Raw genomic sequence first — 144,179 nt, 5'->3', positions numbered from 1 at the left:
ATATTGAGTGCAGTGGAATATGCACAAGCCCCAGTATGGAGAACCCCAAGATAGGGGGAGCAGGCCCTCGAGGAGTGAGTACCTGATCCCTGAGAGCTGAGAGGCTTGAAGGTGATATATTCACACAGCGGTTCCACGTAGGAGATGGCACCAGGGCTGGAACGGAGGCAGGCCCTCAAGGAGCGAGTACTTGGTTCCAGGGAACAGTTATGAGGTGAAGATGGTAGTACTCATTGGTGTTGAAGATAGCGAATCCTTCCAGGCAGAAGAGAGAAGGTAGGAGCAGGCAGTGAGTCAGGGAACATGGGCCCTCGAGGAGCGAGTACCAGTTTCCTGATAGCAACCTGAAAAGCAAGTGAGGCCCCCCAGAAGCAGGTACCCCGTTAGCATTAAGAGTCCAATAGAATTGGAGGCAGAGTAGCTGAGTAGGGAGAGTGAATTCCATCCATAAAGAATTCCCTTACTAACTCAAAGGCTAGCAAACAAAGTAGGCTTTAAATATCCGGGCAGCGTGATGTCATCACAGGGGGACGCCCCAGAGGTTTGCACCAAGTAGGAAATAAGAGTGAGGGCCGCGCGGCACGCTTGCCCTAAGGTACAGGCGGAGCATGGCGGGATGCAGTGCCCAAGCCGGTCCGGGGATGCCAGATAGGATGGCAGGCAGACGCTGCGGCAGCCAGGCATCCAACAACAGCAAGAGGAGTTGCAAGAAAAGAAAGGTAGGCAGAGTAAAGCCGTCGGGAAGGGATGGTTGCAACACACCTATATCAACCCTCATTGAGCCTTTGGGTGCCGGGGCCAGCAGGACTTAGGTGGGCCTTGAGGTTGGTTAGCAAGAGAGGTTGGTTCAGCCCAGACACAGCAGACAATAGGAGGCGTAGTCCTACCCTGAACTGGGTACGGTACTGGAACTCGAGCACCAATGGAACGGAGATTAGCTGGGGGCACATCCAGGGAGTAGGCTAGGAGAGGCGTCAATGACAGGCTTGGAACAGGGCTGTGGGCAAAGCAGAGGTCGTGGCAAGCAATGCTTAGCTCTGATCATGGAGAAGTCAATAGCGTTAGTCAAGCAAGGCAATGAATTAATCACGGAGAAGTCAATAGTGTAGTCAGGCATAGTGAAGGTCTAGGTCTGGAGATAGGCAATAGCGTAGTCAGGCGTAGCGGAGGTCTGGGTTGGGATATAGGCAGTAGCGTAGTCAGTCGTAGCAGAGATCTTGGTTTGGAGATAGGCAATAGCATAGTCAGGCGTAGCGGAGGTCTGGGTCTGGAGATAGGCTGAAGTGTAGTCAAGCAAAGCAAAGTTGATATCCATAGAGTCAGTCCAAAACATAGAGGGCAGGAACGAAGAAGACAGGAACCAGGAACAACGAAGGGCAGGAACAAAGAGTAAAGAGGATTCTCTAGCAGCAATGAGTACTCGAGTAGCGAGGAGACCTGTTGCAAAGGCAATGCTATGGAGCGAGGCCTGAGCTTAAATGCACTGAAGAGTTTGTGTCATCAGCCAGGGTTTTGGCCAGGTTCCCGCCGCGGGCCTTTCATAAGGATCACAATATGCACGTGTATGCCTAGGGAGGGGCGCCGCGCAGGTAGTGGCTTCTCTCCATGGACCACGCAGAGAGGCCTGACGAGCAATGTCATCTTGACCTGCAACACTGGGGACCATGGCAGAGCCAGAGGCACCGGGGGTGGCCCGAGGTCGGAGCCGGTGGCCCATAGCTGCTAATAAGGAGGAACCAGGAGCTGGAGTCTGTGTAAGAAGGTGAGGGGGCCGCACCGCAGATCTGCCGCAGACAGCACACATAACAGTAAATAAATACTTGCCATAACTAAGTTGGTTCAATCTTATTGCATTCCTTTTTTTTGTGTTTCAATTTGTTTACTGAGTTTTAAAAGAGAATGGACAAGGTATAATATAGTAACAGGGTAACCAATGATTAACATCCCAAACGAGAAGCACAGACTATACATTTGTTGTCTAAAATTACAGTCAGGCAACAGATTATATTTGGCAATTAGACCCGGCTAAGAAAGAGATGAAAAAGAAAAGGAGGAGAAAAAAGAAGAAAAAAGAAAAAAAGAGAGTGAGGAGCTGAAGAGAGGGGAAGCAAGCAGTAAGAACATAAGAACATAAGAAATTGCCATACTGGGTCAGATCAAGGGTCCATCAAGTCCAGCATCCTGTTTCCAACAGAGGCCAAACCAGGCCACAAGAACCTGGCAATTACCCAAACACTAAGACGATCCCATGCTACTGATACAATTAATAGCAGTGCTATTCCCTAAGTAAACTTGATTAATAGCAGTTAATGAACTTCTCCAAGAACTTCTCCAAATCTTTTTTGAACACAGCTACGCTAACTGCACTAACCACATCCTCTGGCAACAAATTCCAGAGCTTTATTGTGCATGGTAGCAATATATATATCTTTAACCAGTGGAAAAATAAGTATGTTATGAAGAGATAAATCTATCTAGAGGCTTCCACACCAGAGACTATTTAACTAATCGATTACATTTGATCGCCATAGTACGTTTGTATTTATAATACATACAAACCAAATTCCACCACAAATGCTGAGAGAGCAGGTCGCTGTGCTTCCAGTTGGACATAATGTTATGTAGAGCAATTAGAATTAAGAAATCGAGAAGTTTCCTATATGGGAGAGAAAGTTGTAGATAGGCAGAGGCCCCCTGAAAGATTATCAAAGCATATGTTAGAGGGATAGGAAGATTTAATATGGAAGATATGGTAGTCCAAATCTTTTGCCAAAAGGATTACATATAGAAGCAAGAGTAGATCATATGTTCCAAAGTTGTTTTTGGGGCAGAGCAGGACCAACAGGCATGTGAAGAAAGCAGACCTGCATGGTGTAATTTCCACGGGGTCCAAACTGCCCTATGCCTGATAAAAAAAGGAGGTCTGTGTCAAGCTGGAAGACAGCAATTTGCCAGTGGAGATTAACCATAAGTGATTCCAGACAGCATCTGAAGGAGACTCATTAGTATCAAACGACCATGCCGAGTAAAAGAGCTTGTTATGCATTGACTTTTAATCATTTTATAAATACTAGAATCTAAGTGGCCTTTAGAACCATATTCTAAATAGATCTGGAGGAGGCAACTGGTCTAAATGTAGTTGGGAGAGTACTACAGGTTGCAAAATACTCCGTAATTGTAGCCAGGCATAAAACTGAGTGGAGGGCAGATCAAATCTTTTTTGCAAAAGAGAAAAAGAGATTAGATTAGAATGCTCAATCACAGATGTGAGGAGCCATACACCCTTTTTTTTGCCAAATGGACCAATTTAGCGGGTGAGTCCCAGCTTTAAGAAGGTAATTGTGCCAAATGGGGGCCATCTTAGAGTTTCGCCAGGTAATAACCATAGGCGAATGTCTGAGATCAAATTCAACAAAGGCCCTATGTAGAGACTAGGGATGTGAATCGTTTTAGGACGATTAAAATTATCGTCCGATAATTTTAATATCGTCTTAAACCGTTAGGGAACACAATACAATACAGATTCTAACGATTTATCGTTATAAATTGTTAGAATCGTGAGCCGGCACACTAAAACCCCCTAAAACCCACCCCCGACCCTTTAAATTAAATCCCCCACCCTCCCGAACCCCCCCCCAAATAACTTAAATAACCTGCGGGTCCAGCGGCGGTCCGGAACGGCAGCGGTCCGGAACGGGCTCCTGCTCTGAATCTTGTCGTCTTCAGCAGGCGCCATTTTCCAAAATGGCGCCGAAAAATGGCGGCGGCCATAGACGAAAAAGATTGGACGGCAGGAGGTCCTTCCGGACCCCCGCTGGACTTTTGGCAAGTCTCGTGGGGGTCAGGAGGCCCCCCACAAGCTGGCCAAAAGTTCCTGGAGGTCCAGCGGGGGTCAGGGAGCGATTTCCCGCCGCGAATCGTTTTCGTACGGAAAATGGCGCCGGCAGGAGATCGACTGCAGGAGGTCGTTCAGCGAGGGTTCCGGCGCCTCGCTGAACGACCTCCTGCAGTCGATCTCCTGCCGGCGCCATTTTCCGTACGAAAACGATTCGCGGCGGGAAATCGCTCCCTGACCCCCGCTGGACCTCCAGGAACTTTTGGCCAGCTTGTGGGGGGCCTCCTGACCCCCACGAGACTTGCCAAAAGTCCAGTGGGGGTCCGGAAGGACCTCCTGCCGTCCAATCTTTTTCGTCTATGGCCGCCGCCATTTTTCGGCGCCATTTTGGAAAATGGCGCCGGCTGAAGACGACAAGATTCAGAGCAGGAGCCCGTTCCGGACCGCTGCCGTTCCGGACCGCCGCTGGACCCGCAGGTTATTTAAGTTATTTGGGGGGGGGTTCGGGAGGGTGGGGGATTTAATTTAAAGGGTCGGGGGTGGGTTTTAGGGGGTTTTAATGTGCCGGTTTTTCGATTTTTCGATTTTTCGATTTTTAACGATTTTTAACGATTTTTCACGATATTTTACCCCCCCAAACGGCAACAATACGATTCCCTCCCCCTCCCAGCCGAAATCGATCGTTAAGACGATCGAGGACACGATTCACATCCCTAGTAGAGACTGTAAAATAGGAGTGGATGCACAATGAGGGAATAAGGTCATACCAGGGAAGCAATTAAGTGGGTATGGACGAAGAAGAAACCCAAGGTTGATCATTGACCAAAAAGGTGTCCAAAAATAATAATAGCCTTGCTGTAAAATAAAAGCCTGATGGTATGCGTAAAAATCTGGGAAATTTATACCTCCTTTGATTTTTGCCGCTTTTAACTTGGCAAGGGCAATCCTCGGAACTTTATTTTGCCAAAGGAATTTTAACAGTAATCTTTCATATTGACATAAAAGTCCTTGGAAAAGAATATAGGTTTCATAGAAAGAATATAGGTAATTTTTGGTGCTAGAACCATCTTAATTGATTCCAGTCTACCCCACCAGGTGAGATGGAGAGGAGACCATTTAAAAATGATGTCGCGTAATAGTTGTAAGACGTGGGATTCACAGTGAGCAATAGTGGAGATTGGGTCCACATAAAACCTAATGCCCAAGTATTTAAGGCCCTGAGCAACTTTTTGTATGGAAAGGTGCGATAAGTCTGTCACAGCACCCATATGATTTAAAGGAAGTAGCTCAGTTTTATGCCAGTTGATTTTGTAACCTGAGATAGAAGAGTAATTAGATATTAAAGCCAATAGATGTGACAATGATTTATCTGGATTAAGGAGAAAAAGAAGAACATCGTCAGCATAAGCAGAAAGCTTAAAAGTGTCAGCTCCAAGAGTTAAGCCCTCAATGAGGGGGTGTTGACGTTTGGCAGTGATTAGGGTAATAAAGCCAGGTTAAATAAAAGGGGAGAGAGAGAGGACACCCCTGGTGGGTGCTTCTAAATAACGGAAAGGAGGATGATGCTCTATTGTTAATATACAGATACAAAGTCGGGGAGCGATATAAAAACTGAATCCATGACACAAAGTTGGGGCCTATACCATATAGCTGTAGGGTGGCAAAAAGAAAAGGCCATTCGACGTGATCGAAAGCCTTTTCAGCGTCTAAGGAGATTGCAACCTTGGGATATAGAATAGTTTGAGCAGCTTCATGTATATGGAAAAAAGGTGAGTATTATTGGAAATTAGGCAGTTTTTGATAAAACCGGACTGATCCGGGTGTATAAAAAAAGTCATAACATGGGAAAGTCTAGTGGCCAGGATTTTGGTAAAAATCTTGTAATCAGTGTTAAAAGGGAGATCGGTCGATAATTGCCTACATTTGTGTCATCTCGACCTGGCGTTGGAAAAACTACCATACATGCCTCAGAGAAAACAGATGTAGCATGAGCAGGAACATTAGTAAAATAATCATATAGATGAGGCAAAAGGTACTTCTTGAAAGCTTGGAATAAGTCAGTTGTGAAACCATCCGGTCCCAGTGCTGTGCCTTTAGAAAGGGCGTTAACAGCAGAGTCAATTTCCGCAAGTGTGATTGGCTTATCCAAGAGTGTGGACAGATCTGAGGACAAGGAAGGGTGCATTAGAGTTGAAAAAAACTGTTGAATAGTTGAAGATGTCAACGTAGTATCTGATTGGTTTAAAGTTGCATAAAAATTATTTTCCGCATAATAGTGAGCCTTAGATTGAAACATATTAAGTTTAACACTGGAGCTCAGAGTCTGTACTGAAGTTTGGCTTTGATCAAAGCGGCTAAGGAGGATGATGTAGGAGATCTGATGTGTGCTCATTCAAGAGTAGCCACTTCAGCCTGAAGAGCAGCTAATGAAGCCTTTTGGATTTTCTTCTGATATATAGAATAACTGATAATATCACCATGAATCGTGGCTTTAAAGGCTGCCCAAAGAGATGAAGATGATATCTTCAGAAATTTTGGGATGAAGCATCTTTATAAACTCTGGATCAGCCAATAAAGTAGGATTAAAATGCCACTGGCGATCGGTTGAGACAGATGATTGCAGATCGCATTGTAATAATATCGCAGCATGATCTGAAACTAATATGGGACTGATGGAAGTGGTGGTGATTCTGTAAACCTATTGATTAGATACCAAAAAATAGTCAATACATGAGTAAGATGAGTGAGGGAAAGAATAGAAAGTATATTCTCTTTCCATGGGGTTGAGTAAGCGCCATGGGTCCGATAATCCAAAGGTTTTCATAAGATGATGAAGTGCTTTGCAAGATTTAGAAAGAGAGGGTCGACTGGTGGATTTCTTGTCAATATAAGGATCAAGTGGTTGGTTGAAGTCTCCGCCTATAATGATTGGGGAGGAGTCCACAGTTAAGAGGTGTGCAAAAAGAGTCTGAAAAAAATGATGGTTCATCTGTGGTTGGAGCATAGATGTTAAGTATGGTGAATGCTTCCTGGTGAACCACAACTTGGATGAGATTCCATTGGCCATCTGTATCCTCAGCTTGGTGAGTTACCGTGGCTGCTAGCCTTTTATGAAGTAGAATGGCGGTGCCCCTTTTTTTGTGGATTGATGGACTGAAGTATATTTGGCCAACACATTGTTGCTTAAGCTTTAAAGATTCAAAAGCTGATAAGTGCATCTCTTGGAGTAAAGCCACATCTGCATGTAAAGATTGTAAACAAGATAAAATCTTTTTCCTTTTAATCTGGTGCGTGAAGACATTGACGTTCAGCGAAACAAGATTGGATGACGATATACTTGACGCCATGAGCAGAGCAAAAAGATCATTGATATACACTGGTTAACAGGAAATAGTCCGTAGAAAAATTATGTCCTGGTGTGACCGGGGTATGGGAAGATAAGACTGCTTGAGAAGAGAGACAGAACAGGGTAGAAAAAAATACAGAAAAGAAAAAAATAACAGAGAGGTCTTGGGAAGTAGAAAGACAGGAAACAAGAAAAAGAAAAAAACACAGAATGATATTGAAATCGCACCATGTCAAAAGCATTGTGAAATATTGAAAAAGATTAGGCAAATAAAGAACCTCTAGGCAGACCATAGGCAGCCCGAGATCGCCACTCCACTCCTCAGCTGAATCACTTACGTACATGTAGAAGGGGAAAAAGAAAAAAAAAATCTTAATGCGGCATATCATCCTACAACATGTTGTAAAGAGAGAATTTCTTCATTCTCTGGGAAGAGCCGCCTTGATAATTTCATGGGGACCATATCGGTGGCATATTGAAAAGTAATAAAACTGATTAGGTAGTCGCGGCAGGGAAAACTATACCCATATTAGTGTGCTTGGCTGAGTGCACTGTATTGCTTCAGCCTGCTTATGTTTATTTTGGTTCAGTTTGTTTGATGAACAAAATAAACACTACAGCATGAATTTTCAAAACATATACATACACAAAATAAGCATATATGCATCTTGTATTCACATACATGTTATTTTATAAACATCAGCAGTACACATATATTTTCAGTCTTGCAGGCATATTTACACATGCAATTAAGGGGTACTCTAGAGGCATTTGGTGAAAGGATGGAAATGGAGGGGGGGGGGACAATAGGTATGCACTCAAGTTGCTTTTTTAAAAGAGAAAAGTGCAAATATATTTGGCAACTTATTCATGTAATTTTTCACCTGTTAATTATCTTGCACAATTGATATCACACTAGTCCAGGGGTGGGCAAGTCCGGTCCTCGAGGGCTGCAAACCAGTCGGGTTTTCAGGATACCCCTAATGAATATGCATGAAATAGATTTGCATACAACTGAGGCAGTGTGTATGCAGGTCTCTCTCATGCATATTCATTAAGGATATCCTGAAAACCCGACTGGTTTGCGGCCCTCGAGGACCGGAATTGCCCACCCCTGCACTAGTCTATGATTTAATATTGGTAGGGTAGGAGGGCTGAGTGAACTGGGGGTTGTTCAGAGTGAAGAGCTAGGGTGGGTCTCAATAAGATGGAAGAGGATTGGGTGAACTGGTAGATGTTCTGACATCCTGGTGATTTCACTAGTTGTGCATGTTTTAAAATATACCAACATCCATGCATAAAAGGTTTTACACAAGCAAGTCCTAATTTATTTTGCATGTAGGTAGGAAATAAAATAGGTAGGAAAAGTAAGTGCTTTCAATTCATTGCAGATATTTGTGCATAAGGAAACATATGTACATGTTAAGGGGTATATGCACAGTTTATAAAATATAACATAGTAATGACAGCAGAAAAAGACCAAATGGTCCATCCAGTCTGCCCAGCAAGTTCCTTATGGTAGAAACTGCCACTCCATGCAGGTTACCCCCGAAGCTTTCCAGGGTGGAATCACTCACATATTTAATATGCAAACTATGCATATACCTCACCAAACCTGTGCAAACCCTTTTGCATTTTCTGTTTATATCATGGTAAATAAGACCTCTATATTTTTGGAGTGGAGGTCTCAGTGAACTGATGATTCCAAGTGTGTGCACAAGTAACTATCTTGATTCTTGAATAATCCAGGCTTCAAAATATCTACCACTGTGCATAAACTGAGGATTTATACAACCTCATGTTGTAATTATTGTGTTGCATAAATTCTATGTATATATTTTATAAAAGAGACATAAAAGCTGTGCAAAGTCCTCGTTTATGTGCATTAAATGTGCATATATACTGTTTGCAGAAAAGCGCATAAATTGATAGGCAGAGATACATGTATTTTATAAACAGTGTGACTCTTTCCACATTGTTTATAAAATGTAGGCATAATTTTAACTATGCCCACTTCTGCAAGTATGCAGTCACTTACATGCATATACTAAAAATTAGTTTGGCTCCCTTTGTAGAATCTTTAGTGAGTAAAAGTAAATCAGACCAACTAGAAATAAATACCACAAATACCTAACAAGATACTATCAATTAAGTTCCCACTGAAATTTGCTTAATTTTTGTTCTGATTGCAGTTGACTAAAATTTGATATGAATCGCTTACCTACACTCCTTTTTCTTGTACAAAGCAGTATTTTCTCCATCCAGTGAACCAATCTGTTTTCCAACGTTCTATTTAAAAAATCTGCCATTTTTTTTTTGTTAGGGTTCGTTTTGCACTTATTTGTGTGAGGCCATTAATTGATTCCCATTATGCACAATTTATGTACTTTTCCTAACCACCTAAAAGGACATTTTTCACATTCTGCTATCTAAATACCAATCAAATTCTTTAAAGTAGGAGTTTGTTCCACTGATCTATGCAATATGCTCTACACTTTCATTGTAAAAGAACAATTCTAGAAATATTCCAAAAGTAATTAAGAATTAAAATAAAGCCAACTTGAAAAAGTTTGAGTTCTGCCAAGAAAATGGGCAAAAGCTGCATCATCCTACTATGCAAAGTTGGGAGACACTTATTCTAAACCAATCATGGCTAGTATTGCAGCAAAAGGGGCTTTCACCATGTATTAAGTCAAAGGGTATGAAGACTTATGCCAAAATATTGTTTATTTTTATTCTTATCTACTTTTGGAATATTTCTATTATTATTTTTTCATGAATAATGTAGAGTATGATGTATAGATCAGTGAAACTCCTATTTTCTATTTTATGCATGTTTATTTGTATTTGTTAAACAACAGAATGAGAAACATGTACAAGAGAATGAAAATGTTTACAAGCACTATGTATAGTATACCAAGTCTGAGTGAAATTTATTTCGCACTTATTTGGCCAAAGTGCCAGTTAATTCCTATTATGTAAATTTCTCCCTTCCCTTAAGTGGGCAATCTATATATATATATATATGTAGAGAGAATGAAAAACTATACCTGGCACAAATAATATACAACCGGGAAAAATCTAATATATAGTATCAAAACCAAAAACAATCTACCTCCCACAGTCAATATATACAAAATATTTTATCAACTTGTTCCTCAAAAATTGAGATGTAGCTTATGGCTCTTTCCCCCTGAGGAAGCCCATGGTAGGGTGAAATTAAGGCCTTTGAAGGGGCCTATTTAATATTCTGCAACAACTGGAAGGGAATCAAGGATTCGTTTAATATCCTGTAACTGCTGATGTAAAACTGTCCGGATTTTCCAGAACATTCATAAATATTTGATGGAAATATTTTCAGATTTCTTGCAAAGCTTACATATTATCACTATAAATTGGGTTCTGAGGATTACAACATATTAACCTATGAATTAATGGAGACTGTTATAATGCATCAGTGAGTGATAAACGGAACAAGCTCTCCTGGTGTAATGGAACTGATGATAAATTGTAAATGAATAATAATGCTTCAAAGTATGAGAACGCATTGGCTAGTTGATTATATCTTATGAACATTTGAATATAGTTTGCTGCTTGCCACTTGATGTGTTTACTATATCGTTATAATAGTGATATATAAGAATAATTTTGAATAGTATTTTATAATCTGGTGTGAGTGAGTGAGTGAATGATATGATAACCTTTTTTTTTGGACAATTTGCTTTGACAAATTTGGTATGTTTAAATTCCATGAAGTAAAGTCTGCTTTATGAATATTTATTGATGTGAAATAAAAATGTACTTGGAATTTTGAGGAACAGTTGCAAAAATATTTTGTATATATTGACTGTGGGAGGTAGATTGCTTTTGATTTTAATAAATATATAGAGTATCAAAATCAAAAACATAGGGTCAAGAGGAGTGTGTGGCAGACTGTGCCAATGTGTGACTCAATCTAATAGGGGGAAGGTATCAGAGTGGTTGTTCATGAGGAGTAAAGAGAGAAGCTATGTTGGAGTCCCAGCCGATAAACAAAAAACCCACCCCGACCCTTTAAAGCTAACCCCATAGCTAACCCCTTAGTTTCCCCCACCCTCCCGACCCCCCAAAAAACTTTTTACAGGAACCTGGTGGTCCAGTGGGGGTCAAGGGAGCGATCTCCCGCTCCGGGCCATCCTCCTGCTCCCGGGCCATCGGCTGCCACTAATCAAAATGGCGCCGATGGCCCTTTGCCCTTACCATGTGACAGGGTATCCATGCCATTGGCCGGATCTTGTCACATGGTAGGAGCACTGGATGGCCGGTGCCATCTTGTGCTCCTACCATGTGACAGGGGCTGATCAATGGCACCAGTAGCCCCTGTGACATAGTAAGGGCAAAGGCTATCGGCGCCATTTTGAATACTGGCATCCGACGGTCCGAGTGCAGGAGGTCGCTCACGGACCCCCGCTGGACTGTTGGCAAGTCTTGTGGGGGTCAGGAGGGTCCCCCAAGACTTGCCAAAAGCCCCTGGTGGTCCAGCAGGGGTCCGGGAGCGACCTCCTGCACTCGAACCGTCAGCTGCCAGTATTCAAAATGGTGCCGATAGCCTTTGCCCTTACTATGTCACAGGGGCTACTGGTGCCATTGGTCAGCCCCTGTCACATGGTAGGAGCACAAGATGGTGCCAGCCATCCAGTGCTCCTATCATGTGACAGGATCCGGCCAATGGCACGGATACCCTGTAACATGGTAAGGGCAAAGGGCCATCGGCGCCATTTTGATTAGTGGCAGCCGACGGCCCGAGAGCGGGAGATCACTCCCCGTGCCCCCACTGGACCACCAGGTAATTTTAAAACGGTTTTGGGGGGGGGGGGGGTTTGGGAGGGTGGGGGAAGCAAAGGGGTCATTTTTAAAGGGTCGGTGGGTTGTTTTTTTTTATCGGGCCATCGGCGCCATTTTTATTAGTGGCAGCCAAAATGGCGCCGATGGCCCGAGAGCAAGAGATCAATCCCGGGGCTTCCACTGGACCACTAGGTACTCGTAAAAAGTTTTGGGGGGGTTCGGGAGGGTGGGGGAAGGTAAGGATTTAGTTTTAAAGGGTCGGGGTGGGTTTAGGGGTTGTTTTGGTGTGCCGGTTTTCCTGCCCTCCCCCCAAATAACTCCCATTAGTGGACATTAACCCATTAACGATTTTTCATGATAAATCAGGGGAATTTCTATTGTATCGCACTCTAACGATTTTTGATGATTTAAAAAATATTGGACGATTTTTTTAAATCGTCAAAAAATTATTCACATCCCTAGAAATGAATGAACAAATTGAAACAATGTTTTTTCTTTTGCACATCCCTAATAAGGTTACTACATTACTTTTACCTGTCTGGTCAGTCATGTACCTCTGAATACATTAGCAGGCATACTTGTCACAACAGTGATATTGCGCATCAACAAACCAGCTTATTCCAATTGAACTGCTGAGGTAGCCACCAATTGCTCCACTCCTATAGCTGTGAAAAAGGCCAGCACAAAATCCACTTAGAATAAAGTTGCTGCCTGGAATCATCAACCTACCAGGGCAACCACATCTGCACACCTTAACAGGATTTTATTTAGATTTTTTTTCTTATATTCTACTTTTTGCAGCACTTCAAAGCAGATTACATTTAGGTACTGGAGGTATTTCCCTATCCCTAGAGGGCTTACGATCTAAGGGGAACATTTATCAAAGTGCTATATGGTGTTTTCACATCATTAAGCATCGTTAACGCATGCGAAAACACATGAAAAAGCACCATAACACATAGTGTGATGCAAATCAGAAAAAGGGGAGGAGTTTGGGGCCTGGCTTCACAATTTTGCAAAGCCATATCGCATGGCTTTTAACTACATCTTTTTCATTAAGCCATGCGATATGGCTTTATTGCACTTTGCAATGTTTTTGCAAATAGCATTTTTAGTATTTTAAGCTGCTGGAGAGATAGCCTAGTTATCAGGGCCATCAGGGGAGAGAGAGAGATTAGCCATAATGCCCTCATAATAGGTAGGTATTTATACCTCTATATGAGGCCCATCTAGTTACTTGAGGTGAGGATTAGGTAGGAGTGTGGTTAGGGGCCACTTTGACTTTCAGAGTGAGACATGCGAACAGAACAGTGCTCTCTTGTGAAGATTTGATGACCATTGGAGTGAGGAACCAGATTAGATTTGTGCAATGTTCTCTCAATCTAGCTTGATGGACTCTCTACCTGGATAACATCAAGCTAGGGTGAGAGAACATTGCACAAATATCATCTTTGGGTGAGTTTCCTCACTCCAAAGGCCATCAAATCTTCGTAAGAGAGCACTGTTTTGTTCGTATGTCTCACTCTGAAAGTCAAAGTGGCCCCTATCCCCTACACTCCTACCTAAACCTCACCTCAAGTAACTAGGTGGGCCTCATATAGAGGTATAAATACCTACCTAGTATGAGGCCATTATGGCTAGGAGCTTGCTCTTTCTCTCTCCCCACCCCCATGGTTATAGAAAGGAAATACAACAATTCTGGCACTTATCGCAAAGTGCAAAAAAGTTATTGCAGTTTGTGCTAATACCTATGCAAAGCACTAAGATAGCACACTTTTTGATAAACAGCCTATTACCATAAAACACACCCCTTTTCCTATCACATGCAATATTTAGTGCATTTTGATAAATCCAGGCTTAAGGGGGTCATTTTCATAGTGTATTGCACAAGGGACCTTTTGCATGTGATAGCTAGCTTGGGGCACAGTTGATCCCAGAAAAGGGTAGCATCTGCAACCTTAGAAAATCCAGGCCTAAGTTTGTACCTGAGACAACAGAGAGTAAAGTGACTTGCCTAAGGTCATACAGAGTAACATTGGGACTTGAACCCTAGTCTCCTCATTCATAACCTGCTGCTGTAACCACCAGGCTACTACTCCACTACACCAGTACCACCTATCTGACACCAAGCCTTCAGATTGAAGGTTTCCTGAACTGAGTACAGGGTAGGTATGTAATATGCATAAATATTTGCACTTCTGCAGGTGTGTCTGAGAGTAAAGTAAAAGTTTAAATGAAGTGCACTATCTTTGGTGGCACACTGGAAATATTTTTTCCAGATTATTATAAATGTTTTCTTTACTAACATATCAAATGTCTGCTTTCACAACAGTTGTTTGCGCCCCCCCCCCCGCCAATAGTCATCCTTTACAGATCAAAAAAAAGTTGAGTGAAGCTTATAATCTTATATACATATCTCATATGCCTTCCTCCATCTTAGGTAACTTTTCCTTGTAAACCTGAATTTGATTCTTGTTTGATTCTATGGGGAGTATTGAACTTGCAACTCTACAATAAAGGCTGAATTTTAATTCCCATGCACGCATAAAAAATGGGGATTGCATGTAGCTGGACCTTGTGCATGTCGTGCGCATCAGGCTTGGCCACGCACGTAACCCCTGTTACGTGCCGAAGTGCCTGGCCCAGATAAAGGGGTGGGGAGGGGTGGTATGGGGGCGGGGCTGGAGGCAGCCGGTAGCAGCCATTTGTCGCTTTGCCGGGGAAGGGATTGCCAGCGCGCGTAAGTTGCTACTGCTCCAGCAGAGCAGTAAGCAACAACATAAAAAAACTAAAAGGTAGGAGAAAGGGTTTAGGGGTGGGGAGGAGAGGAGAGGAGAGGAGAGGAGAGGGGAAGGGGAAGGGAGGTTAGGTAAGGGTTAGGGAACTGGGGAAGGCTGGGATGCGTTGTCGCACAAAAATTGCGGAAGTCTGCCCGCCTTGCGTGCACTGATTATAAAATCCTGTGAACATGTGCATGCAGCCACCCAATTTTATAACATGTGCACGCCACCACGTCCATGTCTGCATGCCAGGAAGTGCGCGCACATGGATGTGCCGCTCATGTATTTAAATCTACTCCTAAGGTAGTAGCTAAATTCCAGGAAATGTTTTTTTAATTGAAACCTTTTGGCTATTTTAACTTCCCTCCTAGCAATCAAGGGCCAGCAACAGGTTGGTTGTGTAAGAGAGAGAGAGCTTTACCTCTAAGCAGGGCCCAAATTATGAAATTTATTACCATCGGAATTAAGGCTTGAGGGTAATTTGCGGGCGTTCAAAAACAAATTGAAAACTTGGCTTTTCCAACAAGCATTCATGTGAGCAATTCCAAAACCTCAATCTAGAGATGGCCTGATATATAAATATGGAATTATAGTTTTAAACTAATGCTTTTATTTTATTTCATTGTTGATTTGTTATATGATTTTTATGATTTACTTTAATGATTTTTTATTGCAGTTTTGGTTTATTTTATGTCAATGTTGCGCGCCCCGTCCGCGTCCGGCCTGTGCACGGGCCTGCTCACCTCTCTGGCTCCTCTGCAGGTCCTGGGTCGGCCTCCCCAGTGGCAGTCGCGAGCTCCTCCAGGCCTTGGCGTCCTGCAGCAGCTGTCGTCGGGCCTTCCACTGTGCACCAGGTCTCACGCCGGAGTTCGGCATCTTCCGTGGCATTGGCCATGCCCCCTACGTGCGTGCGTGCGGACCGCCCACCCTCTTGTAGGGCCAGGGGCGGGTCCTAGCTCTGTGGCGCATCGTGATTGGAGGAACTACTTAAGGAAGTTGCTGCCTGTACTTCCTTGCCTTGGCAATCGGGTCTGCATTGTATTGTGTGCTGGATTGTCACTGTGTTCTAAGCCTTGTTCCAGTCTTGTTCCAGGATCCTACTATTCCAACCTTGTTCCTGCATCCTACTGTTCCAGCATCCCTCTGTTCCTGTGTCTGTCATCCATCTCCCAGGTAGTACCCTTGGACTGTCTCTCTGGTACTGACCTCGGCCTGTTCCTTGACCTCTGTCTGCTGCCTGCCTTTTGACCTCTGCCTGCCTTGTGACCTCGTATGACCTCCGGAACCTGACCTCTGCCTTGTTGACTACTCCTCAGACTGACTCCTGGATTCTGACCTCTGCCTGATTGACCATGCCTCCTGATTCTGGCTCTGTCCCTTGCCTTGTCATTGCCTACTCTGTTCTGGTATTCCTTGCTCCATTACACCTACAGCCTCGGGTCTGACCATGCTCCTCTGTTGTCTGTGGGCACACCTATCTACTACCTCTCCAGGAGACCCTGCGAGGCCCACCTAAGTCCAAGCAGCCTGGGTCCCTATGGGCTGCTCCCAGGGGGACCTCGGGCTTCCAGTGGTGAAGCTCATCCTTGCCTCTGTCTCCTCCAGTGCTCCGCTCCCTGGTGGCAGGTGCTTCCTGGTCCTTACCAGGAGGCCATTCTCCACTGCTCCAGGACAAGGGTCCACCCCCGAGCGCAACAATTAATATATATTTTACCACTATTGATGTATTTTATCAATTTTAGTGTATTAATATTATGTTGTAAACCGGTATGATGTTACCACAAATATAGGCACACAAAAATAAATAAATAAATAAATCCCCTAATGAATATGCATGAAATAGATTTGCATACAATGAGCCAATGTGTATGGCAATTTATTTCATGCATATGCATAAGGGATATTCTGACAACGTGACCTGTTACCAGCCCTCGAGGGCTGGGAGTGAATATACTAGTATATGGACTACTTTTACACCCAGTAGGTTTGATTTATGACTCATGTTGATTTTTGTCAATTTGTAATCTGAAAGGAAAATTTTCTAGTCCTAAAATTTCTGGTGAACTTCAACCATTGAATAATGTATTCTGGTTTGTTTCTAATAGAAAGACAGGCAAGTATAAGAAGAAACAATCTTAGCATATTTCCTTGATTATTTTCTGGAAACTGAATTGTTTTAGTCATACCACATTTGTCAAAATAAGAACAGAAGCAGAATTAGTATAGCTGTCTTCTCTGTACTTTAACAGCCCATCTGTGGAAATGATGATCCCATTTACAGCTAGTTATTGCTACTCTTGTTTTAACTTGAAAGCTGCTTTGTACTAGTGGTATTGCAAACACAGAAAAAAAGACAACAGCAGCAAAATAAACCCCTTAGAAGTTCCTTTCAAAAAATATGTATGTACACTTTTTTCTTAATTCATAAATTTAAAATAGAATAAAATCACCTTAATAAGGTAAACATTTGAAACATGTAGCCTACAGCTTTGAAATGGAATTATCAGTATTTTGTCACAAAATAACCATGATAAATGTAGGATGGATGTTTTTAGTACTGTCACATTATGGTTCGTGTTATCACAAACATTTTCAGCTATCTATTATCCTTTACAGCGCCACTGACATGAATGGGAATATGCTAAGAGAGTATCAGGAGGCATTCACACATGGAAATGTTGAACGTGTTGGAGTTATCAGTGGATTACATAGGCAGTCACTTAACAGAGCACTCTAACATAGCAACACTAAAGGAAGCTGGCATAATACTGCAGACAGACCGCACAGATTGCTCAGAAGAAAAATTACAGGGCCCTTTCATAATCCCAGCACAAGCCTCAGACTGAGAGAAATATATATTATGCCTTCTCCAAGACTAGCTTCTGGGTTTTGGAAGGTTATGGAGGGATGAAAAGTCACTTCTTTACTTTGTGGTGACATTGGAAGGTCAAAAAATTGTATTCAGTCAATAGAAAAGGATTTCTTAATGTCGCATCTCCTACCGTAGTCTCCAACCTACAGTTAAGGGTCATGAAAAAAGGAAGTCCAGCCAAAGCAGCTCTTGTGTTGATTGATTGAGCTCCTCTTTCATTCGCATTGAATGACCTCAACTCTGCTCCTTAGCCTCACATTATTCTTCCTCTTGCAATGAAAATCCTAGAGATACAAGTTAGAAGGAAGGGGATGGAGTGAAACAAAAGAAAATATAGCAGACTAGCATAGATATAACTTACTTGTGCCTGCATAGAGAAAAGAGTAAGAACAACAGTCTTCTGAAGTGCTGAGTGGAGAAAAAGACAGAGAGAAAAAATCAGGAGGGGAGAGACTGAGAAACAGAAAAAGCAGACAATGAGAAATAACTAAGGAAAGCCAGATAAAAATATAAAGAAAAATATAAAAAGATGAAAGAAGACATGTAAAATAAAACGATCAGAAGAAATGGGGACTGAAAAAAATACATGGAAAGAAAAAGGAAGAAAACAACAGAGGAAGGAAACAGAACTAGAGAAGGACAGGAAAACTATTAGGAAACAGCAAAACGATGCACTCAGCATAAGGCCAGTGCAAGGGGATTAGGCGCCCTATGCACCTTCTGCCTTGCGCATGTCCCCCCCCCCCCAGTTGTACCCCTCCCGGTCACATCACCAACCAGTCGCGCCGCCATCCATCCCCGGTCTCGGCCCTGACTCCCTCGTTCTCGGTTTTCTGATCCACGAGCAAGCTGGAAGCTGCTCATGGGCTGCCGATCACGGTCCCATATGGCTCTCGCCCCCTAATGGTCGGCGCCCTAGACCCAGGCTTAGTGCTTCTGCTGGCCCTGACTCACATCCTCTCCTTCCCTTAGTTTGTACTTCCTGCTTGGAAATTAAGTGATATTAGGATTGTGACCATGGGTTCTCCATGCACATTGCACCCACCTTTTCTGGAAGCCTGTTGCAGCTGATCCATCACTCTCTGTCCATTGGTTTGTATTCTCTTTTGCTCTTCAGAGTTCCTTATGACTGAGCAAACCCTCATGGCTCCTTCCCTCATTACTTCTACCTGTTATTCCCATTTGCCTTATTTATTTATTTAATTCAGTGCATTTGATATCCCATAGTTCATTCCCACCTGAAAGCAGGGTTACGGTGCCTTCATATTTATTCATTTAAAATTCTTCTAGTCCACAATAATCCAATGACATACTATAAGGCAGATTACAATAACAACATAAACATGTGAAATAAAACATGCCATCCACAACAAATAAAATAACAGCAATATTGCATTAAAAATATCCTCCATAAAATCATCACAAATATGGAACAGTGAGAACACAGAAGGGAATGTAATTAAAAACTTCCATGAATAAAAATGTTTTCAATTTCTTTCAAAATGACAATAAGTCAGACTCTTGTCTGAGGCACGAAGGACGACTCTTCCAAATTTGTGGGCCAACAAATGAAAAGCCTTGACTTCTTGTTAGGTGTAGCCTATAGCTTTTAAAAGAAGGAATCATGAGTTACTAGTTATCAAGTAAGCACTGGGCCCAAGGTGGACCATAGAATGACAAGAATTTTTCTAAATATTCTGGACCATCTTTATGCAGAGCAGGATAAGCAGGTTGAATTTTGATATAATGGTTACCGAAAGTCAAAGCAGATTTTTCAACATGGGCATTACATCCTCCTTTCTACAATCACATGTTCCCACATCTTCCTTTTTAGGAAAACCAAAGTAAAAAGAATTACAGTAGCTAAGTGAAGTTAAAACTAATGCTTGCACTACAAATTGAAAATCTTCTTGATTCAGGACATATCTCAAGGGTCTAAACAGAATTTATAAAATGCAATATTTAAAACTGCATTAATCTGTGGTTTCGGTCTAAAATAATTCTCAAATCATGGACCTGAGTCAAAAAAACAACATGATTGAACTTTTATTTGCAATTGTAGAGTATTATCAGGAATGGGCAAGTGGCTCACCCAAATAACCATGGTAAATGGTGACCTTGGGGTGATAGTGTCTAATGATATGAAGTCTGCGAAACAATGCGACAAGGCGATAGCAAAAGCCAGAAGAATGCTGGGCTGCATAGAGAGAGGAATATTGAGTAAGAAAAGGGAAGTGATTATCCCCTTGTACAGATCCTTGGTGAGGCCACACCTGGAGTACTGTGTTCAGTTCTGGAGACCGTATCTCCAAAGAGACAGAGACAAGATGGAGGCGGTCCAGAGAAGGGCGACCAGGAAGGTGGAGGGTCTTCATAGGATGACATACGAGGAGAGATTGAAGAATCTAAATATGTACTCCCTGGAGGAAAGGAGGAGCAGGGGTGATATGATTCAGACTTTCAGATACTTGAAAAACTTTAATGATCCAAAGACAACGACAAACCTTTTCCGTCGGAAAAAAATCAGCAGAACCAGAGGTCACGAGCTGAGGCTCCAGGGAGGAAGACTGAGAACCAATGTCAGGAAGTATTTCTTCACGGAAAGGGTGGTGGATGCCTGGAATGCCCTTCCGGAGGAAGTGGTGAAGTCTAAAACTGTGAACGACTTCAGAGGGGCGTGGGATAAACACTGTGGATCCATCAAGTCTAGAGGGCGTGAATAAAGTGGAGGCATTCAAACACTGCACGGAGCGGCATTAGCCACAGCGGCATTCAAACACTGCACGGAGCGGCAGTAGCCACAGAGGCATTCACGGAGCGGGATGCCAGTGGCCAGTAGTTGGTGTTCCACCTTCACGGAGCTGAAGGATGGAGGGCTGCTATTTCCAAAAAAAAATAAAAATAAAACAAAACAAAAAAATAAAAACAGGGGTGGGTAAGAGTATGGGGCAAGGGGGTGGCCTGCTTGTTACAGTGGTTGCTACCCCTAATTGAGCTGGATGTCACTTGGATGCAGATACAGAGCTGCTCTCTAAATTGGGTGGAGGGGAATTAGGGTTGGAGGGTACTGGAAGCCAATAGTAACAGGTGGGAGAGAGAAAAAGGGAAAAAAAATGGATAAAGTGCGTAGCTTGCTGGGCAGACTTGATGGGCCGTTTGGTCTTCTTCTGCCGTCATTTCTATGTTTCTATATGTTTCTATGTAAATGCAAGGACAGACATTATAGACATTATAGTAAATATTCTAAAGGACATTTTAGAGGCTTCTGTGATTAAGAGGGAAATGAAGAGCAGATGCAAGAGACACTGAAACCTTGTGCAGTAAAGAATACATGCATACTTATAACACTTTGTTATTCATGAATGAAAGGGAATGTTGCCCTCCAGTCCCAGCATATCACATTCATGAAGGAATTGACTAGGGTGAGTCAAGAGGCATGCCAGAGGCAAAGGCACAGTTGAGATGTAGCACAGGAAAGAATTGCCACCTCAGAGTGTAGTGCAAGCAGCAGGAGCACAAGCAGCACCTGCCACCACTTCCTCCCACACCTTAATATGTAAAGCCATGTTGCCCGCAAAGACACAGACCATAGCTAAAGCAAATGGCGAGAGATAATCTTGGCCCAGTCCAGCAAAGGTGACTGCACAGATATTTCTGTGAAACACTAACTCACAGAATACATCACGAACATGAATATTAGAGCATAAGAAAATAAGATATGTCATACTGGGTTAAACCAAAGGTTCATCAAGCCCAGTATTTTGTTTCCAACAGTGGCCAATCCAAGTCACAAGTACCTGGCAAATACCCAAACATTAAATAGATCCCATGCAACTAATACCAGCAACAAGCAGTGGCTATCTTCTATTGATTAATAACAGTTTATGGACTTCTCCAGGAAATTATCCAAACTTTTTTTAAACCCAGCTATACTACCTTCCCTAACCACATCCTCTGGCAATGAATTCCAGAACTTAATGTTGCATTGAGTGAAAAATAATTTGCTCTGATTTGTTTTAAATGTGCTACTTGCTAACTTCATGGTGTGCCCCCTAATCTTTGTATTATCCAAAAGAGTAAATAACTGATATACATTTACCTGTTCAAGTCCTTTCATGATTTTGTAAACCTCAATCATATTCCCCCGCAGCTGTCTCTTCTTCATGCTAAACAGCCCTAACCTCTTCAGCCTTTTCTCATAGGGGAACTGTTCTATGCCCTTTATCATTTTGGTCACCCTTCTTTTTCTGTACTTTCTCCAATACAACTATATCTTTTTTGAGATGCGGTGACCAGAATTGAATATAGTATTCAAAGTGCAGTAAAACCATGGAGCGATACAGAGGCATTATGATGTCCTCTAATCACTTGAATTTCCCTTCCTAATAATTCCTAACATTCTGTTTCCTTTGTTGACTGACACAGCACACTGAGTCAACAATTTAAATGTAATATCAACTATGACTACCAGATCTTTTTCCTGGGTAGTAACTCCTAATACGGAACCTAACATTGTGTAAATACAGCATGGGTTATTTTTCCCTATATGTTTCAATTTGCACTTGTCCAGTTATATTTTATCCCCATATGGACTCCCAATCATCTAGTATCATAAGGTCTTCCTGCATTTTAAAACAATCTTCTTGTGGTTTAATTACTGTTGCGCTGGAGGTGGACCCTTGGGCCGAGGAGGGGTTGACGCTACCCATAGGAGGGATCCTATGGGTCCCCACCGTCGGCAAGCGGAGTGGGCTGAAGGCCGGAGGCCAACTGGTGCTTCACCAATACCAGCCCTCGTTCCCCGCAGGTTGAGCCTTTGAGTACTGGGGCAGGCTGGACTTAGGTGGGCCTCTGTATGTCATTGTTGATGGGAAATCAGAGAGGTCAGCCCAGAGGCAGTAACAGTGGAATAGAAAAGTCTGTACTGGACAAGGTGGAGTCCCAGAGACCTGGGCGCTAATACAACCAAAGTCAGATGGGGACGTCCGAGCAAGAACAGGACGAAGCCTGAATAGGCCAAGTCCAGGACGTAGACTGAAATGGCATCGTAGAGCAAGCTGGAATCAGGGCTGGCGGCAATCAAGATGTGGTGGCAAGTCAAGGATGAGGTCTGGACGAGGAGAAAGTCGGTAGCGTAGTCAGGCAATGCAGAGTTCCGGGCTTGGAAAGAGTCAATGGCATAGTGAGGCAATGCAGAAGTCGTGTCCGAGAAAGCAATCCGAAGAAAGGTTAGGAATCAGGAATGCAGTAACGCAGGAATGAAGGAGAACAGGAACTTGCGAGGATCGGGAACCAGGAACGCAGAAGGATCACCAGGAAGCAACGAGTACATGACCAGTGTGGAGACCTGTTGCAAAGGCAATCATTGGAAGCCAAGCCCGGCCTTAAGTACCTGGCGACGTCATCATCCGGGGCCATGGCCAAGTTCCCACCTTGGGCCCTTCATAAGAGTCAGTGATGTGCGCGCGTACGCCTAGGGAGGGGCGCGACGCTGGGTGGCGGCATCTCTCTGCGTGCCACTCAGAGAGGACCGACGCAGAACACAGGCATCTGTAGCTGAAATTGAGGCACCTGGTGTGGCCTGAGGACGGAGCCGGTGGCCTACCACTACCAGGGATGAGGAACTAGGTAGTGGATTAATCTGAGAGAGGTGAGGGGGCCAGGCTGTGGGTCTGCCACGGCCGGCATACGTAACAATTACTCTGACTAATTTTGTGTCATCAGCAAATTTGATCACCTCAGTAGTCATACTCCTTTCCAGATTATTTATAAATATATTAAAAAGCATCGGTCCAAGTACAGATCCCTGAAGCACTCCATGGTTTACCTTTTTTCACTATGAGACAGATAATTTAATCCTATTCTGTTTCTTATCTTTTAATCAATTTGCAGTCCACATGACTATCCCATGACGTTTTAGTTTTCTTAGAAGGCTTTCATAAGGGACTTTGTCAAACACCTTCTGAAAATCCATATATAATACCTGTTCACCTTTATTCACCCCTTCAAAAAATATAATTTGTGAGGCAAGATTTCATTTGGGTATATCCATGCTGAATGTGCGCTATTAAACCATGCCTATTTATATGCTCTATGATTTTATTCTTAATAATAGTTTCCATGATTTTTCCTGGCACTGATATCAGATTCACTGGTCTATAGTTTCCCGGATTACCTCTGGAGCCCTTTTTAACTATCAGGATTACATGGAGATAGATGCACTGGCATATTGGACATAAAAGTATGCAGTCTGGATAGCCCTAGTCAAGTTGTCTCAGTGATATATTTTTTGCCTACCAACCATTGTGTCCACTGAATGTGTTTTCTCAAAGGCAGGGAACATTGTGAGCCCTCATCACTTAAAACTGGTGCCAGAGTTGATGGAAAAGCTAGTCTTTTTGAAAATCAATCTGCCTTTGCTTGGGTTTATGGAATCTCCAGATGGGTTGCAAGATAACTGAAAGCAACTTTAAGGCCTTGCTGCTACTCTGCTTACCTGTCATGCCATGGATGTACTAAATTAGGAGTTTTGTTTTTACCATACCTAAAAGAGATGAGCTTCATTTTTTACTACCGGGTCGTTTTTTGAGTCGGATGCTTCCGGGTAAAGTTTGGTTTTCCTCGGTTAGTTTTATTTGACAAACAAATAAAAAACTAAGAGGGAAAAAACGAAACCGGCTCAAAAAACGACGTGGGAAAACGAAGCTAAAAAAAACCCCACCCCAAGCATTAAAACTTACTATAAACATTAAATAACGCCCCCCCCCTACCATCCCGATCCCTCCCCAAGACTTACCAACATCCTTGTTGGTCCAGCGGGGTCCCGCGAGCGATTTGACTCTCCATGCCTGGCGTGCCTGCCTCGCTCAGAATGGCACCGATAGCCTCTGAATTACTATGTCACAGGGGCTACCAGTGCCATTGGCCAGCCCCTGTCACATGGCCATCGGTGCCATCTTGTGCTCCTACCATGTGACAGGGGCTGACCAATGGTGCCGGTAGCCCCTGTGACATAGTATGGGCAAAGGCTATCGGCGCCATTTTGATTACTGGCAGCCAACAACGAGATCGCTCCCTGGGGGTCCATTGAGGGTCCCGAAGCGATCTCCTGCCCTCAGGCACCGGGTGCCAGTAACCAAAATGGCGCTGATAGCCTTTGCCCATACTATGTCACAGGGGCTACCGGCGCCATTGGTCAGCCCCTGTCACATGGTAGGAGCACAAGATGGCGCCGATGGCCATGTGACAGGGGCTGACCAATGGCACCGGTAACCCCTGTGACATAGTAATTCAGAGGCTATAGGCGCCATTCTGAGCGAGGCAGGCACGCCGGGTACGGAGGGACAAATCGCTCGCAGGACCCCGCTGGACCACCAGGGATGTTAGTAAGTCTTGGGGAGGGATCAGGATGGTGGGGGGTTGTATTATAGTTAATTGTAATGCTTGGGGTGATTTTTAATTAAAAAAAATAAAATGTTGAAATTGCCTAATTCATGATAAACGAACCACATCTCTAATACCTACCTGATATGTCATCTGATATACCAATTTAGGGGTCTTTTTTCTATTATGCCTATCTTCCATGCTCCTTAGGTAGCATGCCACCTTAGGGTCTTGCTGCTATCACTCTACTTACAAGCCATGCTTTTTATATACCACCTTAGGACTCTTCCTGCTACTATGGCCACAGCAATTGTTCACACAGGGCAGCAAAAAAGCAAGCACCGGCCCTGAATATATTCCAGGTAAGAATCAGGATAAAGATAATTAATCCCTTAAGATTAATAATTTTGGCTGCAGAGTGTATTATTTTAGCAGTCATTGATAGAAAATTCATCTGCTATCTGAACCTGATAAGTGTGATTGTGAAATTAATTTCAGTTAACACGTCAGTTATACCACTGTGTATATGCCTGCTATATCTCTGCTTCTCTGGTATCATTGGGAACAGGAGAAATTAACGTCCATGAGAGGAGTTTATCTCCTGAGAGGACCTCTGCTATATGATAACTGAACCCGTGTTGAAAGGAGAAACAGACAGCCTCAGTAATCTGTGAGAAAGTATCTGGCAAACTAATGTTGGGTTTAAGGATCAATTTCCCTAAACTGTTGGTCAAGTGGCTGGTAAGGTAAATGAGTACCAGAACTCCATTGTAAGAGCTGTACTGATAAAAAAAAAAAAAGATATAGAGTGCAGTATTACAAAATAGCATCTCCCACCCAGTGAGAGAATATTACCCTAATATTAGAGAAACAAATCAAATACTGGAACAGACTAGTGCTGAGTTTAATTGTGAGTGTACTAAGAGAAAAAACAGATATAAATGCAGTGGTATGATATCCTATCTATACTACAGAGCAGAGTATAAAGCTATAGTCTAATCCTAAAAGGGTTATAGAAACTAACTAAGCCTTATGTTATTTAAATACCTGGTCTTGAAAACAGTGATCTGAAGTAAGTGTGTGAGTACAAAGAGAGAGAGAGAGAGAGAGAGAGAGAGTGTAATTTCTGTAACACACGGAAAAAAAACACTGAAGCAATTCTTTTGTGCAGGGCCAGTGCAAGTGTGTTAGGCGTCATAGGTGAGCCTTCTGCCTTGTGCCAGCACACACACCCCCACCCCGGTCTCAGCCCTGGCTCCTATCACATTCACGCCCACCAAGTGTATGATTCTTTGGGCTGTGAGCAGAATGGGCACTGCTCACGGCCCGCTGAATCTCTACTCCTCTGCAGTGAGCGGGATGGGCTCTGCTTACCGCCCCACATGGCTGCTCTTCGGCGCCACCTAAGGGTCAGTGCCTGAGGCAACTGCCTAGTTCACCTAATAGGATGCACCAGCCCTGCCTCTATACATAAACTGTGAGACAGAAATGTATTTTTTTTTCATTCACTTAACTAGTCCAGTTCAATAAGTCTTCTAGACAACAGCTTGAGGGAACTCAACTAGAATACTTGCGGAAGAGACTGTTGGCGCCTGTATAATTAGGAATACACTATTTCTGTTCTTTTAAATTTAGTTAGGCTCAAAGTCAAGCCAGGAGACTATAGACCTAAATTGGATCTGGTGATAGGGTTCCTCCAATTGCAATAGGAAGTTATCAAGCAGCAGAGATGGGGATGAAGATTGACTGCCGTGCCACAGAAACAGCTAAATGAATGCAACCCAGTACTTACAGAAGGAATGCTAAATAAAACAACAAGAGACTCTGATTCAAATATTATAAAGGAGAGAAAGAGAACACTTACAGAGAGTACAGTCTACAACAGAGACAAAAAAAAGAGTATCACTCATATATAAGGAAAGTAACCAAGAGAGACGCCAACATCAAATAACAAAGGAGAGTAACAATTTATACTTTCCTTCTTCAGAGACCATGGTTATACTTTATGTCTGTAACACAAGAAGTAAAAACAAATATTCAATTTCTTTAAGGAAAAGCTTAAAGAAACACATTTTACAAAAGATGAATATAGTTTATTTTAAAGAGGCCAACTTATCTGATATATACTCTTTTAAATTAAAGAATCAGTTCTTTTCGTAGGTAAAGTTGCAGATAACTAGGAATATAAGCAAAGTGTTAATTGTTGATATTGACAGTGTGGATGTTATTGTATATTTAATAACATTGGCATCTGGGATGCTTCCCCTCCCCGATGCCGTATCCATCCAAATGGTCCTTCGCCCATTGGGCACACCTGTAACACAAATAAACGGTATTATTATTTGCTATCTGGACCCATTTTAATGTACAAATTAACTGTGGACAACTTCAGTCTACTTATTCTCTGTATTACTTCCATGTTTAAACCTGCAGTAAACTGATACCTAGTGAATTGGACCCCATCAGCATGCACTAGTAGGTGAAGCCCCCCAGTAGGTCTGCTTGCTAAGTATAAATCCAGATTCCTTAATGGGCAAGTTACTTGAGATTCTACCCTCTTCAAGCATAGTGGGGCCCCCCCTCCCCTCCTGGTCAGTCTTTGAACGATATATTAAAATAAACACCGCCCCATCCCTGACATTAACATTCCACATTAGTGTGCCATTATGAACAGTATCTGTTTTGCATCTGGCCACTAACTAGCTTACCCTCATCCCTCTGAAAAAAGCCAATGATAAAGCCGCCCTAAAAAGGCAAACCTAATAGTCAGATTTGCACACTGCCGGTATGGCACTCCACAAGCATATAAGTAACATGCATGATGGGCATTCTTGAATCCTCCTTGGACCAACCTTCTGACCCCAACCTGCTAATATCTTCACCATGAAGGCCCTGGTCAGGTCTCCCTACCCCTGCGCCTTCACAAAAAAGGCAAATCCTGCAAGGTGACTCATTACTGCTCCCCTGGACAACCCCTCCTCCTTTGCCCTTGCCATGTATTGAATGATCAGGTTAGCTGGTACTGGACCCTGCACCCATCTCCATCACCCCTTGTACAGGTCCTTGGTGAGGCCTCACCTGGAGTACAGTGTTCAGTTCTGGAGACCTTATCTCCGAAGGGACAGAGACAGGATGGAGGCGGTCCAGAGAAGGGCAAACAAAAAGGGTGGAGGTCTTCATCAAATGACTTATGAGGAGAGATTGAAGAATCTAAATATGTACACCCTGGAGGAAAGGAGGAACAGGGGTGATATAATACAGACTTTCAGATACTTGAAAGGTTTTAATGATCCAAAGACGACAATCCTTTTCCATTGCAAAAAAATCAGCAGAACCAGAGGTCACGATTTAAAACTCCAGGGAGGAAGACTCAGAACCAATGTCAGGAAGTATTTCTTCACGGAGAGGGTGGTGGATGCCTGGAACGCCCTTCCAGAGGAAGTGGTGAAGACCAAAACTGTGAAGGATTTCAAAGGGGCATGGGATAAATACTGTGGATCAATAAAGTCTAGAGGATGTGAATGAAGAGAAGAGGCATGGGGGTGGCTTGCGGGAATGATGGCTACTACCTGGAGATGAATATCCTTATTCAATAAACATACACACGGTTAATGCGACTCCAACATTGCTCTATGCTTCAACGGCAAGAGGAAATGTGGAAAAAAGGATTTGCATCCACATAAAAGCAGGGGAGTAGCTTGCTTGTTATGGCAGTTACTACCCCAAACCAAAAATGCCTGATACTTCACTTTCAAAGCATATCCAGCATAGCTCTCTGCTTCAACGGCAGGGGGAATGAAGAAAAGATGTTTTATATTCAGACATCTACCAACAAGGACTGAATTACATAGTCTGGGTAAAACAAATAAGCATGGGTGAGGCTTGCTTGTTACGGCGGTTACAACCCCAAATCAAGCCTGATACTTCACTTAGAATACATATCCAGCGCAGCTCACTGCTTCAAAGGCAGGGGGAATGAAAGGAGGATTTATATTCAAACAACCAACAAAGACTGAATTCACAGGCTGGATAAACAAGCATGGGAGTAGCTGGCTTATTACAGTGGTACTACCTCAAACCAATTAGCTGGATACTTCACTCAGATGCAGCTCCAGCACTGCTATCTACGATTGCAGGGGTGGAAGGGAAATAGAACCAAAAAAGTTATTTAAAGGGACAAGAGTAACAGAAAAGTATGAAAAAAAAAAGTGTAAAAGCTTGCTGGGCAGACTGGATGGACCATTTGGTCTTCTTCTGCCGTCATTTCTATGTTTCTATGTAAAATGCATGCACATGATCGTATCCATGAGAATAAGCAGCCCATGTTGCTGGGGCAAATGCTCCATGTAACAGTTCCTTGGTGGTCACATCCCAATATTCCAAAGGCACACCGGGAATGTTTTAGCCTCGGCGTCCGCATTTGGTACCTGTTTGCAAAATGAATCCCATTTAGCATGCAAAACCACATCAGCCACTCTGTTACTTATGCCGGGCATATGTCGTGCCTTAATGGTCATGTTAAATCCCAAGCACTGCATAACTATTTCCCTACATAACTCCACCACCTGCGGGCATTTCGCGGAGTGCCTATTGATAACCTCCACCACCACTCAGTAATCACACCAGATGATTATTTTTTTATTGGCCAGCCTTACACCCCACACCACTAGCCCTACCATTATGGGAAATAATTCAAGAAATGTTATGTTATTCATCAATCTCCTTTCCCTCCAAGCTGCTGGCCAGAGTTTGGCGCACCACAAAATTTGGCAGTATGTGCCAAATCACCAACCACTTGACACATCAGAGTAAATATCTAAGTCATGGTTAGAAACCAGGGTTCCTGACACATAGGTACCCCATTGAATTCACTCTTGAAATTGACCCATATAGTCATCCTTCTTCATGGCTGTAGATATGCAGTTAAAATAATGTGGCTGACTGATGCCTCAGTAGCCTGGGTCAGCCTTCTAAGGAATATCCTCCCCATAGGGATGACTCGATATGTGACGTTTAGGCAAATATCTCCACAAAAGGTGGGTCAGTGAAGACGCCAGCTATCCTACCAAGGGCTATCTCAGTGTCAATCTTCTGCTACACTATGTCGATGTGGCACACTACCAAACCCACATTGCACACTGAACTCTTGAGAATTTTGCCCAGGAAAGAAATCAGAAACCCTAGTCAAAACACTTCTATTATCTCAAAAGCAGTGCTATGCTTGGGATAATGGTTGAGGCAAGCCATCATACTGTCAAGTTTGATCAGAGTTGGAGCTTTCCCATATAAGCTACCCTCATTTGGATTTTGCAGAACTCTTCGCATTAAGTCTCTTACTGCACCTAATTGCTGGGTGGGACTTGGTGAAAATGGAACAAGCATGCTTGAACTTGCAGTCCTGGAAATTGCAAGTGGACTTGCTAAAGCACCAGCAAGACTTGCTATTAGCAGGAGCGGATGATGTGCAACCAAGTTGCTAGGTCTTTGCGCTGCCTGCCCTCGTGCACCCATGTCAGCTGCTTTGCTCTTCATTTACCTAAGCCAAAGGCGAGCCCATGCCCTGAGTGCCCTATGACATGAACCTATTCTCCTCCATTTTATCTTGGAAGTGCTCATCATAGTTCAGCCATTCCCATGCCTCATATTCTCTATATTCCTTGAGGATTGTGTTGGCATAATTCAACATCAGCCCGACTATGTTGATCATCCTGAGAAAAACCCTAGTCCAGTTAACTATGTTCCTTGGTACCTTGGTATCTGGACCACTGGCTTCCTCATGGCCTTTGATCTTTTTACTATTGCCTTTCTTCCTTCTCCCTTCCATAATGCTAAAAATATCAACATAAATTTGCTAATTGATTTTCTCGTTCAGCGCACTGGGAATGTTCTCCCACAATTGTGACAGCGTGGTAAGCATGGGTGGCCCCTTGCCTGCCTCAGCAGCATTGGCCAAAGGCCTGGGAGTGCCCTCATTGCTGGATGAGTCTGAATCCAATGAGTGAGATGTGGAACTGGAGCCTGCCCTCACAACCCTGGGCTTCCTCTTGCAGCCCTATGCTATGGGTGCTACATTAGGCATCCCCTCTTGACCTTTACTAACAGCACTGCTCTCATCCCCATGTGCCTTGCCTTCACCAGCGTTGAGTATGACAGTTCCCACACTTCATGATAATGTATCTGATACCATCTCCACTGGAGCTTATGCACCACTGATGTGGAAGTGCCCACTAGGGATGTGCAGTGGGATGCCATACATTGCATTCGGGATTCGTATCCGTCGGGGGGCAGATACATTGCATTTGGCAAGGGGGGCCCCCGATACGTTCATGCATTAATTCTTATTTGTTTCCTGGCTAAAATTGAATTAACTATGAGCCCCCACCCTCCTGACACCCCCAAGTCTTACCATAACTCCCTGGTGGTCCAGCAGGGGTCCGGGAGCGATCTCCTGCACTCACACCCTCGGCTGCCAGTATTCAAAATGGCGCCGATAGCCTTTGACCTTACTATGTCCCAGGGGCTACTGGTGCCATTGGTTGCCCCCTGTCACATGGTAGGAACAATGGTTGGCCAGCGCCATCTTGTGCTCCTACCATGTGACAGGGGCTGACCAATGGCACTGGTAGCCCCTGTTTCATAGTAAGAGCAAAGGCTATCAGCGCCATTTTGATTACTGGCAGCCGATGGCCCGAGAATGGGAGATCGCTCCTGGGACCACCACTGGACTACCAGGTAATGTTTAAATGTTTTGGGGGGATCGGGAGGGTGGGGGAAGCTAAGAGGTAATTTTTAAAGGGTCGGGTGGTTTTTTAAATTTTTTGTCGGGCCATCGGCGCCATTTTTGAGTGGCAGCCAAAATGGCGCCGATGGCCCGAGAGCGGGAGATCCGTCCCCGCGCCCCCACTGGACTACCAGGTACTCGTAAAATGTTTTGGGGGGGTTCGGGACGGTGGGGGAAGGTAAGGGATTAGTTTTATAGGGTCGGGGTGGGTTTAGGGGTTGTTTTGGTGTGCCGGTTTTCCCACCCTCCCCCCAAATAACTCCCGTTAGTGGACACTAACGGGAGTAACGATTTTTCACGATAAATCGGGAAACTTTCTATTGTATCGCGCACTCTAACGAGTTTTGACGATTTAAAAAATATCGGACGATTTTTTAAATCATCAAAAAATGATTCACATCCCTACCCTCTACAACGATCTGGTGGAATCGCATATCAACAGCAAACACCTAGTGAGTACTCTGACTCTCAGTCTATCTCATCCACAGTATCTACTCGTTGGGAGACCTGCTGTGGAACCTCCTGACAACATCTAGGAGAGAAGGGCTCCCTCTGGCAAGGTCCCTGAGACTGCAACTACGAGACTACCTCATTACTGCCATCTCTGGTGGTTCTATTCAAGCTGTTTAATAAAAGAACTCTTGTGTTTGTGTAGTACGAGTCTAGCCTAGTGCTGTGGCTCCTCACAGGGCTCCTCCCCATGGGTGTGGTCACATCCACAGCACCAAAGGATCCACAAACACACATAATTACAACAAATGATCGCTCTCTAAAGACTCTGTCTTCCCTCTTTACCCCTGGGAGACTGCTTGTGTGGATTCTGTACCATATTTCTTTGGAAGGAGACCTAGCAGGAAGAAGAGCATCATATTTTTCCTTTCTCAATCAGTAGCTGATAACATCTGTTAATGACCCTCTTATTAACATCCAAAACTCCAGTAGTTGAAATTTCTCACTCAGCCACTGAAGCGGGAGAGTCACTACCATGGTTTCCGATTGGTGAGACCCCTTACCCCAGCCCATCTCCCAAAAACTCACCCCAAATCTAATGTACCCCCTTACAATGGTTCATATTTAGAGTATCACACTGAGCCTTACAAAGAGGCACTCTTTCTCTCTCTACAAGTGTGTGTAAAGCTGCAGACATGCGTGAATAGTATTTTATAAAACAGTGAGTATCTTTGTGCACAACAAGATGGGCGCATGTGTGTGACCCTTTTAAAATCTACCCATAAATGCACAATCAAATCTTTAGGGGTAGAAATGCTGGGGAGCAATATAATGATAGGAGTATACTACTGTCCACCTGGCCAAAATGATGAGATGGACAGTGAAATGCTAAGAGAAATTAGGGAAGCTAGCCAAATTGGTAGTGCAATAATAATGGGAGATTTCAATTACTATGTAGAAACACGTGGTATTAAAGATTAAACAATCACAACGCTATGAAATATTATCTTATATATTTAAGGACCATCATATCACCCACAGTGCTCACAAGTCAGACTTGCATTTCATGCACTTTAACGGGGTCACATTTAATCAATTGGTCCTGATGAAAGGCATCAAAGTTCAATTTTGAGAATTTTTATGAGTTTTTTGCTATATGTATTAAAAAAGCAACTTCCCTTGTTTCTGGATTATCGGGGTTACTTATCCCGTAGCTGTCGGGGGAACTTGTCCGACGCGCGCGTTTCGCCACATAAGCTGCTTCAGAGACATCCGTATTCAAGCTCTCCTGATCCAGCACATCCCCATATCTTTAGCGGGGGTATAACCAAGCGAATTTTATACGAGATGCCGAAGGTCCATCTATTTTTCTGGAGTAAAAGGACTTATGGTTATGAAAAGATTTCAGCGATTACAATTTTCTTAAAAGTATTCAACGATGTATTTTTTGCAAGTGGGAAAAAAAGGTTAAGTTAGTCTGACTCACCGGACGCTGACACCATCTCCCTGCTCAGTAGATTCTAGCAGTGAGGCGGCTCGGGTCGGTCTGATTTTAAATGCGGCGGTGTTATGGAAACCACCTGATCGTCAAGTGATTCCTGATTTCGGCGGGCAATCACCAAAAATGAAACCATTCTATGTCCTTATTGAGGCCACCGGGTGTCACTGATTTCAATTGAAAAATCCACTTTTGTTCGCATTGTCTAAGTACCTGTACACGATTTCCCCCTCTCCAATGTGGGTTAATGATTTCAAGTATTGTCCACTTGATGTCGTCAAATTCATGCTTGAATTCCTTAAAGTGAGCGACCAAAGGTTCCTCAACTCTATTAGTATTTATGCAGCATTTATGTTCAGTGAGGCAAATTTTAATTTTCCTTTTTGTCATGCCCACATAAACTAAAGGACATGGGCAAAATATCGCATAAACAACGTGAGTAGAGTGACACGAGAATTCAGGCAACCCAATTGACTTCCCAGATGCTGTAATGATGTTCGTTTGAGACGATCTCAAAGGACAAAATTTGCATTTTCACAAACTTGAATTGGTTGCACACTCAAGATGGGCTTGGAACAATTGGAACGCACAACGTGATCGCGAATATTTTTACCTCGGGAATATGCAACTCGTAGGGGTTGGCTAAACAAAGGGTGGATTTGTTGGATGATCCTCCAGTGTGTTCGCATGGCTTTACTGATTGATGCAGACAGTACAGTATGCTTCAGAACGGCAGTCTGTGGGTTTGATCCCGGCTCTGGGTTTTTAGGTAAAAATAGATATTCTCTATTAGAATAGAGAGCTTGCCGGTATGCTCTCTTCACACATTGTGTGGGATAGCCGCGTTGTAAAAAACGATTGGCCATCTCTTTTGCTTGAATTTTGAAGTCATCCTGGTCCGTGCACAGTCGCCTTAATCTAAGGAACTGGCCCACGGGGAGATTGGTTTTAAAGCTAGTTGGATGAAAACTGTCAAACCGGAGCAAGTTGCTGCGATCGTTTGGTTTCCGGTATATAGAGGTAACTAAAGTGGTGTCTTTTTTCTTGATCAATATATCTAGATAGGCTATATGGTCATGGTGGAACTCCATAGTAAATTTCAAACAGGGTTCCAGGTCGTTAAGCCATTGGTGGAACTCCTGTAGCATGGATAACGATCCTTCCCATATGACGAATACGTCGTCAATATAGCGTTTCCAACACTTTAGATGGGATGTCCAGGGACAATTTTCTATATGCAAGGTCTCAAACCTGGCCACAAAAATGTTTGCCACGTCTGGAGCCATGGCTGCACCCATGGCTGTCCCTCTGATTTGTAAATAGAACTCCCCCTCAAACATGAAATAGTTCTTACTTAGTGTCAAATCAAGTAATTCAATAATGTAAGAGATGGGAATCCTTTTTGGATGTGAATGAGCCTTCAAAGCCTCTGAAACTGCAACCAAAGCCTGATCCTGAGGAATAACTGTGTAGAGGGATTCAATATCGAATGTGACTAATAAACATTCATCCGATAACTGTACTGTGTTGAGAAATTGCAACATACTCGTGCTATCTTTTACGTATGAAGAGGATTTAGAAACACAAGGCTGTAAGATTTTGTCTAAAAAAATTGAAACAGGTTCCAGGACAGAATCATTTGCTGAAACTATTGGACGTCCCGGAGGGTCACAAAGTGTTTTATGAATTTTAGGTAATGCATATAGGACTGGTATTCTGGGATTCTCATTTATCAAAAAACGGCGTTCTGAAGTGGTCAAGAAACCGCATTCAAGTCCTCTTTCCACAATTTCCTTGATTTCTGACAGAATTTCTTCTGTGGGATCCTTATCTAGACGGTAGTAAAAATCTGTGTTAGAGAGTTGACGGTTGACTTCTTTCAAATATGCCGATTTTTCCAAAACTATATACAGAATATCCTGATTTTTTGGAAAAATGGTCATTCATTCTCAATAAGTGTTCTATGGACCTTATGCTCCTTATAGTTAGTCAATCCCGCACTATTGGTGACGAGCTTCGTGCACAGACACAAACAATGCTGGACACCTTGAAATTAGAAACAGCGTTAGATACTTTCGATACCAGCTTACAAGAATTTAAATCTACCACTGAGAAATTTCGAGCAGAAATCAAAATCATGAAAGTCAACAAATTCCACCACGACGAAGGAGACTATAAACAAGGGTCTGTCTACCCATGGTTAAATCGTGAGCATAAACCCAGACAAGTCACTTTTAATACCTCAGAGAGTTCATCGGGCAGTGAGGAGGAACGACCGTCGGGGGACTACTCGCGCCCCGTGCAAAACAGAGGCCAAAATACGAGGGGCAGAAGACGAGGATACAGAGGTCAACAGAATACCGATTGGACCCGTCCAAAAACAAGATCCCAATATACAAACAACTACCCACCTCAGGGGGGGCAGAAAGATTGGACATAGAATCCGCGGTCATTAACCTGTCTGGTCACTCCCTGACACCCTTGCAACAGAAGGTTCTGGATAAAGGGTTAAATTTTGTAGTTTCCCAAAAACACGACCCTTTCCAATTCAGATGTGACCTACAAAAATTTATTAGAAATCTACAACGAACAATATTTTTTTCTCAACAACCATTTGAACCATCCCCGATGACAGAATCATTGGTAAAATTGAAATCCAAGTGGAGTCCACCGCCCCCTGGGGATCCTGCAGTTAACACTTTTAAGGATCTGGTATTACATGATGTGGAGATTTTAGAAAATGCAAATAAACATATGTATTACAACATGACCAGACAAGAATCCGAGGCCTTACATCAATTGCAAACAAATGAAGATTTGGTTATTAAACCCGTGGACAAGGGGGGTGCCGTAGTCATAATGGAAAAATCGGCATATTTGAAAGAAGTCAACCGTCAACTCTCTAACACAGATTTTTACTACCGTCTAGATAAGGATCCCACAGAAGAAATTCTGTCAGAAATCAAGGAAATTGTGGAAAGAGGACTTGAATGCGGTTTCTTGACCACTTCAGAACGCCGTTTTTTGATAAATGAGAATCCCAGAATACCAGTCCTATATGCATTACCTAAAATTCATAAAACGCTTTGTGACCCTTCGGGACGTCCAATAGTTTCAGCAAATGATTCTGTGCTGGAACCTGTTTCAATTTTTTTAGACAAAATCTTACAGCCTTGTGTTTCTAAATCCTCTTCATACGTAAAAGATAGCACGAGTATGTTGCAATTTCTCAACACAGTACAGTTATCGGATGAATGTTTATTAGTCACATTCGATATTGAATCCCTCTACACAGTTATTCCTCAGGATCAGGCTTTGGTTGCAGTTTCAGAGGCTTTGAAGGCTCATTCACATCCAAAAAGGATTCCCATCTCTTACATTATTGAATTACTTGATTTGACACTAAGTAAGAACTATTTCATGTTTGAGGGGGAGTTCTATTTACAAATCAGAGGGACAGCCATGGGTGCAGCCATGGCTCCAGACGTGGCAAACATTTTTGTGGCCAGGTTTGAGACCTTGCATATAGAAAATTGTCCCTGGACATCCCATCTAAAGTGTTGGAAACGCTATATTGACGACGTATTCGTCATATGGGAAGGATCGTTATCCATGCTACAGGAGTTCCACCAATGGCTTAACGACCTGGAACCCTGTTTGAAATTTACTATGGAGTTCCACCATGACCATATAGCCTATCTAGATATATTGATCAAGAAAAAAGACACCACTTTAGTTACCTCTATATACCGGAAACCAAACGATCGCAGCAACTTGCTCCGGTTTGACAGTTTTCATCCAACTAGCTTTAAAACCAATCTCCCCGTGGGCCAGTTCCTTAGATTAAGGCGACTGTGCACGGACCAGGATGACTTCAAAATTCAAGCAAAAGAGATGGCCAATCGTTTTTTACAACGCGGCTATCCCACACAATGTGTGAAGAGAGCATACCGGCAAGCTCTCTATTCTAATAGAGAATATCTATTTTTACCTAAAAACCCAGAGCCGGGATCAAACCCACAGACTGCTGTTCTGAAGCATACTGTACTGTCTGCATCAATCAGTAAAGCCATGCGAACACACTGGAGGATCATCCAACAAATCCACCCTTTGTTTAGCCAACCCCTACGAGTTGCATATTCCCGAGGTAAAAATATTCGCGATCACGTTGTGCGTTCCAATTGTTCCAAGCCCATCTTGAGTGTGCAACCAATTCAAGTTTGTGACAAATGCAAATTTTGTCCTTTGAGATCGTCTCAAACGAACATCATTACAGCATCTGGGAAGTCAATTGGGTTGCCTGAATTCTCGTGTCACTCTACTCACGTTGTTTATGCGATATTTTGCCCATGTCCTTTAGTTTATGTGGGCATGACAAAAAGGAAAATTAAAATTTGCCTCACTGAACATAAATGCTGCATAAATACTAATAGAGTTGAGGAACCTTTGGTCGCTCACTTTAAGGAATTCAAGCATGAATTTGACGACATCAAGTGGACAATACTTGAAATCATTAACCCACATTGGAGAGAGGGAAATCGTGTACAGGTACTTAGACAATGCGAACAAAAGTGGATTTTTCAATTGAAATCAGTGACACCCGGTGGCCTCAATAAGGACATAGAATGGTTTCATTTTTGGTGATTGCCCGCCGAAATCAGGAATCACTTGACGATCAGGTGGTTTCCATAACACCGCCGCATTTAAAATCAGACCGACCCGAGCCGCCTCACTGCTAGAATCTACTGAGCAGGGAGATGGTGTCGGCGTCCGGTGAGTCAGACTAACTTAACCTTTTTTTCCCACTTGCAAAAAATACATCGTTGAATACTTTTAAGAAAATTGTAATCGCTGAAATCTTTTCATAACCATAAGTCCTTTTACTCCAGAAAAATAGATGGACCTTCGGCATCTCGTATAAAATTCGCTTGGTTATACCCCCGCTAAAGATATGGGGATGTGCTGGATCAGGAGAGCTTGAATACGGATGTCTCTGAAGCAGCTTATGTGGCGAAACGCGCGCGTCGGACAAGTTCCCCCGACAGCTACGGGATAAGTAACCCCGATAATCCAGAAACAAGGGAAGTTGCTTTTTTAATACATATAGCAAAAAACTCATAAAAATTCTCAAAATTGAACTTTGATGCCTTTCATCAGGACCAATTGATTAAATGTGACCCCGTTAAAGTGCATGAAATGCAAGTCTGACTTGTGAGCACTGTGGGTGGTATGATGGTCCTTAAATATATAAGATAATATTTCATAGCGTTGTGATTGTTTAATCTTTAATACCACGTGTTTCTACATAGTTCATTTCAATCGTGGGATTTTTCATTAAGAGAATTTGTGTGTTTAGATTTCAATTACTCCAATATTGACTGGGTAAGTGTAATATCAGGACATGCTAGAGAGATAAAGTTCCTGAATGAATTAAATGACAGTTTTATGGAGCAATTGGTTCAGGAACTGATGAGAGAGAAAGCAAATTTAGATTTAATTCTCACTGGAGTGCAGAATTTGGTGAGAGATAATGATGATGGTGGGGCCGCTTGGCTATAGTGATCATAATATGATCAAATTTGAATTAATGACTGAAAGGGGAACAATAAGTAAATCCATGGTTCTAGCACTAAACTTTCAAAAGGGGAACTTTGATAATATAAGATAAATAGTTTAAAAAAATGAAAGGTGAAGCTACAAAGGTTAAAAGTATGCAACAGGCATGGACATTGTTAAAAAATACTATCTTAGAAGTGCAGTCCAGATGTATTCCACGCATTAAGAAAGGAGGATGGCTAAAACGTTAGGTGAAAGAGGCTATTTTAGAAAAAATATCTTCATTCAAAAACTGGAAGAAGGATCCATCAGAAGAAAATAGGATAAAGCTTAAGGATTAGCAAAGTTAAATATAAGACATTGATAAGACTTGCTAAGAGAACATTTGAAAAGAAGTTGGCCATAGAGGTAAAAATTCATAATAAAAACATATTTAAATATATCTGAAGCAAAAAGCATGCAAGGGAGTTGGTTGGATCTTTAGATGAAAGAGGATTTAAAGGAGCACTTAGACTAAGGCCATCGCAGAAAGACTAAACAAATTCCATGCTTCGGTACTTACTGAAGAGGATGTTGGAGAGATGCCACATCTAGAGATGGCTTTTAAGGGTGACAATTCAGATGAACTGAACCAAATCATGGTGAATCTTTAAGATGTGGTAGGCCACACTAACAAACTGAAGAGTAGTAAATCACCTGGATCAGATTTACTGATCCAGGTGATTACACCTGGATCAGTAAATCTGATTCAGGTCGCTCCCGAACCCCCACTGGACTTTTGGCAAGTCTTGTGGGGGTCAGGAGGGTCCCCCAAGATTTGTCAAAAGCCCCTGGTGGTCCAGCGGGGGTCCAGGAGCGATCTCCTGCACTCGGGCCATCGGCTGCCAGTAATCAAAATGGTGCCAATAGCCTTTGCCCTTACTATGTCACAGGGGCTACTGGTGCCATTGGTCAGCCCCTGTCACATGGTAGGAGCACAAGATGGCGCCGGCCATCCAGTGCTCCTACCATGTGATAGGATCCGGCCAATGGCACGGATACCCTGTCATATGGTAAGGGCAAAGGGCCATCGGCGCCATTTTGATTAGTGGCAGCCGACGGCCCGGAGCGGGAAATCGTGGGAGATTGCTCCCAGGACCCCCACTGGACCACCAGGTACCTGTAAAAAGTTTTTTGGGGGGTCGGGAGGGTGGGGGAAGCTAAGGGGTTACTTTTAAAGGGTCGGGGTGGGTTTATGGGTTATTTTTGTGTGCCGTTTTTTCCGCCCTCCCCCAAAATGATAAGGGAACCCCCACGATCAATATCGTGGGGTTTTCCTATCATTTGGGGGAGCCCCCGATTTCTGACGATTTTGAAAATATCGATGATATTTTCAATCGTCTGAAGCCCGATTCACATCCCTATTAGCAATATCATTCATGCCAACATGGATGAGCAGTATTAGACAATAGTAGACAATGATTCTTGGCAGTCTCTTCAATGTCTAAGATCTTGGAACTTGGAAGACAGCACATCTCCCAGAACAGAATGTCTAGTTGACAGATGAATGCCTCTCTGCCCTTCAGAAGAGAGTTTCGAACCATTACTACTCGTTGTCTTCTAGTCACTGACTGATGATTCCTCAACTTTGTGGTACATGTGCTTAGGTTCTTTCTCATCCTGGAATTGTTTCTTCATGTCCATTTCCAGGGTTGCATATTGGTTCTTTAGCTTCAGTAATTGTTGGGTTGAGGTGAGGATTTTACTGGTTTTGATAATATATTTCTGTCATCCTTCTTCTTCACTGGAGTTTTCTATCTTAGCTGCCTCAAGAAGCATTTCATTGATGCAGTGCTCATTGTTGCAATTGCTTCTAAGCCTAACCACCTTCTATCTCAGTTCCACCACCTGAGTGAATTAACCTCCCGGTATTTTTCACACTAAACAGGTTCCATGTTGTGGATCAGGTTATCCATCTGGATGGAGAGAGTAGTAACTGTGGTTAACTTTGTTAACACAATGTTTTCTAGCCATCCTTTTTCTCTTCTTAGGAACTTCATACCCATAGAAAAAAAAGGGGAACAGTTCCTACCAAATTCCATACCTTTACCTTAGGTGAGATGCAAGTATAATCAGCTGGTTTCCTTTCTGTGAAATCTAGCACCTACACGCTGATTCCTTTTGTGTTGCTCTGTTTGCTTCCTCACGTGTAATATTGAGGTATGGAGTAATGCATCTTATCTTTTAATTTATAAAATGTGGGGGATTGTATTTATCTGATGTGTAATATATAAAGAATCCTGTTACCTTGGGTACAAAAGATCAGACCAACTAAAAATATTGACCTGACAGATCTACTACTGTCATACATATGTGATAATTCATAAAATAAATAACATTTAAATGGAATTTATGTATAATATGTTTATTGAACAACTAATAAAATACAATGCAAACAAACAGTGCATAATAGTTTTTCTTTAAATGGCTGCCACCTCTCCCCCCCCCACACACACACACACACACATCCAAGACATAAATTTGCAAAGGTAGCATCTCCATGGGAATGACCTGAGGTTGAAGTGTATTTATTTATTTATTTATTTATTTATTTATTTATAGTTTTTATATACCGGGAGTTCCTGTATACAATACATATCACTCCGGTTCACAGTTAACAGAAGAACTAATGCCGGGGGGCAGTTTACATAGAACAGTTTACATGGAACAGTTTACATTGAACAAGACTTGAAACAAGAAAAAACACTTGATCTAAATAAATAGGTAAAACCAAAAACTAAGCTCAACATTAAGTAAATAAATAAGGCAATTAATTGATGCCAGGATTCCAAAACCCAATCCTTATCCTTCCTCCCATGGCGAAGATTCCAGCGTACACAGATAACCCGACACTTTTCACTCCTGATTCTTCTCTCAAATTGGATTTCTCCAAATGAAAGGTCCTGCAGTAAGGAAAAGGTCAGCTTTCCTCCTTTCCTGACCACTGGGCAGTAACAGTGGCATCCAAATTTCCTCCATGTCTTAAGGTATGGCCATCTAGTGGAGCTCCCAAAGGGTCTCTATATCAGGGTTTCCCAAACCTGTCCTGGGGACCCCCACAGCCAATCGGTTTTTCAGAATATCCACAATCAATATGTATGAGTTAAATCTGCATAAATTGAGTCTCCATGATAAGTAAATTTATTTCATGCCTATTGATTGTGGATCCTGAAAACTTGATTGGCTATGGGGTCCCCAGGGTAGGTTTGAGAAGCTCTGCTCTACACCTAAAATAAAATATCTTAACTATAATATTTACCGTACATACTTAAAGTACTCAATTTAAAAGAAACACAACACTAGGGATTAAATTTCACTATTTCATTGGCATTCTCAATGCAGGAACAATGTTGAATGGAACCTTGAATTGCCTGTTTGGGTGAAATCTATCCCAACTCTTATAGGCCCATCCATCAACACACTATTACACATACACATGTACATACATGCACACAATTATGATAAATATACAGTTACGGCTGTTGTAGATTAATTCCCACATAGGTCATCCTCAAATCTGGCTGACAGTTTTAACTTAACAGCAAATGTCTACAGACCTTTGACTCCAAGAATTAATGTAGTTTCTGTCCCAACAATTAACTGTTTATTTCCATTTTAAGCTCTTTATAAACATTGTGAAATCCCTGACTAGCAATGTTCTGTGTCGTTCATTGTTGTCACTGTCATAAAGATGTAAAAGTCATGCAGTTTTTTTAATTAAAAAAGGAAGTATTGCAACTTTTATGTTTATGGTCTTTCTTTATAAACTAGCAATAGAAAGGTGCAAAAAAAAAGTACTGCATTAATTACATTATAAATGTATTATCCTACTATGTAAAACAAATGCAATAAATATCTATACGGGCAGAAAATTATCATTTAGGAACATTTTTGAAAGATTTTCCATGGGTAAATTTCACCCCCACCTTCCAGTCAGAGTAGGTGCCGGGATGCAGAGTCGGGGAGATGGGCCATCCCAGCAAACTAATTGCAGGGAGTTTATTTTTAACTCTCTGCGTGTCCTTCCCAAGGGGGAGTCTGCACCTACGAACTTTGCCGATTTGTTAAGTACCTTTGGTGCTCACTGGGCAAGAACAATTCAAAGGAAAACTCAGAGAGAAAATTGAAAACTGCCCTCCTCATAAGTAACTACTGATTAGACTAACCCAGCTATGAGATGAATGCTTTGTATTATTCAGAGATTCGTAGGGATTCTTCTCATAAGATTAAAAAAAAATGACCTAATACTAGAGGTACCTATGCAATTTGAGATATCTTAGTACATGATAAGCACTCTCTAATTGGAAATAAGTTACACAGAAATGATGCATGGCTGGCAGTAACAAAATGAGAAAAAGAAATGTCCTTTACCACTAGCAGTGAGCTCTATAGGTAAGTATGGAAAGTAATGGCATTTCTAGATGTATCTGCTTGGTGGCTGCTATAGTTTGAAATGATTTGTTGGTGCATTTCAGAAAATCAACTTGCCAGCAACAATTTAGAGCAGACAGCAAGTTCAAAATTAAACTCTCAACTCATTCATTGGGGAGAGAAGGAGAATATGCAATATCCATAGCTATATATAAGAGAAAAAAAAGTGGGTGAAATATCACAAAGATGAAACTTGTGTGAGCAGTAACTCCTGTCGTAAAGGCTTCAGCCCTGTCTATCTTCCATTTGCATCTTTGATCTACATTTACAATTTAGTCAGCTTTATATTAGAATCTTAATTGCTGGTTCCATAATAAAGATAATTAAAGCTTCATTAAGGAGTTAAAATAGAGTTTCCCAAACGTGCCCTAGTAACTACACAGGGTTTTTCAGGATATTTACATTGAACGTGCATGAGATCATTTTGAATATACATGGTCTCTAATGTGTGCAAATTGATCTCGTGTATATTCATTGTAGATGCATATTCTTATGTTAGATATCTCGAAAACCTGACTGTGGGATTGCCTGAACACCTTTGCGGAGCCCTGGGGTAGAGCTTGGGAAAGAAAGCTTCTACTTCAGATTGAGATTTAAAAATCTTATTGCCAGGAGAATTTGTACATGTGCTGACAAAGTAAAAGAAAAGTTACAAAATAAGGGGTAGATTTTAAAAAGCCTACGCGCATAAATCCAGAGCCCTCCAGCACAACGGCCATTTGCCACTGTGTTGGAGGATTGCATGCCGGATGCTGCCGGTGCGCGCAACAGGTAAAATAAAGGTCAGGAGCGGTTAGGATAAGGCTAGGGGGTGGGAGGGTTAGGGGAAGGGGAAAGGAGGTTAGGTTAGGGGGTTGGGAAGTTCCCTTCAATTTCGGAGTGGCCTGGGAGGGAACGGGGGAAGGCCGCGGGCGTCGGCACACGCAAGTTGCATAATTGTGCACCTCCTTGCACGCGCCGACCCCTGATTTTATAACATGCGTGCACCTGCACGGGCAGGTTATAAAATCGGGCATCCATGTGCGTGCGCCAACTAGCACGCGCACATGGATGCATGCACGCAACCTTTTAAAATCTACCCCTAAGCAGTTAGCCAGCTAAGTGTTGGGCAGGAGGTGAGTCTAACTTAACCCTGGATTCACTAAGTCATAATGATGTTTCAAGGGAGGGGTTCCACTATTGCGAGGTGTTGTTACTGTTACCCTTGAAAAAGCATTGCCATGTTTGTCTCAAGGCCAAACACCTTGGGACAGAAGAACATAAGAAGCAGCCCTTTAACACGTTGGAGGATCCAACCTCACAGGACCGTCATCACCTTCAAGGGCCATTAGCCAAAAAAAAAACCTGAAATAAAATAGATGCTCTGGGACTCTCACCCCCACTAGTCAAACCTCACATCCCCCCACATTCCCTTAGTCAAGGGACAAGTCCCACACCTGCCCAAGTGACATTGCCAGCCCCCTCTTCCTCACCCCCTAGTGACAGCAATCCCCCAATATACAAAAAAAAGGTCCTGGACCCCACTTCACCCCCTTTCCACCTTCTCCACCCCTGAAAGGAAAAAAAAAGTTGTATCCCAGCCCCTCTACCCCACCCTCCTTTCACATACCCCCATACCTGAAAACAGATCCTGCATCAGGGCTGGGTGTACTCTTGCACTGGCCTGTCGGTGCCATTTTCCAAACTGGTGCCTTGTAGGGATGTGAATCGTTTTAGGACGATTAAAATTATCGTCCGATAATTTTAATATCGTCTTAAACCGTTATGGAACACAATACAATAGAGATTCTAACGATTTATCGTTATAAATCGTTAGAATCGTGAGCCGGCACACTAAAACCCCCCAAAAACCCACCCCCGACCCTTTAAATTAAATCCCCCACCCTCCCGAACCCCCCCCAAATGACTTAAATAACCTGCGGGTCCAGCGGCGGTCCGGAACGGCAGCGGTCCGGAACGGGCTCCTGCTCCTGAATCTTGTTGTCTTCAGCCGGCGCCATTTTCCAAAATGGCGCCGAAAAATGGCAGCGGCCATAGACGAACACGATTGGACGGCAGGAGGTCCTTCCGGACCCCCGCTGGACTTTTGGCAAGTCTCGTGGGGGTCAGGAGGCCCCCCACAAGCTGGCCAAAAGTTCCTGGAGGTCCAGCGGGGGTCAGGGAGCGATTTCCCGCCGCGAATCGTTTTCGTACGGAAAATGGCGCCGGCAGGAGATCGACTGCAGGAGGTTGTTCAGCGAGGCGCCGGAACCCTCGCTGAATGACCTCCTGCAGTCGATCTCCTGCCGGCGCCATTTTCCGTACGAAAACGATTCGCGGCGGGAAATCGCTCCCTGACCGCCGCTGGACCTCCAGGAACTTTTGGCCAGCTTGTGGGGGGCCTCCTGACCCCCACGAGACTTGCCAAAAGTCCAGCGGGGGTCCGGAAGGACCTCCTGCCGTCCAATCGTGTTCGTCTATGGCCGCCGCCATTTTTCGGCACCATTTTGGAAAATGGCGCCGGCTGAAGACAACAAGATTCAGGAGCAGGAGCCCGTTCTGGACCGCTGCCGTTCCGGACCGCCGCTGGACCCGCAGGTTATTTAAGTCATTTGGGGGGGGGGTTCGGGAGGGTGGGGGATTTAATTTAAAGGGTCGGGGGTGGGTTTTAGGGGGTTTTAATGTGCCGGTTTTGCGATTTTTCGATTTTTAGATTTTTCACGATTTTTCACGATATTTTACCCCCCCAAACGGCAACAATACGATTCCCTCCCCCTCCCAGCCGAAATCGATCGTTAAGACGATCGAGGACACGATTCACATCCCTAGTGCCTTGACCTTGCCCCAGCTATGTGACTGCAGGGGGGATCACTGTCATTTGGGGGGGTGGGGGATGAGGGCTGTCACTGTCACTGTCACTGTCACTTGGAGGGTTTGAGGGACATGAGGTTTGACTAGGGGCTTAGGGGTTGAAGGGACTTTAGATTTAACTAGGGGCAGGTTTTGGGGTGGAGGACTTGAAGTTTGACTGGGGGTGGGAGGACCAGAGCCTTTAATTTATTTAAGGGTTTTTGGGGGATGTGGAGCCGGGGCAGTCATCATGCGGGTGCATTATTATTTTTTTTTAATATATTTTGGGGAGAGTCAGCCCGCCTCAACCGGTGGCCATAAGTTGAGATGGAGCTCAGCACTGACCTTTACTCAACCTCCCCATTTGCTGCAACTTATATATTTTTTATCTTCCACTTTAAATGTGTGGCGGGAGTCTCAGGACCCATGTTAGGGTCCGAGGCCTCCTGCCACACATTTAATGCATTTCAAATAGGTGTGTTTTATCATGACTGACCACCTCCTTGGATTGACCACAATAAAATATTTGCATCAAACTGACTATTAATGAGACCTTATTTGCACAAATTTGCATTATTCATACATGGAAATTGCAGTCAAAGAAGATCATTGTAATAGAGAAGGGTATCTGAGCATGAAGATGCAAAATATCACAATAATGGGTGATATACACGATTTAACATGCATTAGAGCACTAACATGGCTTGATGTATCACCCCCTTAGCCAGATAAATGTCAATATTCAGACATATCCAGCTAACAGGGTCATTTATCAACTCGCGTTAGGGTGTTTTCGCATGCGAAAAATGCCTTAATGCATGTGATAAGCATCATAACGCATGGTACGATGCAAATTTTTAGAAGGGGAGAGGTTGGGGGTGGGATCTCTGCAAAAGTGGGCTCGCTTCACACTTTGTGAAGCCATAACGCATGATATCACCAAAAATAACTACACCTTTTACAACTGCATTAAGCTGTGTGATCTCATGTGTTATACAAATTCTCTCTTAGCCTGTCTTATCAATGTGTTACATTTAACTTGCCAATGTTTATGCTTTATCCTATTTTCTTCTGTTGGATCCTTCTTCCAATTTTTGAATGACAATCTTTTGGCTAAAATAGCCTCTTTCACCTCACCTTTTAACCTAGCCGGTAATTATTTTGCCTTCCTTCCACCTTTCTTAAAGTGTGGAATACATCTGGACTGTGCTTCTAGGATGTTTTTTTTTAACAATGTCCATGTCTCTTGCACACTTTCTACCTTTGTAGCTGCTTCTTTCAATTTTTTTCTAACTGTTTTTCTCATTTTAGCAAAGTTTCCCTTTTGAAAGTTTAGCATTAGAGCCATGGATTTGCTTATTGTCCCCCTTCCAGTCATTAATTCAAATGTGATCATATTATGATCACTATTGCCAAGCAGCCCCCACCACCATTACCTCTCTCACCAAATCCTGTGCTCCACTGAGAATTAGATCTAAAATTGTTCCCTCGCTCATCGGTTCTTGAACCAATTGCTCCATAAAACAGTCATTTATTCCATCAGGAATTTTCTCTCTTTAGCATGTCCCAGTGTTACATTTACCCAGTCAATATTGGGGTAATTGAAATCTCCATTACTGCACTACCAATTTGGTTAGCTTCCGTAATTTATCTTAGCATTTCACTGTCCATCTCATCATCTTGGCCAGATGGATGGTAGTATACGCCTATCACTATGCTCTTCCCCAACACACAAGGGATTTCTACCCATAAAGATTTGATTGTGCATTTAGTATCAAACAGTCTAACTTCACTTACGGGCCGATATAGTAAGGATGTGCAAGAAACAGTGCAGCAGTGCCGGGTGCACCCTCGTTTGCCGAGCACACATCTTGGTTCACAAGCCTCTCGATTCAGTATTCAAATTAGACACAAATCCAAGCAGCATCCAAAGCGCGTCAATGAAGCAGTAGACATTCGCAATCCATTTTACTGTATAGAGCGGTATGCAATGCCTATACAGTATCCAGGGTGCGCTGGTACCTGTCATTTCAAATGTCATTTCAAATGTCATTCCACCAGGTAAGTGAATGGTTCTTTTCTACAGACCCTGCTGTCTTGAGCGCCCGGTCAGACATCCAAGCCACGACCTTGGACGTCCAGCCAGGCACTCAAGGCAGCGCGACCTCCGATCATGGACGCCCAGATACAGGAGCAAAGGTCCATGAACGAACGCCGAGGTCGCGGCTTCCGTTCATGGACCTCCCACCTGTAGACCCCGCTGCCTTGAGCGCCCGGCCAGACGTCCAAGCCTTTAACAACACAAACATGGATATGCAACACTGGATTCTCGGGTGCACCTAGATTTAATAGCAGGGCAAATAGAAAAGATTTCTCAGTACATACATGGATATGCCACACTGTGGACTCTCTGTTCTACAGTTTGAATGGCAGCACATAAAAATTATTTAACAGTACATACATGGATCTGCAACACTGTATTCTCAAGTTTGAATTCTTAAATCAGCTATGCATTCTTATTTCAGCATCTACTACAGCCTTATTCTAGACGCAGGAGGAAGGCTCCATATAGGCATCCGTAGAGACTCCATATAGGCATCCGTAGAGGCATCCATGTCTCCACTGGACCCGGAGCCTCAGGACGCCTAGTGGACCCCCATCTCTCCGGCATCCATAGAGGCATCCATGTCTCCGCTGGACATGGAGCCTCAGGATGCCTATCAGATGCCCATCTCTCCGGCGTCCATAAAGGTGTCCATGTCTCCGCTGGACCAGGAGCCTCAGGACGCCTAGCGGACACCCATCTCTTCGGCGTCCGTAAAAGCGTCCATGTCCGGAGCCTCAGAGACGCCCAGAGATGGATGGATGGTACAGTTCAACCGAAACATATCACTTACCTCCTCCGGTCTTGCTGCTGGGTTCTCTGGTTGGATGGGTTCTCCTTGCTGCTGGGCTCCCCTGTTCACCTCTCCAATCTGCCGAGCATTTCGAGCATTTCTCATTTGAGCATTTATCATTCTGCTTCTCAACCAAATGAAAAATAGCGCCAGAGCAATAATATACATGTTGTCCATGGTGCTGTCCGGTACGAAGCTGACTGAAGACACTAACGCCAGGGTCAGGGTAGGCAGTAAATATGCAGGTTAAAGACACGGCAAATAAGCTAGTTAAAAAGGTGATAATCTGGGCGCACGTTACCGTATCAGAGGGAATAGCTAAATCGATCATTAACATATCATATACATGCGGCGGGTGGAGACTGATACACGTCCATTTTGGCAAGCGGTAAGGACGCGTAAAACCGGATACTGAATTGTGTCCAAAATGTGCGTCCAAAGTGGGTTAAAAACAGATAACCGTGGCCGCACTTTACTGTATCGGCCAGTTAGTCAGCCAGAGTGACTCACGGCTCTCTTGATTAACAAATGTTGGCTCCTAAACAAACCAAATCACACTACCTTAACACCTTTCCAAGGTGAGAAACTTAACTTTTCAACCTTTTTACTTAGGTATACACTGCTTCTAGCTTATTTCTAGCTTCAGGCAACTTTTTTTTTTTAATATACAAACAGTCTAACTTCTGCTTATTAGCTGCCTTACAGATTATTAAAAATAAACACGCTACCTACTGCTTATTAGCTGCCTTACTGACTGACTATTTAAAAATACAAATAGTCTAACTTCTGTTTATTCGCTGCCTTACTGACTATTAAAAGCACAAACCCAAACAAACACACTAAATAATCCTTTCCTCTCAGTGCTTCCACTTTTTAAAAAATATTTTGGGGATACCCTCTTTCTTTGAACCTAACCAACATCTGCTTAGCTTGGATAATAAAGTCAGACTTCGACAAACATAGCCACAGGATTCTCAGTTGTTCTTTAAAGCATAAGTGTGGTGACTGTCAAACGATAAGAGGGTATTGTGATCCGTTATCTTTCGAAAAATAGATGTAGTAAATGTATCCTGCTCAAAGGAAATGGAAATAACAAGGAAAGATATATGAGAACGGTGAATATTAAAGTTAAATTGTAAATGGTCTGTAAAATTGTTCAACCAGTCAAAAAATAGAAAAAAATTGGATATCAGTTCCAGTCCAAATCAAAAGAATGCATTCAATATACCTTAGCCATAAAAAATGTGAGAAAACCAGAGGGATAAACACATTTTTCTTCAAAGTCAGAAACATATAGACACGCTAAACTGGGGGCCATCGTAGAGCCCACTGCGGTGCCCTTAACCTGTTGAAAAAAGACTGAATCAAACAGAAAAAAGTTTTTAGTTAAAGCTAATCTAGTTAAAGAAATCAAAAAATCTGTGGGGACATTAACAGGGTAGTGCGAGAATTTAAAACATCTTCAATGAGTAGTAATGCCTCCTCCTGGGGAATATTTGAATATAGCGGAACTATGTCAAGTGTGACAAAAAAGAAAGGAACCTTTGGGACAACTAGATCCTGTAAAGATGGGCAGAGTCTCTAAGAAATGAGCTACTTTAGGAAACAAAAGGAGAGAACCAATCCCGGAGCCCATGGGACGGCCCAGAGGATTCTGGAGAAATTAATTAATTTTGGGTAAGATGTAAAAGGTAGGATGACCGGATGCTTGACAATCAGAAAACGTGCTTCCCAATTCATGATGTATTTACAATCAACCGCGTTTGTGACCAATTCTTTAATAGTTTTTTGTAAAGCTGGGATAGGATCAGAGGGGAGAGGAAGATAAAACAGGATCTCGTAGTTAAATTGTTATCTCCTCAACATACTTGCGTCTATCCAGGATAAAGATCTCACCCCCTTTGTTGGCAGGTTTGATGACAGTACTATGATCATTTGCTAAAGATCTTATAGAAGTTCTTTCAACTCTAGTGATATTGGATTTAATATATCTTGGACCTGTACCCAGTTTCTCAATGTCCACACGTACCAGTTTTTCAAAAGTTAATAAGGCCAGATTACGTCCCACTCATCCTGCTTTTAATCTCATTTGATTGGCTGGCGGTTTTCGTGCCATTTTTTACAGTGTTTAAAGAACTTTGTTGTCATTGAATCTGTGCACTCCCGATCATCTTGAGTTGAAATTTATACAGGTATGTGTATGCTTTGTTAGTTATACTTGTGATAAAGATTTCCCATCAATTAATTGCTCCACACTATCGTTTATTTTTGTTTATATTTTCAGATTTAAAATCTTAAGTTTTTCCCTCCCTACGCAGCCTTGCGGTGAAACACAGGATCAATGTTGGGGGACTTGCTGTAACACTAATATGTGTATTTCAAAAATTGTGGAGTTGCCGTTCCATGTAAAACCTTTATAAAAACATATTGAAACTATTGTGTGGACTTTTACCTTATTCTGCACTATTTCTATACTTTGGTTTAATAAGTGTTGAACTTGCTCTCCAATATTTGTTTACAAATTTTGCAGAATATCCACCATTAAAGTAATGTGGTAGCCTTGCTAGTCTACTTGGATAGGTAGAACTAAAGGTCAACAAAGACATTGAAGTGGTAACTTTGCATTGAACTAACAATATATTTGTGGCTAGTTTTCAAGAGTTATGTTCCCATCATTAGATTAGTGCAGAATAAGTTATGGATAATTTTGCCTGAAGATACAAGTAAATTACTACAGGTTGCATTATAATTATGGTATGGGGATGTTTGATTTTGGAATCTGTTAAGAGTTGTAAAGTAAAATGATGGTGGTAATGTGTTTATAGAAGAGTAGGAAAACTGAGAGAGACAAATAAGAATTTGCAGTTATGGGAAGATTTTGTCTGTTATTGGATAAGGAAACCAATGTCCTTATTGGACCATTTAATTTCAAATATCACATTTCTGGCTAGTTTTAAAGTTCCCTTTTAGTATCCTATTCATCAGTTTGTTGATGCAATGGTCAAACATGGAAAAATGTTCCCTCCCTAAAGTGTTATCTTGCTTTTATTTGTGATATTTTAACTTATGTCTGTCTGCAAAGGTTTATTTCTGTTTTTAACTGTTGTCTTAATATTCACAATAGTATTTTAATGTTTGGTATTAAAATTAAAAGAGAATAAATTATTTAAAATAATAATTTAAGGGTAGATCATACATATATAGGACTTCTGGTTTTAGTTGTTTATAAATTGTAATGTTAGGTGTTTATTTTTCAGCTAACTAGGAATGTATCAATGTTTATGAGTGTTTATGCAGTGTAGGCAGTCCTGTTGGGTAACTTATCTAGTTGAATCAAATATATACATTTGTGCAGTTGAGGAGTTGTTAGCATGGTAAAGGCATAAAAACAAAGCAGAGGATCCAGATAAGAGGTGAGAGAGTACCAGGAAGTGTTTTTTTCCAATGTTTATCGAATAAATACCTCTATATTTATTGATTTATTTATTTATTTACTTTGCAAAGGGGTGTTTTATCATAGTTTATCAGTTAAAACTTAAAACCAGAAGCCCTATACATATATCTGAGTTACTGTGATGAAAGTAAATGTGTGTTGACTAAAATAAGATTTTACACCAGGGTTTCTTTACTCTTGTCCTAAAGGGCTGCCAACAGGTCTGGTTTCTATGCAATGCAAATTAGCTTTAGTTTTGGACCATGTGTGCAAACACTTCTGTTAAATATTCATTGTGCACAGCATGAAAACCAGACCTTCTTGCAGACCTTGCCAAGAACTTGTATTTTATACTGCAATGGTAAATATAAACCAGGGCTTAAGTACATTAATGCAAAATGGATTATATCTGCCAGGGCCATCTCAAGACAATGTGCTGCCTGAGGCGAGAAAAGAGACAGCTCCCCCTCCATCCAACCAGTCCATATCAATGAGAAAGCAAAAAAGGGTGGTGGTGGGAGGGGGATCCCCCTTGGAATCTCATCCTTTTGGTTATTTGAAATGCTAGAGAAGGGGAAATGCAGGGTCAGGAGTCCCAAAGGAGTGGCAGATACTGAGTGTTAATGACATTTCTAGGAATATGGCAGGAACACTACCACCAGCCTACCAACCTTCCTTGGCATTTGCCAGGGAAGTTGGAGATGGGTGAATGGTGTGGCTCTGTGTGTGCCCTAGTTAAACCTTGCAATCTTGTTGCCAACCCCTGTCCTTCCTCCCAGCACTGAGTCCCCATACACAATTAAAAATTATACATTTATAATAACAGATTTTACATGAAAAAGGACAAAGTACAATCTTGTGATATAAAAAAAAATCACTTACAACATACTGTATATATATATTTACATGCATTGTTGTTGTGATGCCAACCAGAAAACCCTGCAAAATAAATAAATTAAAAAAAAAATAAAATATATATATATATAATTAAAAAGCAAAAAAAAACACTTGGAATCCATGTGATATTAGGCCTATTGTGAAATGCGTTATGTGTGAGCTTGGCCCTCAGAAGGTCATGAGTAAACTGAATTACAAATTACAATATAGTAAACCTCCCATACCAAAACAGCTCTAACTGCCAGCACTCAAACAATAACAACTCTATTCATGAAAAGGCAACACACCTCAATTATTACATCAGACCCTAAAACAGTGATATACCTTCTATTAGGAAATCAGAACAAGCCAAACTGTTATAGATCCCTAAACAGAATCTATAGACTAGCAGAATACCTCACCTCAGGTATTCACACATGCAGGCTGTCTCTGTCACACACATGTTCTCAGGCCTCTCCTTTTCTTCTGTGCCTTGTCTTCCCCACTCACTGCTGGAGAAGAGGTGGGAGAAGCTTCTGGCAGAACACAGAATAAAGAGATAATAAAGTATAAATAGAGATAAATAGACATAAACTGAACTGGAAACTACAATAAATCAGACTCCATATGTAGTGCAGCAATGGAGCAGAAACATCACCATTCCTTATAAAACATTATCATTATAATAATTAAATATAACCTTCAGTCATAATAGTAAAACCAAAATCATAAAAAGAATATTCAAAATATCTGATGAACAGAGCTTCCAATAATTGCAAACATAACATTGTTTTTTAAATTTCCCAGCCATCAATAAAATATTTCAAAATGTTAGAAACAACAAATCACCCAATAATTAAAACTAAGGCTAAAATAAATCCCCTGCTCTCTGTACCTGGGAACTTTAGATTCCAGTCACCCTGAGACATGGATTAACCAGAGGTAGGACATGTGTATGAACTTCTTCCTAAGTCTCATATAGACATACTCTCTAACACACTAGTTCATTCTCACACAAACTCCCTTATATTCTCTCATACATGCTCACTGGCTCACATCCTCACTGTATCACACACTCTCTCATGCTCTCGCTCAGGCTGAGATACACACACTGGTGTTCTCTCTCTCTTATAATCCCATGCTAGTACACACACACACTTTCTCTCCCTCTCATACACATGCTGGCTCTCAAACATAGTCGGAGACTCTCTCTCTCATACACATGCAGATTCTCTATATACACATTTTGGCATTCTCTTTCTTATACACATGTAGGCTCTCTCTGTGATATACACATGCTGGTATTCTCTCTTTCTCATACACATGCTGATTCTCTCTCATATACACATGCTGTAACTCTCTCTCTCTCTCTCTTATGCATGCTGGCTCTCCAATATACATGCAGTCTTTCTCTCTCTCTCATTCACATGCAAGTTCTCTCTCTGATATAAACATGCTGGTGTTCGATCTCTTTCATACACATGCTGGCTCTCTCTCATATACACACACTGGTGCTTTCTCTCTCTCATATACATGCCAATTCTCACTCACTCTCTGTCATACACATTCATTCACTCTCTCATATGCTTATGGCTGGTGCTTTCCCTCTGTCTCTCTCATACATACACAGACTCTCATACTCACAAGAAGGTGCTTTATCATGCACATGCAGGCGCTCTCTCATTCATAAATACACACGCAGGCTGTCTCTCTCACACACATGCTCTCAGGCCTCCCCTTTTCTTCTGTGCCTTGTCTTCCCCACTCACTGCTGGAGGAGAAGTGGGAAGAGCTTCTGGCAGCCACTGTTCACTGCAGACAATTCCTTCTTAAAACTCCTGGTTCCTGTTGTGAAGGCTAGGCTCCTCGAGGTCCCACAGGCCTTTCCTTGGGCCAGAACAGGTTAGGTTCTGTCGCATTCCTGCCGAGCCCTTCCTTGAGCCCCTCTTCATTAATTTGACCTCTGGTGGGGAGCTGAGCATGAACTGATAGGAAACCACATGTTCAGTGTGACCAGACCACCGGGGGATACCCAATCCCCCGAAAGCCATTTACTTCTTTTTCCTGCCTATGGGGGATTGGGAATCCTGTGGCCAGGCACCAAGACTGCCACTACCTTTCTTCCTCTTTCCCACAGTGGATGTGAAAACCGAAGGCATGTCACTAAAATCGAGAGATCACAGTTCTTTATATCCAGCCTCAGAGGTTCCCATCCCTTGCAGGATGTTTTGACAAGACTACCTAAGCTTTACCTGTTGAATGTGTCAGTAATAAAAGAGTGTTATACAAAAAAAAAGATGGGTGCTGCTCCAAACTTTGCAGGCAGGGTAAGGTGGCCATGGCAGGGCTGCTTTGGAGGGATGCTTTTTGCTGCTCCAAAATTCTGCCACCTGAGGCCGCTGCATTACCCTGCCTAATGATATAACTGCCCCTGATACTTGCCAACTGTTGCTTCCTTAGTTGTTCAATACTAGGGGATTTGATTCACCCAAAATGTTTGGGCCTCCAATTGGTGAATAGCATTTAACTGCCATGTTTTTGCAATCTTATAACAGAGGATAGAAACATAGAAACATAGAAATGACGGCAGAAGAAGATCAAACGGCCCATCCAGTCTGCCCAGCAAGTTTTGCACTTTTTTTCTCATTCTTATCTGTTACTCTTGGCTCTTAGTAACCTTTTGATTCTATTTCCCTTCCACCCCCACCATTAATGTAGAGAGCAGTGTTGGAACTGCCTCTAAGTGAAATATATAGCTTAATTAGTTAGGGGTAGCAACCGCCGCAATAAGTAAGCTATACCCATGCTTATTTGTTTACCCATACTAAATAATTCAGCCCTTGTTGGTTGTTGTCTGTATATAGATCTACTTTTCTTCATTTCCCCTGCCGTTGAAGCAGAGAGTTATTCTGGATATGCATTGAAAGTGAAGTATCTGACTTTCTCCCCTGCCGTTGAAGCAGAGAACTATGCTGGATATGCATTGAAAGTGAACTATGAGACTTTCTCCCCTGCCATTGAAGCAGAGAGCTGTGCTGGATATGCGTGATGTGTCAGTCTTTCTCCCCTGCCGTTGAAGCAGAGAGCTATGCTGGATATGCATTGAAAGTGAAGTATCAGGATTATTTGGTTTGGGGTAGTAACCGCCATAACAAGCAAGCTACTCTCCACTTTTTTGTGAATGCAAATCTTTTTCCACATTTCCTCTTGCTGTTGAAGCTTAGAGCAATGTTGGAGTCGCATTAACCATGTGTATGTTTATTGAATAAGGGTATTATCTCCAGGCAGTAGCCGTTATTCCCATGAGCCACCCACTCTTCATTCACGTCCTCTAGACTTTATGAATCCACAGTGTTTATCCCACGCCCCTTTGAAGTCCTTCACAGATCTGGTCTTCACCACTTCTTCCAGAAGGGCATTTCAGGCATCCACCACCCTTTCCGTGAAGAATTACTTCCTGACATTGGTTCTGAGTCTTCCTCCCTGGAGCTTCAAATTGTGACCTCTGGTTCTGCTGATTTTTTTCCGATGGAAAAGAGTCAAACATTAATTAGTTTAGACCATTCATTCCCAAACATGTACTTGGGACCCATAGACCATTGGGTTTTCATAATATCTACAATGAATATGCATGAGATAAATTTGCATCCAGTGGATATATTTGCACGTTCCTTTCCCTAGCATTCAACCCCTTTGCCTCACCACCATTCATAAGAACATAAGAACATAAGAAAATGCCATACTGGGTCAGACCAAGGGTCCATCAAGCCCAGCATCCTGTTTCCAACAGTGGCCAATCCAGGCCATAAGAACCTGGCAAGTACCCAAAAACTAAGTCTATTCCATGTTACCATTGCTAATGGCAGTGGCTATTCTCTAAGTGAACTTAATAGCAGGTAATGGACTTCTCCTCCAAGAACTTATCCAATCCTTTTTTAAACACAGCTATACTAACTGCACGAACCACATTCTCTGGCAACAAATTCCAGAGTTTAATTGTGCATTGAGTAAAAAAGAACTTTCTCCGATTAGTTTTAAATGTGCCCCATGCTAACTTCATGGAGTGCCCCCTAGTCTTTCTACTATCCGAAAGAGTAAATAATCGATTCACATCTACCCGTTCTAGACCTCTCATGATTTTAAACACCTCTATCATATCCCCCCTCAGTCGTCTCTTCTCCAAGCTGAAAAGTCCTAATCTCTTTAGTCTTTCCTCATAGGGGAGTTGTTCCATTCCCTTTATCATTTTGTGCCACCCTCAAGCTTTTACCCCTCCAACATTAACCCCCTTTTGCACCTCCAACATTCAAGCATTCACCCCCTCCTTACATCACCCTTCTTTTAGCATTTACTTCCTCTTCTTCCTATACACATCATTCACAGTTCTCTGACTTGTGCTCCAGAGTGTGTCATCCTTCTTCCCCAAGTTTGCCCTCAGCTGAGTTCTGGAATCATAGAGACCTGAATCTGTGTCTGCTCTAGCTCCTCCAATCTTGTTTCCTGCTCACTGCCTTGGAGGGGAGCCTGAGAGCATAATGGAGCAGGGACTCTCTATTTTGTAACTGTACAAAGCTGTATATGTCTATTAGTGATTTATAAATGATAAATAGTAGAAGTAGGGGAGGGGCTGGAGAGGAAAACTCTAAAACGCCAGAATCTACATTCAGTGCAACACTGGAAAAAATAGAAACATACATTTCCTCCTGTAAAATGCAAAGATATCAAAGATGCACATTTCCAAAAACTAAGAGAGAAAATGAAAAGAATTACCAAGACAAACTCTTTATAATGTTGGGAGAAAAGCAGGAGAAACAGCAGCTATAGCATTAAATTCTTACCATCAGGCCAGAAGCTTACTGACCAGGAATAATATGGACCAGTATCAGAACTTGGTGAGAGGTAAGGCTCAATTTCCCTGTCTTTGCTGCTCTGTGTGGATTTGTGGAATGGGGTTGTGAGGTTGTGAGGCCATGATAGCAATTCAAGGGTTGAATATTACAAAATGTGTTTGTGGATAAGATGTGTGTTTAATTTCCTGTTAATGTTTTCTGCAAAGGCAGGATTACTTTGTATCATGGATGGAAATTAAAGCATATCTAACTGGGAAAATGTGTTTTAATATGTGTCCACATGCTGGCTTTGCTTACCAGCAGTTCCTTCTGCATTGTCGTTCACTAAGCCAATTTAGTTTTTCTTTTTCTTTTTCTTACTGTAATACTGTTTGGTACTGTATATGCATGTGAGTGCATGGTTTTACTAATTGATTCATAAGAAGCCATAACTGTTAGAGTATGCAAACAAGTCAGGCTTATGATTGAAATATGGGCACATATTTTGGCTTCTTGCCCTTATTTGGGCTGGTGTCATAGCCAGTACATTTTCACTCTGTTTTCCCTACCTTTTTCTATACATGACTAAAATCACCAGAACAACTTTGATTGTAAGAACTGGGATAGCACTGTTCATGTCTGTTGTGATGAGGCTAATAATGCATTCCATAGTTCAGAGATGGGCCATCCCCAAATATCGCATTATATACTCACTAGCTGTTACCTGTTGAATATTCATTGGATATGATATGCTGCATCGCCTGCCCAGACCAAACCCAGTTTTTTCATCTCCCCCAAGCTTGACCAATCGGAGTATTCAAAAATTTTATAATTCTATGATAGGGTATCTAGCTAATTTATTTTCAGTTGCTTGTATTAATTTTTAGATATGTTTTATACACTGGAGGAGAATTTGGAGTTGGTATTTATTTATTTATTTATTTATTTAACAGCTTTTTTTATACCGACATTAAAGTACACAACATATCGGTTTACATAATAACAAAAGGTAGAAAATACAAATAACAGGGAGAGGGGACGGGGAGAACTAAGAAACCGGGGGTCGGAAGGGGGGACCCCAACACTTAGAGAGAAGGAGCGAGGCGAGAGGAATGGTAACACATGGTTAAATAAGGTGCAAGAGTACAAAATATAGATGAAACCGGGATCCGGTGGGTCGTGATAGTAATTATAAAATATGCACGGGTTATGAAGATTACCAGAGGGGGGTCATGAGAATAGCCGAGGTGTCAAGGAAGTTAATCTGGGAAGGCTTGTTGGAAGAGCCACGTTTTTAGCTGTTTTCTATCTTTGGAAAATTTATGATTCTAAGATTTAGGTATTTAAATGAATTTTCCAATACCTCTAATTTTTTATCATAAATAATCTCCGCTCTGGCAAACTTCTGTTGCCATATTTCTAAATTATCAAGTCGCTTTTCAGTTTGTTGACACTTTGCATTCAAATTAGACACCAATACTTCGGTATTCTTAAATCGAGAATTAGAGTCCATTGTTATCATAGTCAAATTTGTTACTGCAGACTCCAAAGCTTTTATTGCGTCCCAAAGTGTGTCCATTGTAATCACATTAGGTTTTACCAAATTCAATGGGATATTTTCTGGTATTCTTGATTCCATTCCCCCCATAGTGACAGAGATTCCTGCTCCATTCTCATGTATATCCTTTGGAATTTTTAAATTTTCAAAAGAATTTTGAATAGGTGGAGGAGGGGTACTAGGGGCACCGGGACTTAAAGTTGTTTCAGTCAGGGAGGGTAGAGTATGCTCTATTCCTACTCCTCCAGCGACCTGTGCTACCGGTTCCAAACCTGCTGCAGGGGCAAAAAAATCTGGTATCCTAGGCTGGGAGGTGGCTAGTACAGGGGATGATGTTGACATCTCCCTGACTCTAGCCTTCCGCTTCGTGTGAGGCATTCAATCAGAGGCAATAATTCAAATGCTTAGGAATAGCTTCTTTAACCCAACTTACTCAATAAATAAATATTACTTCATGGGTGGAAGCTGAGGGAGAGAGAACTTTGCTTCAGTATTACTCACTTTTGCCGATTTTGAGCGCTTCTAGATCCAATTTTAATATCCAAAGGAAACCAGACGAGACTAAGCCACGCGCCCCTTTGGCACGCGTGGCTTTGGCGACGAGCCAGCGACATTGACGTGCCGCAGGGCGTCAGATTTTATTGAAAACCGGAAGTCCCGCCTCCTTGACGTCAGCGATAGGGAAATCCTCTGCCGCAGGTGTTCTCACTCTTGAAAGAGCTCAGTCCAGCAAGAAATAAAAGAAATTTAAACGAGGTAATATATAAACTCCTCAGCAGTGCCCCCTCTCACCTCCACCTCAATCGGGACACTGCTGGGCATCAGATTTTATTGAAAACCGGAAGTCCCGCCTCCTTGACGTCAGCGATAGGGAAATCCTCTGCCGCAGGTGTTCTCACTCTTGAAAGAGCTCAGTCCAGCAAGAAATAGAAGAAATTTCAACGAGGTTATATATAAACCCCTCAGCAGTGCACCCTCTCACCTCCACCTCTCTTTAGCTGTTTTCTAAATTTGAAAGGGCAGGGTTCCATACGAAGATTGGGCGGTAGATCATTCCAGAGCATGGGGCAGGCAATTGAGAAGGTGCGGTTCCTTGTGGCTGAGAGGGGGGCTTTCTTAAGAGAGGGAACTAGCAGGGTACATTTATGAATTGTTCTGGTAGGGCGGGAGGATTGTGTGGGTTGGAGGGGTTCATTAAGCCAAGAGGAGTTGTGGTTGTAGACAGCTTTGTGTAAAATGTTGAAGGTTTTGAACAAGATGCGGGAGCAGATGGGGAGCCAGTGTAGGTTTTTAAGGATGGGGGTAATATGATCAGATTTGCGTGTGTTACTAATGATCCTTGCTGTGGCATTTTGCAGTATCTGGAGTGGTCTGATGGAGGAGGAAGGAAGGCCAAGATACAGGGAATTGCAGTAATCTAGCTTAGATGTTAATGTGGCATGAATAACAGTTTTGAGGTCGTGGGTGTGGAGAAGTGGCTTGAGCTTTTTTAGGACCATGAGCTTGTAAAAACCTCCCTTAATAACAGAGGTGATGTGGTTTTTGAGGTTCAGATGTGGATTGATTAGGACGCCTAAATTCCATACAGAGGGTTGCGAGAGGAGAGACATGGTCAGGGGGTCAGTGAGTGTGGCCAGCTTAAAGGTTTGGTGGTTATGTATGAGGAGTAGCTCAATTTTAGCAGAGTTGAGGGCAGGTTGCATGGATGTGAGTAAGGTGTTGATAGAGGAAAGGCATATCTCCCAGAAGCTTAGAGTGGTAGCTAGTGAGTCGCGGATGGGGATGATGATTTGGACGTCATCTGCGTAGATATAGAATTTGAGTCCAAGATCTGTTAGATGATGACAGAAGGGGAGGAAGTATATGTTAAATAGTGTGGAGGAAAGGGAAGAAGCCTGGGGTACACCATGGGAGAGGGAGAAGCGTAAGGGTTCTGAGGAGCTAAGTTTAACAGAGAAGCATCTGTTAGATAGGATTTGAACCATAGAAGTGCAGTGCCAGAAATGCCGATGTCAGTTAAGCGGGCAATGAGGAGGTTGTGGCTTATCGTGTCGAAGGCAGCGGAGATGTCGAGGAAGGCAATAAGGAAGTTATGACCTTGGTCGAGGTCAGTGAGGAGAAGGTCTGTAAGGGATAGAAGGAGAGGTTCGGTACTCAAATTTTTGCGAAAACCAAACTGTGCTGTGTGGAGTATGTTGTAGTCCTCAAGGAATGCCATGAGCTGTGTATTAACTACTTTCTCCATGATTTTTGAGATGAAAGGGAGATTGGAGATGGGTCGGTAGTTGGATGGATCTTTGGGGTCTAGAGAGGGTTTCTTGAGCAGGGGTTTGATTATCGCATGTTTAAGAGGGTCTGGGATGGAACCTGTGGAAAGGGAGCAGTTGATTAAGTCAGTTAGGGGTGCGCAATGGTATTAGGGATGGAGATGAGCTATATGTTAGGAACATTTATATGTAAGGTTTTAGAAATGTTATATGTAAGGTTTTAGAAATGTTATGTTATGGGATTTACTTTAAATTCTGTAATGTATGCTAGTCTTAAGTTTTACAATGTATGCTAATTTTAACTGTTTTTATATGTTGTGAACTGTTTCGATGGACTCTGAGTGACAGTATAAAAAATGTTAAATAAATAAATAGCCTCACCTATGCACACTTCCCCTTTTCTGCCTCCTACTGATCATGACTCATGACTCCAGCATCATCTACCTCCCTCCAGTACTGTAGTCCCATATTCTCCTAACTTTCCAAAGCAGATTCCAATATCCTCCTTCTTCCAGCCTGCAAGTTTCTTTACTTCCCTCTGGTCTGACGGCTTTGCAAAGAGTGTGATAGGGTACTTTTTTTTTTTTTAAGTATGCATGCCGGTCAGTAAGCAGTGTTCCAGGTGGCTGAAGCCACAAAAGCATTCCTCCAGAGACACCACCTATAGCCCTTAAAGTTGAGTTTTAAAAACCCGGCACATGCCAAAACCGGGAAATACACGCGCAAGTCGGGCCGAACACGTTGAGAGTAGATTTTAAAAGCCATCCATGTACGTGCATATTTCCTGCTGCACACACAAATGAAAAGTTTGAAAAAGGGGTGGGGGGTGGGCGTGGTCTGAATGGGGCATGGGAGTTCCTGGACTTCACCTTGACATTTGTATGCAAATCCTCATGTGCATAGCTTTGCACGGAGGTCCCCTGCCATGTAACTTAACATATGCTATGGATGGTATGTAAGTCGTAAAACAAAAAAACCCTAAACACATCAGCAGTAGAGATGTGAATCGTGTGCCCGATCGTCTTAACGATCGGGTTCGGCTGGAGGGAGAAAAAAATCTAATCGCTGGAGATGTGAATCGGAATCGGTTCCGATTCACATCATTAATTTTTTTTAGTGAGGCACGACCCTTTAAAATTGACCCCTTACCTTCCCCCACCCCCCCCGAACCCCCCAAAAACTTTTTACGAGTACCTGGTGGTCCAGTGGGGGCGTGAGGACCGATCTCCTGCTCTCGGGCCATCGGCGCCATTTTGACTGCCACTCAAAAATGGCGCCGATGGCCCGATTAAAAAAAAAACCCACCCGACCCTTTAAAGATGACCCCTTAACTTCTCCCTCCCTCCCGATCCCCCCAAAACATTTTTAAATTACCTGGTGCTCTAGTGGTGGTCCCGGGAGTGATCTCCCATTCTCAGGCCGTCAGCTACCACTCATAAAGATGGTGCCGATGGCCCTTTGCCCTTACCATGTGACAGGGTATCCATGCCATTGGCCGGCCCCTGTCACATGGTAGGAGCACTGGATGGCCGGCACCATCTTTAAAGATGGCAGCGGCCAACTTTACGATGGTGGCGGCCATCTTTAAAGATGGCGCGGGCCAGCCAGTGCTCCTACGTACTGTACCGATTTTTGACGATTTTAAAAATATTGGACGATTATTTTAAATCGTCAAAAAACGATTCACAGCCCTAATCAGCAGGGTTTTAAGCGTTGGGGCTAACGGGAGAAGGGAGGCTATTAAGATAGAGTAGTTTGTAAGTCCTACTCCTTACCTGCGTGAACTGGGAACAAACTGGTAAAACTGTAAATGGCATCAATGCATGTGTCTTTTAAAAATTCCCTCACCTACACAGTAGAAGTGGCATTTGCATGCATAGGCATGTGCCCACTTTAAATTGTGCACATACAGGCTATTTTATATTATACACGCATATACACATATATGTTATAAAATATCCACGGCCATGGATGCAGGTCTGCCAGTCTGTTAAAATGTTACCATCTCTATGTATTATATAGAAAGGTTATCATCCTAATTGCTACCATTTAGCCTCTAGTGCTGCAATTTCTGCTCAAAATATCTTTTTTTATTTTAATTTGCCAGGTCTTCCAAAATTGCTGTTTGCTATGAACTACTTTCTGGCCTCAAATTGGGTGAACCCACGCATAGGAGTTTTAACCTAACAATGGAAAGTCAATTGCATTATATTCCCATTGTGAGTGCCACATCCTTTGCTACATTAGGAACAGCCATACCAATGGTACATTAGCTTCAAATAATGCTGAAAAAAAACTTACAACTACTTTATCTTGTGACTCATTTTGAGTAAAGGCATGTTTCCTTGTAAAATTAATTAGTATGTATGCTTTTAAGTCCACAGTCATACTTTAAAAAATATAGCTGCAGATGAATATCACTTATATAGTAACAGATGCTTCACTGAATGTGAATATGATGTAGTCAAAAGATTTCATCTCTACCCATGCAACCGGGTCTCTCAGTTGGCAAGGTAATTAAATATTTGCTTTATATGGAATAGAACCATTCACTGCATAAACTTTCAAAATATATTGTAAAATACTGTAATGAAATTATTAAAATGAAACATATCAGTGGGGTTTTAAGAATCAGGGCTAACAGGGGAAAGAAGAGATGAATATTGTGCATTCTGATACAACATAAAAGTATTTAATTTTCAATTTACTTTCTCTGTTTCTTGTCAAAAAGTCAGTTGTCATGAATCAGCAGAACAGAGCGAGTTTTCCTGTTGCTATGTAACATTGTCTGTAGATTTGGTAAAGGTTATGATGATTAAGTGTTTTTAGAATACTTGTTGATTTTTAGATTGTTTTCTTCAAAAAATACAATAGGTTCATCAAGTTAATTGCAATGACTCAATAATGCCTGAATGTGGTAGGTACTTTTGGAATATTTAGTATTCTTGTTAGACAATATTAATTGCACAGAATACAGATTAATTTTTTAAAATATTTATTTTTAGTCATAAGATGTAAAATGTGAACTTTTCACTTACATTTGTATGGGAAACATCAGCTTGAGAGAAAAAAAAAATAGAAGATAAAGGGCCTCATTTTCTAAGGTATTGCAGGCCTGCAATACTTTAGGTAATGAGGGGCGGGGGCCGAAACGGGGGGTTGGTCCTGCGCTAGCCGGCAGCAATCGCACCGTTGCGGTGCGATCGCTGCCGGTTTCGCACCCAATAGCGCCACCATAGAAGGTGTAGCTATTGGGCGCGAACTCGGAAGCAAAAAGGCCCTTACCTTTTCGTTGTCCGCGGCATCTTCACAGAGTCAGCCCCGGTGATGCCCCGACTCCGCCCCCATCTTGGGATCGTATGCCATCCGTCTGGTAAATGACCCCCAAAGTAAGAATTTTCTAATTGGCAGTAAATTGTTCAATGTTACTATTGACCAGTGAATTTAATGTGCAACAGGCTTACTAATTTTCCATTTAGAGAAAGCACTATAGTGTGGTTGCTGTGCTAGTCTACTTGGATACATAAATGTGATAGGGATATTTAAATATCTCAGAGCTGTCAATGCATAGGAGGTGGGTATTTTCAAGAGAAAGGAGACTCTGGAATGCGGGAAAATGGGATGAGAATGTTATGGAATAGACTATGCAGTAATCTAAAGAAGTATTTCTTTAGAAAATGGGTAGTGGATGCCTGAAACAGCGCCCCCCCCCCCCAGGAGGGGGCTGTTTTTAAGATGGCACCAGCCGTCCATTACTCCTACCATTTGACAGGGGCCGGCCAATGGCACCAATAGCCCCTGCCACATGGTAAAGGCAGAGGGCCCCCTGAGAGCAGGAGATAGTTCCCAGGACCCCTGCTGGACCACCAGGTACTTTAGGAAAGGTTTTTGGGGGTTAGGAGGGTGGGGGATTGTAAATAATTAGATTTAAAGGGTCGGAGTGTTTTTTTTTTGGCTCGGGACAACTGAAAAAAAACAAACGTCTGGACAGCGGGAAACGGAATTTCCTGCAGGTCCACGATCCCAAAACCAGAACCGATTCAGAAACCTGATTCACATTACATTGTGTACTACAGCAGAGATCAAAATCAGGGATCAAATATTAACATCTTTAAGCTACTTTGTTACTTGCAAGTATTGGAAATTCTCTTCACTACCCGCATTAAAACTCCAGTGACCTACAAAGGACACTTCCTGAGATTTGTGCCTGATTTAGCTAAAACCACTGTTGCCAAGAGAAAAGAATTTCTGGCCTTAAGACCATGGCTGCAGACACTAGGAGCTCACTATGGTCTCTGCTTTATCCAGCTTGAATGCAGGTCTCTTGCCACAACAAAATCTAACCCTTTGATTCACTGGAGGGTTTTAAGATTTTTCTCTCCATTTTGGAAAATCCCTATGAGATGGTTACCTGATCTGTACAGCTTATGGGTTTTGTTTTCTTCTCTGCGCCTGTTGGATTTGATGTTGTTCAGTTTGATATTGCCTTATGACTTATTTTTCCACTTTTAGTGATATTACCTGATCAGGTGATGATCACAATCATATGTGGAGCCTGTTTTACTGTTTGCTATGAGGCCCATGTTGCAAGGGCTTTCCTTGCATTCACAGGTTTGAGGTTTTTCAGGAGGGTTGAATGCTCCATTATTGTTTATGCATGTAGGATAATTTTATGTTCTAATTTTGCAATACGCTAATGGGATCCTTCTTTTCCATGCTGCAGCTAGGGATGGGGTGCTCTTTTATTCTCTGTTCTTGCTTTCACTATGGTCTCAATCTCTGACTCACTATTGGTTTTTCTGAATGTTAATGGTCTTTCACACCCTATAAAAAAGAAGAAAGAGATAATGGGGTAGATTTTATAATTTTGCGTTAGCGCGTACTTTTGTTCGCGCACCAGGCGCAAACAAAAGTACGCTGGATTTTATAAGATACGCACGTATCTTATAAAATCCGGTGTCGGCGCGCGCAAGGGGGTGCACATTTGTGTAACCTGCACGTGCCGAGCCCAGCGCACGCTGCCTGTTCCCTCCGAGGCCGCTCCGATTTCGGAGCGGCCTCGGAGGGAACTTTCCTTCGCCCTCCCCCCACCTTCCCCTCCCTAACCCACCCCCCCGGCCCTATCTAAACGCCCCTTACCTTTGTTGGCAGATTTACGCTGGCTGAAAGCAGACGTAAATCTGCGCACGCCATCACCCGACCCAGGGGCTGGTCCGGAGGCCTCGACCATGCATCTGGGCCGGCACCACGCCCCCGGGCCCGCCCCCAAAATGCCGCGTCACGCCCCCGAAACGCCGCGTCACGCCCCCGAAACGCTGCGTCATTTAGGGAACGCCCCCGGCACGCCCCTTTTACAAAGCCCTGGGACTTGCGTGCGCCGGCGGCCTATGCAAAATAGGCGTGCCGGCACGCGCAGGGCATTTAAAATCCGGCCCAATATATTTAAAATCATCAAATCTGATGTGGTTATATTACAGTAAAGACAGCTTTCTTCTTCAGAATCCTTCAAACTTAAACAGTACTAGGTTGGAAATATAGCATATGCACCAGTGATTTTAAAAAAGAGGGATGTTGCCATTGTCTTTCATAAGCATTTGGAATTTCAGATTTTATCTCAAACTATGGATGAGGAAGGCAGTTAGGTTTCAGTTATGGCTCTTATTGGTGAGGGAACATTTTTGTTTCTTAACTTGTATGCTCCTAACATTGACAATTCTTTTTTTTTTCCCCAACAGGTTTTTTCTCACATTCTGGAGGTTGCGTCCACTGATGTAATAGTGGGTAGTGATTTCAATCAACCTTTTGAGTCCCTTTTAGATAAATGGTTTCACTCCAAAATGTTTTATTCTAAGTTTCAAAAGATCCTTACTGATTTCATGAATACTTATGGGTTGTCTGATCCCTGGAGCAGTGGTTCTCAACCTTTATTTGGCCGGGACACACCTGACAGATGGTTCTCACATGCATGACACACTGAACATGTGACCGTCACGGAGCTAAATGTAAACATGCACTCTGTATCCACAGGAATCCCCTCAACCCCCAGCAATGAGTGCAGAGCAGATCTAGAGCATTACCCTGTACAATTCGCCATACAAAAAAGATATTCTGGTTCTGATGACATCTCAGTAAAAGCAAAACAAACTCCCTTTACTACCAGGCAAAATAGACCTTCCTTATGAAAAGACAGTAATTTACCACTAATGCATATCCTATTGAGAAAACACAACAAATAAGATTGATACAAATGCCTATATGCTAGTAAAATACCTCACCTCAGTCACACACCCTTCACCAAGTACAGAAAAACCAAAAATTATAAATATGGAGACAGGAACTGGAATGGAAAACCAAAAAAGCCACTCTGCATGCAGGATTTGCAATAATGCACATAAACTAACCCACACAAAGTTACACCTGTATTATGGAACATACTCAAACAGTAATAATCCTATTGAAGAAATACAACTATTAAACCAGGCCTTAAACACTAATACATTTCCTATTGGGAAAACAGAATAAGCCAAGCTGCTATAGAGCCCTACACAGAAATAATTGTAAAGCTATACTAAAAATGTTACAAAATAGCTGCTGAACAGAATAATATCCAACAATTAAAAACTCGTAAAAATTATTAAAACATACCCAAATATCAATAACATATTTCAAAACAGCAGACATTGCATAATACCCAATAATTAAAATGGCAGTCAATGAAGAAAAATAAATTTTAAAAGCCACCTTTACTTACCCTCTCTAGCAACTCTCCTACTCCTTTCCCTTCCAGGCCAATAGCACTCACCAGAAGCAGCAAGGGCTGTTGAAGCTCTGTCCTCACAGTCCTCTTCCTTAGCGCCCACAACCAGTCACTCACACAGATACACCCCCAATTAGACCCCATGACCAGTCTCGGTCTCTCTCACACCAGTCATCTTCCTGACCAGTCTCTCTCTCAATCACACTCATGGTCTCTTATATACAAGCTCTCAATCACACACAAATGCTCTCGCACCCATTCACACCTACACACACAAGCTCTCACCCAAGCACCCAGTCACACCAGCTCTCACCCAGGCTTCCATTCACACCCAAGCACAAGCTCTCACCCAAGCACCCATTCACACCAGCTCTCACCCAGGCTTCCATTCATACCCAAACACACAAGCTCTCACACAAGCACCCATTCATACCCACACACACAAGTTCTCACTCAGGCACCCACATACACAAGCTCTCACCCAGGCTTCCATTCACATCAGCTCTCAACCAAGCACCCATTCACACCAGCTCTCACCCATGCATCCATTCACACCCACACACAAGCTCTCACCCAGGCACTCATTCACACACAGACACACAAGCTTTCACCCAGGCACTCATACACAAACAGACATACCAGCTCTCACCAAAAACATATTCTTCCTTCATTGCAGGGATGGGCTCCAGTTCTGCCGCAGCTTTACTCCGGCGGGCCTTCTTTTTGCACCATCACGGGAATGGGCTCCCATGGTGGCCTCAGTCGGGGTTGGGTTTCCTCTTCGCCACCACGGGGATGGGCTCCATGGTGGCCTTGGTCGGGTTTCCTCTTCGTCGCCACAGGCTGTGGCAGCTTTTCTTGGTCAGGGTTGGGTTTTCCTCTTCACCACCATGGGAATGGGGTCCCATGGTGGCCGTGCTTCATCGGGGTCAGGTTTCCTCTTTGCCACCATGGTCCCATGGTGGCCTTGCTTCCTCGGGGTCGGGTTTTCCTCTTCACCGCCATGGGAATGGACTCCCATGGTGGCCTTGCTTCGTCAGGGGTCAATTTTCCTCTTCTCTGCCACAGTTCCATAGCGGCCTTGCTTCATCAGGGTCATGTTTCCTCTTCATCGCCATTGTCCCGTGGCGGCCTTGCTTCGTCGGAGTTCAACATGTCTATTCCTCCCACCCTACTCCCGGGCATTCTGATGCCTGCTCACCGGCCAATCAAAACGCTCTAGTGTAAGTTCCTGTTCTCTGTACACCGACGTGATATCTCTGATGAGCGGCGGTATATAAAAAACTATAAATAAATAAATAAATAAATAAATAAATAAATAAATAAAGGCTTCCTCCCTTCTTCCCACTCCTACTGGTAGGTAGGAGGTTTCCAATTGGCCTGCATGGGGCAGGCAGAATGAAGGAGGCAGGTGAAACTTGCGCGAGCCGGCCAACTGCCAGCATGCAATCTCCCGGCCCAGCGGCCCTGCAGAGGCCTTTTGCCCCGTTCCACTCCCACCCAGCCCATTTTTTCAAGCCCCGGGACTTACACGCATCCCGGGGCTTTACGCTCACTGCCGGGCCTTTTGAAAATAGGCCCGGCACGCGTAATTCCTCTACGCGCGTAAATCCACCTGGATTTATGTGTGTAAATCTTTTAAAATCTGCCCATTTACCTTTTTCTCTTTTCCTTAAACTTCTTATTCTAGAATAGATTTTTTTTTAATTTCTGGGGACTTATTATTACAAAGCATTATTGTTGCTATTATTCACCCTATTTTAATTTTTGATCATGCTACAGTGGCTATACATGTGACCATTTCTCAACCTTCTATATTTGATCATATTTGGAGCTTTTTGGAAGGCCTCAATTTCATTTCTTGTGTCCAAAAGGCCAAAGATGATATTTTTTCTCACAGAGTAATGGAAGACACTTCTTTCCCTATGGACTGGACAGCTTTTAAGGATGCTGTACTTGGCAAAATAATCAGTTATGGTTTTGCTATACGTAAAAAAATTAAGGTTGAGTTATCAAAACTACAGTTCGAAGTTACTCAGCTAGAAAGAGCTCATATCACCAGCAAAGATAACACCTTGTTATATTGACTTCATAAAGCTATATATGCTTACAATAATCTCCTAAGCATACAAACAGGAAAGTCCTTATTTATCCAAAAAATGTGTTATTACTCTGAGGATAATAATGGTGGCAATTTTTTGGCTAATTATTTTTATAAAAAATGAGAGGAAAATAATTCAGGCTTTTGATCTTGGCAATGTTCATACTGTTGTTAAAATCTCAAAAATCCTAAAACAGTTTTGGGTTTTCTACTGTAAACTTTATTCTTCTGAAACAAACTATTCCTCTCCTCTTAGTAGCCAATTTTTTTCACATTCAAACTTCCTTTAACACAGAACAACTACAAAGTCCTTTCTAGGGATGTGGATCGTTTTTTGACGATTTAAAACAATCGTCAGATATATTTTAAATCGTCAAAAATCGTTAAGAGTCGCGATACAATAGAAATTCCCCTGATTTATCGTGAAAAATCATAAATCGGGGGAGTGGGAAGGGCGGGGAAAACCGGCACACCAAAAAAACCCCTAAACCCACCCCGACCCTATAAAATGAATCCCTTACCTTCCCCCACCCTCCCGAACCCCCCCAAAAACTTTTTACGAGTACCTGGTGGTCCAGTGGGGGCTCGGGGACCGATCTCCCACTCTCGGTCCATCGGCGCCATTTTGGCTGCCACTCAAAAATGGCACCGATAGCCCGATAAATAAAAACCCCACCCGACCCTTTAAAAATGACCCCTTAGCTTCCCCCACCCTCCCGAGCCCCCCAAAACATACCTGGTGGTCTAGTGGTGGTCCCGGGAGCGATCTTCCGTTCTCAGGCCATTGGCTGCCACTCATAAAGATGGCGCCGATGGCCCTTTGCCCTTACCATATGACAGGGTATCCATGCCATTGGCCGGTCCCTGTCACATGGTAGGAGCACTGGCTGGCCGGCGCCATCTTTAAAGATGGCCGCCGCCATACTTAAAGATGGATGCCCATAAGGGGGGATATCATTAGCTCCTCTGTTCAAAGAAGGAAAACGCAAAGATCAACTCTAGACAATCTCCAGCATACTGTAACACTGCTTGAAGCAGAACACATAAAGGCACCATCTAGAGAATCTCTTACAGCTGTCTGCAAAGCCAAATACCAGTACAATCAGGCGTTGAGTGCTTCGGTTCGCCTACATACCACTCAGGCCAATGCCTTGTACTATGCGGAAAATAATAAATGCGGTCATCTACTGGCTTCTTACCTGAAGAAAAAAGAGGAAAAAAACCGAATCACCAATATCAAGTTGGTCTCTAATACAATCCTGTCCCAAGATAAAGATATCCTACAAGCATTTCGGGACTTTTATGCTACACTATCGATCAGAAGTGGATATCTCTGATGATGCGATCCACTCTTTATTCACTAATATCTCTTTCCCTACCATCACTCCTCAACAACGTGAATACCTTGAATGATCAATCACTTCCCAGGAAATTGTTTCAGCTATCAAGGCTTTCCCTACCGGGAAGGCTCCTGGTCCCAATGGCTTCACCATAGACTTTTATTGCACCTTCAGAAAAGAACTTCTGCCTTATCTACAGGAATATTTCTCTATAGCACCGAAACAACCTCATCTATTTTCTTCCTTCACTGCAGCATGCGTAGTGGTGCTTCCAAAGCCAGGTAGAGATACTACGGAATTAGGTAATTACAGACCTATTTCCCTACTTAATACAGATTATAAGATTTTTACTAAAATATTGGCTACTCGATTATCCTCCATCATGCCCTCCCTTATTCACCCAGATCAGTCCAGCTTTCATTAAGAATCGACTTATTGCTAACAATACAAGACTCTTTCTTCACATTCATGAAGCTGCTCTCTCTTCATCCCGTCTGACACTTGCAGTCTCCCTGGACGCTGAAAAAGCGTTCGACCCGGTTGAATGGTCCTTTTTGTATTTTACACTTCAAAAATTCGGCATCGGCCCTGTTTTCCTCTCATGGATCCAGTTTTTGTATCATTCTCCCACTGCATTTTTGTATATTAATAATCGTATTTCTCCAATTTTCTCATTACAAAGGGGTACCCGGCAAGGCTGCCCTCTTTCGCCCCTACTCTTCAACCTGGCTTTGGAACCTCTACTCATTGCTATTCGACAAAACGATATGATTGAAGGAGTAATGATTGGCAATGAAATGTACAAACTATCCGCATATGCAGACGATGTACTGTTGTTCCTTGTGAACCCTGACACCTCGCTACCTTATCTTCTACAGCAAATAACCTCATACTCACAATTATCAGGTTATAAAATAAACTGGCATAAAACTGAGCTTCTCCCTCTGAACCCCTGAGGTGCTCTTGTAGACCTTTCTCAATCCCTCATTAAGAAAGTTCCCCACAGCATAAAATATTTAGGAATACATTTTTTTTCCAGACCCTCAATTAACTATTACTCATGCTGAATCCCAAATTATAAAATCACTATGAGACTTAACCCTTAGATGGTCTCCCCTCCATCTCACTTGGTGGGGTCGTTTAGACACCATTAAAATGGTGGTTGCTCCCAAAATTACGTATGTGCTCTCTATGATCCCCATTTTGTTCTCTAATGACTTTTATCGGCATGTAGACAGAATACTTTCCTCCTTCTTATGGAAAAATAAATCCCCAAGAATTGCTCTTTCTAAATTAAAAGCTACAAAGGATAAGGGAGGAGTTAACTTTCCGAACTTTCATGCTTATCATCAAGCTTTTATTCTTCAACAAGCTTACCACCATTTCACTAGTCTAACGAACCCTTGGGAGCAACCTAGATGGTTAAGCCTAGAACGCTCTCTACTTTCACCAGTCCCTCTGCTATTTTTCCCTGGTATGAAACTCCTGCCCCGGCATGCCTCCAACTCTATTTTACGCACCCTGCACCATGTATACTCTCTTTTTGATGCACTTCGGCCCACCAACATGACCCCCTGGAGTCACTCTAATTTGGCGTTGATTTGGCATAACTCTCTCTTAACCATCGATGGTCACTCCTTACACCTAAATGGCAAATGAAAGGCATTTGGTTCCTCTCCTCAATCTTAAAGGACTCTAAGTTAGTAAGTTTCACCCAGCTACAATCCAGGTTTGGGTTACAGAACACTCAGTTTTATACCTGGTTGCAATTAAGGAGCATCCTTTTTTCCCTTTCCAACATATCTACTCATTTTACACGGCCCCCACAACTTCCTCAGGTATTCCAGGAATATGGTAGAAAAGGCAACTTAACATCTAGACTGTACAAAATTATCACTGCTGCTTCAAGGAGCAAACTCTGCACTCGCCTATACCCTATCTGGTCTCAGGAAACTCTACCTCCCATAAGAGATGCAGACTGGAGTCATTTATGGTCCATTACATCTCGCATATCACTATCCTCTAGTCTCACTCAATCTGCCTTTTTTATAATGCACAGAGCTCTCTGGACTCCCTGGAGGTTGCACAGAGCTAATCTTCTTTCATCCCATGATTGCTGGTCCTGCTCCTCCCCTAATGCGACCCTAGACCATATGTTATACAAATGCCCCCACATCTATGCCTTTTTTACTCAGGTTTGGCATACTGTCTCCACAATTCTCAATCTGCAACACTCACACTCTTATGCACTCATTTTCCTCAGAGATGCAAATCCCTCCCTCCACCTATCCCTTCCATACAGAAAACTGCTGGATTTCTTGCTTACAGTAGCATTCCATAACATTCCCTCTAACTGGAAGTGCAGTGATTTACTCTCTCATCACCTATGGTGGAATACTGTATGCATGTACTGTAAATATGAAAAGGCCATGGCTGTTAAGTACAACCGGTTAACTTCTTGGCCCAGGGTGTGGAAGCCTTTGGATGATTACACTATGTCACTGTTACAGTTTTGGCTGCAGTGCAACCGCCTCACCACCAGGGGTCCCTCTAGTGCTGGCTCTCCTGACAGGCCCAGGCCATCTCCCCTGTCCACTCTATGTTCTGGGTTGGCCCTTATAACCCTGCCTGACAGTTCCCTCGGTGCTTCGGCATCGAGCTCACCTGGGCTCCCTGCTCTAGCCCTGCGCGGCCTTCGGGCCTTTCCTTGCCTTGCCCGGCCTTCGGGCCTTTCCTTGCCTTGCCCTGCGCGGCCTTCGGGCCTTCTCCCTCGCTTTTCTTACCTGGCCTACGGGCCTTCTGAACTGCCTGCTCTGCTTACGGTGTGTGGCCTACGGGCCTTCTGTGTATGTGTGGCCTACGGGCCTTCTGACCTGCTTGCCCTGACTACGGTGTGTGGCCTACGGGCCTTCTGTGTATGTGTGGCCTACGGGCCTTCTGACCTGCCTGCTCTGCTTACGGTGTGTGGCCTATGGGCCTTCTGTCTGTGTGTGTGTGGCCTACGGGCCTTCTGACCTGCCTTGCCCTGCTTACTGTGCCCTGACCCAGCCTGGACCCAGACACTGCTACTGCTGCCTGCCCTGACCCAGCCTGAACCCAGACTCTGATACTTGCTGCCTGCCCTGACCCAGCCTGGAACCTGACACTGTTTCTAGCTTCCTGTCTCTCTCCACCTGGAGCCACCCTGCTGGGTGGTGTTCACGACTCCTGACCGGAGCCCAAGCGTAACAGTATGCCGAAGCCATCAATTTTCCAGGGGAAGAGATAGGTCTTGGTACTACCGGTGAGCCAATTTTTCTTTTACCTCTACTCACATTATGCCTCAGCCTCCAAGTTTTTATGTCTGTGCTTGTTGCCAGACTTTGAACTATCTCAGTTACAAGAACTGTCTTGCATGTCAACTCTCAGACCAAGAACACTGGGTATGCAGTGGTTGTCATAAGAGGAACGTCTCAGTCTATCAGGAATGTTTAAATTGTTTAAATCCTAAACCAGGGTGGTGGAAATGCTCCTGTCTTCCGTGTCTGTTACCACCAGGCAAACCCTGCCCCCGTTGTTCTGCTTTAGGATCAGCTGTTCCATTAGAAAAAACAATCAGCTCTCCTAACCGGTATTCTGCTTCTGGCTCCACTAAAACAGACATTTTAGCTGGCAGTTTGTGGATAGAAAAACCCAGGACTTACCTGGCCAAGAAGGTTTCTGTGACACCAGTGCTAGAGCCTCAGGAACAGGTTTCTCTCCAACGGAGAGAGTTGATTAACTCAAGCAGGGCTCTGCTTCCCACAGCTGCTGTTGAGACACTAACGAGCACATTCCCTAGACGTCCTAGAACTGCCTGTGCCTTCTCTAAACTGCTCCTCCAGAAACAAAATAAGGAGCCTCAGAGTTTGGCTCGGGGTATCAAGCCCACAGCAGTGCAATCTGTGTCTTCTATGTGCACTGCTTCTAACCTTGCTGCTCTGCCATCTGAGCCTGTTTCATCACCCCAAGAGGGGGCCAAGCCTGCTGCGTCGCCCCAAGAGGGGGCCAAGCCTGCTGCATCACCCCAAGAGGGGGCCAAGCCTGCTGCATCGCCCCGGGGAGGATCCAAGCCTGCTGCATCACCCCAAGAGGGGGCCGAGCCTGCTGCATCGCCCCAAGAGGGGGCCGAGCCTGCTGCATCGCCCCAAGAGGGATCCAAGCCTGCTGCATCACCCCAAGAGGGGGCCGAGCCTGCTACATCACCCCAAGAGGGGGCCAAGCCTGCTGCATCGCCCCAAGAGGGATCCAAGCCTGCTGCATCACCCCAAGAGGGGGCCGAGCCTGCTACATCACCCCAAGAGGGGTCCGAGCCTGCTGCATCGCCCCAAAAGGGATCCGAGCCTGCTACATCACCCCAAGAGGGGGCCAAGCCTGCTTCATCGCCCCAAGAGGGGGCCGAGCCTGCTTCATCGCCCCGAGAAGGGTCCGAGCCTGCTTCATCGCCCCGAGAGGGGTCCGAACCTGCTACAATGCCCGGAGAGGTGTTCCAGCCTGCTGTTTCATCCCGAGAAGGGCCCGAGCCTGCTGCACTACCCCGAGACGAGCCTGCTAAACCGGTCCTGCTGCCACCCCCGGAGGGGCTCAAACCGGTACCACTAACAGACTTTCTGACTCAGCCATCTGAGCCTGTTGAATTGCTCCAGCTGTTGCTGCCCTCGGAGGGGTCTGATTTCATTTTTGAGTACCCCCTGCTAAGATGGGACCCAGGAGGAGGGGGAGGCCTTGCGGAGGGGGTACTGTTACAGTTTTGGCTGCAGTGCAACCGCCTCACCACCAGGGGTCCCTCTAGTGCTGGCTCTCCTGACAGGCCCAGGCCATCTCCCCTGTCCACTCTATGTTCTGGGTTGGCCCTTATAACCCTGCCTGACAGTTCCCTCGGTGCTTCGGCATCGAGCTCACCTGGGCTCCCTGCTCTAGCCCTGCGCGGCCTTCGGGCCTTCTCCCTCGCTTTTCTTACCTGGCCTACGGGCCTTCTGACCTGCCTGCTCTGCTTACGGTGTGTGGCCTACGGGCCTTCTGTGTATGTGTGGCCTACGGGCCTTCTGACCTGCTTGCCCTGACTACGGTGTGTGGCCTACGGGCCTTCTGTGTATGTGTGGCCTATGGGCCTTCTGACCTGCCTGCTCTGCTTACGGTGTGTGGCCTACGGGCCTTCTGTCTGTGTGTGTGTGGCCTACGGGCCTTCTGACCTGCCTTGCCCCACTTATGGTGTGTGGCCTACGGGCCTTCTGTGTGTATGTGTGTGGCCTACGGGCCTTCTGACCTGCCTTGCCCCGCTTATGGTGTGGGGCCTACGGGCCTTCTGTGTGTATGTGTGTGGCCTACGGGCCTTCTGACCTGCCTTGCCCCGCTTATGGTGTGTGGCCTACGGGCCTTCTGTGTGTGTGTGGCCTACGGGCCTTCTGACCTGCCTTGCCCTGCTATTGGTGTGTGGCCTACGGGCCTTCTGTGTGTGTGTGTGTGTGTGGCCTACGGGCCTTCTGACCTGCCTTGCCCTGCTTACTGTGCCCTGACCCAGCCTGGACCCAGACACTGCTGACTGCTGCCTGCCCTGACCCAGCCTGTACTTAGACACTGCTACTGCTGCCTGCCCTGACCCAGCCTGTACTTAGACACTGCTACTTGCCACCTGCCCTGACCCAGCCTGAACCCAGACTCTGATACTTGCTGCCTGCCCTGACCCAGCCTGGAACCTGACACTGTTTCTAGCTTCCTGTCTCTCTCCACCTGGAGCCACCCTGCTGGGTGGTGTTCACGACTCCTGACCGGAGCCCAAGCGTAACAGTCACCATGATAAATTAACTTTTGGCCAAGGTAGCACTTCCCTTACTACCACTTATCACCATCCTATTTCTCCACTTCAGTGCTTTTCTCTTCCTCTCCTTCCTTCCCTCTCCTCTTTCTTTCTTCAGACAACCTTTCCTCTTATCTCTTACCACATAAGCCTCATATACATGATTTCAACCTTATGAATATGTTTTAATACCTATAGGTTCTCATGCAAAGATTGTTTTTGTAATGGTGTTCCTTTACATATTGTAACTGTATGCAGCAACTCAAAAGTTCCTCATTGTGGTTATATATGTAATAACTGTTAAAATTCAATAAAAAGAATTTATTAAAAAAAAAAAATAGACCCATTTCACTATTCAATATGGATTATAAAAACCTTTGCTAAAATTCTGGCCATCCACTTGGAAGATACTATTGGGGATTTGATATATATGGATCAATCCGGGTTCCTTAATAACATTATATTTCTATTAATGGTTACCTTTTCCTTCACTTGCTCAACCTAGCTAAAAATGATCTTTCTCCATTAATTACTTTTTCCTTAGATGCTTAGAAGTCCTTTGATTGGGTCAAATGGGACTAACATTTTTTAGCATTGAGTTGGTTAGAGTTTCTTCTCCCAGGGTGTTGTTCCTAGCTTGTGATAAACAGGAACGCGTCACCACGGTGCAGCAGGTCGCAATTCGTAGGAACATGGCTGCCACCTCAAAGGCTTGTTTCAGAATGGCGTCCATGCGCCGGTCATGTGCATCCTTGAGGGCCGCTCCCCCCTCCACCGGAATGGTGGTGCGCTTCACAATTGCGCTAACTATGGCGTCTACCTTGGGGCACGCCAGCAGCTCCTTGGTCGCCGGGTCCAGGGGGTACATGCCAGACAAGGCCAGACCCTCTTTGAATGAGGCCTCCGGCGCATTCCATTCCAGATCGATTAGCTGCTGTGCTGCTTGTAGGAGGGGAAAATGGTGAGCCGTTTGGCGCAGGCCCTCTAGCAGGGGGTTCATTCTAGGTTCCCCTGGGGTGTCCTGGCCTGGGATAGCCAGTTCTGACAGGCATTGAGAGACCAGACCTGGGAGATCCTCTTTCCGAAAGAAGCGTCTCATGGTCCGATATGGTTCTATCCCCGAGGGAAGTTCTCCCTCCTCGGGGGGCTCGTCATCTTCCTCAGAGCAATCTGAATCCCCATAAGTGGGGCTTCCGGGTGGTGAGTGGCCGTGCCTAGGTCTTGAGGGTCCAGGGGCCGGGTCATCTGGTACGTATGGATCCATTCGGGGATCAGACTGCATTTTGACAAAGGCGTGAATCCCCTTGAATAATTCCACCCAGGAGAGCGAAGCAGGATCTGGCCTTAGGGGCACCAGGTCCCTCGGGTTCCCTGGTTGCTCACCGCGGCCTGCTAAGTCCGGGGTGTTCCCTAAGGAACTGGCAAGTACACTGGGCTGGGACCGGTCCTGGCCTGGAACTCCCAGGGCCTCCTCACATTGGGCACATAGGAAGTATGCATCCTCGCTCAGTGTGGCTCTGAGGTTGCATGCTGAGCAGAGGCTTAGAGCTCTTATGCCTGATTCTGGAGGTGCCGGCTCTGCGGACGCATAGGCTCTCTTACGCTCCATCTCGTCTGTTATCTTCTCCCAGCTGGAGTATACGCCTTGTAATATGCGCAAAAGCTGTGCGTCTACTAATATGCGCTTATCCACGTGCGCCTAGGATCGTGCGCTTATCAGCGTGCGCTTATCTACGGGCACCTATGAACGTGCGCCTAACAACGGGCACTTATCAACGTGCACCTATGGACGTGCGCCTATGAATGTGCGCTTATCAGCGGGCGCTTATCAATGGGTGCCTATGAACATGCGCCTAACAACGGGCGCTTATCAATGTGCGCCTATGAACGTGCGCCTATCAATGTGTGCCTATGAACGTGCGCCTATCAATGTGCACCTATCAATGGGGGCCTATCAACGTGCCTTAGTAATGGGCGCCTATCAGCATGCCTTAGCAGCGTGCGCCAATCAGCGTGCGGTTAGCAACATGCGCTTATCAGCGTGCGCTTAGCAACGTGTAGCAACGTGCGCCTATCAGCGTGCGCTTAGCAACATGTAGCAACGTGCGCCTATCAACATGAATCAAGGTGACTTCAATGTACGCCTCTATCGAATATGTGCCCAAGTATTTTCGGGTGTTAAAATATACGCCCGTCGCCTATGCGCGCAGTCTGGCCTGAGCGCTAGAGCGAGGCGACAAACCAGGGCAGATGGCGTCGGCGAGCAGGCAGGCAAAATGGCGACCTCCTTGGCGGGCTGCCATGTAGGCAGACCCCGCTAATCATCGCTTCCTCGGAGACCAGCAAGTAAAGATGTACGCCTTACCTTGTCTTCGGCGCTTCCCGGCTGCGACCCAGGCGGTCTCTGGCTGTGGGGGGAGAGGGTGATTACCGTCACCGCTGCGCTCGAGGAAGTGCACCCGCTGCCTCTAGGCCGCGCCCAAACTCGTCTCGCTCGGGGGCCAAGTCCTCACCGGGACCGAGGCTGCCTCTATGCCGCGCCCGAGCCCTTCTCATTCGAGGGCTAGGTCCCTCCCACGAGTCGGCCACCGGACCGAGGCTCTTACCTCCGAGGGACCACGGAAATCACCTCGGGAAACTCAACTGGGGGAGGGACCGAATGGTATCACCGCAGGAGTGTGGGGCTCGTCTTCAGGTAGGCTTCTTCTATGAATTTAGTCATTAGAATTTGGAAAAAAAACGCTCAGCGAGCGTGAGGTAGCTCCAAACTGCTTTGGAGACGGAAATTACTGAGTAGCTGCACTTCCTGCGGGGGTATATGTACCCCGTGCTGACGTCAGATCTGTCTCCAACTGCTAGCACAGCACACTATACCCACTTGTTTTGAGTCCATCTGCTACACGCTAGGAAATGTCTTTTAAAGAATTTCTGCTCAGCCGTGCGTATAATGTTTAACAATGCAATAAGAATGAGTTTGAACTTGCTTGACAAAATGAATGCAGATGTGTCAGTAACATGGATTTTCTCTTTTTGGAGAACAAATTATGATATCTAAATTTAATTATTGTTCATGTATTTGGACTATTATGATATGGAATCACCATTTATTTATGGTATTTTGTTATTTAGTTTCTGTGAAACTAAATGTGTCGTCTGTATTTAGTTAATTTTTATTATGTATGTATTTTATGTACATCGCCTAGGCCTTTTAGTGTTAGGCGATTAATACATTTTAATAAATGAAATGAAAAATGAAATTTAATCCAAGTAAGAGATCATGCATTTTCCATAGCCGGTCCAAAGCTTTGGAATTCACTACTAGAGATGTTAAGTATGATATCAGATAGAAAGTGATTTAAATGTGAGCTGAAAACATGGATAAATGAATATAACCTAACTTAAAATCATCAGAGTATAAGAGAACTACAGTATCATGAAGGATGAGAGATATTAATTTGAAGCATGAGGAATAAACTGTATCGAGAGAATGCAGGAATTTCAATATGAAGAATGATGAGAGATTGTTGGTCTAGAAGCATATAGGACAAATGTTATGAAACATGGTTTACTATGTACTGATTATTATGGAATAGTTGGTATATTATTTTCCTGTACTATTTGCCCTATGTTTTATATCTTTAGTAAGAACTTTTAATTTGTATTGGAACATTTCAACTGATATATGTTAATTTCTGTTTATGATTGTTATCTCTGTAAACCATCAATATAGATTGATTTCTATTTATAAATGTTACTTATCTAAACTGTTGTCATCTTGATATGGAACAACGGTATATAAGATGTCTAAATAAATAAATAATGAAGATTGGGCATCCAAATGGCAGATGAAATTTAATGTGGACAAGTACAAGGTGGTTCATATAGGGAAAAATAAACCATACTATATATACACAATGTTAGGTTCCATTTTAGGAGCTACCACACAGGAAAAGATAAAGGCGTCATAGTGGATAATACATTGAAATCATTGGCTCAGTGTGCTGCAGCAGTCAAAAAAACAAACAGAATGTTATGAATTATTAGGAAGGGAATGGTTTACAAAACAGAAAAATGTCATAATGCCTCTGTATCGCTCCATGGTGAGATTGCACCTTGAGTACTGTATTCAATTCTGGTCGCCACATTTGAAAAAAGATATAGTTGCACTGCAGAAGGTACAGAGAAGTGCAAACAAAATGATAAAGAGGTTGGAATTTCTCCCCTGTGAGGAAAGAATAAAGAGGTTAGGGCTGTTCAGCTTGGAGAAGAGACAGCTGAGGGAGGATATGATAGAGGTCTTTAAGATCATGAGAGGTCTAGAACATATAAATGTGAATCGATTATTTACTCTTTTGGATAATAGAAGGACTAGGGGGCAAGCCATGAAGTTAACAAGTAGCACATTTAAAACTAATTGGAGCAAATTATTTTTCACTCAATACACAACTAAACTCTGGAATTTGTTGCCAGGATGTGATTAGTGCAGTTTGTGTAGCTGGGTTTAAAAAAGGTTTGGATATGTTCTTGGAGGAGAAATCCATTAATTGCTATTAATTAAGCTGACTTAGGGAATAGCTATTGCTATTACTGGCATCAGTAGAATGGGATCTTCTTAGTGTTTGGGTACTTGCCAGGTACTTGTAGCCTGGATTGGCCACTGTTGGAATCAGGATGCTGGGCTTGATGGACTCTTGGTCTGACCCAGTATGGCAATTTCTTATGTTCTTATTATAAACAAGGAAAGGTTTTGTGAAAATGAATATGCATACTTTTGATAATGTAAGAGTTTGCATGTAATTACAAACCCCTCTCTAACTCCATCCCCAAGGAATGCCTCTGTTCAGTCCAGATAATCTTATGCTGATACAGAACATACATGCTTATGTATACCTGTATATAGGGCGAGTGATTTTATAATAGGCCAGTCCCATGGGTAAAGCTCTATTTTACCCATAGAAATATATTTGAAGGTTACCCTCCCTATGCAAACTGCAGTGGGACAGAGTTACATTCTTACACAAACTCCTAATGTTTTTTCTTGATTGATGATCTTTATTTTGGTTATTTGCTTAATAAAGGAAATCAGCATATATTCTAGTGAAGGGACAAGGAGAGGGATGGGGTAATATAACAAGGACAGGTTTTTTTTTTTGTTTTGTTTTAATAGAAATTGCTGCCTTCTGAAAAAAACAACTGATGCTTTGCAAAGTGCAGTCAAGGCTTGCAAACACATTGCTATGGTACAGAGTTCACATCCTAGCTGACATTTCTAATGCTATTTAGACTTATGACAAAGCTGACTTATTGAGTCATCTTTCCTCTTGCTATAAAAGAACTGCTGATTTGGTGACATATCAGTCATAGTGCCTTCAGAGCAGTTTCTTCCACTGATAGGAGAGAGTCTCCTTGGAAGGACTATAAATTCATTTCATCTCTAGTTCAGTTTGTGTGTTTATACTCCCTTTGACTATATGTGTCTCTGCCAGCTCTGCATTTAGCTTTTAATCACATCACACATATATTTCATGGCAAGTGTCCTGTCAGATTACAGTTTGGTTAATTGAAGATAATGTCTTTCAGAACCCTGATTGAAGACTGGGAAAGAACTGCTTGGAAGTGTTGATATCGGGGCCTTGTGATTTTGTTATAATAATAATTGAATTGAAATGTGCCATTAAATACCATTGCCTCTAATAACATTTACAACAGTTTCCTTAAAAAAAAAAAAACTAATTATAACAAACAACATATTTTATGCACCAGGTTTCTTTGCAAGCGAAAAGGGGAAGTAAGCCACTGTTTCTGTTTACCAGCTGGGAAACCAAATGTTGCTTTAGACCTCTCAGAGTTAAGCCGCCAGTCAGGCTGGACATTTTTCCTAATCTCATCAGTCTTGTCTTCTTGTGCCATTAACTGCATGATATCTGCCAGTTTTTCCTACTGTTCCCGCTGGCATGTCTTACCCAAAGAATCCCCTTGCTTTTAACCTCAGGGCTAATATATGTTACAGTTGGTGTGTTCTGTCTGATTCTTGAATATCTAGCAAACACAAGGACAAATCCTAGTGCAAATGACTAGTAGGAGAGAAAAATAAAAGTAACTTTGCTACTGCTGCTGCTGGTGAGATAAAGGGAATTTTGTTTAGCTTTTTAATATTTGTCATTCCTCAGGATTGTAATTTCTACCTGTATGTGAATGAAAAGAAAATCATATCTCTTCAGTCTGTATTTTATGGCTGCTTGTGTTAGGGCAAAAAAAACTAAAGCAAAACATATGTTGCAAAATGTACAGCTTGTTTATTCTTCTATTCAAATGATCTTTGACTCTCCATAAAAGGAAATCAATATTATGTTTGTCTGGGGAAAAGAGCTTTTGTTATATGGGTATGAACTGGTCTGTGTATATGTAAAATTAAAATGTAGTGCAATAGTCCTTTATCTGTAAGACTTCATTTTAAGCTACCCTGAGGTAAAGGCTAGATGAAATTAATCTGTTTGTTCATGCCTCAGTGGACAGCACTCTATGTCATAAAACCATCATGCACAGTTTAATAGAAATGAAATCATTGTATATGATATTTCCTCCTATCCACAGATGCCAACAACTATTCATAGTAATAAAAGTGAATCCATAGTAGTCCTTATTAAAATCCTAGATATACCTCCTGATCTGTCCCTGCTTAATGAGCAGCACCATGCTGCACATGTTGATACCACAAAGAATCAAGCATCCATGCAATAGACAGCCTGCTCAGATCAGAAGAGATGTACATTTGTTTGAAACAAATGTGTAAGACACAATGAATGAGTCTTTATTTGTTTCATTTGTAATGGAATGGTCCCATGAATGAAAAAAAAAATGTTGCCTCATTCATTTGTTTCCCATTCAAGTCTATGGCTTTGCTCTTTGTGAACAGGTAGAAGTAACTATAGTATTCAATTCTTGACTGTGTGACCTCACAGCCTTGACAAAGATGAGTCAGGGCAAGTTGACAAGCAAACCACAGAGAGGTTAAATTATGGTGTAGCATCTTTTTAAATAGCCTTTCCTCTTCTTCCTGCAAATCCAATCCAGACAAGTGGTTATGCTCTTGCACCAAAAGGTAGAGGCAGAGAATAATTTCCTTTTCTGATATCATCTGAGTCTATATATTCTGGGATAGCCGGATAACTTGCCAGTAGAATTTTGGCTCCAGCTGGTGGGGGCTACTCTGGGATAGCAAAAAAGGACATAGGGTGACAGTTTCCCAGGAATGGAAAGTGAGTTGAAGATAGCTGTTCTTACTTTCTGAAAAAAAAGATGAAAGAAAATCAATTTCCCTTGTGGGCCTGATAGAAGAGCAGTAAACTGCAGTCTGCATTAGGGATGTGAATCATTTTTCTGACGGATGAAAATATCGTACAATATTTTTTGTGTGGTTTTTTTTATCATTTTGGGGAGTGTGGGAAGAAGGGGCAAACAGAAAAACAACCCCCAAACCCACCCCAACCCCAACCCTTTAAATATAATTATTTAGAATCTCCCACACTCTCGACCCCACCAAAACTTTCCTAAAGTACCTAAGAACATAAGAACATAAGAATATGCCATACTGGGTCAGACCAAGGGTCCATCAAGCCCAGTATCCTGTTTCCAACAGTGGCCAATCCAGGCCATAAGAACCTGGCAAGTACCCAAAAAACTAAGTCTGGTCTATGTTACCGTTGCTAATAATAGGGGTGGTTATTATATAAGTCAAGTTAATTAATAGCAGGTAATGGACTTCTCGTCCAAAAACTTATCCAATCCTTTTTTAAACACTGCTATACTAACTGCACTAACCACATCCTTTGGCAACAAATTCCCGAGTTTAATTGTGTGTCGAGTGAAAAAGAACTTTCTCAGATTAGTTTTAAATGTGCCACATGCTAACTTCATGGAGTGCCCCTAGTCTTTCTATTATCCGAAAGAGTAAAAAACCGATTCGCGTCTACTCGTTCTAGACCTCTCATGATTTTAAAAACCTGTATCATATCCCCCTCAGCCTTCTCTTCTCCAAGCTGAAAAGTCCTAACCTCTTTAGTCTTTCCTCATAGGGGAGCTGTTCCATGCCCTTTATCATTTTGGTAGCCCTTCTCTGTACCTTTTCCATCGCAATTATATCTTTTTTGAGATGTGGCGACCAGAATTGTACACAATATTCAAGGTGCGGTCTCACCATGGAGCGATACAGAGGCATTATGGCATTTTCTGTTTTATTCACCATTCCCTTTCTAATAATTCCCAACATTCTGTTTGTTTTTTGACTGCCGCAGCACACGGAACCGACAATTTCAATGTGTTATCCACTATGACGCCTAGATCTCTTTCTTGGGTAGTAGCACCTAATATGGAACCTAACATTGTGTAACTATAGCATGGGTTATTTTTCCCTATATGCATCACCTTGCACTTGTCCACATTAAATTTCATCTGCCATTTAGATGCCCTATTTTCCAGCCTCACAAGGTCTTCCTGCAATTTATCACAATCTGCTTGTGATTTAACTACTCTGAACAATTTTGTGTCATCTGCAAATTTGATTACCTCACTCGTCGTATTTCTTTCCAGATCATTTATAAATATATTGAAAAGTTAGGGTCCCAGTACTGATCCCTGAGGCACTCCACTGCCAACTCCCTTCCACTGAGAAAATTGTCCATTTAATCCTACTCTCTGTTTCCTGTCTTTTAGCCAGTTTGTAATCCACAAAAGGACATCGCCACCTATCCCATGACTTTTTACTTTTCCTAGAAGCCTCTCATGAGGAACTTTGCCAAATGCCTTCTGAAAATCCAAGTACACTACATCTACCAGTTCATCTTTATCCACATGTTTATTAACTCCTTCAAAAAAGTGAAGCAGATTTGTGAGGCAAGACTTGCCTTGTGTAAAGCCATGCTGACTTTGTTCCATTAAACCATGTCTTTCTATATGTTCTGTGATTTTGATGTTTAGAACACTTTCCACTATTTTTCTTGGCACTGTAGTCAGGCTAACCGGTCTGTAATTTCCCGGATCTCCCCTGGAGCCCTTTTTAAATATGGGGGTTACATTAGATATCCTCCAGTCTTCAAGTACAATGGTGATTTACTACTCTTCAGTTTATCAATCAGGTCTACCACATCTTCTAGGTTCACTGTGATTTGGTTCAGTCCATCTGAATCATTACCCATGAAAACCTTCTCCAGTACGGGTACCTCCCCAACATCCTCTTCAGTAAACACTGAAGAAAAGAAATCATTTAATCTTTCCGCGATGGCCTTATCTTCTCTAAGTGCCCCTTTAACCCCTTGATCATCTAACAGTCCAACTGACTCCCTCACAGGCTTTCTGCTTCGGATATATTTTAAAAAGTTTTTACTGTGAGTTTTTGCCTCTACGGCCAACTTCTTTTCAAATTCTCTCTTAGCCTGTCTTATCAATGTCTTACATTTAACTTGCCAATGTTTATGCATTATCCTATTTTCTTCTGTTGGATCCTTCTTCCAATTTTTGAATGAAGATCTTTTGGCTAAAATAGCTTCTTTCACCTCCCATTTTAACCATGCCAGTAATCGTTTTGCCTGCTTTCCACCTTTCTTAATGTGTGGAATACATCAGGATTGTGCTTCTAGGATGGTATTTTTTAACAATGACCACGCCTCTTGCACACTTTTTACTTTTGTAGCTACTCCTTTCATTTTTTTTCTAACAATTTTTCTCATTTTATCAGTTTCCCTTTTGAAAGTTTAGCACGAGAGCCGTGGATTTGCTTACTGTCCCCCTTCCAGTCATTAATTCAAATTTGATCATATTATGATCACTATTGCCAAGTGGCCCCACCACCATTACCTCTCTCACCAAATCCTGTCCTCCACTGAGAATTAGGTCTAAAATTGCTCCCTCTCTCGTTGGTTCCTGAACCAACTGCTCCATAAAGCTATCATTTATTCCATCCAGGATCTTTGTCTCTGTAGCATGTCCCGATGATATATTTCACTGTCAGTCTCACCAGCTTGACCAGGTGGACGGTAGTATACTCCTATCACTATAGTGATAGGAGTAAAACCGACCTGATTTGATATTTTTATTGAGAATGTCGATATATAAAAACCCTAAATAAATAAATAGTCTTCCCCGACACACAAGGGATTTATACCCATAAAGATTCAATTGTGCATTTAGTCTCATGCAGGATGTTTATCCTGTTGGACTCTATGCCATCCCGGAATAAAGCGCCAAACCGCCTCCCGGGTGCTCCTCTCTATCATTGCGATATAATTTGTACCCCGGTATAGCACTGTCCCATTGGTTGTCCTCCTTCCACCATGTCTCTGAGATGCCAATTAAGTCTATGTCATTATTCACTGCTGTACATTCTAATTCTCCTATCTTACTTCTTAGACTTCTTGCATTAGCATACAAACATTTCAAAGTTTGTGTTTTTTTGTATTTTCATTCTGCTTTTTAATTGATAGGGATAAGTTAGAATTGTTTAGCTCAGGTGAGTTTTTGTTACAGGCACTTGGACTACTTTTCTTATTATTGGAACCTCATTGTAGGGGTGCCCTAATTCTAATGCATCATTAGTATCCTTTGAAGATACCTCTCTCTGAACCATGCGCTGCTGAGCGACTGTCGGCTTTCCCCTTTGTTCTAGTTTAAAAGCTGCTCTATCTCCTGGTGGTCCAATAGGAGTCCCGGGCGCAATCTCCCGCTCTCATGCTGTCAGCTGCCACTAATCAAAATGGCGCTGATGGCCCTTTGCCCTTACCATGTTACAGGGGTTATCCATGCCATTGGCCATCCCCTATCACATGGTAGGAGCAATGGATGACCCGCACCATTTTTTAAAAAGGAGAGTTCCTTAAGTCCCTGGATTTAGTGGAGGCCTACTTGCATATCCCTAACAGGAAGGTACACCAGAAGTACCTAAGATTACAGTCTTTGGAAACCTTATCAATTCAAGGCCATGCCCTTCGGTCCAGCCACAGCACTCATACTTTTACCAAAGTGGAAGTTGTGGCAGTGGTGCTAAGAAAATAAGGCATTCTGGTCTAACTGTATTTAGATCACTGGCTAATCAGGGCTAGGTCAAAGTAGGAAATTACTCAGTTCATTCAAAAAGTGAAATAACTCTTGGAGTCATTGGGCTGGATTGTGAATGAAGCCAAGAGCCAGATGCAGCCATCACAGTCCCTGATCTATCTGGAAGCAAGTTTTTACACGGGGACAGGGAAGATCTTTATGACTCCGGAAAGGGTGCAGAAGCTCCAAACTCAAGTGAGAGAGTTAATGGCAAACAGGAGACCCAGAGTGGGGAACTACCTACAAGTGCTAGGATCAACAGCAACTGCGATAAATCTAGTGCTATGGGCAAGGGCCCATACATGCCCACTACATAGAACTTTATTGATATGGTACTCCCCACATAAACAGGACTACAAGAAGAGACTCCCAGTCTCAGTGGAGGCCAGAGTTAGTCTCCAACAGTGGCTGATTGACACCAATCTGTGTAAAGGAGTAAGTCTGGCACCTTAAGGTCTTATGCCAGCCTGGTAGGCTGGGGAGCACTCTGCGAAGGACAGGTAGCATAGGAAAGATGGTTGAAGGTAGAAGCCACCTGGTCCATAAATTACCTGGAGTTCAGAGCAATCATATTGGCACTCAAATCTTTCTTCCCAGGCTGAAGGGAAGGGCATGAGTGCTAACAAACAGTCTTACAGTGGTAGCATATGTCAACTGGTAAGGGGGACCCTGAAGCTCACCAATGGAGAAGAATCCTGATGAGTTTGGCACCTTAATGGCAAGACACATACCAGGAGTGGACAACCTGCAAGCAGATTATTTCAACCAATACAAATTAGACCCAGGGGAATGGACTACCAGAAGAGGCCTTTATGGAGATAGGGAATGGTTCCATTGGGACCTGCTGGCAATAACAAAGACAAGAAATTCTACAGATGAGCCTAGGAAAATGGCTCAAGATGGATAAATATGTCACTACTAAGTCTATCTTCTCATAATTATTAATTGATTTCTTCCAAATAATAGATTGTATAGAAACCACATGAACTCAAACTCGATATCAAGATGCAGGAACTATCTGTTCAGTTCTACAAAGTGCCGTTTTTTCATCATAATCATAGGTCATAGTTTTGAATTTCCTTTTTTTTTAATATACTCAATAAAACTTGTTACTTCAGTGAATATTGCTAAACCATATTTCAAGATGAGCTAAATAGATCATAATTTAACTGCCCCACAAAATCTCTCTCAAGATGTTATAAGATGTAGGGATGTGAATCGTTTTTCAACGATTAAAATTATCGTCCGATAATGTTAATATCGTCTTAAATCGTTATAGAACACAATACAATAGAAATTCTAACGATTTATCGTTAAAAATCGTTAAATCGTGTTAGTGCACACTAACTCCCAGTTAGTGCGCACTAACTCCCGTTAGTGCGCACTAACAGAAAATGATACAAATTGACACTTTCCAGGTCAGTAAAGGTCAGTTAGGAATGAATATGTGTTCCTATTGGCTGGCTGCCCTCTTATCTATTGATGTTACCAAGGTTCCCACTGAGGTGATGGTTGGGGGGATGGGAAATGGAACTGGAAACTCACGAACACCAACAGAAAATGAAACAAAGTGTTGACACTTCCCAGGTCAGTAAAGGTCACTTAGGAATGAATATGTATTCCTATTGGCTGGCTGTGCTCTTATCTATTGATGTTACCAAGGTTCCCACTGAGGTAATGGTTGGGGGGATGTGAAATGGAAACAGTTGGAAGCTTGACAAAAAAAGTAATGTGATGATCATCACTCATGTGACTAGAACTTGTTTGTTTATTATTTTTGTCAGGAAGCTCCCCCCTGTCTGTGAAGCCAGCCTTTCACTAGTAATGCAGGGAAGGAGCTGTCTCACCCTTCACCATCCTCCCCCCACCCCTCACCCACACACCATTCACTGGCTGGGACATGGGGAGGGGAGGAGTGAGGGTCAGGCAGCTCCCTCCTGTCTGTGAAGCCAGCCTCTCACTAGTAATGCAGGGAAGGAGCTGTCTCACCCTTCACCATCCTCCCCCCCCCCCCTCAACCACACACCATTCACTGGCTGGGACATGGGGAGGGGAGGAGTGAGGGTCAGGCAGCTCCCCCCTGTCTGTGAAGCCAGCCTCTCACTAGTAATGCAGGGAAGGAGCTGTCTCACCCTTCACCATCCTCCCCCCCCCCTCACCCACACACCATTCACTGGCTGGGACATGGGGAGGGGAGGAGTGAGGGTCAGGAAGCTCCCCCCTGTCTGTGAAGCCAGCCTATCACTAGTAATGCAGGCGGGATAGGGCACTGCATGCAAGAAGATCACAACACCCCTGGTGTCAGGGTTAGGGCACTGTGTGCAGGAAGATCACAACACTCCTGGTATTAATAGGGATAGGGCACTGTGTGCAGGAAGATCACAACACCCCTGGTGTCAGGGTTAGGGCACTGTGTCCAGGAAGATCACAACACTCCTGGTATTAATAGGGTTAGGGCACTGTGTGCAGGAAGATCACAACACCCCTGGTGTCAGGGTTAGGGCACTGTGTCCAGGAAGATCACAACACTCCTGGTATAGGATAGGGCACTGTGTGCAGGAAGATCACAACACCCCTGGTGTCAGGGTTAGGGCACTGTGTCCAGGAAGATCACAACACTCCTGGTATAGGATAGGGCACTGTGTGCAGGAAGATCACAACACCCCTGGTGTCAGGGTTAGGGCACTGTGTGCAGGAAGATCACAACACTCCTGGTATTAATAGGGAAAGGGCACTGTGTGTACATGAAGATCACAACACCCCTGGTGCCAGGGTTAGGGCACTGTGTGCAGGAAGATCACAACACCCCTGGTATTAATAGGAATAGGGCACTGTGTGCAGGAAGATCACAACACCCCTGGTGCCAGGGTTAGGGCACTGTGTGCAGGAAGATCACAACACTCCTGGTATTAATAGGGATAGGGCACTGTGTGTACATGAAGATCACAACACTCCTGGTGCCAGGGTTAGGGCACTGTGTGCAGGAAGATCACAACACCACTGGTATCAGGGTTAGGGAACTGTGTGCAGGAAGATCACAACAGTCCTGGTACTAATAGGGATAGGGCACTGTGTGCAGGAAGATCACAACACCCCTGGTGCCAGGGTTAGGGCACTGTGTGCAGGAAGATCACAACACTCCTGGTATTAATAGGGATAGGGCAGTGTGTGCATGAAGATCACAACACCCCTGGTGCCAGGGTTAGGGCACTGTGTGCAGGAAGATCACAACACCCCTGTTATCAGGGTTAGGGCACTGTGTGCAGGAAGATCACAACACTCCTGGTATTAATAGGGATAGGGCACTGTGTGCATGAAGATCACAACACCCCTGGTGCCAGGGTTAGGGCACTGTGTGCATGAAGATCACAACACCCCTGGTGCCAGGGTTAGGGCAGTGTGTGCAGGAAGATCACAACACTCCTGGTATTAATAGGGATAGGGCACTGTGTGTACATGAAGATCACAATACCCCTGGTGCCAGGGTTAGGGCACTGTGTGCAGGAAGATCACAACACCCCTGGTATCAGGGTTAGGGCACTGTGTGCTGGAAGATCACAACACTCCTGGTATTAATAGGGATAGGGCACTGTGTGCATGAAGATCACAACACCCCTGGTGCCAGGGTTAGGGCACTGTGTGCAGGAAGATCACAACACTCCTGGTATTAATAGGGATAGGGCACTGTGTGTACATGAAGATCACAACACCCCTGGTGCCAGGGTTAGGGCACTGTGCGCAGGAAGATCAGAACACCCCTGGTATCAGGGTTAGGGCACTGTGTGCAGGAAGATCACAACACTCCTGGTATTAATAGGGATAGTGCACTGTGTGCAGGAAGATCACAACACCCCTGGTGCCAGGGTTAGGGCACTGTGTGCAGGAAGATCACAACACTCCTGGTATTAATAGGGATAGGGCACTGTGTGCATGAAGATCACAACACCCCTGGTGCCAGGGTTAGGGCACTGTGTGCAGGAAGATCACAACACTCCTGGTATTAATAGGGATAGGGCACTGTTTGTACATGAAGATCACAACACCCCTGGTGCCAGGGTTAGGGCACTGTGTGCAGGAAGATCACAGCACCCCTGGTATCAGGGTTAGGGCACAAGTTCTAGTCACATTGACTGATCACATTACTTGTTTTGTCAAGCTACCAACTGTTTCCATTTCCCATCCCCCATATACTGTCAGTGGGAACCTTGGTAACATGAATAAATAAGAGGGCAGCCAATAGAAATACATATTCATTCCTAAACTGACCTTAACTGACCTGAAAAGTGTCAAATTGTATCAATTTCTGTTAGTGGGCACTAACTCCCGTTAGTGCGCACTAATCGGAAAAAACGATTTTTAACGATTTTTCAACGAAATAATCGTGCCTAACACGATTTTCTTCTCCTGCCACACGATTTCAATCGTTAAGACGATATGGCACACGATTCACATCCCTAATAAGATGTTCCTTTTAAATTTTCTCTAACACTGGATGTGTTTCAAATAATTAGTCTTCTGCTTCAGGGGGACTCTGGTGTTTCTTTCCCTAAAACAATGTCTTGTAATGCAAGTCAACTACAAAAGCATGAAAACAATTCATGTAGATAAAAAAAACACTCACTTTAAAAATAATTGTTAAGAACATAAGAATTTGCCATACTGGGTAAGACTGAGGGTCCATCGAGTCCACCATTTAGTTGCCAATCCAGGTCACAAGTAAAAAAATGTTATCAACCCACTTGATATGCTGTAATCTTTGTGTTTAGATAACACCTTTGTTGCTTCACCGAATATTACCAACCCAAAAAACCACTAATGTAGCTTTAAATCACCGTAATGCAATACCAAAAACCTACACCCACATACCTGTTTTTTCTTTTCTTTTTTTCTTTCTTCTCTAAAAATTCTATATCTCTAAACCAGAGAAAAATTCACAAATCTTATATCTAGAAAAAAATAATTTTTCAAATAAATTTTTGTGATGGACAGTGGTTGTTTCATAAACATCAAAGAGTACCATCCAGGTTACCCTCACTTTTGCTTTTAATCATAAACAAACTACTAACCACCTTACTATTTCTTTATTATTTATTTTCTCAAAAAACCTTTAAGAGTCCTTGTGAATTTTAGTCTAAAAAATGGGAACAGTTCATCACATAACTGTTTTTTCCGAAGGCAAATAAAACATTTTCTTTTTTTCTTCAGTTATTAATCACTTCCCACATACAACACACAAAGTACTTAGAACAGTCCCAAACTATTTAGAAAGCAAAGCTTTTCATTTATATGTTCTTCATGACTTGCAAAGTACTTAGCTCAATCCAGTAATGTTTGTAGTTCTCAACCAGGTTGCAAGTTACTCAATCCACGTTGTTAACTGAGCAGCTAAGAAAAATCATTCATCAATTGTTAATCACTTCCCACTTACAACATGCAAAGTACTTAGCACAGTCCCAAAGTATTTAGAAAGCAAAACTTTTCATTTATATGTTCTTCATGACTTGCAAAGTACTTAGCTCAATCCAGTAGTGTTTGTAGTTCTCAACCAGGTCACAAGGTACTCAATCCACGTTATTAACTGAACCCCTGAGAAAAATTATTCATGGTAGTGTTTTAGCCTGACATGGCCAGGTTTTGAAACATCTTCTTCAGGGGAAACTGCTTACCCACACCACATCTCAGCTCACCAATGTGCTGTTCCATCAATTCTTCTTTCGTTTTTCTTCTTAATCGCTAAATGCTGCAACAACCTTCTTGAAAACTGGCGAACCTAAGTTCCCATTCACAGCATCCTCTTTTTAAAGAGTACTAACAAACAGTATTACAGGGAAAAGGGAAAACATCATGTGACCTTTTTAAGATGCAATTGGCTCCAGCCTTCCCTTTAAAACTGACGCACCAATCAAAACATCAAAGTAATGATAACCAGTCAACCTGGTCATTCAATCCTGCCGGGGCTTCTGTTTTCAACTTGTGAATCCAAAGTTGTTCTCTATAATTAAGAAGTGATGCTGTATCTGCAAAAATAGTAGTGCTCACCACGATATCAATCACTGTCCACATTAAATCAGCAAAATTATGTCCTTGTCCCATACAATGACCAACCAACGGAGCCGACAGGACTTTGTTGTTAATTCTAGACCTATGTTCCATCATTCATAATTTAACAGCTCTTTTTGTTCGTCCTACATACACCTTAGGACAACTGCATACATCTATGTAAATTACATTGCTGGATGTACAATCTGTCAAATGATTATACCTCACTCTTCGACCGGTGTTTGGATCCACCCACACTTCCCTTTTGATCGTATTGTCACACACTGTACACAAACCACATTTCTGGTGTCCCCCTCCCAAAGGAGCCAAAGCATTATTCTTTTTTCACACTTGCTTTTACTATCATATTGCGGATATTAGGACCCCACAAGGTTGCAAACAAGAGCAACTCCTTAAAGGCATAGTGAAATGCTAACACATGCCAGTGTTTTTTAACCTAGGTCATTATGGCTGATGGTGAAGTACGCTGTTGCAGTACATAAAACTAACTGGTCCTGCTCTCTTCGGACCCAGTATTGTAAAAACTGTGCCCAGTTACTATACTTCATTCTCTTATAAGCTTGTCTGATTACTTTAGAAGGATATCCCCGATTTTTAACTCTGTCAGCACACAAACTCTCTCTGTCAGCACTCTCAAACTCTTCTTTCGAAGAGCAAATGCACTTAATTCTAAAGAATTGAGAGACAGGTAACCCTCTCTTAAATGCAACAACGTGATGACTGTGTTACTGCACATGGTTATTCTTATCTGTGGCTTTCCTATTCACCATCGTCACAAATTGTCATTCTCGAATCTTTACCAGTACGTCTAAATAGGCGATGCACGAATCACTGTACTGATGGGTAAACATAGATTAGTGTCCAATGAGTTAATCCATACTATAAACTCATCTAAGACTCTTTCGAAGCATTCCACACTATAAAGACATCATCTATATAGCAGTACCACCTGATGATCTTAGACCACCACTGAGAACCATAGATACATTTATCTTTGATGTTAGCCACATATAAGTTTTCTACTGAAGGTGCGAGCGATGAACCCATCAGAATCACGTGATCTTGATGAAAGAACTCCTCTTTAAAGCAGAAATAATTGTTAAACAGGAATATTTTTGTTAATGAAATAAAAAATTCAGCCAAAATTCTAGACGTCTCCTGATGATGATTCAACTTGTCAATTACAATATCCAATGCTGCCTGCTGGGAAATACACGTATACAACAATGTTATATCCATGGTCACCAATGAAACTGGCCCTTCCCCCATCTCTACCTCAGCCAAATTATTTAGAACATGAATTGTATCTTTAAGATACGAAGCCTTTTGTTTTACTGCTGGTTGCAGGAATTGATCAACAAAAATCGTAGGTGGTTTCAGCACCGTACCCCTCAATGACACTATGGGCCGAATCGGCAGATTCTTCAATTCTTTATGGATCTTCGGAAGCCCATAAATTAGCAGCACCTTTGGATATTTGACCACTAAAAAGTTTTTTTCTTTAATCGGTCAAAAATGTAGTTGACTCAACCACCTCCTTAACCTAATCCCTTAATATAATGGTAGGATCTTCCTGTATCCTACTATAAACTGCAGTATTGTTTACATGTTCCAACACTGTATGTTCATAAGAATTTGAATTCTGAATCATGATAGCCCACCCCACCCCCTTTGACCACCGGTTTGATGACCAATTCTTCTCAGCTCACCAAGGATTGCAATGCCTCTTGTTGAGTAGATGTTAAATTACAAATTTTTTTTTATTTGATTGCTCAAACACACCAATATCTTTTAACACCAAATTTTTGAAGGTCAATATATGGGGGTCTATTGGACCAGGTGGATTCCATCTTGATTTTATCTTTACTATTGACTGATCATGAATCATGGGCCCCCCCACCTGGAAAAACAATCATAGGTTCAATTTTCTTATGAACTGTTGGAACATTATTCTACTCTCAAACGTGTTATGAAAATTTGTTGGCACAAAGGAGAGTCCGTTGTCAAGCACCTGTTGTTGAACGGAACTTAATACTATATTTGATAAATTGACTATCGATGTTATACCTTGTGAACCTGTTGACATATCCCTCTTGTGTATCTCGGATCTAATTGCGTCTGGTACCGCACTTTCTTTTGTGATTGTTGTTGATGTTGATCCCTTCTTCCTTTTTGTTGCCCTCCTGTCTCCTGTAAAAAAAAGGCTTGGGTGCCCGAGTGTCTAAAACTTCCATGTCATCTTGCTCATCTGAGCCGCTTGAACTATCCTCTGACAAGAAGGCAAAATGTACCTTCTTGGGACCTCTTTCAACCACCTTCTTCTCCGCCCAATTATAAACTCTATTGTTCGAATAGTCAAGTTGATCTCTTAAATTTTTAAATTTTAACTTCTTTAATCGCACCCCTAAATTCTTCAAGCATGTTCTTAAATTCAGTTAATTTATTATCAAATTCCACCATTTGTTTTAATGCTTGTTCAACTTCCTCAATTTGTAGACCTAACTCAGCTGAACATTTCTTTACTCTATTGACTGTAAGCAACATCAGGTCTAACGAACACTTGTTAAGAATTGCAGTCCAAGTTCTAACAAATTCTTCATCATCAGAGATCAACATCAGAATTTTAGGCATTCTTAAACCCCTAGGTATAATTTCCTGTCTGATGTATTCAAGAAGAGATTTGGGCAATGTTCTCTCAACCTAGCTTGATGGACACTCTACCTGGGCAACAACAAGCTAGGTTGAGAGAACGTTGCCCAAATCTCTTCTTGGAGTGAGTTTCCTCACTCTGAAGGTCATCAAATCTTCACAAGAGACCACTGTTCTGTTCGTACGTCTCAAGTGTCAGAGACAGATAAGCAAGCAGAGGTCAGAAAGACCGTCACCCTTAAAGGTGGGGGGAGCCTGAGACTGATAAAAACACTCTGAAACACAGCTTGGCATACAGATGTGGCAGTTCTCCTCCCAAAGGAATGGGAGAGGGGAAAAAAGGACCTACAATGTGTAAGGAACCTCCTGAAGTAATGGGGAGGAGGGACAATGACATGCAATGGGGCAAAAGACCCTTCATCCACCACAAGATTATGGATGAGTTTATGCATTTTTATAATCTGAGAAGTATAAGACAGGGGGCAAGGAAGAGAAAGGAAGGCAAGAACGGACCCCCTGGGGGAGAATAGCCCTGAAAAAAAGAAGGCAAGCAACAGACCCCTGGAGGAAGAGGAGGCTAAAACCCTGAACAAAAACCCAGGGAGAAAACCCATAGAGCAAGAACATGTGCTGAGGTGTCCCTGAAAGCAAAGGAGGATCCAGAGGCAAACCAGCCCTCCCTGCTATCAAGAAGAGAAAAGACTAGGTATGGCCAGGTGATCGGAGAGAGTAGATCCCAGCTCAGGTACATAGACTGACATAGTCATAGATGAGGAAGGGTAAGACCCAGCCCAGACAGCCAGCAAGTACCAGAGCTAGCCTGCTTCCTGCACAGCCTGCCCACTCTGACAGCACCAAGCCCAGGGAGCAAGCCTCTCCTCTGCCCACATTCTACAGCTCTCCAGCTGGAACCTGCTTCAGAGGTGAACAGAGGTTCCGCCTGAAGTTTGAATCAGGGTTAATTAAGTTAGTCTTAAGTATTAATATATTAAGCAGGCTAAAGTTTATGACATGTTTGAAACTGCCCATGATAGAGAACTTTCTCTAGGGAAAACTGGTGCTTAGTACCAGGATGTTAGAGATAGGACTTCTTGTTATTTTCTAGGGATGTGAATCGTTTTTCAACGATTAAAATTATCGTCTGATAATGTTTATATCGTCTTAAATAGTTATAGAACACGATACAATAGAAATTCTAACGATTTATCGTTAAAAATCGTTAAATCGTGTTAGTGCGCACTAACTCGAGTTAGTGCGCACTAACTCCCCGTTAGTGCGCACTAACTCGACTTAGTGCGCACTAACTGAAAATGATACAAATAAACACTTTCCAGGTCACTGAAGGTCAGTTAGGAATGAATATGTGTTCCTATTGGCTGGCTGCCCTCTTATCTATTGATGTTACCAAGGTTACCACTGAGGTGATGGTTGGGGGGATGGGAAATGGAACTGGAAACTAACGAATACCAACAGAAAATGAAACAAAGTGTTCACACTTCCCAGGTCAGTAAAGGTCACTTAGGAATGAATATGTATGTATGTATTCCTATTGGCTGGCTGTGCTCTTATCTATTGATGTTACCAAGGCTAACACTGAGGTAATGGTTGGAGGGATGTGAAATGGAAACAGTTGGAAGCTTGACAAAAAAAGTAATGTAATGATCAGCACTCACGTGACTAGAACTTGTTTGTTTATTATTTTTGTTAGCAGGCACCTGAAATGCTAGTGCATGTTGAATTTGCCAATCACTGTGCATTTTAGAAAGGTGGTCCTGGCTGGAACTGTACACAGTTCAAATATATGTAATTGATTGTTGGTAAGTGTATTTTTTAAGTAGCCACACTGGCACAAGTATGTTTACTTTTCCTCCTACTTAACTCACTAGCTCAGCTTTGTAAGAAGGGCTTCTCTGCTTGTGTGTTGTTTTTGTTTGGTGTGAGGAGAGCAGAAACATCAGATCTTTATTCAATCTACTACAGTCATCTCTTACAGTGCCCTATCCCTATTAATACCAGGAGTGTTGTGATCTTCCTGCACACAGTGCCCTAACCCTGATACCAGTCTGAGACAGCTCCCTCCCTGCATTACTAGTGAGAGGCTGGCTTCACAGACAGGGGGGAGCTGCCTGACCCTCACTCCTGACTTCCCCCATGTCCCAGCTAGTGAATGGTGTGTGGGTGAGGGGGGGGGGGGAGGATGGTGAAGTCTGAGACAGCTCCCTCCCTGCATTACTAGTGAGAGGCTGGCTTCACAGACAGGGGGGAGCTGCCTGACCCTCACTCCTGACTTCCCCCATGTCCCAGCTAGTGAATGGTGTGTGGGTGAGGGGGGGGGGGGAGGAGGATGGTGAAGTCTGAGACAGCTCCCTCCCTGCATTACTAGTGAGAGGCTGGCTTCACAGACAGGGGGGAGCTGCCTGCCCCTCACTCCTGACTTCCCCCATGTCCCAGCTAGTGAATGGTGTGTGGGTGAGGGGGGGGGAGGATGGTGAAGTCTGAGACAGCTCCCTCCCTGCATTACTAGTGAGAGGCTGGCTTCACATACAGGGGGGAGCTGCCTGACCCTCACTCCTGACTTCCCCCATGTCCCAGCTAGTGAATGGTGTCTGGGTGAGGGGGGGGGGGGAGGATGGTGAAGTCTGAGACAGCTCCCTCCCTGCATTACTAGTGAGAGGCTGGCTTCACAGACAGGGGGGAGCTGCCTGACCCTCACTCCTGACTTCCCCCATGTCCCAGCTAGTGAATGGTGTGTGGGTGAGGGGGGGGGGAGGAGGATGGTGAAGTCTGAGACAGCTCCCTCCCTGCATTACTAGTGAGAGGCTGGCTTCACAGACAGGGGGGAGCTGCCTGACCCTCACTCCTGACTTCCCCCATGTCCCAGCTAGTGAATGGTGTGTGGGTGAGGGGGGGGGGGAGGATGGTGAAGTCTGAGACAGCTCCCTCCCTGCATTACTAGTGAGAGGCTGGCTTCACAGACAGGGGGGAGCTGCCTGACCCTCACTCCTGACTTCCCCCATGTCCCAGCTAGTGAATGGTGTGTGGGTGAGGGGGGGGGGAGTATGGTGAAGTCTGAGACAGCTCCCTCCCTGCATTACTAGTGAGAGGCTGGCTTCACAGACAGGGGGGAGCTGCCTGACCCTCACTCCTGACTTCCCCCATGTCCCAGCTAGTGAATGGTGTGTGGGTGAGGGGGGGGGGGGAGGATGGTGAAGTCTGAGACAGCTCCCTCCCTGAATTACTAGTGAGAGGCTGGCTTCACAGACAGGGGGGAGCTGCCTGACCCTCACTCCTGACTTCCCCCATGTCCCAGCTAGTGAATGGTGTGTGGGTGAGGGGGGGGGAGGATGGTGAAGTCTGAGACAGCTCCCTCCCTGCATTACTAGTGAGAGGCTGGCTTCACAGACAGGGGGGAGCTGCCTGACCCTCACTCCTGACTTCCGCCATGTCCCAGCTAGTGAATGGTGTGTGGGTGAGGGGGGGGGGGGGAGGAGGATGGTGAAGTCTGAGACAGCTCCCTCCCTGCATTACTAGTGAGAGGCTGGCTTCACAGACAGGGGGGAGCTGCCTGACCCTCACTCCTGACTTCCCCCATGTCCCAGCTAGTGAATGGTGTGTGGGTGAGGGGGGGGTGGGGGAGGAGGATGGTGAAGTCTGAGACAGCTCCCTCCCTGCATTACTAGTGAGAGGCTGGCTTCACAGACAGGGGGGAGCTGCCTGACCCTCACTCAAGCAGAGAAGCCCTTCTTACAAAGCTGAGCTAGTGAGTTAAGTAGGAGGAAAAGTAAACATACTTGTGCCAGTGTGGCTACTTAAAAAATACACTTACCAACAATCAATTACATATATTTGAACTGTGTACAGTTCCAGCCAGGACCACCTTTCTAAAATGCACAGTGATTGGCAAATTCAACATGCACTAGCATTTCAGGTGCCTGCTAACAAAAATAATAAACAAAGAAGTTCTAGTCACGTGAGTGCTGATCATCACATGTCAAGCTTCCAACTGTTTCCATTTCACATCCCCCCAACCATTACCTCAGTGGTAACCTTGGTAACATCAATAGATAAGAGCACAGCCAGCCAATAGGAATACATATTCATTCCTAAGTGACCTTTACTGACCTGGGAAGTGTGAACACTTTGTTTCATTTTCTGTTGGTGTTCATGAGTTTCCAGTTCCATTTCCTATCCCCCCAACCATCACCTCAGTGGAAACCTTGGTAACATCAATAGATAAGAGGGCTGCCAGCCAATAGGAACACATATTCATTCCTAACTGACCTTCAGTGACCTGGAAAGTGTCTATTTGTATCATTTTGAGTTAGTGCGCACTAACTCGAGTTAGTGCGTACTAACGGGGAGTTAGTGCGCACTAACTCGAGTTAGTGCGCACTAATCGGAAAAAACGATTTTTAACGATTTTTCAATGAAATAATCGTGCCAAACACGATTTTCTTCTCCTGCCACACGATTTATATCGTTAAGACGATATGGAAAACGATTCACATCCCTATTATTTTCTAAATTCTATGTCCTGCCAAATCTGATAAATAAAAGTCTAATTCTGAGGAGAATACACGTTGTCTTTTCCCTGACTTAGGATCACAATTAAAGTAGGAGGGCAAATGGCAATGTCTTCTAACAGACAAATCCCTGCACCTCTAAATCTGCTTACAAATCACCATCCAGGAAAAGGATCTAGGCATCACCATTGGTAATATGTTGAAATCCTCTGCTCAGTGCTCAGTGTGCAGTGGCAGCCAAGAAAGTAAATAGAATGCTAAAAATTATTTGGAAAGGAAAGAAGAATATAACAAACAATATCATAATGCCTCTGTATTAATGGTGTGACTGCATCTTGAGTATTGTGTGCAGTTCTGATTACCGCATCTCAAAAAAGATACAGCACAATTAGAAAAGGTACAGAGAAGGGTGACCAAAATGATAAATGGAATGAAATGATTCCCCTGTGAGGAAAGGCTAAAGAGGTTAGTATACTTCAGTTTAGAGAAGAGATGGCTGAGAGGAGATATGATAGACATCTACAAAGTAATGAGTGGATTGCAATGGGAAAACACAAATTGGTTGTTTATTCTTTCAAAAAGTACAAAGATTAGGAGACATTCAATGAAGCTACTAGATGATACATTTAAGACAAATAGGAGAAAATATTTGTTTACTCAATGCATAATTAAACTCTGGAATTTTTTCCTGAGGATGTGGTGAAAGATGTTAATATGGCTGGATTTTTAAAAATTCCTCTTCGTGTGCCGACACTACGCGTGCAAAATGTCTTTCTTTATTTTTATAAGCAAATAGGAAATAATGTGAGTTCAAATAGTGGGCTTGAAGGCTGATCACATCTCAGCAGTGCAGTTATCAGAAAAATAATCTTTTAATTTGGTGTGCAAAAAGTCCACAAAGTGAGGATCAGCCAGTATACAAGAATTGAATCTCCAGATCTTCTGAAGAGGTGGCTCCTCAGACCAAGTGACTGAGAGGGAGACCGCTGCATGATCTGAAATAAGGATAGGCTTTATATGAGAAGATAGCAATTGTGGGAGGAGTAGTTGATATGAGAATGTTACTGATGTGAGCTAGAAAAAAAAAAAGTGAAGTCCTTATCTGTGAGATATAGAAGATGCCAAGGATCCACAAGTCCAAATTTATGTTGCTGATGCAGAAGAGCTAAATGTGCTTTGGGGGGATGGCCCTTAAATTGTGATTGTTTATCCAGAAAAGGATCTGAAGGCAAAGTGAAATCACCTTCCAGAAGAACCTCTATGTCAGGATATTGTACAAGATGCTCGAAATGGTATGAAAAAAAAGCAGGGTCATCAGAATTAGGAGCATATACATTGAAAACAAGGAGAGTGTGAGAACAAAATTGAAGGAGTGCCAAACTCATCGTCCAAAAACATCAGCTGACTTCTTTACTATCTGAGCATCAAGAAGCTTGTGCAGAAGAATCGCCACACCCCTTTTCATACTAACAGCCAAAGAAAACACTATCTCCTCCACCCATTATTGCTGCAATTTAAGTGATTCCAAGGCAGTGAGATTGGATTCTTGAGTAAAAGAAATAGAATGGAGAGAACCAAGGTAAGAAAGCTTTCTTCCGCTTGATGGTATGATTGAGTCCATTGACATTCAATGAAAGACACTGAAGATTAGCCATAGTCAAGAAAGAAAGGGATGGCAACCAACATGATCCAAATATAAGTAAAAGATGAAGAGACTCCTCATAACAGTACATTGCACATTGGATGTCAAAAGGAAAAAGGCAAGGAAGGACAAAAATGGAATTAGCCAAAAAAAGGACCATTCCACTTTAGAATCAAAAATACAAAAATAAGCAGGATCAATGAGATTGAGGTTGAATGCTAGCACCAACACACCCACATAATATTCAAAGGGATATCAAAGTTGCTACAGTGAACCAATCATAGAAGTAACATCCTGTCACCAGCAAATATTGCAAAACTGGTGACCAAATCAAAGCAGCGATAACTGGAAAGGTCACAGTTTATGTAATCATAGTGGAATCTGACAACAAGGGATCCAAAAACTGCTTCAGGTCCTCCGGAGATTCAAAGCTCCTAGTGTGGTTATTAAGTGTTACCTTCAAAATGGCTGGGTAGAAAATCCCAAATTGTGTACCAAGCCTGTGAAGTTGAGGCTGCAACTCCAGCAGGGTCTTCCGATACTGTGCTGTTGTCTTCATCAAGTTAGGAACAAAAAATACTTTGTTGCCGTCAATCAACAGTGATTGTTTCTTGAGAGCCACTTGAACACTCTCCAGCACTTGTGGATACCGGAGAATCTTGTGGAAATTTTGAAGTAGTGAGAGGCCTGGAAGGGACAATGTGAGCTCTTTCTTTCTCAAAAGGGTGTGAAAATTGGATTCTCAGTCATTACAGGATCCTGGATTCCAAGAATGAGATCATGTTGACACCTTCAATGCCTTCCTGCAGGCAAAACATTCTAAGGTTTTTTCTGCAGTTGCGGTTGGAGAGGTCCTCAATATCATGCTGCATCGACTTCACCTTCTTGGACACTGCCAACAAGTGCGTCACCTCTGATGCCAGAATAGAAGTATGCTGCTCCAATTCCTCCAATCTAGTAGTATAGGAGATTATTTTAAGCGACAGTTCTGTAACCTCCGTCTTAATTTGACTAGTCGCTGTAATATTAATTTTTATGATTTGTTTAAGTTAGAGGAGCTCCGACAGGATGCTGATGGCATCTTCACCAGTGACGGGATCTTGTTTGGATTGCTTCATACTGGAGGAGAGCATAAAAGCTGCCTCGATTTTCCCAATTTTTGCTGCACACATAGTGGGAAATATGACCCACTACTTGAAGACCAGCAGGATGAAAGAAGGAATCCGGTAAGCAATATTTTATGAAAAAGTTTGTGGGAGTGAGTTAATTAGGTAGGCATCATCCAAGCTGTTCACTAGCACCTGCCCAGTATGCTCTTGTGCATTCTGGTGTTTCTGCTGTTGTTTCTGCTTCCTGAATTGCTTCTGATGTCCTCCTTGCAAGTGCTGTGGTTCCTCGTTTCTCTCTCCATTATTCTTATCTGCTCTGATAATGCTTCCTCTGTTTCTCGTCTCAACATCAGAGTAAACTCCATCCTCACTCAGCTTGCCCAGCTATCAAGCCTCTGTCAGCACCGTTGAATCACAACAGGAAAGTCCTATTGGCTGCCAGAACCTGAGGGCTTAATCCAAGTGAGAGGTAGTTGGCTAAGCAGAAGACCTATTGCCATGATGCATCAACCACCCCCTGTTAAGGCCTGAATTCTGCTTGCACAAAATAGGCAGCACAAACTTAACAGTGCACAAGGGCTCACTACCCTCCAATTTAACACAGATATACCTCTCTATACCAGAAATTTCACCAGAAATCCAGTCTCTGATCTCAGCTTGCTTATCTGACATTGCTGCCTGGACATCCCACCGCCACCTTAAACTCAAAATGGCCAAGTCTCAGCTCCTTATCTTTTTCCCCAAACCCATCTCTCCTCTTCCTCCTTTCTCTATTTTTGTGAATAACACTGTCATCCTACTGGTCCCCTCAGCCCATAACCTAGGAGTCATCTTCATCTCCTCTTTCCCCTTTTCTACACATATGCAAAAATCTGTTAAAATATAAGAACGTAAGAAGTTCCATAATGGGTCAGGCCGAGGGTTCATCAAGCTCAGTATCCTGCTTCTAAGAGTGGCCAATCCAGGCTACAAGTACCTGAACATTAAACAGTGTCACGGTTTTGCCTGTTCCACAGGCTTTCCATGCCCTGGTTAAGTCTATTGTGTATATTTCCCTTCACCAGGGGTCCTCAGTGACCCTCACATCCAGCCTTGCCAATTTCCTCCTTACTGCTGACAACACACCCAAGATCCAGTCCCATTTAACCCTGCCTTACCAGAACCAAGATGCTTTTTGATAGAATCACCCATGGCTTTCTTATCTGGCTACTCTTACCTTGATCCATGCCTTGTGGCCTCCGGGTCTTCATGTACCTTGCTCCTTGTCTTGTGGCCTATATAGGCCTCACCATGCCTTGTGGCCTCTGGGCCTTCTGTCACCTTGTACCTTGCTCTGAGGCCTACTTAGAACTTACTTTGTCTTGTGGCTCCCAGGCCTGCTCTTACCTTAGACCTTGCTCTGTGGCTCACTCAAACCTCTCCTCCCTAGTGGCTTCAGGGCCTTCTGTATTGCTGCTTTCAGGACTCAAGTGTTCATTATTCTGGTCTGTCTTGTCTAGTCCAGTCCTTGTCTGGTCTTGTCCTACAATGCCCAGTCCATTTCCTAGTGTAACCTCACCCTGGTGTGCATGTCCTGCGTGAGTGGACCATAAACTCATTTGTAAGTTCTTTGGGGCAGAAACCCTGACTAGCTCTTTTCAGTGCCCCTTTCCCCATTAAGGTAAATATTTACTTGCCTGGGCCCCTGGACCCTGCTGAAGAAAGAGCTGCTAGAGGCTATGGCCCATGTTGTCAAGTATTTATATATATATATAAAGAGAGAGAGAGAGAGAGAGAGAGAGAGAGAGAGAGAGAGAAAGGAGGAAGAGGAGAGATGGGTTTGGGGAAAAAGAGATATATATATATATATATATATATATATATATATATATATATATATATATATATATATATATATATTTAAATATTTTAATACACTGCACCCTACAAACAGTATTGATCAAGGAGGTTTACAATGTTACATTCAAAGTCTGGCAATATAAAAGAATAAAAAAAAGTCATTACACTTACAAAAAAGAAATATTATAAAAATATTACGCACAAATAGCTGCAATGGGGATGCCATCGTAAATCCATCATAGGGCTATCCTGAGGACTTGAAATATTGAGACAGAAGCAGGGGAGTCTAATTGGGCACCTGTGATCATAGTGCTGCAAAAATGAGCCAGCAATCAGTTGATCAGGGAGGGCCCCAGAGCTAGTCATACAGTACACACTTTCTTCCAGTCGATGGCAGTGAAAGGGTTGAGGGAGGAAAGGAAGAGATGTGCCTGCGATCGTAGGAGGCAGGGCATAAATGAAGCCCTTGATTTTCAGCAGCGGTAGCACTGAGGATGCTGTTGCTGCCATCTGGAGCCAGAGCTTAGTGTCAGGAGCCTTGGGAAAGCTCCCAGTGCATGAATGAGTGTCAGGCTGAACCGGAAGTGTCCTTGTGAGCCACTTCCGTTTGTGGCAGAAACAGGGTAGGGTTTTTTTTGTTGTTGTTTTTTTTAATTAAATAAAATGAAAAATAAGTGGCAAAATTAAAAAAAGTAAAGCCCAATTCTGTGTGGGGGGCACCTGCTGACACTCCCACCTAATTTTGGAAGCCCCGGGGTGGGGGTTACTTGACTGGTTTTAGGGGGGACCCAGAAAATTAATATTGTGGCAAAACAATCATTGGGGGCATGTTGAGAGGACCTCTTCTGGTCATAGCTTCCTAAAAGTGCCCAGGATGGACCTTATTAGCCATGGTAGTCAGGACAGAGATGCTAACTGTCCTCATTCTTGTTTTTGGAGGGGTTTCAGTCAGAGGCTCTGCTCTGGAGATGGGCATAAATGGGAAAAGGAGACACAAAACAATGTAAAAGGGTGGGAAGTCTGGGACTAAAATGCCAGCAAACCCTAAAGTAGGAATTGGAGGACCCTCTACATATTTTATTTTAATGAAAACCTAAGTGGGAATTTTTAAATATATTATGAAGTCATATGAAATAGTTTTTAAGGGATAAAAGAAATTTGAAACACTGGAAAATGTTGTGAAACACCTTATTCCCCTCGCAAAATAATTTGGAAAATAAAATTTGAGTTTGAAAGCAAGTTTGTTAGAAAGTAATACCCCATTATATCTGATCCAGTCCTGATTTTAACCTCAGTAGACTCCATTTCATGATTGGAATTCTGAGGCAGGGTGTCAGTACCTATGCAAATGAGCCAGTGTGGGAGAAATGTGGCAAAGGGGCTAGCGGACTTATACATTTAGGGGTAGATTTTCAAACCGCGCGATTTGGCGTACTTTTGCTGGCGCATCAGGCGCAAGCAAAAGTACGCGGGATTTTAGTAGATACGCGCGTAGCCGCGCGTATCCGCTAAAATCCTGGATCGGCGAGCGCAAGGCTATCAATTCCGTATAGCCGGTGCGTGCCGAGCCGCGCAGCCTACCCCCGTTCCCTCCGAGGCCGTTCCGAAATCGGAGCGGCCTCGGAGGGAACTTTCTTTTGCCCTCCCCTCACCTTCCCCTCCCTTTCCCTACCTAACCCACCCGCCCGGTCCTGTCTAAACCCCCCTCTTACCTTTGTCGGGGGATTTACGCCTCCGGGAGGGAGACGTAAATCCCCGCGCGCCAGCGGGCCGCTAGCACGCCGGGACGCGACCTGGGGGCGGGTCCGGAGGGCGCGGCCATGCCCTGGACCACCCCGGGCCGTAGCCACGCCCCCGGGCCCACCCCCGGAACGCTCCCGACACGCCCCGAAAACGCCGCGCGGTTCGGGCACGCCCCCGAAGAAAACCCTGGGACTTACGCGAGTCCCGGGGCTCTGCGCGCGCCGGTAGGCCTATGTAAAATAGGCTCACTGGCGTGCAGGGCCCTGCTCGCCTAAATCCGCCCGGATTTGGGCGGATTTAGGCGAGCAGGGCTCTTAAAATCCGCCCCAATAGTTTCTCACTGATATAAAAATTTTAGATTCCATCTCAGCCTCAAACTATGTTTTAAAATTCCTAAACATCCATTTCTATAATGCCATACAAAGATGGGGGGGGGGGGGGGTATCCAAAGGTTAAAAGAATATTAAAACTGGTCCTAAAATGCCTCTTAGAACTACTTTTGCTGAGATCATCACTAGAGCACTGATCTTCCTGGGGATGGCAGTTGGAGATTTCAGTTAGTCTGAATTTGACTATGTGGGTGAATAGATGGCACCTGACCACTTGGCCAGTTCTCTTCAGAGATTGCTCTGAAATCCCAGAAATACACAACAGTGTAGCACAAAGAGGATATGCATTCTTGTGAGAGAGAGAAATAGTGTGAATGTGTGTGTTTTAGTGACTGTGTGATTTTGTATAGACCTCAAAGATAAGGTTTAGTAACTCAGAACTGTTTAGGTAATTTTTAAATATCCATTGTCCCATGAAGTTAGAAGCCAACTTTATAGTATAAATTCTGAATGAGAGAAAGTAAGAAGAGGCTTATAGTATCATTCCAATAATTTCATTTGTACCCAGAAAAGCTGTGTCCCTGATAACTAATTTCCAAAGCAGTGATAAGGGTGAAATTAAACAAATATGTATTCCCTCATAGTGTTACCAAAACCGAAGGAACTATTAAGTGGAAAATGTATCTCAGTAATTGAGGGATTATTTTTCCTCTTCTAATATGTTGGAAAATTAAAAGAAATCCTAATCTTCAAAAAAAAAAAAAAAAGCCCTGAGAACTGCTGGTGTTGGAAAAATCAGCAAGAAGCTAGTTCAGGAATAGAATTCCATGTGCAAAGTCTAATACTGGACTGTAAAGCAAATTTAACTCAGAGAAGCTTAACTATGCACAGCTGTTTGGAAGCAACATCAGCCAGAGAGTCACTATCACTGAAATATAGCTGCTAAAGCCGGGTTTCTTAATAAAAAACTAACCTTCAGTGGAAGGGAATATAGGAAGCACTTCACAGCGCCAGAGGAGAGTTCTACTTGGGAGACAGAAAGCTGATGACAGAATTTTACTGTCACAGACACCCCTGTGAATAACAAATACTGCATGTCACTATTTGCTTGGTGAGAACTGTACAGCAAAATTGAGAAAACAGAGTGACTTGGACAACAGTGTGAAAGACTGAGAGAATATGTGAGAGAGAATTTTTTTTTTTTTTTACTCACATTACTACATCTGATTCCTCTGTGGTAGATAGAATAGAGAATCTTAATTATTGTTTGTTTATCACAATCAGCTAGACCTGTTCCTATTAGATGTAATGAATAAACCCTGAGGGAACACTCCTAGTACACTCTGGAAGATAAATGTTGTTAGTGTAAAGGAGGAACATGCTATTTTGTTATTTAAAGAATATAGAGAGGATATTTCTGAATCTGGAGACAGCGCACCCAGTCAAGATCGGCTACTGAGACAATACCCTAGTACTTCCTGCCATTCAAATTACTCTTGCTAACAGGGCTCCACCAAGCCATGCCCACCAGCTACAGCAGAGGGAACTAGATACACAGACCAGATTCAGATAAGCCCACATACACAACAAAGTCTAGCTAGACTATAATATTAACAACATCATCACAAAAAGAGAGAGAGAGAGAAAGAGGAACAAAAAAGAAATGGACATACTTACAAGGACAGACAAAACAAAAGTAACTGAGTTTAATCAGTAAAATAAAACAGAAGCTTCAGAAAAATTCAAATTTTGCAGAGTCTGGGAAAACACGCAGAGAATGATCCATTATAGATCAAAAAAGGAGAACAGAAAAATACAAAGATATACAGAGTTACTTTTTTTTTTTTTTTTGGTTACTTACCTGCAACCATAATCAGCAGACTGATCTTAAATCATCTGAAAAACAAAAATTTGAACACAAAGACTCTCCTTTCTTAAAGAGAAACAATAATTTTAGTTTTTGTTTTTAGTTTCAGGGGAAACATAACAGGATATTGTTGCGCTTCCTGGCTGCGTATGCTCTGCGGCCGGGCCTGCTCACCTCTCCTGGCCATCCACGAGCACAAGCCTCTCTTCCACTGCAGGCCCCGGCCGTCCCTGCTCTTCCCAACCCGCTGTGGTGCCTCCGGACACCTGCAGCAGTCTTGTCCGGCCAGCCCGGAAAACTTCAAAGCCTGAGCCCGGTGGGGGTCCCGAGCTTGGCGCCACAGTCACTGGCCCCCAACTTTTACTTCCAGTCTCTCTAACCATGGAATCCCGTTCCTTCACCACCACTGCTCTTATTGATACTGGAGCAAGTGGCAGCTTCTGTTATGGAGTCTCAGTTTAGTGGACCCTTGGGCCAACCTGCTGGAGACTGGGAAAGGTGGTCAAGGTCTCTAGTATGTGGCAGGCCGGGAGGCAGATGTTCAGGCAGGACGTAGAGGTGCTCTTCACCCTGGAAGCTGGTACTCCCCCGGGAGGAGCCATACGAGCCCAACCGCTGGGACTTAGGCGGCTTCACCCTAGAAAGCCGAAGCCCCCCCGGGAGGAGCCCGTAGGGGCCCGGCCACTGGGACTTAGGCGGGTTGTTGATCAGGACTGGGAACTGGAACCAGACTAGGACAGTAGATCAGTACTGTAATGGGACTCGGGTTCTGGAACCAGGCAGGAAGTGTAGCAGGGCTCGGGTACTGGAACCATGCAGGAACTGTAGCAGGACTCAGGTACTGGAACCAGGCAGAAACTGTAGCAAGACTCGGGTACTGGAACCAGGCAGGAACTGTAGCTGGCAACCAGGAACCAAGCAGGTACTGTAGCAGGCAAGCAGAAATGGAGCGAACAACAAGGCAAGTCACTCCGGGGCACAACACAACAGGGAACCAGGAAGTAAACCCGTTGCAAGGCAAAGACTGAGTGTCCGCGGCTGGCTTATCAAGGCCGCGGCATCTGATATCAGGAACTGGGTGGAGTCACCTCTGGCAGGAAATGGCCTAGAAAAGCGTCCAAGTGGCGCACGCGTCTAGAAGCAGTGCGTCCATGGGAAGCTTCCCAGCGGCGCGGCCCCCACAGGGACGCCACCGAACAGGGCGCAAACCAGGCCTCCAGAAGCGGGAGTAGGTCCAGGAGCACGGAGGTAAGGGTCTGATCGTGGCGCTCGTGGCCAGAACCGCAACAGCTTCATCATGGATGACATCGTCAACCTCTTGAAAATTCCCCTACAACACCTAGAGGTGCCTCTCTGCATTGCATCAATCCAAGGGGAACATCTCCCCGGACGCATCACGTATCGCACGGTGGCCTCTCTCCTCATTGTGTGAATCCTCCATGAGGAAGAAATATCCTTGTACGTCTTGAAACATTCTACACACCCAGTCACCCTAGGACTTCCCTGACTCCAGGTACATAGACCCCAATTTGAGTGGCAATCCCTCCAGCTGGTTCAGTGGGGCCCTCAATGCCAGAAACACTGATTGAAACAAGTGTCCCCAGCAGTTACTGTCTTGAAGACTACAACTCTCACCAGTCTACCTGCTCAGTACTCTGATTTTGTGGACTTCTTCTCAAAGCAAAAAGCTGACACTGCCTCCACTCTGAAAGTTTAATTGCCCTATCAAGCTCCTGCTGGACACCACACCTCCCAAAGGCAGAACCTATCCACTCTCACTTCTTGAGACCCAAGCGATGTCTGAGTATGTCAAAGAGAACCTAGAGAAAGGGTTCATCAGGCCTTCTGACTCTCTGGCAGGAGTGGGCTTCTTCTTTGTCAAAAAGAGGGACGGAGGATTACGCCCATGTATTGACTATCTTAGGCTTAACGCCATCACCTGCAAGGATCGCTCTCCGTTGCCGCTCATCAGTGAATTGTTTGATCACCTGCAAGGGGCCCAGATCTTCTGGAAGCTGGGTATACGAGGGGCAATCAATCTCATATGCATCCAGCCTGAGGACATTTGGAAGACCGCTTTCAACACCAGGGATGGCCACTACGAGTACATAGTGATGCCTTTCGGCCTTTGTAATGCCCCTGTGGTCTTTCAACGCTTGATGAATGAGATCCTCTGAGACCTATTATATTCATTTGTAGTTGTATATCTAGATGACATCCTGATCTTCTCAAAGGACCTGAAGTCCCATTGCAATCACATCAGGACAGTTCTTCAATGCCTCAGAGAGAATCATCTCTACGCAAAACAGGAAAAGTGCATCTTTGAACACAACCGACTGCCTTTCCTGAGATATATCATCTCCGATCGAGGATTTACTATGGATCCAGAAATGGTTCAAGGGATTTGCCACTGGCCCCAGCTAGTAGGCTTCCTCGCCTTACAAAGATTCCTTGGATTCACAAATTATTATAGAAGCTTTATCGTTAACTACTCCATGCTAGCTGCTCCACTCACTGCTATGACTAGAAAAGGAACCAATCTTTGGAGTCCCAAGGCTCAAGCTGCATTCCACACTAGAGATGTGAATCAGAACCTGAATCGGTTCTGATTCCGGTTCCGATTCACATCGTGTTTGTTTTTTTTGTCCAGCCCGATCGGGTTTTTTTTTTTTAATTGGCTGCGTCCGAGCCGATAAACAAAAAACCCACCCCGGCCGGCCCCTGTCACATGGAGGGCCATCCAGTGCTCCTACCATATGACAGGGGCCGGCCAATGGCACGGATACCCTGTCACATGGTAAGGGCAAAGGGCCATCGGCGCCATTTTGATTAGTGGCAGCCAATGGCCCGGGAGCGGGAGATAGCTCCCGGGACCCCCACTGGACCACAGGTACCTTGGGGGGTCAAGAGGGTGGGGGAAGCTAAGGGATTTGTTTTAAAGGGTCGGGGTGGGTTTAGGGGTTATTTTTGTGTGCCATTTTTCCCGCCCTCCCCCAAAACGATAAGAGAACCCCCACGAACAATTTTGTGGGGTTTTCCTATCAGTTTCGGGGAGCCCCCGATTTCTGATGATTTTGAAAATATCGTACAATATTTTCAATTGTCAGAAGCCCGATTCACATCCCTATTCCACACATTAAAAGAGGCTTTTTGTTCCATCCCTGTCTGCGACATCCAGACCCAAACTGCCCATTCATTGTTGAGGTTGACGCATCCACTTTCGGAGCCAGGGTGGTGTTGAGTCAGTACTCCTCCAAAGGTACATTGGTACCATGCTCCTTCTATTCCCATAAATTCTCACCCACAGAACAAAATTACATGATTGGAGACCGTGAACTTTTAGCTATCAAGTTTGCACTCCAAGAGTGGTGCCCATGGTTGGAAGGAGCAGAACAGAAGTTTACCATATTCACAGATCATAAAAATCTTGAACATCTCAAAAAAGCACAACTTTTGAACCCAAGACAAGCCCAATGGGCTTTGTTCTTTGAATGATTCAATTTCGAGCTGCGCTACTGGCCAGCATGGAAGAACCTCCGCGCAGATGCGCTCTCACGCTCCCTCGAACCAGAGAACACACCAAACATCCCAAGACACTACCAATCCAGCCTGTGTGTCTCTCGTGGTTATCACCATGGTACCCGCTGGAAAAACAGTCGTCCCACGCCGGCTACCTGAGCGTGTATTCCACTGGGCCCATGATTCAAAGCTAGCTGGACATCCTGGCCGAGCCAGAACCCTTGAGATGTTGAGGAGGTTTTATTGGTGGCCCAGTATGGTAAAATATTCCCGCAACTACGTTGACTCTTGTCCTATCTGTACTCAACAGAAGCCCCCAAGTGGTCGACCATGGGGATTTCTCCAATCGCTTCCAGCACCCACCGAACCTTGGCCAAGCATATCAACTGTTTTTATTACCGACCTGCCTCCGTCTCAAGATAACACCGTCATCTGGGTCATCATTGACTGCTCCTCTAAAATGGGCCACTTTATCCCTCTGCGGCGCCTTCCATCAGCTCCAGAACTCACCAAGTTGTTCCTGAAACACATCTTCTCTTGCACGGCCTGCCCAAGGAAATAATTTTGGACTGAGGGCCGCAATTTGCCGCTAAGTACTAGTGATCACTGTGCAAGAAGTTCAATATCACTCTGAATTTCACATCAGCCTACCAACCTCGGCAAATGGCCAAGTGGAGAGAACCAACTGTACGCTGAAAACCTTCCTACGGTCTTATGCAAATGACCAGCAGGATAACTGGGCCGACCTGTTACCCTGTGCTGAGTTGTCACACAACACGCACATTGCCACTGCCACCAATGCTTCTCCGTTCTCCGTGGGTGGCCGCCAACCACGTTTGCCTCTGCCAGTGCCTTTCTCCGTGCCTTCGCCAGCAGCTCAGTTCATGGCACAAGCCATCCAACTCATATGGAACCAAATCAAGGAAAGTATGGTTGAGCACCAAACATATCAGATTGTGATTACCCTCTTAGCGACTGGGACCTAAGTTCATTGGGCCATTCCCAATCCTCCGCTGTGTCGGAGCAGTAACGTACCAACTCCAACTACCAAGGTCAATGGGTATCCACAATACCTTTCATGTTTATTTACTGAAACCCCTCATACTCTCTTGGCCATCTCGTAAAGCTTCTCCTCCTCCACAAGTCTCCGTGGAACCAGAAGAGACACTACAAGTACGAGAAGTCTTAGACGTCCAGAAAAGACACGGCCATTGGGAGTATCTACTGTCGTGGGAGGGCTACGGGCCTGAGGAGAACTCATGGGAGCCCTCCCACCGCATCTATGACAAACAACTCCTCCAGGACTTCCACAGAGACAAACCAAGGCCAGTAAGGGGGAGGCCTAGAAGGGGTGGTACTGTTGCGCTTCCCGGCCGCGAACACTCTGTGGCCAGGTCTGCTTACCTCTCCCAGCCATCCGCGAGTGCAGGCCTCTCTTCGACTGCAGGCTCTGGCTGTCCCCATCGCACTTCCCAACCCACTGCGGCTCCAGCAGTATCGCAGGCCTCACAGCGGAGCTCCTGCTGGGGCTCCACGTCTAGCATCTCCTCGACCCTGCCCCTAGGCACGCGCATGGCCAGCGTCATGAACTTTAAAAGGGCCAAGCACGGGAAATCAGGACCTGACGTTCCCCGATGACGTCTCTGATCCATGGTATATAAGGCAGGCAATCAGGTCGATCTCGTTGTGATAGCAAGTTTGCCTTCCTGCATTCCATTGTCTTGTTCCAGTCTCCTGTTCCAGCATCCTCCTGTTCCTTCGTCTCCCCAGGTAGTACCATTCGGACTGTCTTCTCGGTACTGACCTCTGCCTGTTACTTGACTATGTTTGATCGCCGCCTGGATTTGACCTTTGCCTGTTTCTTCGACCACGTCTGCACGCTGCCTGGGACTGACCTCTGCCTGACTATTGACCATGTTTGACTGCCACCTAGAACTTGACCTTTGCTTGACTGACCACTGGTATTGACCCCTGCTTTGGCTGATTACGCTATCCTTGACTCTGGCCTTGATCCTCCCTCTACATTCAGAGACTCTGTTCTGGCCTTCTCTGACTCCTGGACTTCCTAATCTGAACATCGACCACGCACCCTTGTTCGTGGTGGGCACACCCATGAACTTCATCTCTCGGAGATCCTGCGAGGCCCACCTAAGACCAAGTGGCCCGGATAACCAAGGGCTCAACCTGAGGGAACCCCAGGTTGCTATTGGTGAAGTTCCAGCTAGCCTCTGTCTCCTCCTGTGCTCCACCTCCTGGTGGCAGGTGCTCTCTGGGACCGACCAGGTAGCCTACCAATCATGCACCAGGCCAAGGGTCCACCTCATGGCATAACAGATATAAAAGAAATAATACTTATCTGTTAATTTGTACACTGATTGGGAGAACCGGTTCTCTTCTTTTAAAATATTTGTTAACTGGGAATTAAAATAAAAACAAATTTGTGTTAATTATGAAAAATTCACAATGCATTTACAAAGCTTTCATTGCTTGCTTTTCACTATTTAAAATTGTTCTAATTTATAAAGCATTTGAAGTTTGTTTTCATTAGGGTTCTGCCTTCTTTTTCTTCCCCTGGGAGATTTGCTGGGTGGGTTTCAGACCCCTATTCCTATTCTTAGGAGATCTGTTAAGAGGGAGAATTCCTTTTTCTATCCTCCTTCCTCTGGGTATTTACACCTTGTGTCTCCTCTGATATCACCTGAAACACCTTAGCTACCTCAGCCACTGCAGCAGGAGGGTCACTGCAATTAACCTTAGAGGGACGGGGGGCATAGATTTGACTTGGAGAGGAAAGGTTCCTTTTGGGTCCCAGTGCAGGGGGTGGCTGGCATCTTTCTAGGTATCCCTGGGAGAGGAGTAATCTCTGTTCAGTGTGCCGAGTGCCCAAATAAACACGCTGGAGTCACTGGAATATTGTCCAAATTTAAAATCTTTACTGTATCACTGCTTGAATAATGGCACAATAAATGTATTTCCAGCACTACAGTCTTTCTGGCTCTTTTTACAATCCTTTATCCTCTATCTGTGCAGGAGTCTTTTAAGTAGGTGAGGGAACCATCCACCCTCCTGGATTAGGAAATGGTGGTCCCTGTGGGCAGGGCAACCCTTAGATAGATAGTCGGGAAAACCCTTTCCAAGATGGCCAAAAATTTTGCTTCTGCACATAGGGCAAATCCTTTTTTTTCCCCGTGGGAGTGAAGACTCCAGCTGGGTGATCCTCTAAATTGTAAATACGTTCTTACTCACAGTTAGTAGTTCTTCCTTTTAACTCGATGGGGATCCCTATTAGGAGGAATCCTGCATGAAACTGGAGCTTCACAAGTCCACGGATGGGTAGGAAAAGAGGCAGAAAACATTTCCTCCCAGATCTTCAAAAATAACTTCTTGTTCCCCAAAAAGTAAATATCACCGGAGTTGCTCCTTGTAATAGATCACCACCTCGAGGGTAGAATTTCCCTTTCCCTGGGCTATCCCAGAGTTCCCTATTCCCTGAAACCAGGTGTCCAGGAAGACTCCTACCACACAAAAGTCCAAAAGCCAAAAATCTCCGAGGACAACTACTCTGCACATTGGGAGTACAGCAGTGGAGTCCTCAACCTGTTCTGAAACATCCCAGGCAGGATGGAGTCCAGGTCCCCAGATAGGCCAAAAGTATAACTAAGGAAAAATCTACATCCTTCCTCCTGAATTGCAAGCTTGGACTGCACCTAGAGCCCTTGGTGAAGCTCTTCTATAAAACCTCTGAGTGGGATGTCCATTTCAGCACTCTCAAGGGGAAAGGCTGCACAAAAATGGATCCTCCCCCTAATTGTTTCCTTCACTAATTGCATTAGTACTATTTTACAGGGATTACTGATAATCAAATAATGTCTCTTGGTTACACCAGTATCTATTCCTACCTTGCTATTACCTTGCCTTGCTCCAGTCTGTATCCAATCCCAGTATCTACTCAGTATCCAGCTCTAGCCTGTGACCATATCCAGTTTTAGTCCCTGCTCTATATTCTATTGAAGCCTGAGTCTGTTTCCAGTCCTTGTCCCTGTTTAATATCCTGTCATGTCTTGTCCAGCCTGTTCCAGTATCTATTCCTCAGTACCCTGCCTGTTCCATACCAAGACCTCTGCTTCCAGTCTGTCTCTGCCCACAATGTCCAGCCTGTACCAGAACTGTCCTGTCCTGTCTTGTCCAGCCTCATCCAGGTAAGCCCTATTGGTCCCCAGAACCTAAGGCCTCAACCTGTGGGGCAGGGGGCTGGCTAGGCAGAAGACCAGCCCAGCTTCCAGCCATGATCAGCTATAACACTGTGCTGCCAAAGCCAAATCCTACTGGCTCCCAGAATCTAAGCTCTCAAATTACAAGGGAGGGTGCTACTAGGCAGAATACCAGCTCTTGTCTAATCTTGCAGTCCTGTACCACACCTGTGAGGGGTGTATCCTAAGTCCAGCTAGGCACCCCATGACAAATAGATCCCATGCTTCTAAAGCCAGTAATAAGCAGTGGCTATTCCCTATGCAAATTGATTAGTAGCAGTTTATGCACTTCTCCAAACCTTTTTGAAACCCACATACACTAAATGCCTTAACCACATCCTTTTCAATCTCTGATGGGAGGAATCCCTTGGAGCAGGATTCTCAGGGCTTCCAAACTAAGGATGATTCCAGGGTGGCTCACAACAGGTCACTGGCACCCCATTCCTCACTGAGATAATTGTGTGTGTGGGGGGGGGGGGGGGGGGGGCAGGTCTTCCCTAATCTGCCCAGGCCCAAACCCAGGGTTCCCCATGCCCTGAGCCCAGGAGCTGAAAAGGCTACAGTGAGGCCCCTACACTCAAAAACGTAAAAGTCCAACACATGCACTCAGAGGGATCTCCAACGAAACAGGTTGTGTACTGGCTGGGGCAGTAACCCTACCGACCCTGGCCAGGACTACCAAAGAGGGCTTGCTTGGCTAAACTAGCTGGGCCTGTAAGACAACAAAAAGCTTAACTCCTCTCCGATTCCTGTACTTAGTACTAACTCAAAGGACTGCCCTCCCCCCTCCAAACTGTAGCAAGGGTACGGTTATGTACTACCACAAGTGGGTAGGCCACTCCAGACCCCACAGCAGGTAAGGCTGTATTTGAATGTATCCTCCCTTCATCCATCCTACTCTAGCTAGTAGACTGATTCTAAATACCCAGGACATACGGGTAACTTGAGCAGTGCCTAGGTTATACTTCTATTATATCCCCCCTCATCTGTCCCTTCTCCAAGCTGAACAGCCCTAACCTCTTTAACATTTCCTCACAGGAGAGCCATTCCATCCCCTTTATCATTTTGGTCACCCTTCTCTGTACCTTCTCCACTGCAACTATATCTCTTTTGTGATGCAGCATCCAGAATTTCACACAGTATTCAAAAAGTGATTTCACCATGGAGCGATACAGAGGCATTATGACATTCTCCATTTTATTCCTAATAATTCCTAACACTTTGCTTTTTTTGACCACCACAGCACACTGAGCCAATGATTTCAATGTATTATCCACAATAATGCCCAGATCTTTTTCCTTTGTGGTAACTCCTAATATGCAGGGCCGGCGGAACCACTAGGTGAGCTAGGCCTGTGCCTAGGGCGCCGAGACTTAGGGGGCGTTGTGGCAGGCAGCAGAATTTTGAAAGGGCAAAAAGTGCCCTTTCAAAATTCTGACAGCCTTCGACTCACCTAGATGGAGACCAAGCGCCGAGAGTTAGGGGGCGCCGCGGCAGGCAGCCCTGCCTCCCCCCGAGTGTCACCCTCCCGACACCCCCCTAGTGGTCCAGCAGAGGTCCCGGGAATGATCTGCTGCTCCCGGGGCCTCGGCTGCCACTAAGCAAAATGGCGCCGGTGGCCTTCAGCCCCTATCATGTGACAGGGGCTACCAGTGCCATTGGTTGACCCCTGTCACATGGTAGGGGCTGAAGGTAAACGGCACCATTTTGCTTAGTGGCAGCCAAGGCCTCGGGAGCTGCAGATCGCTCCCGGGACCTCCGCTGGACCACTAGAGGGGTGTCGGGACAGTGGCACTCGGGGAGAGGCAGGGCGAGTCGGGAGCTGGCTGCCTACCGCGGTGGCCCCTAAGTCTTGGCACTGATCTTCTTTCTGTGAGTGTGTGTGTGTATGTGAGAAAGGAATCTGCCAGTTTAAAAAAATGTAATATGATAATACATATACCTGCACTTTTGAAAAGTTGGATGAAAGATAAAATTACTGAATTTTAAGCATCCCTCTTCTGGAAAATAAAATTTAACTTAAAGTGGGTAGAGAAATACTAAAGCAAAAAAAATTAAAGTATTTAAAATGTTGATCTCAGTAAAATCACAAATTTAAGATACTGATGCCAGGTGGAGGTTTTTTTTTTTTTTTTAAGCATGAAAACTAGAATAGAATCTGAAATGGTTTTGCTTTTTTTTTTTTTTAAGCCTTTAGAAAATGTATATTTTTAAATGACTAGACTGGAATCTTCCCATTTAAAAGGGAAGCCGGCTAAAGATGTCTTTCTGTTCCATATCTCCCACATGTATAATCATATGACTGATAGTTTGAAGAAAGACACTTGCTTTATTGCCTGGAAGCATAAAACAAGAGAAGCTGTACTGCGTGGGTGGCTGTCCCTTGGGAGGACAGAACCTGAAGGAAGGGTGTCATTTTACCTTTTGATAGGAATGTGGTTTTCTTATTTAACGTTTGGGAGCATCATTTTCACTTTTAGTAAAAGTGAAAAATGCTGCAAGTCTGAAAGCAAGGTGCTTCTGTGAGAGTGTAATAAGTATGTGAGACAGGGAGGGTGCTTTATGTTTGTGAGACAGGGAGGATGCTTCTGTATGTGTGTGGTGTATATGTGAGTCAGGGAGGGTGCTTCTGTGCATCAATGTGTGTGCACGAGAGAGATGGAGCATGTTTTTGGCTGGCTTGTGGCTGTGAGAGAGGGCATGTGTGTGTGATTGAGCCTGTTTTTGAGATAGAACATGTGTTTGATTGAGAGCTTGTGTGTAAGTGAAATAGAGCATGTGTGTGATTGAAAGCCTGTGTGTAAGTAAGAGAGAGCGAGAGCATGTGTGATTGAGAGAGACTGGCCAGAGAGGTGACGTGTGTATGTGTGAGAAAGGCTGATCAGGGAGATGACTGGTGTGTGTGAGAGAGAGAGACTGGTTGGGGAGATGATTGGTGTGTGAGAGACAGAAACTAGTCCTGAGGGTGTAACTGGTGTGTGTGTGAGAGAGAGAAGAGACTGGTTGTGGTCCCTAAGGAAGAGGTCTGTGAGGACAGCTTCAGCAGCTATTGATGCTTCTGGTATGGCCTGCAAGGGAAAGGAGTAGGAGAACTGCTGGAGAGGGTAAGTAAAGATGGCTTTTTAAGTTCATTTTTCTTGATTGACTATCATTTTAATTATTGGGTAGAATGTGATGTGTCTGCTGTTTGAAATATTTTATTGGTGTTTGGTAAAGTTTTCAAAATTTGCATGAGTCTTTAATTATTGGATATTCTATTCATCAGCTGTTTTGAAATTATTTTATTTGTATGATTTTATAATTATGATTAATAATTTATATATCTATTTTATTGATTTGTTTCACAAGGAAAGGTGAAATTTTTGTTTTTCCATTGTTACACTGTATAGAGTCTGGCGTGATGCGTTTTACAGTTTTTGTCTGCACATTTCTATTTATACTTTATGTGGCTTTATTCTGTATTTGGTGAGGGTTTGTGTTCTGCATGCAAAGACTGATATGAAGCATTCTTTTAGCATGTGGTTAATCTTTAGGGATCTGAAGTAGCTTAGCCTGTTCTGTTTTCCTGATAGGAGGTGTATTGATATTTTAGATTCTGGTGTAATATTTGTGGTATTCTTTTTCATAGGTAAGGTTGTTATTCTTTGAGTGTTGGCAGATAGTGCTATGTTGATACGGGAGGACCACGCCAAAATATATCATAATACGTATGATGCTATATGAATTCCAAGATGCAAAGTTTTCTTGTTGGCATCACAACAGTGCATGAAATTATCACAACAACTTGTATATTAATTTTACCTCAGAATGTCATTTTTCATGTAAAATATGTTATAAATGCATAATTTAAAATTGTGTATGGGAAGGGGGCGCCAGACTGTAAGGTTTGCCTAGGGTGCCTAATACCCTTGCACTGGCCCTGCTAATATGGAACCTAACATTGTGTAACTTCAGCATGGATTATTTTTCCCAATATGAATCACCTTGCACTTATCCACATTAAATTTCATCTGCTATTTGGGCACCCAATCTTCCAGTCTCACAAAGTACTCCTACAATTTATCACAATCCACCTGTGATTTAACTACTTTGAATATTTTTGTGTCATCTGCAAAACTGATCACCTCACTCATCGTACTTCTTTCCAGATAATTTCAAATATATTAAAAAGCACAGGTCCAAGAACAGATCCCTGAGGTACTCCACTGTTTAGTGTTTACCTTTTTCCATTGAGATAGCTGACTATTTCATCCTACTCTCTGTTTCGTGTCTTTTAACCAATTTGCAATCCACAAAAGGACATCACATCGTACCCCATGACTTTAGTTTTCTTAGAAACCACTCATGAGGGACTTTGTCATACACCTTTTGAAAATCCAAATACATTACATCTACAAGTTCAACTTTATTCACAAGTTTATTAACCCCTTCAAAAAAATGTAGCAGATTTATGAGACAAGACATCCCTTGGGTAAACCCATGCTAGCTGTGTCCAATTAAACCATGTCTGTCTATATGTTCTGCAATTTTATTCTTTAGAATAGTTTCCACAAATTTTCCTGGCATTGAAGTCGGGCTCATTGGTCTATAATTTCCCGGATCACATCTGGAACCCTTTTTAAATATCAGAATTACATTGGCCACCCTTTACTCTTCACGTAAATGGATAATTTTAATGATAAGTTACAAATTACTAGTAATAAATCTTACATTTCATTATTGAGTTATTTCAGAATTGTGGGGTTTATATTATCTGGTCGAGGCGATATTTTTCAGTTTGTCAATCATTCAGGTTCATCTGAATTAACTCCCTTAAAAACTGTATCTAGAACAGGTATCTCCCCAACATCCTCATTAGTAAATACATAAGCAAAGAATTTATTAAGTCTTTCTGAAATGGCTTTATCTTCCTTTAGTTCCCCTTTAAACTCTGGAGCATCTAATGGTCCAACCTAGTCTCTCGCAGCCTTCCTATTTCAGATATATTTTTAAAAAGTTATATTGAGTTTTTGCCTCTATAGTTATCTTCATTTCTGTCTTATCAATATTTTACATTTAAATTGCTAATGTTTATGCTTTTTTTCAGCTGGATCTTTCTTCCAACTTTTGAAGAAACATTTTTTGGCTAAACTCTTTCACCTCACTTTTTAACCATGCCAGCAATCATTTGGCCTTCCTTCCCCCTTTCTTAATGCATGGAATACATCTAGACTGGCCTTCTAAAGTGGTATTTTTAAACATTGTCCAGATTTGTAGCTGCACCTTTCAGATTTTGTCTATTTTTCTCATTTTATCAAAGCTTTCCTTTTGAAAGTTTAGTGCTAGAGTTGTAGATTTACTTATTGACTCTCTCCCATTCATTAATTCAAATTTGATCATGTTATGATCCTTTTGCCTAGTGGCCCTCTGGCACCAAATCCTGCTTTCCACTAAGAATTAAATGTAAAATAGCTCCCTCTCTTGTCAGTTCCTGAACCAAATGCTGCACATGCCATTTCTCCACATGCTCCACGTGCCATTTCTTTCTCTATAACAATCCACTCCCGCAAACAGTTTAAGCTCCTCTTTGTCACCTACAAATTCATTCACTCTGTAGCACCTCACAACCTCTCCTCTCTTATCTCTCAGTACACCCCTCCTCATGCACTCCACTCAAAAAAAAAAAAAACCCAAGTCATTCCTGTCTGGGCCCTTGTCCTCTACTGCCAATTCCAGACTCTGTGCTTTCCACCTGGCTGTGCCAAGTGTTTGGAATAGTCTTCCTGAGCTGATGTGTCATGCTTCCTCTCTCGCCGTGTTTAAATCCCATTTAAAGACCCACCTTTTTGAGGCTGCTTTTAAATCTTAGGCTTGATTGTCTGCTTTTAGCCTCATTAACTAGATTTCTTTTTCTTTTTAACCAGTCACCTTATAAAATGTCCCAAGTCTCTTGTCCTGTATGTTTGTCTTATTAGACTGTAAGCTCTATAGAGCAGGAACTGTCTTTTTTGTATGTTTGTATAGTGCTGCGTATGTCATGTAGTGCTATAGAAATGATAAGTAGCAGTAGTAGTAGTAGTCGTAGTGATCCTTGAATGGTGATTGATAAATCCTTTCAAATAAATAAATAGAAACTCTCCCACTCTCGATACCTGCAATCTTCTGTTGACCAGTCAATCTGAGATTGTTGTGGATTGGGGGTTGAGGAGCCACTCAAACTTTATCCTCTCTCTTTCACGCCCCCACTTACTCATGTTCATTCTCTCAAACATTCCCCACATGCTTTCAACCACAAGTAGTATTCACACACACAGGCAGGCACTCTTTCCCCCCCCCCCAACACACACTCTTTTATATCTCACACACACTTGCAAGCAGGCACTGTCTCATACACATACACTTGCAGTCAGGCACGCTCTCATAGATACACAAACACACAGGCAGACACTATCCCATAAACACTCACATGCATGCAGGCAGGTACTCTCTCATACTCACTCAGACACACAGGTATGCAGGCTCTCTTACGCACATACACATGCAGGAAAATGGGCAGTCAGGCACTCTCTCACCTTCACACATACATGCAGGCATGTAAGCACTCTTTCATACACAAACATAAAGGCAGGCACTCTCATATTCATACACATATGCAGGCATGCACTCTCTAACACACAGGCAGGAAGGTAGCCAGGTACTCTCTCATATACACACATATGCAGGCAGGCAGCCAATCACACTCTCATTCACACACACATACAGGCAGGCAAGCACTCTCTCATACGCACACAGATGCAAGAAGGCACTCTCTCTTATACACACACAGCAGGCACCTTCCCAGGGCCTTGTCTTTGGCTTCCGTGGGATGGGCTCCACAGTGGCCTACCATTCCTCTGTTATGGGGGCCTGTAAAGAACTCTTCATGGGCCCCTGCAGGATGGGCTCTAATGCAGCCCAGGCTTATTCGCTGGCCACTACAGCAACCCAGTTAGATTTTGTTTTTGTCTGTCATTTGGGGGAGGGTGGGATAGAGTGAATGTGAAAGCAGGCAGGAGCAGGGAAGTTGGAGAGGAGAGAAGAAGTTGCTGCTCTTCCCACTGTACCTGTTTGGAGGTTGTAGAAAAATGAAAAGAACGATCCAAAGTGCAATGGTCTTCCCTGCTGGGCAATGACTGACCACTATCCCCACAATCAAAGGAGAGCTACAGGTCCAAAACCAGCAGCAGCAGTGGCAGTCCCGAGTCCCGGCGGTGGCACGTGGTCCAGTCAGCAGGCCAGCAAAGCATGAATATCCAAAAGCAGAAAGGACCTATACATGTTCTAAGCTCCTTTTAAAACTTCCTCCTTTAAGATGTAACTTCCCCTGCAAGCAAGTTTCAACTCAGGCAGGAAGAGGGGAGCAGGAGAAGGGATTTATTTATTTATTTTTATTTAACATTTTTCTATACCGAACTTCATGACAAGCTTCATATCAGGCCGGTTTACATTGTTTTATCATCGTTGGCACATCGTTGGCACATCGTTGGCACATTATCTGATTTGAGTGGATCAAACATTATTAATGATTTGAATTTTGGAGGTAAAGTATTGTCTAAATGTTATTGTCTAACGTCACTGTTATTTATTTATGTATTTATTTCTATGTGTATTTATGTATTTTAACTTTTTTATTGAAATTCATTAGTCTGATTTTAAATTTAGATCTTTATAATGTTTAAAAAAGATGTTTATTGATTTATATAAATTTCTTTTTAATATTTATAAGATCTTAATAATATATCTATTGTGAGATATTTATTTGCTCAATATCTATTGTGAGATATTTATTTGCTCAATACTGATTGTTTATTTGTAGCCCCTGAGGCAGCGGCTAGAAGGCCGCGAAACTCGGCCAGAGTCGGGCAATTTATCTGGAACGTCTCTGCATCAATAAAGTATTTGGAAAAGATAACGGCATCTATTCCTTTTGTGTTCACCTGACGGTATCATAGATCGCCTACCTCTTTGTTTTCATAGAATGGACTCCTACAGGTGCTGGAGATGAAAATTGTAAAAGAATTCAAGAAAACCTGGAATAAGCACAGAGGATCTCTAGCTGTGAGGAAGTGAAAGGGGCACTAGAGAACAGCTGAGGTATGTGTAGCATTCCTTCAGACGTTAGGTAGGGTGGACTGGATAGGCTTAATAATCCAGTCCACATTCTATAAAAGTGGCAGAGAGACAGGGTCAGGAAGCTGCATTACTGGAAACAAGCCACCCTTTAGTCACTCAAAGGCAGAGGTAAAGGGGGGAAGTAATACAAGCAAACAAATGGAAGTTAATGGAAGCATGACCTGGTGAAGGTTGGATACTCTCACCAGAGCCACAGGAAACCAGCCTTGCTAGTTTTTTCAGCTGTTTAGATTACAGAATATGGAGATAAGAAAATAGCAGGAGTGGGGTGGAGAAGGGGAAGAGAGGGTGTCTGGGTGTTGTATTTTGCAAGGGATCTTAAAACTTAACTACCCAGGCCAGCATGGTACAGAACTAATGAGGAAGAGAATTAAAACTGAATTGGATATGGCAAGATTTCCTACAAGCATTCAGTCTTCTCCAGCTGGCAGCAGCAATATATCCTTGTAGTGTAGTACAAATGGATAGACTAGATAGACTGTGTTGTCCTTTTCTACAATCATTTTCTATATAATTAATAGGCCATTCAAAAGATAACCATCTAGATTTAGAATAGGTCTTTGTGAAGCTAGGGATGTCCTCTCTCAACCTGATAAATATATTTTTTAAATTGACCCAACCTTCTATTTAGTAATTTTTTTTTTTTTTTATATACCGACATTAGAAAGGCACATCATGCCGGTTCACATATTAACAAAAGCGAAGAAAATACATTTTAACAGGGGAAAGGGAAAAGGGATAAAGAAAATAACTAAGGCAGAGGCAAGAAAATATAGGAATGTAACATAGGTTAAATAGGTTCAACAACAACTGAGAAGCAACTAATAAATAAGGAATAAAATAAGTTAAATAACAAATGGTAAATAACATCTATCCCTCTTGGCACCCAATAAATAAAAAAAATTGTTTAAACTCCTCTTTTTGGAACCTCATTCAACCCTTGAAGCAAAGCTTCAACCCCTGGATTTCTCTCCTGACTCCATTCCATTTATCTCAATGCCCCTAGACACACACCCATACTCATTCACAAACTCCCACCCACAATCACTCTAAAATCAACATTTGCTATTCCAGAGGGTCACTCTTCACTGGAAAGAGGGGTACAACAACCCTCTTTTTGTTCCATAGGTTGCCACTGAATGGCACTTTCTTTAGGCACTTATGTGATTCCTTCCCTTAAATCCATACCATCTGTGTTATAGCATGAGTTTAAAAAAGTAAATATGATGTCTCCTATTGGCTTGAGCCAAGGCCCCGGCATTGGACCCAGATTTTGATGGATTTACGACAGATCAGGTAAGGTTTTTGTTTTTTTTTTATATTGAGGGGTCTTGGCCGAGGCTCAGATTTTGGCCCATGCTTCCGCCAAGACCCCAGTGTTGCGCTCGTGCCTAGCTCGCAGTCCCTGCTTTGGGCCTCAGCCGATGCCTGAGCGCAACACTGGTGCCTCGGCCTAGGCCCAAAGCTGGGGCCTCGCCTAGGGCATAGGCTCTGGCCCCTGCTTTGGGCCTTGCCCTATGCCCTAGGCGGGGCCCCAGCTTCAGGGCTAGACCTAGACCTGACTCTTGTGTTTAAAATGAAACAAAAAAATAAGGTTCATTTCATTTATTGGGCCCCCTGATTCGGTTTGGGACTCCCTCCGAATGAAATAAATTAGCCTTTTTCATCGTGTTTTGCATTTTTGTTTTAAACATATGCACATCCATAATTGCTGACACTGGAATAAAAAACTAGATGTCATCCACAAAAATCCGATATCCTGTACAGAGTCCCTGTGCGACATTGGTCTTTAATGGCTGCCAAGCAGAGTGAGCTGTAGACAGGGAGACTCTATGAGATCTATCTGCCAGATAAGATGAGAAAGGGGATGCTATTCTATGAATTATAAAACAAAAAAAATATCCTTACTTAAGGAGTGAACTCAGTAAACTGGTATGTTAAGCATCTCTACCTTGGTGCATGACCTGACTAAATCTTGTGATCCTCATTTAGACAATATAGCACACATCCATTTACCAGATGCTCCCAAGAAATTTGTGCATGGCTTCTAACTTTCCCTGGGTTTAATGTGCTTTGCTTCCCTAAACAGGAGGGAATTTTTCCAAAATGGACTGTGTGCAAAAGCGTGGAAGAACAGGCTTGCTTAGAGTTAATGATCTGGCAAGTCTATTTCTTGCCATAGTAAGTGAAAACAAAACATAGTCTGTCCACTGGGGACAGTCACTGGCACTATATATAAATCAGTAACTGTTGCAAGAGCACCCATCTTGTCAGATATAAGTAGTTTGCTTAAGTGAGAGGCTTGAAATGTAGAACTGAATAATATTGTTGCTTAAATGTGAATAAAATTACACTCCTGCCAGGAATAGATTTGTCAGTTCTAATACAGATTTTATTATCAAAAGGATCGGATGCTCCTTATTCCATCATTTTTTCTCTAATTATATTTCAGCCTTTTGCAACTATTATTACCATGGCGCAGTGGGACCTTTTGACTGACACAAGACCTGTTCCATCTTGTGGAGGCTGTAAGTACAAGGGGATGAAGATTCACTGCTTTTTATAATTTTCGGTTCTTTGGATAATTAACGGCAGTTTAGAAAAAAAAAAAAAAGTAAAGTATGAGAATAGCCTATAGAGCAACAATGAAGCAAGCAATTAATTACAAAAGACATTTCAGCGCTATCATGCTAGATGAGATCTATGTTTCATTAGTTTATAGGTAAGAGAAAATTAGGCCATTTGCTGTCTTGGCACTATCACTAGAATTGCAGTACCAGGACCAAATTGCTAATCATTATGCATGGATTAGTTATTTTTAGTCACTGTAAATAAAAGATCAGTATATCATTCTGTATTGTTGATAGAAAACTGCATGCTCTTCCTTGCCTCCTATCTCATTTGAGATTAAACTTTTAGGAAATAAACTACTACCTATTCTAGAGCTAATTACTCTTAACTGGATCTATAGTTTTATTGCTGCTAGATAAAATGAAAAAAGTTATATTGCATGTTAATGATCTGCAATTCTTTTAAATAACACTGTAGAATATATTTCATTTACTTCTCAGTTCACACATGTTGCCTGCACTAAAAGATGGATTTTGCATTTTACATGGGGTAAAATGCAAACTAGGTTGATTGTGTGCATACCTTGACAGGAATGAACTTCACTTGTAAGCCAAGCTATGTTAAGTATGATTTCATTCTCTTACACTCACTGCTTATGCCCTTCTTAATACTTCCATTATGCCAAAGAGTTCTTCCTTCTGGAGTTTCTAGATTGTAAAATCTACAAATAACATGTCTAGATGCCAGTAGCATCCAACACACCTGAAACAATTTCTGTTTCTTTCTTCCACATTTTCCATGTCCGATTAGTGTGAAGACCAGACAGAGGTCAGCAGAGGTTAACATATCTTAAATAACATTTTTGAGGCCAAGAATCTATGACGGTAATTTTATAATGAGCGTATGTGTATCCATGCACAAGCATATCGGCATGTGAGCAAAGATACATTAGAAATTTGAATTTTGTATGCACTTGTATGCGTATGTTTCATATACACCAACCATGCTTAAAGTATGCTACTAATTTTGGGGCTGATGCAATACAGTGCGCTCAGCCGAGCGCACTGTATAACCCGCAGTTGGACACGGGTTGAATAGGCGCTAATGAATCCCCTAATGCAATAAGAGGATTAGCACCTATTCAACACGTGTCCGACGCGGAGTGAGTCTAATAGCGCTCATCACGTGCAAATGCATGTGATTGAGGCTATTAGCATTCACTCCAGATGCAGCAAAAAAAAAAAAAAAATGCATCTACGGCACACATGGAGCAGGCGTTAATTGCTGAGCACTCCTTAAACCAGTACAGAAACGCAGAAAAAACTGCTTTTCTGTACTGCCTTCTACTTAATATCGTTGCATATTAAGTAGGAGGAAAAATAAAATTAAATAAAGTTAAAAAATGGGGAAAACACAAAACACTGGCAGTCAGGTGCAGGAAACAGACGCTCGAATGACAAGCATCCGTTTCCTGAACCCCCTGGCTGTGCAGCGTTTAGAAAAACCGGCGCCGATAAACTAACGTGACACCCTAATTTAAATATTGCATGGCACCCCCCTGGGGGGCACCTGGGGCGCATTAAGAAAGCGAGTGCTGACTGTTCAGTGCCCGTTTTCTGCGCATATTTATTGCATCGGCCCCTTTAAGAGGTTATTCAAGCACAGCTAGTGTGCATGTCTTCCATCGAACTTTGTCGGCTTTTATGCATGTATGTAAGCAGAGTTTTAAAACATATTTGCGAGCCACTTTCCCAGTTTTACAATTAGTTTCACCAGTTTATCCAGTTAATATCGAGGATTTTTTGACCTCTCTGGTTCTTCATTCTACACGCCATCCAGTTGAACCGGACCCCTCACCCTGTGCTATAAGCCCCAACACTCAAGTTCTACAGACTTCCTCCTCATCAGGAACACCAATAAAGTTTCGTGGACATCTCGTGTATGTGTGCTGCGGTTTTCAGTTTTAAAACAGGGAGTTACACACGTGAGTGTTGGCCCCACTTCAGTGCAACCAGGCCAAGGCCATTCCCCACTCCTTTTATTCCCCTTTATTACTCACATTCGCACAGGTACGTGCGCATGTAATTTGTGGTTTGTTTTTTTTTAATCCATGCAGCCCACATATGCACGTACGCAGGCATTTTTGCAGAATTAAACACTTTAAAATAGTGTTTAGGGAGAAGGAACCGTATCCATCTTTAAGCTGGAGCCAGGCCTGGTTTGGTAATGAAATTCAGGGCCCTTCAATTTATCAATGCCCCAGCTATATCTACCCCTTTGTCTTTCTCCCCTCTGCTCATCCCCGCCTCTCTTATCTCCTGCTGACTCCTTTCTCATTTCTTGCTGCCCCCTCACTGTCTCTTCCCTTGCAACCCCTCTTGCTTTCAACTCCCAACTCTCATCCACCCTCTCAACTTTCACCCATTTCTTCCTGCAATAGCAGTTTAGTAGCCACAAGAGTGGGTGATCAACATGGGGTTTGTCCTCATGCACACATGTAGAAAAGGTGAGAGAAAGGGATAATGATAATGTTTCCACTTTTCATACTGCTGCCACTGTAAAGTGGCTAGCAGTATCAATTAGGGGTGTGCTGGTGGGTGAGGAGTTGTTTCATTGCATTGGAGGGGAGAGGTCTCTAGAGATGTGACACCCTTAGATTTGTTTCATTTCATTTAGTGCACTTTACATTTTCAGGTACAGTAACTTTCAAAGTGGCGTGTGGGCCAGCGACGCGGACATTTTATAACATAGGCACATATATGCGTGCATATGATAAAATACCCTGGCCACGCACACATGTGCGTGCAATTTTAAGTGGGCACAAGCCTATCTGCACAAATGCCTCTACTACCACATTTCTGGGGGGGGGGGGCGGCGGGGAAGGGGGATTTTAAAAGACATGAGAGCCAATTCCATCACCAGTTCATTCCCGGTTCACCCAGGAAAAGGATAAGAAGTCCAAATCCCCCTAGTTTCATAGCCTCCCTTTTCCTCTGTTATCCCTGACCCTTAAAACACCACCAATCTATCTATCTATCTTTATTTTATTACTTACACGTCCTCCATAGCAGAAGTGAAGTCACGTGGCGGGGGACCCCGGCATGCGCCAGTAATTTCATGTTATAATCCTGGGTTGCCCATGCCCTGCCCCTTTTTGGAAACTTCTGAGATTTCCGTGCTGTGGAAGATATGCATGTATCTCGGCAGCTTTTAAAATCTGCTTGGTGCGCGTTGGGCTTTTAAAATTTACCCTTAAATGATTAGATGTGTGCTAAAACCATTCCTGCGAGTGTTGATACTGTATTGATAGGATGTTCTATGGTTTGTATTGTGATGAAGTGTACCATTAACTGTACCCCAAATCTATAATTACTGCAAGCATATCACAGAAGTGATAAATGAACACAAATAGATATCTTAAAGAAAGAAACAGACTAGAAGACCAATTCAACTTTAAATTTCTTATATGACAGCTCTGAAAATACATTAAATTCTTTCTGAGAGAGGGTTTCCTGTAGATAGTCACAGGGAGGGTAATTTCATAGCAGCAGCATGCATAATGGTAACTAAACTCTATGATGGTAACTTTTAAACAGGTGCATGGGTGCACATGGTCATGTTTTCGTCGGCCCGCACCCAGGGACATGGCCATTTTATAACATATGCACGTATATGCTCACGTGTTATAAAATAGCCTGGCTGCGCGCACATGTGCATTCAATTTTAAGTGGATGCACGCCTATGCAAATGCTGCTTCTACCACGAAAGTGTGTGTGTGTGGGGGGGGGGGGAGGGTTTAAAAGAAACACACACCAACGCCATTACCAGTTTTCCCATTTCATTCCCAGTTCACCCAGTAAGGGATAGGACTTCCAAACTTCCCAAGTTTAATAGCCTCCCTTCTCCCCCGTTAGCCCTGATCCTTATAACCCCAGTGATCTATTTATCTTTCTTATATTACTTACACGTTCTCCATAGCAGAAGTAAAGTTATGTGGTAGGAGACCCCAGCATGCACCTGTGCCTGGAAGTATTTACACGTTAGTTTGAAGTTGAAATCCAGGAATGCCCATGTCCCACCCGGACCATGCCCATCGCCCAATCCCATTTTTGGAAATTTTCGTTTGTGCACGCAGCAGGAGATATATGCGAACTCTGTGGCTTTCAAAATCCACTCAATGCACGCCGGCTCGACATATTTGTGTATGTCCTAGTTTTGGCACGTGTCAGGCTTTTAAAATTTGCCTTTATGTTCACATCGTGCATGCAGGTCTTACCAAGGATTTTCAAAATGAACTTGCACACAAAGTTCACTTTGAAAATCCTTGGGTAATTGGCCAAGTGTGTGCTCAAATTACCTTGCACAAATTTGCACCTGTTGCAAGCAGTGCTTAACTCGTGAAGGTTAATTTATGTGCATTCTTTAAAATCTAAATTCATCTATGCAAGTCGTCCCCAACTCTGTCCCTAGAATGCCTCTCCTCGGTGCACGTAAAAGAATGCACACAATCAATCAGTTCACACGTGCATTTTTATAATCACTGGTCCATGATTGATTTTCAATATACCAGTTATATGCGTGAAATAGGATTTGTGCATCGAAGTCGCTTTAGAAATTAAGCACAAAGAGGTTCATCCAGATAACTTTTCTGTCACCTGCACAAAAATCTGTCATTGAACATTCCCCCCCCCCCCCCCCCCCCCCCATGGACTAAATATTACCCAGGAAATTTTTTATCCTGGTAAATTAGCAGGCCAAAAAGAGAGAACATAGGGGCCATTCTAGGGACATGACTTAACTTTAGCTGGACAGAGGACAGCACTAGTATTGAGCACTAAGCTTAACATGGGTAAGTTTGGTTGGAGAACATGCTGTCTTAAAATAATCCATGTAACTTTACTTGAGGAACTTAGGCCAGTGTAGTCAGTGGCAGACTTACCTTCTTTGATTTTCTCACACAGTTACCCAGGTAAATTTCTACTCCCTGCGTTGCTGGATATGGATGTCAAAGAAAATAATCAGATCTTTCTTAATTCAAAATTTCCACAAATGAAATGGAGGAAACACCTTTTATCATACAAAATTGAAGATTCCTATTACTTTGATTCAGTCACTTAAAAGACAGGTTGAATTCAAACTCAGCAAAAATAAAAACATTCATAATTTAACTTTTCCAAATAATGATGCATTGTGGAAGAAGCCATGATCATTAATCTCTTGTGTCTGTGGACCCTTGGCCTGGGGTGAGATTGGCTCAGCTTGCGGAGAGGGGCCCCGCAGATTCTCACTGCCAGTAGGTGGACCCAGGTGAAGCAGAGACTGGAGTGAGGCTTCATCTATACCAGCCCTCGTTGCTCTCGGGTTAAGCCTATGGATGCCGGGGCTGGCGGGACTTAGGTGAGGGTCTCGGAGCAGATGAAATTGTGGAGTCCAGAGTCAAGCAAGGATCAAAGGTGGGCAGCTGACAGGTGAAACAAGATCCATTCAAGGATCAATGGCAGGCAGCAAACAGGCAAAGTAGAGGTCCAAGCTGGAGTCAAAACCAAGAATCTGTCCGAGGAGATAGGAGAGCAGAAGGCGGAACAGAAAGAGGAACAGGCTCAAGATGGGCAGACAAAAAAACCACTAAATAAATAAATAAGTAAGTAAGTAAGTAAGTAAGTAAGTATCTAGAAGGCAACACACACTACCAGGTTAGCTGGACCTGTTGAGGCATCAGAGGGGTCTCTGAAGCAGCCTTTTATGGGGAAAGCAGATGAGGTCATCTAAGGGCACCATGGGGATTTTCCAGACATGAGCCGTGTAAATGTCTCAGCTTCGGTGCGCACAATCACTAGGAGGGCCAGCGTCATCCTGTCATGTCAGCTGTGATGGCGACATCCTGCCGCAAAGAAGAGGAAGGCAGCGTCTGGTAAGTAGCATGAATTGAAGGACCTTGCTGCAAGCCACGAAACACGGCATCTCTTATGAATTTGCATAACAAGGACTGAATTTTCAAAACATTTATGATTGCTTAATCAGCATATATATACCAAAGTAGCTTGTACTCGTATAAATACTATTTTATAAACATTAAAGTACATGCAAATTTTCGGTCTCACAAACACACAATCTTATGTGTGAAAAAAAAAATGGATGGTCTGAGGCATTTCAGAGTGGGGCCAAGAGGTACGTGTGCAAGTTGTTATTTTATAAGAGAGTTAAATATACACATTTGGAAACTTGTGTAATTTTACACCTACTAATTATCTTGCACAATTCATATCAGACTTCTCTATTATTTACTATTGGTTGAGTGGAAGGTCTGGATGAATTGGGCTGAGTTCAGAATGAAGTGCTACGAGAGTTTTCATGACCTTGAGAATAACTGGGTGAACCGATAGAGGCTTCTGTATACTGATGATTTCAATTATGCCCGCATGTTTTAAAATATACTGATTTCCATGCATAAACAGGGTTTTATGCAAGCAATTCACAAATTTTTGGCATGTATATTTTATATGAGGGGATATGTTTTTAAAATAGGTAAGAAAAGTATGTGGTTTTTAATGCAATACAGTTATTCGTGGATAAGGAAACATACACATGTATGTCAGAGGGTAGGAGGGTACAGTCTCAACCTTTTTTTGTTTATTTGTTTTTTACTTTATTTTCAAAATTTTGAAATTTAACCCAAGACAATTCTTGTACAGAAAATATTTGTTGGCTCTCTCTTGACATCTCTTAATAGGAAATTTAAACAATAGGAAATCAATTTCTATTATCACCAACAATTAAAATTATAAGAAAAGAGGGTGAGAGGCGGAACGGAGCTACACAATTCAAGCAAAATATAAGTAAAAGAAAAAAGGCCACTTGCCTAATAGTACAACAGCTCAATTTCTATCATATTACCGAGGCGGTACTTGGGGTTTCTTGGGATAATGACCGTATGAAAACCCTGAGCTGGTCTGGTTCTAAAGAAACATAATTAACATTATGATAACGAATACAGCATTTTGATGGATATTTTAATACAAAGCTTGCTCCCAGCTGTAAGACCTCAGGTCTCATTGAAAGAAATTCCTTACGTCTCGTTTGTGTCACTTTAATTACATCTGGATATATCCAGATTGGATGGCCAAAGAAAGACGTCTGCCTATTTCTTAGGAATAGTCTCAAAATATGATTCCGTTCAGAAAGAAATGCAAATGATATAAGCAGAGGTTTTCTCTGTATAATCTCTGAATCCAACGACGTTTCCAAGAAATTAGTTAAGTCCAAACTTGTAGCTTGAGGCCCAGCTGGGTCTTGTTCTGTTACTTGATCTTTTTGCTAAAGATAATAAGCCTTAACAATGACTGGTAAAGCAGCCTCTGGGATCTTTAGAATCCATGTCATATATATTTTAAACATATCTAGAGGGGGTGTTAGCTGTTGGACAGGAAAATTTAAGACTCTTAAATTGTGAGCCTTTAATGCGTTCTCCACTCCCTCTAGTCTTTTGTTAATGATCTTTTCAGACAATATTAAATTCTGTTGAATTTTTTCTGTTGAATTTATTCTTACTTCTAGGTCTTCCACTTTTTTATTAAACGATTTTACCAAATTATTATTTGATATTGTCTGTTCTCGGGTGTCTAATGTAATTTGAGACAATGTTTTAATAGACTGATCTATTGATCTCAGTGCTGTCCAAATACCTTCCAAAGTGCCTGTATTCATATTTAGAATTTCAGAGCCTGCAATCATTGTTCTCAAATGGCTTTCTCCCTCCTCCATAGTACCTTCTCCACACTGCACAGAGCCTTGCAGGGATGCTGTTCCTCCAACCTGTTGTTGAGCTTGCAGGGGTCGCGATACTGCTTCCTCTGTCGTTGTTCCTTGGAAAGCGTTTCCTCCTCGCGATCCTCCTGGGTCTCTCTCTCCGGCATTAACCCCTGCTCCACCCAGGTATTCCTCCTGGGGAGCCTCTGTTTCTGCCGGGTTACTTGCAGGCTCTTCGCTGTTAGATGCTAGTGCGGGCCGCTTCGGATCTCCGGGGCTCAGAGAGGTGTCTGGGGTCAAGGGTGAGGGCGCACGCTCCAGCGTCTCTCTCCCAGCAACCTGGCTCACCGGCGTAGAAGCAGTTGCACTCCCGAAGAAACCATCAATATGAAGCTGTGAGGACTCCTGGGGGGTAAGTTGTCGCTCACCCCTCTCAGTCTCCCTTTTCGTTTAGTATGGGGCATTTTGAAAATGAAGCAAGTAGAAAAGGAACAACACTTGTTCCTTTTCTACTTGCTTCATTTTCAAAATGACCCAGGCGGTCCTCCCGGGTCCTATTAGGCGGCGGCCATCTTGCCTCTCAACACTTTTTTTTTTATATTCCCTGTTTTTTACTTGGATATTGTTTTATTTAATGTTTCTGTTGTTTTGCAAAAATGAAAGAAACATTTTAAAACACCCAAAACCAAAGCAAAGCAAACATTTGGCTGTAGAAAAAAATGGCACTGGTCAGCCCTGACAAGACACCATTTAAAGTCACACTATGCTGCTTGGCTGACCAGCAGCATTTGATGTCACATTATGGAGCCAGGCTAGCCAGCACCATTTTGACATCAGACTATGGCACCGGTCTCAGGGCTGACCTGCACTATTGCCATGTGGTCTGTTAATGTGCCTCCTTCAGGTCAGCCTTAGGGGCATGAGGTGTGTGGGCATCTCTCCTGCTCCTCTGGACCTCAATGCATGGGGTACATGTGGGGCCAGGGTAGTTCCTGTCCCCTAGTGCCTCTTATTTTGGTGTGAAGGGAGTTGGATTTCTTGATTGGTGAGCCGTGGGTAAAGCATAGGGACTGTCTGAGAAAGCAAACTAACAAAATTTCATTGGCTTTACTTTAGTTTCATTTTCAAAACATCATGAAATGAAATAAGAAATGTTGTTGACATTTTGTATTTTATTTCAAATGAATGCACATCCCTATTAGGGGAAGACATACATTTAGCTTTATCTTGCATGCATATTTCCCCACTGTGGTGCTAGCTTATCATAAATTAAAAAAAACAAAAACACTTGGTGTCATTTATCAATTATCTCAGCTATGGGAGTCTTATCCCAATCCTCATTTTCTATCTCAGTTTTCCATTCAGGCACAAACTTTTCAGCATTCACTGTGGGGTGTTTTAGCTTCTCACTCTGTGGAATAGCTTCTTGTGATCTCATAGGACACAATATATTGAAAAGAATGAAAAAAAATGATCTGACCAAAACACTTCACATAATGAGAGTTCTGAAATCATATTAATCCAATTCTCAAGACAAAATTAAAGATCTAATATGTGCCCAGCTTATGAGTAAGTGCCTGAGTGAATTTTGCAAAGCCAGCAGCAGTCATAACAGTTAAAAAAAATTCTGTGCATGGCTACAGGCAACACCATAAGCATGTTTGTTAAAATCACCCATAATTATGTGCCTACAAACCTTAAGGGATCATGAGAATTCCAGCAAACTATTGAATTCCTCTACAGCAAGAACTCGTGGAGAATATAATTCACAAAAGACCAATTCATGAAAACTGAGTACTATATCCATTGATTTGGGTGTAGGCAAGTCAATTTATTGTGCTGTAAAGTGTTTTTTTTTAAATATATTATTAATATCCCTCCAGTTTGTTTCTGCATATGGGCCTGTAGCACGTAGTGTAACTAAGTCATCTCCACGGCGGTGCAGGTTCCCTTATTTCCAAGCTCCTGGTTGCATCGGGTGCTCGCTCCCAGGTCTCTTTATTCCTGTCTGGTGGCCTTTAAAGTCCGAGGCCTATCCTCCAGCTTCCACTGCGCTGGCCAAGCTCAGGTACCAGCTCTGAATTTAGCTGGGCCACTCCCAGCCTCCCTCTCAAACAAATTTCCCACAAGAAAGAAAAAAACAAAATTACCAAAACAGTCTGTATTGAAACAGGTTAGTTTGATTCTCCCCTCACAGTTTATCCTTGGAGTTTTCAACAACCTTTCCGGTTCTCTGGAACATTAAAAATACTGATTTGGCTTTGCCGCCCGCTGCTACTGTTCCTTTCGGGGGAACAGGGCACAATACTCCCCAGCTCCCCTCAGTTGTGCAATGGCTACCAGCCTGCCACATCCACAAACTTATAATGTGCTGCAACTTTTTAACTCCAGGCCTAGGCCCCGACATCTGGACACATCCTCTGGGCTGGGTCATGGCATCAGGCCCAGGCCACAGCCTAGGCTGAGGCCCTGGCATTGGGACCCAGCCTTTGGGTCAGGTTTCAGTGTTGGGCCTGAGCATTGGGACATGGCCTTCATTGGATACCCAATGGATAAGGTAAGGTTTTTTTGTTGTTTAATTTTTGGAGGTCTTGGCTGAAGCCTTGGAGTCGGCCCATGCCTCTGCTGTGACCCTGGCATTGCACTTGGGTCTAGGCTTCAGCCGTTTTTTTAGGCTTTGGTCTATGCCTTACGCAAAGCTCAGGCTTTGGGCCTAGGCCAAGGCATCAGTGTCATACTCAGGCGTAGGCCGTGATCCCTGCTTTGGGCCTCTGCCTATGCCCTAGGCGAGGCCCCCAGCCTCGGGCCTAGACCTAGGCAAAAATTATTAGTTTAAAACAAAATTAACATATGAGATTTGTTTCATTCGGGGGGGGGGGGGGCACAATTTGCTTCAGGGTCCCCCAAATGAAACAAATTAGCCTTATTTGATGCATTTTGCAGTTTTGTTTTAAACAAATACACATCCCTAGTTGACATGGCAGATAGGCATATTAACAGCATGACCACCATGGTGGTATATCTGGAGCATGGAAGATAGACAGAGTGGTAGAAAAATCCCTAAGGCAGTATATTTTGAGCATGGCAGGTTAGCCTAGTGGTTGCAAGATTGCTAAGGTGGTATTTCTGGGGCATGACAGATTTGTAGAGTGGTAGCAAGTCCTTCAAGCTGCTTTCAGTCATCTTGACAGTCACATGGAAATTCTTGAAATTCCAGCAAAGACATATTGATTTTCAAAATGATCAGCTTTTCTCTAAACTCTGCCACCAGCTTTGTTTGATGATTGCTTATGATAACCCCTGCCCTTGAGAAGGCATTCACTAGACACATTGGTGGTGGGGAAGTAACGATAGTGCAGAGCTACACTGGCTAGGTCTGGCCAGACTACCAATTTGGGTGCCTAACATGCCAGTGCATGTATGTCCATGTCCTCAATGGGCTCTATAAAATAAAGAAGAAGTACAGGAAGGATGGGTTTCCCATTCAGTACTGTCAGAATCATCACTGCCCTGAAAGTTACCACTTACTCTCCCAACTATATCTGCCACCCCTCTTGCCCACACACAACGGCTGTTGCTATAAGTCATAGCTTGAACAGTTCGTAACAGAGACCAGTATCCCCCCTCCCCCCACAGAGACTCTTTCATAAATGTCAGCCACATGTTACCTTGGACAGCCCATCAAGTCATGAAAACATACCCTTTGACATCCTTACGGACATTTCAAACTTATATACATATCACTACTAAACCATACCATTACAGTTATTTAAACCAAAAAATGATACTCCCAATATGCCGCTAGGAACCTGCTAACACCAATCCATTTGCATCCACTGTCACAACCAGAGTCATAACCTGTCCCCTGCTCTTAATTATCCTAAATGGTGAATTACCAGCTATCTTGTTATAGTGTTATATCTCGTTATATTGTTTTATCTCGCTATATCTCATTATATCCTAAATGTTGTATTACCAATCATATCGTTAGATGTAAATCTTGGTTCTACCAGTTTACTGTAATGACTTTCATATGGTTTCTACATATGTATTTCGTTGTTTCAAATGTAAACCGGAGTGAAGGCCTGTAGCTAAACTTCGGAATATAAAAACGAACAAATAAATACTGAGCACATAAGTCTGTGGTATGGATGAAGCTCACCATGGTCACCCATCATTTCTTTTCCTGCTCTCCAACTAGATTTCCTAGTAGAGGGGTATTCTCTATGGCAGGGGACATCATGTGTTCACATTCTTCATGGCTGACAGCAGAGTTGGTGAAAAATTAGTTCTTCTTTAAGGCAAATATTCCTTTGCAGGATTTCCATGAATTCCCATGCGAGTGGTAGGAGGACTAAGCGCACAGCTACACTGAAGCAATGTCCACACATATTTTGGCCTCTGCATCTTGCTGTGTTGTTGCCGGTTGCCACTCTTGCTGCTTCTGCTCAGCTTTCTCCTTATGCCCTGCCTTTCTTCTGGTTCAAGATCTTGCTGTGTTGCTGCTACTGTTTGGCTTGCTCTTTCTGCCCTGCCTCTCTCCTGGTTCTATTGAGATGTTCCGTAGCAAAAATCAAGAGCATAAAAGAAAAATCATCTCCTCCCTGCCCTACTCTGGAAGACTTTTGATCTGGGAACTATGATACTTCTGTTGCTCTGGCCTTCTCCCAGCCTAGTCCTCATGCCCTTCCTGTTTCCTTATTCAGTGCCTTGCTTTGTTTATGGGTCACCTATCTAATCCATTTTGCTCCTCCTGTCCTGCCTTTCTTCTGATTACATAGTTTCGCTCTCCCCCCACCACTCCCACAAAAATAAAAATAGAAGAATAAAACCTTCTTTTTCCCAACCCAGTGGATGCCTTGGGATATTGAAACCTTAGTGCTACTGCCTGGCAGTTGGCCTGCTCCTCAAAACCTGCCTTGCTTCTGTTTCAGCACCTTGATGTGTTGCTGGGCCACTCTTGTTTCATGGCTGCCCCTTCTGCCCTGCCTGTTTCTTTGTTCGGGGTCTTTCTGTGTAGATGCCACTCCTCTTGCAGTCTTATCCCTCAATGCTGTGTATTGGTTCCTCTCTTCATGATGCCTTATCCTCATTCTTCCAGTTTGAGCTTCTTCTTGCCCAGCCTTGGCTGCAGTTTGCCCCTGCTAACATAATCTCTCTTTACCTTGGGTGGGAGAGGCCTGGTATTCTCATTGTTATGGTCAATAGTGCTCCTTATGCTTGCCCTAAGTCCCTGTAGAGGAAAAGCTTCCCCTCTTTCTTTGCTATTGTTAATATTACTTCTGCCACGTCTATCTACCTTTTGCTCCCTGTGGCAAGATGGAATTTAACATGGTCGCTCAGTCACTTTTAATGACTTTTTAGTGTTTCAATAAATGGAGTGTACTGTGATACTGTACACTAGTATGACTGTGGCATGGAGACAGACAGACAGACAGTACTATAGCACAGAGTCTGTGCTGATTATGACTATGTAGACTTCTACTAGGAATTGCAGGCTGTGGAAAGAGTCGCACACAGACTATAAACACTAGACAGTGTACACTGACTCCTTTTCCCCCCACACACATAGAAAGTCAGAGAACAAAGAAAATAAAGGCTGTTCAGTACAGTGATGACTGGACAAAGACACTACAGCTGTTAAAATTTAAAAAATATATATTACAAAGATGGAAATACATTCTTACTCCTGCCTAGTCAATGATGCATAACTTTGTAATAGTATAAACAGGCAGATTAGATTACAGTGTCTCCTCTCACACAGTGACACTATGACAACAAGGAGCACAGTGCATGTTCTCCTTCCTTTCCTGTTTAAATCATTGATTTAACCCTTTTTCTTTGACTCTGAGAAAGAGCTACAGAAGCACAACTTCTTTCTGAAACCCAAGAGAGAAATGACTGAACGCAAAATGGCGACTGCTCAAAGCTGCATCTTGCTTTTGGTTTCAGGATAAGAAAAACTGAGCAGCTCATTGTCCATCCATGCGTGTGCCAGCTGGGCCAGTCTGACTGAAAAAAAAAATAAAAAACAAAGCTTGACCTTAATGGGTCCTGCTCCTTCCTTTCACTTTCTCACCCTAGTTCTGTTCTGTCTGGCTTCAGTGGCTTGCCTTGAGTAGAATAAAACCCCTGCAGTTTTCCTCGCTCCATAGACTGGAATAGAATCTGACAATGAATGCTAATGAAAATGTTTAATATCTTCAGAGGCACTGGCCATTCATTTTGTGTAAAACAAAAGAAAACAAAAACTCCCTATTTCATTCCAGATTACCCATTCATTTCAAACAAAATACACACCCCTACTGCAAGCACAGCACTTTATTTCCCTTGTTTGCTTAGTTACATAAACACATTTATATCCTTCCTTCCTCCCTAATATGTTTGTCTTTCTTGAAAACAAGTGATGAACCCACTTTGGCTGTTCTGGCAACATTGAAGAGCTGGCCAGAATCAGGAAGGAGTTTGTCTGACCACTACAATTCCTTAGCATGCCCCTATATCAAAGGTTATAAGTATGTTGCATGCTCTGAGCTGAACAGTACTTTGTCATGTGTTAAATTTCCTTACCAAAAAGTCCTTATTTCCAAAAGTAT

Source organism: Rhinatrema bivittatum, chromosome 1 (assembly GCF_901001135.1).
Source record: "Rhinatrema bivittatum chromosome 1, aRhiBiv1.1, whole genome shotgun sequence".
Classification (NCBI taxonomy): domain Eukaryota; kingdom Metazoa; phylum Chordata; class Amphibia; order Gymnophiona; family Rhinatrematidae; genus Rhinatrema; species Rhinatrema bivittatum.
The sequence above is the reverse complement of the archived record's forward strand: the minus strand, read 5'-3'. Positions refer to the sequence as shown.